Source organism: Bos indicus x Bos taurus, chromosome 28 (assembly GCF_003369695.1).
Source record: "Bos indicus x Bos taurus breed Angus x Brahman F1 hybrid chromosome 28, Bos_hybrid_MaternalHap_v2.0, whole genome shotgun sequence".
Lineage (NCBI taxonomy): Eukaryota > Metazoa > Chordata > Mammalia > Artiodactyla > Bovidae > Bos > Bos indicus x Bos taurus.
In genome coordinates, this window is record NC_040103.1 from 7,186,254 (window position 1) to 7,330,432 (window position 144,179).

The 144,179-nt window shown below is 41.7% G+C and overlaps 2 protein-coding genes, 1 long non-coding RNA gene and 1 other non-coding gene across 15 annotated transcripts; 1 reads left to right on the forward strand and 3 right to left on the reverse strand.

Moving 5' to 3' along the window:
- Nucleotides 1-28,654: 28,654 nt before the first annotated feature.
- On the reverse strand, nt 28,655-28,726 carry TRNAS-GGA. Its single transcript has one exon. It is a non-coding gene; the product is annotated as a tRNA-Ser (tRNA).
- Nucleotides 28,727-32,701: 3,975 nt separating this feature from the next.
- On the forward strand, nt 32,702-41,287 carry LOC113885455 (cytochrome c oxidase assembly factor 6 homolog). 5 transcript variants are annotated; one of them, XM_027530784.1, is made up of 3 exons: nt 32,702-32,807; nt 33,538-33,697; nt 40,937-41,287. In XM_027530784.1, exons 2-3 carry the CDS (start codon nt 33,554-33,556, stop codon nt 41,030-41,032), a joined length of 240 nt encoding a protein of 79 aa, XP_027386585.1. In that variant the 5' UTR covers nt 32,702-32,807; nt 33,538-33,553; the 3' UTR covers nt 41,033-41,287. The 5 variants fall into 5 exon arrangements, with proteins under 5 accessions (XP_027386585.1, XP_027386586.1, XP_027386583.1 ...); XM_027530785.1 differs by having other exon boundaries at nt 32,708-32,800; XM_027530782.1 differs by having other exon boundaries at nt 32,783-33,341.
- On the reverse strand, nt 36,049-36,350 carry LOC113885456. The gene is made up of 2 exons (XR_003509215.1): nt 36,310-36,350; nt 36,049-36,211 (listed from the first exon to the last, which is right to left on the reverse strand). It is a non-coding gene; the product is annotated as an uncharacterized LOC113885456 (long non-coding RNA).
- Nucleotides 41,288-44,844: 3,557 nt separating the features above from the next.
- TARBP1 (TAR (HIV-1) RNA binding protein 1) lies at nt 44,845-110,176 on the reverse strand. Of its 8 annotated transcripts, none has more exons than XM_027531132.1 (30): nt 109,131-110,173; nt 107,124-107,221; nt 104,669-104,738; nt 102,421-102,569; nt 101,320-101,372; nt 99,328-99,425; nt 96,246-96,381; nt 95,522-95,618; nt 92,855-92,944; nt 91,510-91,651; nt 85,406-85,505; nt 84,350-84,522; nt 74,290-74,387; nt 70,736-70,897; nt 66,329-66,513; nt 65,367-65,628; nt 65,072-65,260; nt 63,536-63,717; nt 62,999-63,070; nt 61,598-61,718; nt 60,751-60,861; nt 59,923-60,072; nt 58,034-58,120; nt 55,112-55,308; nt 53,504-53,585; nt 51,354-51,525; nt 46,465-46,656; nt 46,156-46,280; nt 45,602-45,738; nt 44,845-45,254 (listed from the first exon to the last, which is right to left on the reverse strand). In XM_027531132.1, exons 1-30 carry the CDS (start codon nt 110,131-110,133, stop codon nt 45,086-45,088), a joined length of 4,902 nt encoding a protein of 1,633 aa, XP_027386933.1. In that variant the 5' UTR covers nt 110,134-110,173; the 3' UTR covers nt 44,845-45,085. The 8 variants fall into 8 exon arrangements, 3 of the variants coding, with proteins under 3 accessions (XP_027386933.1, XP_027386934.1, XP_027386935.1); XM_027531133.1 differs by having other exon boundaries at nt 109,197-110,172; XR_003509256.1 differs by lacking the exon at nt 44,845-45,254 and adding an exon at nt 53,196-53,293 and having other exon boundaries at nt 45,706-45,738; nt 109,131-110,176.
- Nucleotides 110,177-144,179: the final 34,003 nt, after the last annotated feature.

The following is a 144,179-nucleotide window of genomic DNA, read 5'->3' on the forward strand; positions in this document are numbered from 1 at the left end:
AAGTGTCTCGAGGCAGAGTTTCCTCCTATCCTCCTCCCGGACCCGCCCCTCTCCAGGGGTGCCTGCCTCCCCCTCTCTGCATCTCTGGTATGGCTTCTGCCTCCCTGTCCTGTGCAACCCAGTCCCTCGGCTTCCTTGCACTTGCGCCCCAGAGTGGCAGCCTCAGTCCCTAAATTGACCTGGTCTTTTCAGCTTTGCTCCCACACCTGACTTCTGCCTGATTCTAGAAGGAATTTAATGTAACATGTGTATCACTGTTCCAGGCCGCTGCAGCCAGGGGCTCTGAGGTCTTGCATCTCTCATCCTCCGGCCACAGAAGGCCATGTTCTCTAGGGCATGTGAACCATGAGGCAGGCTTGGACTTGAGACCTTTTGCTGAAGTGCCTGCACCTGGACAAACCTCTCCTCCAGCAACAACAACCACAAAAAACCTGTATGGGACTAAAAATAACTGTGCACATGCACAGTTAGGGCAAATTATGACAGAGGATACACAATAAACCAAAAAATCCCAATTGCCATTTTTGAAGAGCCTGAAGCAAAAGTATCATGTCAGGAGGAAAAGCAGGGTACTGCACATGACCCCTCACACAGCACCTCCTAGTTCAATTCCATTCAGTCTCTCAGTCGTGTCTGTCTCTTTGTGACCCCGTGGACTGTAGCACACCAGGCCTCCCTGTCCATCACCAACTCCCGGAGCTTGCTCAGACTCATGTCCTTTTAGTCGGTGATGCCATCCAACTATCTCATCCTCTGTCGTCTCCTTCTCCTCCTGCCTTCAATCTTTCCCAGCATCAGGGTATTTTCCAAGGAGTCAGTTCTTTGCATCAGGTAGCCAAAGTATTTGAGTTTCAGCTTCAGCATCAGTCCTTCCAGTGAATATTCAGGACTGATTTCCTTTAGGATTGACTGGTTGCAGTCCAAGGTGCAGTTCAAGCTCTGCCTAGATCAGATCAGATCAGTCCTTCAGTCGTGTCCGACTCTTTGCGACCCCATGAATCGCAGCACGCCAGGCCGCCCTGTCCATCACCAACTCCCGGAATTCACTCAAACTCATGTCCATCGAGTCAGTGATGCCATCCAGCCATCTCATCCTCTGCCGTCCCCTTCTCCTCCTTCCCCCAATCCCTCCCAGCATCAGAGTCTTTTCCAATGAGTCAACTCTTCGCATGAGGTGGCCAAAGTACTGGAGTTGCAGCTTTAGCATCATTCCTTCCAAAGAAATCCCAGGGCTGATCTCCTTCAGAATGGACTGGTTGGATCTCCTTGCAGTCCAAGGGACTCTCGAGTCTTCTCCAACACCACAGTTTAAAAGCATCCATTCTTCGGCGCTCAGCCTTCTTCACAGTCCAACTCTCACATCCATACATGACCACAGGAAAAACCATAGCCTTTACTAGACGGACCTTTGTTGGCAAAGTAATGTCTCTGCTTTTGAATATGCTATCCAGGTTGGTCTAAGGGGGTGGGCAAACCATCGAAGCTACTCCTCTGGCCCAACCCCTGGACATACTCCTTCCTTCACCCTGTGTAAGGAACAAGCTTGCCCAACCTCAGGGAGCCAACAAGCAAGAGAACCTGTTGTTTGTCCCTGCTTCCCTCTGGCCTCTAGTCAATTTCTATTGATTAAGGAGGCCAAAAACTCTGGTTGGTATAAATGGAGAGGAGATGACAGCCTCTTTGGAATACCTTGTCCCGCCACCCACACATACAGCATCTACACCGGGGTCCCCGACCTCGAGATTCTAATGCCTGATGATCTGAAGTGGAGCTGATATAATAATAATTGAAATAAAGTGCACAATAAATGTAATGCTTGAATCATTCTGAAACCATCCTCCTTCCCCAGTCCATGGAAAAATTGTCTTCCAAGAAATCAGTCCCTGGTGCCAAAAAAGTTGGGGACCGCTGGTGAAAGGTTGTTGTTGAATCATGCGAAGACACCAGGATTCTTGGCCCCTGGAGGAGAAGAATTCAATCCGGGGCCAGAGACGAGGCTTGATCGCTCAGAGCTTTTGTGTAATTAAGTTTTATTAAAGTATAAAGGAGATAGAGAAAGCTTCTGACATAGGCATCAGAAGGGGGCAGAAAGAGTACCCGCTTGCTAATGTTAACAACGAAGTTATATAATCCAAAGAATGTCTGGAGGTTGTAAAGACCTCATCAGACCTACTCCCATAATTTACATTTTAAGATAACCCTGTCCTCAGGCAAGATACATCCTTGTAAAGACCAGGTCTACTCCCATAATTTACATTTTAAGATAACGGAAGGTTGAATCCAAAGACTGTCCTTAGGCAGGATACATTATTGTTATATAATCCTAAGGAATGTGGAAAAATAAAAAAAGTTTGTCCTTTCTTCCTCCTTGAGAATTCCAGACCCCTCTCTCCTTGGGGACCCCTAGACTCCCTATCAACCTGCCTAGGAAATGACTCTCTCACTGGTACATGGGGTCAGAACCTGGAGCGTGTCGCTGTCTAGGACAGGGCTGCCTGCCCATGTCTCCCTTGTGTGCTGTGAGCCCCTAGGAGTCACCTCCATGACTTCCTGGGCTCCCAACCCCTCCAGTTACACAGCCAAACATTTCCTGTGTAAGCCATAATGTGAAAACCTGGGAAACCATACACATGACAGATTTACCTTATTCTTCCATGGGCATAAAAGACTATGAAGACCCAAAAGATGTGAGAGTAGGGCCTGAAAGAGATATTTGTAAGCCTATCATCAGAGCTGCATTATTCACAGTCGCTAAGGGGTAGAAGCAGCCCAGGTGTGCATCAATGGATGAATGGCTACATATGGTAAATACATGTAGTGGAGTATTATTCAGCCTTCAAAAGGGAATGAAATTCTGATACAGGTTACAAGTTGGATGAACCTTGAAGACATTATACTAATGAAAAAAGCCAGTCACAGAGGACAAATATTAACTGATTTCACTAATATGAGGTAGCTAGCATAGTCAGACTCAGAGAGACAGAAAGGAGAGTGGTGGTTCTTAGGGACCAGGAATGAGGAGTCATTGTTCAATGGGTACAGAATTTCAGCTTTGTAACATTATTCAAAAGTTCTGGAGGTTGAAGGTGATAGATAATGGTCGTTCCACAATGTGAATGCACTTAATGCCACTGAACTTAGAAATGGTCCAAATGGTACATTTTATATTATGTATCATTGACTCCAGTAAAAAAAAGACTATGAAGATTAATATATGTGAAATTAAAAGGTTAAACCTTTCAGGAGAGGTTAATGTTTCTTCCAGAACATTATAAACATGAGTTGGGGTGGGGGTTGGAGGATTTGAGAGATTTTTTTTTTTCTAGAAAGAATACAAACTACAACTCGTTCCACCCTCTCCACCCCTACTACGCAGATTTCAAGAACTGGGATGAGCTGCGACAAACCAAGGAAGGATCCATGAACAGAAACTCTTGGGAAGGGGTTCTTCCTGATGGAACCGTGGGGTGGCTTTGGGAAACAGGCTCCATTTTTGCTCCCACTGGGGGGATTGTCTGCCCTCTGGAGGACGGTCTGGAAAGAACTAAGGAATTCTTCTACCTTTGCTCCTTGAAGGAATATAAAAGTAAAACGAAGATGGAAGGCACAAAGAGGATATGGGGGCTCCACCACTCCAGCCCTTCCCTCTCAGGATGTGGACATAGGAATCCAGCTGCAGTGCAGATCCGGAGCTTCTCCTTACCTGGGCTGTCACGGATAAAGAGAATGCAGAGATAGGAAGCTGTGGTTAGAGACCTACCTCCATAGAACAAGGGTGTTTCCAGACCTAGCCAATGATACATGGCATGGAGTTCTTTATCTTCAGTTTTGAATATAAATGATTTATTCTAAAACTAGAATGTGGTTGTAGTTGTACAGTCTTACAAATATGCCAACATTTCGTAAATTGTATACATCAAACAGGTAAATTTTATGATACATGAATTATATGTCAGTCGAGTGGTTTATGAAATGGTTGCCTCACAAAATGATTTAAAATGTCTTTGCCAAAATCTTACAAGTATAAAGGGCATTCGTGGGGTGGTTGGCTTGGCTTTGGCTGCCCAGCCTCTGGTCCTTGTTGGAAGCAGCCTTTTGCTATTGTTGCAGGAGCTGAAGGGAGCAGAGTCTCCATCTCAGATGCCAGCATCCAGTGGAGAGGGAGAGGGAGAGAACTGAACTTGGCCAGTGGGCTGCAGTCTCCCAGGGCTTGGCCAGACCCCGAGGAACAGCCCGAGAAAGGCTTGCTGACCGGTCAGTCCCCAGGTCTCTCCCATTCCTCCTTTTTCCAAACAGGTCCTTTGGATACATACAGTCCCAAAGAGCCTTCCAAAAAATCCTATTCTGTTTAAGACAGCAAGATGCAATTCTGTTGCTTGAGTTCAAGAACTCTGAATAATATGTGGGAGAAAAGTAGAATACTCAAAGAAAAATTGGACTTTTATTTGGGGGTTGTTTGTTTGTTTTGACTTTCTGGTACTCACATTTCTTGAATCTGGGCTCATTATGGCCAAGCAGGACTCCTTGATCAAACTGCTTTAAAGAATGGATGAGAATGATTCATAAGAAATACACCCACAATATATAAACAAAGAGGGTTTTAAAGTTTTTCACAGCGCTTAAAATACATTTAAAAAAATTTTTAAAGAATAGTATTTGTCTTACATATTTCTTATATATTTTAGCATCGTCAAAATCTTGAGAAAGTCATTTTCTCGAGTTAGAATGGTGCTAAACTTCAGCTAAGGTAAATCTCTAAATTATCAAAAAGTGTGTTACTAGAATCATAACAAATGAAATCTTACGAATGCTATGTATTATGATGGATTGTAAATTTTAACTCTCAACAACCAAAAAAAATGTGAAGTTTTTTCTCATAGGTTTTCTGTTAAAACTAGATTTTTTCTCATAGGTTTTCTGTAAAAAATGAGGAATACCCATGGAGCCACAAGCCAGCAAGAAGTGCATGCATACTCCGGCAGCAGTGGCAGTATAGTGGTGGCCTCTGACACATGACAGGGAGCCCAGAGGGAGCCACAGGCCCAGCAATCTCACTAAGAAGGGCTGGAGGGAGCCTCCAGGCACTTCCTCCCTGAGAGTGACAGGCACCCAGAAGAAGGGACTCTGAAATAAGAAAAAAATTAGAACTTAAAAAAAAAAATCTCCTGATGGAAATTTCAGGAGTTCCCGGTGTTTATACCCCATCTATTAATAGTAACTCCACAAGAGACCCGCTGGCCCCCTAATATTTTTTAGGAATCTACGCTATGCTAATGACGTGGGGAATCTCAGAGGCTAGGGACAGACAAGAGTCAAAGGCCATGCTTGTGTGCACATACAGCAGTGCCTATGAGGGGAAAATTTAGGTATAAATAAAGAAATGCTGTTGTTATATCACTGTGGTGGTCTTTTTCAACATACACATGATACGTTATCAGGGATTAGAGTTTGATGTTTTTTATGCCCCTGACCACCCTTTCGTGGTACCTTCATTTATGGGGACTGCAAACTCAGTTACACCAAGGAGATGTACTTGCATTCACTCCTCACTCCCTGTTAGCTGATTTCATCCCGTTAGTGAGAAAACTCCATGTATGATGTACCTGCCTTTGTAATCTGGAGTGTGCAGAGCGGGCAGCCTTGTGGGGATGCTGACAGCCTGGCACTTATCAAGGATTTTGCAAAATATCTATACCGTGTAGATAGCCCTGCTGAATGGTACTGCTTGAGATGTTGGATTGCCTCAAGAACCTCATGTGTGAGTGTGTGCGCAAGCATTTGCCACATTTACTGTGGGCTTTTGATGAGCACATCTTTCCAACCAATTAGGCTATTTCTATTTTTTTATTTTGTTTATGTAAAATATTCATGCAAACTAATCACTACATAATAATCACTAATGTTTAAAATGATACCGTTTAGATTAGACATGTACTTATTCACCTGGGCTTCCCTGATAGTACAGAGGTAAAGAACCTGCCTGCCAATGCAGGAGACACAAGAGATGTGGATTTGATCCCCAGGTTGGGAAGATTCCCTGGAGGAGGAAATGGCAACCCACTCCAGTATTCTTGCCTGGAAAATCCCATGAACAGAGGAGCCTGGTGGCTTACAGTCCATGGGATCACAAAGAGGCGGACGTGACTGAGCACATACTTGTCTACCTACAGCCTGATGACTTTCTTCAATCTTTTATTGCATGCAATCACCATTTAGGGTGGATCTGGCGTCTTTCTCTAAAGCTTAATTTTTTTAAATACAAACTTACCATTAGCACTGATTTAAAGTCCAGAGCACATTTGGACATTTAGCTGCCCCCAGACCTGGTATTATTGCATCAAAAGCATTAACACATTACTTTGGCCTGAATTTCTTATATTTTCTAACATTTAATTTCCTGTCTTTTTTTAGCAGAGTGAAAAATGCTAAGTTACTGTTCAGCAGTCTCAGCTACCTATTCTCTCAGATCCTTTATTGTCTCTTGCTAATGAGTATTGAGTGAAATGAAATTCTAGTGAATTCTAGGCTTTTTTCTGTTGTATTTTGCTTGGTGTTTCTATAAAACCTTAGAGAATAACCCACGGTCTGCCATCTTTTCCCATGCAGGACAAACGCTGCTAGGATTTCAGATGCCAAGAGGTCACTTACAGAAAATCTGACCGGGACTTCCAAGTAGGTGATGAGTGACAGCATTCTGAGGTCAGGGACAGTGAGCAGGCATCTGCTTCTTAAGTGCCAACTGTTAGAATCCATCATAATACATAGACTGCAGTGAAACCTGGTCCCCAGCGTCGTCAAGGATATGTTTGTGAAAGTGACTTACAACCTGCAGAATGTTCTATGGCTTTATTAAGTAATTATCAAGGGACTTTCACAAGACCATATGGCTGGGAGGGGCCAAGCAGATTGCCTTGTCCCCCAGGACTTGCCTGTGGGGAGACTGCTCAGAGAGAAAGGCTCTTAGGACAGACTTCTCTGCTGAGTGATTCTGTCTATGGCCCTTTTGGAAGAAAAGTCTCCTGAGACTTTCAAAGACTTCAATAAGCATGAAAGCCCTGTAGACTAAACATTTTCTACATAAGTTTCCTTCTGATATGGCTTTCTAATTAAAGTCAATGATAGGTTTTTTTTGTCTTGTCTCCAAATACAGTCACTCCACCTAGCAATAGTAGAATACACGTTCTTCCCCAATGCACATGGTCCATTGGACAGACCACATACTAGGCCACAAAAAAGTCTCCATAAATTTAAAAGATTGAAATCGTACAAACTATCCTTTCTGACCACAGTGGAATGAAACGAGAAATCAATAACAGAAAGAAACTTAAAAACTCACAAATTTGTGGGAATTAAACAGCACATGCCCAAGCAACCAATGCATGAAAAAAGAGATCACAAAGGAAATTAGCAAACACTTAGAAACAAATAAAAACAAAAAATACCATACCAGAACTTTTGGGATGCTGCAAAGGCAATGCTCAGAGGGAAATTTATAGCTGCACATGCATTCATTAAAAAAAGAAAAAGATCTTAAGTCAATAACCTCACTTTAGTCAGCAGGGAAAAATATAAAGAAGGGAAACTAAACCCAAAGCTAATGGAAGGAAGGAATAATAACTATTACAGTGAAAATAAGTAAAATTGTTATTTATTGTTTAGTCACTAAGTTGTATCTGACTCTCTTGCAAGCCCCTGAACTTCAGCCCACCAAGCTCCTCTATCCATGGAATTTCCCAGGCAAGAAGACTGGAATAGGTTGCCATTTCCTTCTCCAGGGGATATTCCTGACCCAGGGATCAACCTGCATCTCTTGCATTGGCAGGTGGATTCTTTACCACTGAGCCACCAGGGAAGCAATAAATAAAATAGAGAATATAAAAGCGATAGAATCAACAAAACTAAAAATTGGTGTTGTGTTTTTTAAGATCAATAGTGTTAACAGATCTTTAGCTAGACTGACAAAGACAAAAAAGAGAGAGGAAACTCAACTAAAATCAGAAATGACAGGGTGGAACATTACTAGTGAGCTTCAGTTCAGTTCAGTTCAGTCACTCAGTCATGTCCGACACTTTGCGACCCATGAATCGCAGCACGCCAGGCCTCCCTGTCCATCACCAACTCCCAGAGTTTACTCAAATTCATGTCCATCATGTCAGTGATGCCATCCAGCCATCTCATCCTCTGTCGTCCCCTTCTCCTCCTGCCCCCAATCCCTCCCAGCATCAGGGTCTTTTCAAATGAGTCAGCTCTTCGCATCAGGTGGCCAAAGTATTGGAGTTTCAGCTTCAGCATCAGTCCTTCCAATGAACACCCAGAACTGATCTCCTTTAGGATGGACTGGTTGGATCCCCTTGCAGTCCAAGGGACTCTCAAGAGTCTTCTCCAATACCACAGTTCAAAAGCATCAATTCTTCTGCACTCAGCTTTCTTTATAGTCCAACTCTCACATCCATACATGACCACTGGAAAAACCATAGCCTTGACTAGATGGACCTTTGCTGACAAAGTAATATCTCTGCTTTTTAATATGCTGTCTAGGTTGGTCATAACTCTCCTTCCAAGGAGTAATTGTCTTTTAATTTCATGTTTTATGGCTGCAATCACCATCTGCAGTGATTTTGGAGCCCCCAAAAATAAAGTCAGCCACTGTCTCCACTGTTTCCCCATCTATTTGCCATGAAGTGATGGGACCAGATGCCATGATCTTAGTTTTCTGAATGTTGAGCTTTAAACCAACTTTTTCACTCTCCTCTTTCACTTTCATCAAAAGGCTCTTTAGTTCTTCTTCACTTTCTGCCATAAGGATGGTGTCATCTGCGTATCTGAGGTTATTGATATTTCTCCTGGCAATCTTGATTCCAGCTTGTGGTTCATCCAGCCTAGCATTTCTCATGATGTATTCTGCATATAAGTTAAATAAGCAGGTTAGAAACCTAAATATAAGAGCAAAAACCTTAGAATGCTTAGGAGAAAAGACACATTCTTATAAACACACAATTACCTTCATCAACTCAAAAAGGAATAGAAAATCTCAACAGAGGTTGAATTAAGTAATAAAAAAAACCTCTCAGCAAAGAAAAGTCCAGGACAAGAATGGCTTCACAGCTGTAGTCTACCAAACATTTGACAAATACCAGTCTTTACCAAGCTCTTCCTATAAATAGACAAAATAAGAATACACCTTAACTTTTTCTATTAGGCCAGAATTATTCTGGTACCAAAGTCAGATAAAGATATCACAAGAATAGATCAATATCCCCTATGATATTCATTCAAAAATCCTCACAAAATACTAGTGAACCAAGTCCAACAATACATTAAAAGGATTATACACTATGAACAAGTGAAATTAACCTTTGGAATACAAGGATAATTCAACATAAGAGAAATAATCATTGTGATATATCACATTAATAGAACAAAGGAGAAAAATGCACGTGATCATCCCAATCGATGCAGAGAAAGAATTTCACAAAATCTAACATCCTTTCATGATTTAAAAAAAAAAAAAAAAAAACACTAAGAAAACTAGGGATAGAAAGAAACTTCCTCAATACAATGAATATTATTTATGAAAAACTCATGGCTAACATCATGCCTAATGGTGAAAGACTGAAAACTTTCTTCCTAAGATCAGGAATAAGACAAGGATCACTGGCTTTGCCACTGCTGTTCAACATTGTAATGGAATTTCAAGCCAAAGCAACTGGACAAGAAAAAAGAAAAGATGTCTAAATTGGAAAGGAAAAACTAAAACTATCTCTATTTTCAGATGACATGATCCTATATACAGAAAATTCTAAAGAATTCACAGAAAAGGTACTAGAGCTAACAAATGAATTCAACAAAGTTGCAGGGTACAAGATCAACACACAGAAATCAACTGTGTTCTGATTTCTGCAATAAAAAACCCATGAGAGAAATCTAGAAAGCAAGCCCATCTACCAATGGCACCAATAAATAATTAAAATACCTAGAAGTAAATTTAACCAAGGATGTGAAAGACTTGTACGTTTAAAACTATAAACATTGCCCAAAAAAGTTAGAGACCTAAGTAAATGGAGGAATATCATATGTTCATGGATTGCAAGATTTAACACTGTTTAAGATATCAGTACTATCCAAAGTGATATATGGATTCAAGCCACTTCCTATCAAAACTGCAATAGCCTTTATTTTTTTCAGATTTGAAAAAACTAATCTTCAAATTCTTATGGAATTTCAAAAGACCCAAATAGCCAAAACAATCTTGAAAAACAAAATCAGAAGACTCACACTTCCTGATTTTAAAACTTACTTCAAAGCTATAATTAAAACAGTGTGGTACTGGCATGAGGATTGACATATAGACCAATGGAATGGCAATGAGATCCAGAAATAAACCCAAATATTTATGATCAATTAATTTTTGACAAGAATGCCAAGCACATTCAATTGGCAAAGATCAGTCTCTTTATCAAATAGTCCTGGGACAACATGCAAAAAATGAAGTTCAAACCCTATCTTATGCCATACACAAAAATTAGCTCAGAATGGATCAGATGCCTCAATATATGAGCAAAAAAATCTTAAAAGTTTTAAAAGATGAGAGTAAATCTTCATGACTTGAATTTGACAATGACAGCAAAAGCATGAGACACAAAAGAAAATACAGTAAGTCGAACTTCTTCAAAATCAAAAATTTTGTGCACCAAAGTACACTATCAAGAAAGTAAAAACTACAACCTAGAGAATGGGAGAAAAACATATTTTTCTTGACCACACTGCACAACATGAGAGATCTAGTCCCCCAAGCAGGGTTCAAACCTGCACCCTTTGTGGTAGATGCACAGTCTTAACCACTGGACCACCAGGGAAGTCCCCAAAACGGGAGAAAATATTTAAGACTCACATTGCTGACAAGGATCTCATAATCAGAATACATAAAGAACTCCTAACACTCAATATTAAAAAGATAAAAATAACTAATTAAAAGAAGCAAAGGGGACTTGAACAAACATTTCTCCAATGAAGATATACAAACGGTCAGTAAGGACATGAGAAGATACTCAGCATTACTAAACATTAGGGAAAAGCAAGTCAAAAGCAAGGCACCACTTCATACCTACTAGGATGACTATAATAATTATACATATATATATATAAGTATACTGCTGCTAAGTCGCTTCAGTCGTGTCCGACTGTGTGACCCCATAGACGGCAGCCCACCAGGCTCTTCCATCCTTGGGATTCTCCAGGCAAGAACACTGGAGGGGGTTGCCATTTCCTTCTCCAATATATAAGTGTATATATGTATATATATGTGTGTGTGTGTATATATATATATTTCTTAAATACAAAACGGAGAAGGCAATGGCACCCAACTCCAGTACTCTTGCCTGGAAAATTCCATGGATGGAGGAGCCTGGTAGGCTGCAGTCCATGGGGTCGCTAAGAGCCGGGCACGACTGAGCGACTTCACTTTCACTTTTCACTTTCATGCATTGGAGAAGGAAAGGGCAACCCACTCCAGTGTTCTTGCCTGGAGAATTCCAGGGACAGAGGAGCCTAGTGGGCTGCCATCTATGGGGTAGCACAGAGTCAGACACGACTGATGCAACTTAGCAGCAGCAACAGCAGCAGCAAATACAAAACGAAGTGTTGATGAGTATGTGGGGAAACTGAAACTCTTATACACTGCTGGTAGAAAGATAAAATGGTACAACTGCTGTGGAAAAGTTTCCTAGTTTCCCAACAATCTAAACATAGTATTACCATGTGTGTGTATATATTAATTGCTCAGTCATGTCTGACTCTTTGTGATCACATGGACTGTAGCCTGCCAGGTTCTTCTGTCCATGGAATTCTCAGTCAAGAATACTGGAGTGGGTTGCCATTTCCTTCTCCAGAGGATCTTCCCAACCCAGGGACTGAACCTAGGTCTCCTGGATTGCAGGCAGATTCTTTATCATCTGAGCCACCAGGGAAGCCCAAGAATTACCAGATGACCCAGCAATTCCACTTCTAGGTATAGATTCAAAATAACTGAAAACAGGAATTTGAACAGATACTTGCATACCAATGTTCACTACAGCATTATTCACAATAGTCAAAAGGCAGAAGCAATCCAAGTGTTTATCAAAATATGAAAATGGATGAACAAAATAATATGCAGACATAAACTATGTTTTATGAAATATTATTCAGCCACTGAAAAGGTATGAAGTTCTGATGCATGCTACAAAATGAATAAATCTGGGAAATATTGTGCTAAGTGAAATAAGCTGGTCACAAAAGGACAATACTGTATTATTCCACTTTTATAAGGAAACTGGAATATTAGGTATCCCAAAGATTTGCTGTCATAAACTTAGAAGTAGACTGGCGATTATTAGGGCCAAAAGTAGGGACATTAGTCAGTTCTAGTCCCAAAAGTAGATTAGAGATTATTAGGGCCCAGGAGGGAGAGAAGGAAATTGAGGAGTTATTGCTTAATAGGTACAGAGTTTTTGTTTGGAGTGAAAAGTTTTAGAAATACTGGTGGTGATGGTTGCAGAAACACTGGTGGTGTTTCTGGTGGTGATGGTTACAGAACAACTCGAATGTAATTAATGACACTGATTTGCTTGGATAAAGTTGTAAATTTTGTTGTATTTATTTTACCACTTTAAAAAAAAACAAAACATTGAGCTATGGATGGAGACAGAATCTGGTAGGTAATATATAGGTCATATATCCAGGGAATAGATGGGGTGGGACTAAAACTGACTAATCGCCCAGAAAACAAAAAGCCCAGGGAGACTTCAGAGAGAAGATACCACTTAAGTGGGCATTTTCAAGGTAAATAAAGTGGGAGAAGACTACTAAAAGCAGAGGGAAGAGCAATATTTATGGTAGAAGATAATGTTAGAGAGGTAGGGCATAATCATGAGTATTAATCCACCTTTACCTGATGATACAGAAACTGGGACCAGAAGGAGCTTATGCAAAAAACACCAGTAGGGAGATGTGCCTTCTTCACCAAGCACCACGGTGGAACTCTAGGCAGGAGCAGACAGCAGACATCTGCTAAAAACTTACAAAGAGTGGAGCTGGGGGCCATCACAAGCTGTCAGAGCCGCAAAGGCAGACTGGTCCTAGAATCCCATCTGGGGCTGCTACATGGGCGCTGTGCTCATAAAAGTAGCTAATGGACTTGAGAGTGGCCGCTTTCAACACAGAAATGTGACTAGATCAATCGAGCAAGCAAAGAATCAATAAGGAAGGCAGCTCCCTGGCCAAAGTCTGGCAGAGAGAGTTCCGTGAGGACTTCTGATGGAAAGTCAACAAGCAGAAAATTCAACTAAAAATAGAAACTCTTTTAACTTTTATGGGAACTCGGAAGTGTATACTACACGGATGATTTTACTAACATTAGAATTAATTAATAATAGATGTTTGCAGGAAGCAGTACATATTTCCAAACAACTCAACCATAGGGAATCTTGAGACTCTTTTAGGCTTTTATCAAGTTATTTAATACTTCACTTTTGATGAAGAAATTGATTCTAAAAAATTCTGTGTATATGAAAGCTCACATTTACTCTTTGATCTGTACTCGTCTGTGACTCTCATGTATGAATCTGGAAACTGTTCTAAACATTTACTAATAAAACTGAAAACTAAAGTGATTCTTCATCATTTATGGTGTTTTGATGTAATGCATTACTTTTGATGCTGTGTGTTCACTCGCTTCTGTCGTGTCTGATTCTTATGACCCTATGGACTGTAGCCTGTCAGGGTCCTCTGTCCATGGGATTTTCCAGGCAAGAATATTAGACTGGATTGCCATTTCTTTCTCCAGGGCAGCTTCCTGACCCAGGGATTGAACCCAGGTCTCCTGAACTGCAGGCAGATTCTTTACCAACTTAGCCAAGGATTACTTTTGAGGGTCTATTAATTAAATTCAATATTTGATACAGTTCCAGCTTTACAGCAGCAACAAGAAATAGCAGCAATCACATTGTTTTACAGTTTCTGTCTGGTCTACACCAGGCATCTGAGCACCCCCTACAGTGAGAAAGCAGGAAAGATTATTCAGATCTGTTTTGGGAACATGTCTACAGGTATTACAATATGTCTCACTCACTACCTTGGTTACTGAAAAACTCTTCTGAGGCAAAGCACATCATCTCCAGAAAGGCCTTTTTGAAATTCAAAGTCAGAATCTGCAAAGAGTAATCCCCTGAGCTCATGAAATGAGAGTGAAAGTCACTCAGTCCTGTCTGACTCTTTGTGACCCCATGGGACTCTCCAGGCCAGAATTCTGGAGTAAGTAGGGCTTTCCCTTCTCCAGGGGATCTTCCCAACCCAGGGATCAAACCCAGGTCTCGCACATAGGAGGTGGTTTCTTTACCAGCTGAGCCACAAGGGAAGCCCAAGAATGCTGGAGTAGGTAGCCTATCCCTTCTCCATTGGATCTTCCAGACCCAGGAATCCAACTGGGGTCTCCTCCATTGCATGCGGATTACCAACTGAACTATCAGGAAAGCCAATTGTCAGTAGATTCTATATATTTGTTTTAATACTGAGTATTTTATATGATTCCACTTTCTCTTCTTTCCTAGTATATCAGTTATACTTATTTTTTTTTTAACTTTTGTTAGTGGTTGCCCTAGACTCTGTAATATACACTTAAAACTAACCCAACCACTTTCAGATAACACTGTACCATGTCACATGTAGTGTGAGTACATTATAATAAGATAATCCTAATTTTATTTATATATAAAATTATGCATAAACATGGGCTTCCCAGGTGGTGCAGTGGTAAAGAATCCACCTGCCAATGCAGAAGATGCAAGAGACGTGGGTTCCATCATTGGGTCAGGAAGATCCCCTAGAGTAGGAAATGGCAACCCACTCCAGTATTCTTGCCTGGAAAATTCCAGAGGAGCCTGGAGGGTTACAGTCCATGGGGTTGCAAAGAGTTGGACACAACTGAGCTACTGAGCACACACACACACACATACATAAACATATATAGATACATACACATAAAAAGATACATAAGCATACATAATCGCATGCCTTGTTATTATTTTAATAAATGTATCCATTAGATCAATTAGAAATAAAATAAAAGTTTTATTTTACTTTCCCTTATTCCTTTTCCAAAGCTCTTCCTTTCTTTATGTAGTCTAAGTCTCTGATCTATTTTCTTTTTCTTCTCTCTAAAGAATTTCTTTACTTACTGCTTGCAAGTCAGGTTCAACTGGCAACAAATTCCCTTCATTTTTGTCTCTTTATATCTCCATTTTTGAAGGATAATTTTGTGGGATACAACATTCTAGATTGGTGGGGGTTTTCTCTCAACACTTAAATGTTTCAGTCCTTCTATTGCCTGCATGGTTTCTGAACAAAACAGAAATGATTACAGAAACACAAACTGCCCAGACATAGACGCCTTTCCTTAGGGACCCATAGACCCTCTGAACCTTCTGGACTGCGGCACTCTGCAGGCTTCTGGTTCCCGCTCCTCTCCCTCCAGTGGTCACTTCGCTCATGGCTCTTGACTTGACCCACACATTTTCAGCTTAACATGTAGTGGTCATCCTTCTGCCCCCATCCTGATTCATGGTTCTCGGACTGTTCCTGAGAGCTGCCAACATTTTTACTTCCCACCATAAGATGAATCCATTCCTTTTTGGCCAGTGTGTTCCCCTTTGAATCATGGCCAGAGACACAGGATTCAAGCTCATTAGTCTCTGTAGGTCTGAGGATGTGGAGAAATCTAATCAGGTCCCAAACTGAGGGATATGCTGTTATTGGCAAGGTAAATGATAATTTACACCCTGCAGGTGAAGCCTTTCCCACTATAGTCACACTCTGTAGCAATTCTTTAAGCATTCAACAATCAGAGCTCATATAGAATGATCATTGTTTCACATCTGGTAACACAAAATTTGTTCTCTCATCTGGACAATGTAACCTATTTTACATTAGCTTTTAGTACTCACAGTATTTATTTTACTTATGGTCAAGTAGGTCCCTAAGATTTAATTAGACGTTCATTCCATCCTATTCTCCTGAAATCATTTTGTTTTGAACACAAATAGGATTTTGCATTTATCATTTATTTGTTCCACAAATACTTTAAAAATGTAATCTGCATAATTGAACCAGCTCTTATCTTTAAATTTTTTTTAAAAAATGTATTGTTTAGGCTGTGCCATGCAGCATGCAGGATCATGGTTCCCCCACCGGGGACCAAACCTGTGTCCCCTGCACTGGGAGCACAAAATCTTAACTACTGGATGTCCAGGGAAGTCCCTGAACCAGCTCCTATCTTTAAGAAACTTAGAAGTTAAAAAGAGGACTGACCAAGACCCCTAATATAAGGCAGCGTGAGACAGTTGACTCTCAGGCTGACTTCTTGCTGTTTAGATCTGGAGGGATTGGGAACTACTTCAATAAAGAAATATCTTTTTGAGTTGGGTTGGGTCTAACAGAATGAATAGGATTTTCAGAAAGAAGTGGATGACAAGGCACTTTGGATGAATGAAAAAGCAGGAAGAAAGGCAGAATGTCAAGGGCAAGATCTGAGCAAATAGCTCAGATAAAGAGAGGTAGGGGAGTAGTAGAAGATAAAGTCAGAAAACAAGCTGTCCTAATGTGAGGGTCTTCAGCACCATTCTGGGGTTTTAGGGCATTTGTTGGTCAGGAATAGGAAACCACTAGAACCGATTAAGCCGGGGAATAGTGTGATTCTGTCTTGTTTATTGCAGCCCATCATCCTAGCCTGTTGGTATCCTTGAGTCTTTCATTAAAACTATGACTAGTCCTCCATCCCCAGACCCCACATAGGTTTGACAAGCATCCTTGATTATGCTTCTTTAAATCAACTACAAAATACATAAAAGCCATAACCATAGTCATAACTCTAAAAGTAACCTCCCACCAGGTTGAGTACTCAGATTCTTTGGGCTAGGCTTATCCAACCATGTTAATACTCATGTATAATGGCATCCAATTCAGTTCTTGACAGTAATAGCAGATATTATTGATTGCTTATTTCAATACACATGATTTACCATTCACTAGCCCTCTAAGATTAAGCTATTGAAACTTACTGTGCATTCTTTTAAACTGCAGTCTTTCTTCCCCAGACACTTGAATCTCAACCTTGAACTGACTGTTCTTTAATCAATCTCTAAAGAAAATATGGATTTTGTCAAACAGATCCTTCATAAAACCTTTGGTTCACTGTACTCCTTTAATATCTGTCTAATATAAAGAGTTGTAGAATTCACAGGACCAATTAGAAACTTCATTGTTGTTTGTGTTTACTGAGGTTAACTGGAAAGTTTTAAGGCACAAAGGAATAATGAAATAGTTTTGACTTAGCCAAGAAGCATAATTTTTATCTAAGTAGGCCTGAATTTCCTGAAAATTTTAAAATAATCTAACAGTGCCAGTATGAACCCTTAGTTGCCTAGTAATAAAGCAGGTTTCCATGGAAACCCATTGGTCTGTATCAAAGAAACACTTTGAATTGTAATAGGATGAAAGAGCATCATCTAAGACTAAATAGTTATTCCTACCTGAACTGTTCTTGGTGGTGATGTTCTTTTATGTCCATGTTTGTTAATAGCAGCAGTTGTTTTTTCAGAAAAACAAGTTTTAGATATGCAAGTTATTGTAATAGCTAATACTGTTTCCTTTCCTCTAGACACTACAAGGGAGCTTTAATCCCCATATGTGTTTTGACATTTATTGTAGAAAAGAAAAGATTTATTTCCTAATTTTGTTATATGTTTGCCTCAAATGTGATGAGTGAAGGTACAAAACTCTTCTTCCCAGTGTCTTACCAATGAGGTTAGCAACTGGGCCACAGCCAGGCTGTTATCCTATGGTCTTTCTTTTAAGTACACGAGACTACGAGTATAATGAAGGACGGGTCAGTTTCAGAATACGCTTTCTGTCCTTACAGAAGAATCCTCAGAGTGCTCTGCTCCCTGTTCAGGGGATGTTAACTGAAAGCTTGTCTAACATGGTATTGATGACTATTCCTTAAAAGCTAACTGACAAGGGCATAGAGCATCAACTAAAGATTTCCTAGCTCCAATTCCCAGCAAACAGGCATAGAGAGGTGAGTGAATTGCCAAAAATTATGAAGCTAGTAAATGACAGATTCAGAGTTTGAACCTCTAAGCTCTATTACAAAAAATGGGGTAGGGCTTGTTTTGAGACTCTGGAGTAGGGCCATTTGACTTGGTAGGAGTATCAAGGAGTAACTGAAGAAAGTGGTATTATTTCCTTATTTTACAGATGAGGAAACTCAGAGACAAGAAATAGAATAATTTACCTAACATCACACAACCAGTAAGAAGTAAGCTGTGATTTGAAGTGAGGCCACTTGGCTACTTCATACTAAGCCTTCCTTCTATTAGTTCTCTATTTCCCCACCCCACTCCAGCTTGTATTCCCTTCATCCCCCAACTTAATTTTATTTTGTTTATTTGTTTGTTTATTTGATTATTAGTTAAATGAATAGTTGGTATTTACATTACCGTGGTTATACTAACCTTGTTCATTTGGCCTTCAGTTTGCTATCTAAACTCACTGGGCTTTAAGTGACAGGCTTTATAGTGAGCAAAGATGACTTGGCTTAAGGGGAGAGAAGTGAGCTGGAAAGTAGATTGAACGTCATTACCCGAGGATAGCAGGAATTGCTCAGTAAAGGCTCACTCAGCGACCTTCCAATAGGCAGAGTGCTTTGAGGACTAAGGGCACCTTGTTTGGAAATAAGTTTTACTTTTATCGTATTAGTCTGGGCATGAAGCTTTTTGTTAAATCAAAGAGATCTAAGAGTCTACCTTCTTTTGCTGCCCTGCCCCCACCCCCATGTCTCTTCTATTTTTATCTTCATATTTTAAGTAGCATGCATACACTGGCATATTGGAGAAGGAAATGACAACCCACTCCAATATTCCTGCCTGGGAAATCCCATGGACAGAGGAGCCTGGCGGGCTAGTCCATAGGGTCACGAGAGTTGTACACGACTTAGTGACTACACCACCACCACCACCACTGGCATTTTAAACTCTAAGTCAAGTTTAGAGAATATAGATTAGAGAGAGAGTATAGACTTAAGCTGGACACGGCTGAAGTGACTTAGCACTTCCCACCACATTAGTGTTACTACAATAACATAATAAACCCTCACTGAGTATTTACTTTGTGTAGAATATTTTTACCAGTACACTTTATATGCTTAAACTGTATATGGACGCACAAACACACACTCACTTTATCCTTACAATAAATAACTGAGGTCGAAGTACCTGGAAGTCCAGTGGTTGGGACTTTGCACTTTCATAGTTGAGGGCCTGAATTCAGTCTTTGGTTGGGGAACTAAGATCCTGCAAGTCAATAAGCATGGCCAGGAAACAAAACAAAAACCAGTAACTGAGGTAAGTGGTATTATTTCCTTATTTTACAGATGAGGAAACCCAGAGATAAGAAATAGAATAATTTACCTAACATCACACAACCAGTAAGAAGTAAGCTGTGGCCATAAAAAGGAACACATTTGAGTTAGTTCTGATGAGGTGGATGAAAACCTAGAACCTATTATACAGAATGAAGTGAGTCAGAAAGAGAAAGATAAATATTGTATTCTAATGCACATATACGGAATCTAGAAAAATCGTTCTGAAGAATTTATTTACAGGGCAGCAATGGAGAAACAGAGATAGAGAACAGACTTATGGACATGGGGAGAGGGTGAGATGTATGGAGAGAGTAACATGGAAACTTACATTACCATATGTTAAATAGAGAGCCAAGTGGAATTTGCTATATGACTCAGGAAACTCAAACAGGGGCTCTGTATCAACCTAGAGGAGTGGGATGGGGAGGGAGATGGGAGGGAGGTTCAAAAGGGAGGGGATATATGTATACCTATGGCTGATTCATGTTGAGGTTTGACAGAAAACAAGAAAATTCTGTAAAGGAATTATCCTTCAATAAAAAAAAAATTTAAAAAAAAGCAGCTGTGATTTGAAGTGAAGCCACTTGGCTACTTCACACTAAGGCTTTATTCTATTAGCTCTCTATTTCCTCTCCCCACCTTGCTTGTATTCCCCCCCATCCCCCTGACTTTATTTTGATTATTGGTTAAATTAATAGTTGGTATTTACATTTTCGTGGTTATACCAACCTTGTTCATTGCTCAACCATGTAATGTACTACTTACATATTTCTTTACTATTTTCTCCTCCCTTTTTACTCAGGCTTACTACTAGCCTTTTGGAGAGTCTGAATTTCAAACTATCTTTTTTTCTCAAATGTACTGATGTTTCTGCCATATGCATATTAACAGTTGTATTTATTTCCTGAAAATACCTGCCTTCTTTTGGTATGAACCCATTGGTTGCTCTGACTCTTGAGAAACCTATATGCAGGTCAGGAAGTAACAGTTAGAACTGGACATGGAACAACAGACTGGTTCCAAATAGGAAAAGGAATATGTCAAGGCTGTATATTGTCACCCTGCTTATTTGCTTATTTAACTTATATGCAGAGTACATCATGAGAAACGCTGGACTGGAAGAAGCACAGGCTGGAATCAAGATTCCCAGGAGAAATATCAATAACCTCAGATATGCAGATGACACCACCCTTATGGGCAGAAAGTGAAGAGGAACTAAAAAGCCTCTTGATGAAAGTGAAAGAGGAGAGTGAAAAAGTTGGCTTAAAGCTCAACATTCAGAAAACAAAGATCATGGCATCCGGTCCCATCACTTCATGGGAAATAGATGGGGAAACAGCAGAAACAGTGTCAGACTTTATTTTTGGGGGCTCCAAAACCACTGCAGATGGTGATTGCAGCCATGAAATTAAAAGACGCTTACTCCTTGGAAAGGGCTTCCCTGATGGCCCAGAGGTTAAAGCATCTGCCTGCAATACAGGAGACCTGGGTTCAATCCCTGGGTTGGGAAGATCCTCTGGAGAAGGAAATGGCAACCCATTCCAGTATTCTTGCCTGGAGAATCCCATGGATGGAGGAGCCTGGGGGGCTACAGTCCATGGGGTCGCAAAGAGTCAGACACAACTGAGTGACTTCACTTTCACTCCTTGGAAGGAAAGTTATGACCAACCTAGATAGCATATTCAAAAGCAGAGACATTACTTTGCCAACAAAGGTCCATCTAGTCAAGGCTATGGCTTTTCCAGTGGTCATGTATGGATGTGAGAGTTGGACTGTGAAGAAAGCTGAGCACCTAAGAATTGATGCTTTTGAACTGTGGTGTTGGAGAAGACTCTTGAGAGTCCCTTGGACTGCAAGGAAATCCAACCAGTCCATTCTAAAGGAGATCAGCCCTGGGTGTTCTTTGGAAGGAATGATGCTAAAGCTGAAACTCCAGTACTTTGGCCACCTCATGCGACGAGCCGACTCATTGGAAAAAGACTCTGATGCTGAGAGGGATTGGGGGCAGGAGGAGAAGGGGACGACAGAGGATGAAATGGCTGGATGGCATCACCAACTCGATGGACATGAGTTTGAGTGAACTCCGGGAGTTGGTGATGGACAGGGAGGCCTGGCGTCCTGCGATTCATGGGGTCACAGAGAGTTAGACACGACTGAGAGACTGAACTGAACTGATTTGATGCTCTCTGCAAAGATATCATTGTGAGATTTCTCTTTCTGCCAGAGATCCTCCTTCCTGGATGCTATGTCATGTCTTCCATTTAATTTCTTGTTCTGGGGAAAGGTGTTTTCCATAGCTTCTTTACAGAATATATAAGAGGTTTTTAAAAAAATCTAAAAATGTCTCTATCCTGCCTTCATATTTGATTGAAAGTTTTTTTTTAACTGGATCTCAAATTCTAAGCTGCAAATAATTTTCCCTCAGAACTGTGAGGACATTGGATTTGTTGCCATCTGGCTTCTGATGCCACTCTTGAGAAATACAAAGCTGTTCTGATTGCCAATAATTTGTAAATTGTCATTATTTTTCTAGAAGTTCCAGGGGCTTCTCTGGTGTTCTGAACTTTCCCAATAACATGCCTCAAATTTGAGTCTCTTCCACTCAACTTTTGCTGGGCACACAGTGAGCCATTTCAAGCTAGTTTTGTGTCCTTTGGTTCTGGGAAATTTCCTCCCCTCTTTTTTCTTTCTTTCTTAAACTTTTAGTATGATACTAGATTTAATGGACTGATCCACTAATTTTCTTCCTCTTATATTCCATCTTATTCTTGTTTGTCTTTCAGGAAGAGTCTATCAAATCCTTTTTATTTCTTCAGCTGCATGTAACAAAGACCTGAAGTCATACCTTCAACAAGACAAAAGTTGAAATATCTCTCTTATGCAAAAGTCCAGAGGTAGGCTGCCCAGTGTTGGCAGGGCACCTCTACTCTATGAAGGGGTCCTGGCAGGCTCCTTTTAGGCCCAAATTTGCGTTAAGGATCACACCAGTTATCTTTTTAGGAAAGTTTCCATAGATGCAAAAACATACTTTTACTAACATGTCAAGAGTTAGTCTCATAGCTATTTCTATATCTGAGTTGGAGTATCCACTCTGCCACATATTTAACGGGTTTCCCTGTTGGCTCAGATGGTAAAGAATCTGCCTAGGTTGCAGGGCACTTGGGTCCAGAAGATTCCCTGGAGAAGGGAATGGTTAACCATGCCAGAATTCTTGCCTGGAGAATTCCATAGACAGAGGAGCCTGCAGGCTATAGTCCACGGAATTGCAAAGAGTTTGACATGACTAAGGGACTAACATTTAATGTATGTCTTAAACAATTCAAACCATCTGTCATCCCTAACTATATTGTCTAATACAGTAGCTGCTATCTACACGTGGCCACTGAGCATTTGAAATGTGATTAGTCCAGATTAAGATGTGTTTTAAGTTAAAATACACAGTGGGGACTTCCCTGGTGGTCCGGTGATTAGGATTCCGAGCTTCCACTGCAGGGGGCACAAGTTCAATCCTTGGTTGGGGAACTAAGATCACATACGCTGCATGGTGAGACCAAAAAATAAAAAAATAATTTTTTAAATCTCCCCCCAAAATACACACTGGATTTAGAAGACTTAGTATGAAAAAGGAAAAGCAGAATATCTTATTCATATTTTAGGTTGATTACACGATGAAGTGACAATATTTTAAATATACTAAGTTAAAGGAACTGTATTATTATAATTAATTTCACCTGTTTCAAATTTACTTTTTTCTTATGGCTACTAAAAAGTTTTAAATTATATATTTGGCTTGCCTTACATTTCTATTGGATAATTTAGTTCTATAAAATGGGTGTAACAGAGGGCCGATTTCAGTGGATAAAAGGATTGAGATCATAAGTGTAAAATGTTTAGCCCAGTGCCTGAGTAGTTAGTAATGTAGTATTACACTGACTCCATTTTTGTTCCTGCATTTCCATACCTTGGACAATCAAATGCATCCTACAGATGCCAGACCCCAGTCATAACATTTGTCACTACCTGTGTGTGCATATACAGAAAAAGCATTCAGTTCAGTTCAGTTCAGTTCAGTTCAGTCGTGTCCCCATGAATCGCAGCACGCCAGGCCTCCCTGTCCATCATCAACTCCCAGAGTTCACTCAGACTCACGTCCATCATGTCAGTGATGACATCCAGCCATCTCATCCTCTGTTGTCCCCTTCTCCTCCTGCCCCCAATCCCTCCTAGCATCAGAGTCTTTTCCAATGAGTCAACTCTTCGCATGAGGTGGCCAAAGTACTGGAGTTTCAGCTTCAGCATCATTCCTTCCAAAGAAATCCCAGGGCTGATCTCCTTCAGAATGGACTGGTTGGATCTCCTTGCAGTCCAAGGGACTCTCAAGAGTCTTCTCCAACACCACAGTTCAAAACCATCAATTCTTTGGCACTCAGCTTTCTTCACAGTCCAATTCTCACATCTATACATGACCACTGGAAAAACCATGGCCTTGACTAGACGAACCTTTGTTGGCAAAGTAATGTCTCTGCTTTTTAATATGCTATCTAGGTTGGTCATAACTTTCCTTCTAAGGAGTAAGCGTCTTTTAATTTCATGGCTGCAATCACCATCTGCAGTGATTTTGGAGCCCCCAAAAATAAAGTCTGACACTGTTTCCACTGTTTCCCCATCTATTTGCCATGAAGTGATGGGACCGGATGCCATGATCTTCATTTTCTGAATGTTGAGCTTTAAGCCAACATTTCACTTTCACTTTCACTTTCATCAAGACGCTTTTTAGTTCCTCTTCACCCTCTGCCATAAGGGTGGTGTCATCTGCATATCTGAGGTTATTGATTTTTCTCCCGGCAATCTTGATTCCAGCTTGTGCTTCTTCCAGCCCAGCGTTTCTCATGATGTACTCTGCATATAAGTTAAATAAGCAGGGTGACAATATACAGCCTTGACATACTGCTTTCCCTATTTGGAACCAGTCTGCTGTTCCATGTCCAGTTCTAACTGTTGCTTCCTGACCTGCATATAGGTTTCTCAAGAGGCAGGTCAGGTGGTCTGGTATTCCCATCTCTTTCAGAATTTTCCAGTTTATTGTGATCCACACAGTCAAAGGCTTTGGCATAGTCAATAAAGCAGAAATAGATGTTTTTCTGGAACTCTCTTGCTTTTCGATGATCCAGCGGATGTTGGAAATATGATCTCTGATTCCTCTGCCTTTTCTAAAACCAACTTGCACATCAGGAAGTTCATGGTTCACATATTGCTGAAGCCTGGCTTGGAGAATTTTGAGCATTACTTTACTAGCATGTGAGATGAGTGCAATTGTGTGGTAGTTTGAGCATTTTTGGCATTGCCTTTCTTTGGGATTGGAATGAAAACTGATCTTTTCCAGTCCTGTGGCCACTGCTGAGTTTTCCAAATCTGCTGGCATATTGAGTGCAGCACTTTCACAGCATCATCTTTCAGGATTTGAAATAGCTCAACTGGAATTCCATCACCTCCACTAGCTTTGTTCGTAGTGATGCTTTGTAAGGCCCACTTGACTTCACATTCCAGGATGTCTGGCTCTAGGTCAGTGATCACACCATCGTGATTATCTGGGTTGTGAAGATCTTTTTGTACAGTTCTGTGTCTTCTTGCCACCTCTTCTTAATATCTTCTGCTTCTGTTAGGTCCATACCATCTCTGTCCTTTATCGAGCCCATCTTTACATGAAATATTCCCTTGGTATCTCTAATTTTCTTGAAGAGATCTCTAGTCTTTCCCATTCTGTTGTTTTCCTCTATTTCTTTGCATTGATCGCTGAAGAAGGCTTTCTTATCTCTTCTTGCTATTCTTTGGAACTCTGCATTCAGATGCTTATATCTTTCCTTTTCTCCTTTGCTTTTCGCTTCTCTTCTTTCCACAGCTATTTGTAAGGCCTCCCCAGACAGCCATTTTGCTTTTTTGCATTTCTTTTCCATGGGGATGGTCTTGATCCCTGTCTCCTGTACAATGTCACCAACCTCATTCCATAGTTCATCAGGCACTCTATCTATCAGATCTAGTCCCTTAAATCTATTTCTCACTTCCACTGTATAATCATAAGGGATTTGATTTAGGTCATACCTGAATGGTCTAGTGGTTTTCCCTACTTTCTTCGATTTAAGTCTGAATTTGGCAATAAGGAGTTCATGATCTAAGCCACAGTCAGCTCCTAGTCTTGTTTTTGTTGACTGTATAGAGCTTCTCCATCTTTGGCTGCAAAGAATATAATCAATCTGATTTCGGTGTTGACCATCTGGTGATGTCCATGTGTAGAGTCTTCTCTTGTATTGTTGGAAGAGAATGTTTGCTATGACCAGTGCATTTTCTTGGCAAAACTCTATTAGTCTTTGCCCTGCTTCATTCTGTATTCCAAGGCCAAATTTGCCTGTTACTCCAGGTGTTTCTTGACTTCCTACTCTTGCAGTCCAGTCCCCTATAATGAAATGACATCTTTTTTGGGTGTTAGTTCTAAAAGGTCTTGTAGGTCTTCATAGAACTGTTCAACTTCAGCTTCTTCAGTGTTACTGGTTCGGGCATAGACTTGGATTACTATGATATTGAATGGTTTGCCTTGGAAACAGAGATCATTCTGTCGTTTTTGAGATTGCATCCAAGTACTGCATTTCAGACTCTTTTGTTGACCATGATGGCTACTCCATTTCTCCTAAGGGATTTCTGCCCACAGTAGTAGATATAATGGTCATCTGAGTTAAATTCACCCATTCCAGTCCATTTGAGTTCAATGATTCCTAGAATGTTGACGTTCATTCTTGCCATCTCTTGTTTGACTACTTCCAATTTCCCTTGATTCATGAATCTGACACTCCAGGTTCCTATGCAATATTGTTCTTTACAGCATCAGACCTTGCTTCTATCACCAGTCACATGCACAACTGGGCATTGTTTTTGCTTTGGCTCCATCCCTTCATTCTTTCTGGAGTTATTTCTCCACTGATCTGCAGTAGCATATTGGGCACCTACTGACCTGAGGGGTTTCTCTTTCAGTATCCTCTCATTTTGCCTTTTCAAACTGTTCACGGGGTTCTCAAGTCAAGAATACTGAAGTGGTTTGCCATTGCCTTCTCTAGTGGACCACATCCTGTCAGCATTAGCAATAAAAAGCATTAGCATCCGTATTTGCAGAGTTGAGGGTCCGTGGCCTAGAAAATCTAGGAGGTCAGAAGGGGGCACTCTTGACCTCTAAGAATCAAAATGTTAAAAGCAGCCAGGTAGTGGAAGGTCACTGATGTATTTAAGCAACATCCCTAAAATAGGAGTGAAGAATAGGCTCCTTGTACCTAATTACAAAGTTGGCCGGATTGTTTTCAGCTCTTCAGTGGATCTGGAAAGACAGGAGGAGGGGAGGGGAGAAGATAAGGTAAGACGGTTTGCTTAAAGTGCCCAAACTGACTGAATCAGAAAGAGATTCTGAGGACTGGAAGTTAAAATGTAAAGAAGTTTCAGGAATACCTGCTTTTCCTTCTTCTGTATTGCTGTGATATGATTTTTTAAAAATTCATCCTTCTATGTTTTAATAGGTTTTAGGAAGTTTAAGATAAGAATCTTAGGTAATGAAAAAGCATTGTGCTATAGTTTAATTGACGGTGCTTTTTCGTTTCTTAAGTGGGCTCCCCTAATAGATGGGCTTTGCTGGTAGCTCAGCTGGTAAAGAATCTGCCTACAATGCAGGAGACCCCGTTTTGATTCCTGGGTTGGCAAGATACCCCAGAGAAGGGATAGGCTACCCACTTCAGTATTCTTCCTGGAAAATTCCACGGACAGAGAGGAGCCTGGCAGACTACAGTCCATGGGGTCGCAAAGAGTCAGACACTGAGCAACTTTCATTTTCTTTTCTTAGGGGTACATAAAACAATGGGGCAAATTATAATTAACGCATCTTAAATTTAATGGAACATAAGGTTTCTAAGTTCAAGATCAAGTGACCTCTAAAATACAGTAATACTAATAACTAATATTTCCTAGAGCACTTATCACACACTATATTCAGAATTTTATGTTTACTGCTTATTGTCTCTCTGTTAGATTTCACATTCCACATAACAGGAATTTTCATCTATATTGTTCTCTGATGTCTCCCAAGCCCCTAAAACAGTGCCCAGCACACAGTAAGTCCTCAGTCAACATTTGTTGAGTGAGTGAATGAATGAATGAAATCTTTGCATGTGCTATTCTAAGTGCTTTGTTTAGAACAGTCCATTTAACTTTCACAAGAAACCTAAGTAGATATTCTAATCATCCACATGTTCAGTTGAGGAAACCCATGTGTATATAAGTTCAGTAACCTGTCCAAGGTCCATAGCTTGACATTACTGGCAGGGGGAGTGGGTAGAACTCAAGCCTAGTCACACTCTTATCCACTGAACTTCTGACAATGCCTGTGTTTCCTTTCTTGATTTAATTCCTATTCCAGGCTCCCACTGTAGTTGGTGCATGCCTTTACCATAGCCCTTAATACTCTTTATTAGAGGGCAGTATGGGTTATGTCCTCCCCAAGAATGAGCTTCACAAGGGCCAAGATCTATCCTTATTTATCTTTCTATCCCCAAGGCCAATCACGGTGCCTGGCACTGTGCAGGTGCTTAAAACCTGTGAAGTAATCTGGCTATGTAAGTAGAGAACAAGGAGCGTGAAAGAAGAGTCAACAGTTTCCAACTAGAAGCCAAAGGACTTACAGAACTGATGAAAAGAACAGCTTATAAGCAGAAGCTGTTCTGGAGAAAGAATACTATGTGTTCCAATTTTAACCTTATTGGAGTGATGGAAGAACAAACAGATGGAGATGAACCTTAGAGACTTGGAAAGAGAGAACTGGCACAAAGGTTCTTTTAGGACTAAAACACAGACTTGCAAGTCTTTCTGGAAAAAAAAAAAAAAAAGCAAAGTAGAGCTATGATCAGCTCACCATGGAAAACAGAATGCAAAGAAAAGAAAAAGAAAAAAAAGGCAACATCTTGGAGCATCATCATGTCGCGAAGTTGCTCAGTCATGTCTGACCTTTTGTGACCCCATGGACTGTAGCCTACCAGGCTCCTCTCTCCGTGGGATTCTCCAGGCAAGAGTACTGGAGTGGGTTGCCATTTCCCAGGCAAGAGTACTGGAGTGGGTTGCCATTTCCCAGGCAAGAGTACTGGAGTGGGTTGCCATTTCCTTCTCCAGGGAATCTTCCCAACCCAGGGATTGAACCCGGGTCTCCTGCATTCCAGGCAGGTGCTTTAACCTCTGAGCCACCAGGGAAGCCCCTACCTACAGTTAAGCATACCTATAGTTCATAGGAGGAAGAAGACAAGGATTCAGCACAGAGATCTAAAAGAATTCCAAAGGATCTCTGCAGCAACACTGAAGTCAAAGAAATCTTTCTTGTTTGTGTCCCTGAGTAGGAGTCTGTGATGACTGCTTTGTAAAACAGTACAGATTATAAATAAAAGTCAGTGGGCAGCAACAGAAAAACAACACATACATTTTCAGTGCTACTGGATCTGTCTGGCCCTGCCCACCACTGGTTTGGGGAGCTACTTAGTTCAGACTGGAGAACGCCCACACGAAGCTTCTCTCGATGGTAATACAACATGCCTTCTACCTCTTCACCCTGACTTCTCTTCGCCTCCTCTCTTATCCAAACATAGGCGGGAGATTACACTTCCTTTGGGTCAAAACAGCACATCTGAAATCATTTTATGGCACCCTTATTCTTTTACTTGCCCACAGTCTTCAAGATTTTTTAAGTGAATCTGGCCTCTGCAATTCTTATCCTGCATTATTGTTTTTATTATTTACCATATCAACACCTCAAAATTTCTCTCTTCTAGTTGTTTTTGCTCTTGGCTAGACCACAGAGCTTCTTGAGAATAGCAGGGGTGGGGGAAAGGGCATTATTGCAATTCATTGAATCTCTTTGGTAATATTCTCCTTGTCTGTGCACCAGGCATGGACTTCCCAATGTGTTGCAACTGGTAAAGAATCTGCCTGCCCATGCAGGAGACACAGGAGACCCAACTTCAATCCCCAGGTTGGGAAGATCTGGAGGAGGAAATGGCAATCTACTCCAGTATTCTTGCCTGGAAGACTCCATGGACAGAGGAGCCTGGTGGGCTGCAGTCAATGGGGTTGCAAAGGGTCAGGCACGACTGAGCACATGCACAGGCACTGTGCCCCAGGCCTACCAGCAGGAATTGCTTGGCAGCCCAAGTGGCAGTTAGCACTAGAGACTATTGACTTTTGACCTAGAAGAGCACATAAGATGGTAAAGTCATTAAAAACTTAGTAATCACACTATAAATATTCTGAATTACCATTATTTTTACCTTTCTGTGACTCAAATGTACTAAAGATGACCTTTATCTGGCCAAATAACTACTCTACTTAAAAGTTATATATGACATATATTCATTCTTACTCACAGAAGAGTGTATAAGATATATTGTACAGTTCAAAGAATAAGTATAAAACAACATCCAGTTTTAGAAACAGAACATTGTCAGCGCCTCGGAAGCCCTCCTTGATCACATCCTGTATCTCTTAGCAGTTTTATTATTTAATGTATGTATCCTTAACAGTAGAGCTGAGTTTTGCATTTTTGAATCTGATGTAAGTGGAAACGTATTTAGTCTTTTTTTATATATTTTATTTTTTAACTTTACAATATTGTATTGGTTTTGCCATATTTGCCTCCTTTACTCAGCACTGAGATTCATCATGTTATTATAGATGGCTATAATGGTTGTCAATTTTCATTGGTGTATTATATTTCACTGTATGACCACATCACAATTTATCCATCCTATTATTGATATGTTTGGATTGTTTGTTGTTTTTAGCTATTATAAAGATGCACATATATGAGATTCTGAACAGAATTGCTGTCATAGTGAATGTGTATCTTCAACTTTACTAGATAAAGTCACAGTTTTCCAAAGTGATTGTATCAATTTACACTACCATTAATTAGTGTTCGAGGATTCTCTTTGCTTTATCCTGCTTGAAAGTTTATTACTGTCAGACTTAATTATTCTTTGGTCTGGTGGGTGCGTACTAATATGGCATTGTGATTTTCATGTTCATGTCTGTGGCTACTAATATGGATGTGCATATTTTCTACTGTCATTTATATTTCTTCATAGGTGCTGTGCCTACTTAAGCTGTTTGCCTATTTTTAGTATTAGGTCATCTGTTTCTTACTGATTCATAGGTGTCTATATATTTTGGGTACTAATTCCTCATTATATGCTTTGCAAACTTCTCCCATATTGTGGCTTTTCCACTCACTTTATGGTGGTATTTTGTAAACAAATGTCCTTAATTTTAATGTAGTTGAATGTATCGATCTTTTCCTTTATGGCTAAAAAAAGTTATTCTCAAACCTAAAGTCTTAAAATCATTCTCCCATATAGGTCCTAATTTACCTGAAATACTTGGAGTCAGATGTGTTCTGGAATACAGACTTTTCTGGATGTTGGAAAGGTACCACAGAACATGCAGTGTACACTATATGAGAAGAAATGGGACAGTACCTATGATCAAAAATACCAATATTTCCACAGCAAAACATATCATCAGCTAAGTGATATATAAGTGATTATCAGGTCACTAAGTCACATTTTTTTTTTTTTTCCACCAAATGAGTTCCAAAGAGTTGGGTTTTCAAAGTTTGGAGATTCTGTAATTAGTACAAAAGTTATGGTAGCCTTATATAATAAAAAATGGAATTTTTCAAAGTTTGGAGGAATTAACTGGTGGAAACATGAACCTGGAATTTGTGTGTGAGTTCTTTACTACTGATTCAAATTATATACTGGTTTGGGACTATTCATATTTTCTTCTCTTGAGTGAGCTAGTTGTTTTTCTTGAGATTTGCACAATCATCTAAATTATATTTGCATTAAGTTGTTTATAAGATGTTCTCTTTTGATTTCTAAAATACAGTTTCATTACTGGTATAATTTGTTAATATCTCTCCTTTTATTGCCCAATCCCATTAAATTTTTGTCAATGTTATTAGTCTTTTCCCCCCAAAAAAATCAACTTTGGATTTTAAAAATCTACTGTATGAAGTGATGTGCTAGTGCACTAAAACAAAACAAAACACTATTGAACAGAACAAAACACTATCTTGTTTGATTTCCACAGTGTGAAGATTCCCATCAGAGGCAATTTCAAGCTAGCAGTATGATACTATTGATCATGGAATTGGTAAGATTTCTGCTTTTAGCATTAAAAGATTTCTGCTTTTAGCATTATTTCCCTCCTACTTTCCTTAACTTTGCTCTCCTTTTTCTAACTTCTGGAAAGGGGATGTTTAGCTGAAGATCTTTCAGCCTCTTTTCTAGTATACTTACTTAAGATTGTAAATTTTCCTTAAGTACTTCATTAGCTTTATTCTACAGGTGTTCCTATTGTATTTTATTGTTTGGCTCAAAGTAATTTCTCATTATTAGCATTATGATTGGCTATGGGTTATATGGGCTTATTTTTATAATTCTTTATTGATTTCTAGCTTAACTAGAACATGTGCTTAAAAAAACACATGCCGATTGACCTTTAAAATTTGTTGCGAGTCACTTTACAGCTAGGTATGTGGTTGATGTTGGCAGTATGTTCGCTTTCCAAAAAACCTATGCTCTGACTTTGGTTGTTTTTCTGAGAGTATTCACTAGGTCAAATTCACACATCATTTTATTCAGATTTTCTATATCGTTTCTGATTTTCTTTTGCTTAATAGTCACTGGGGAAGGCTTGTTAAAAATCATCTATAGAAGAAATCCGCAAGAGTTCAAACAAGGAAAAGGTGATGGATGATGTTAAGAGATGTAACCGGATCAAACCTGAATCTGGAAACCGGGAGTTTGGTACCCTGGATTCTCAGCTTAGTCACTTATTTGCCATGTGTCCTGGGGCGTCACCGCCTCTTTCTGGGGGCCATTTCTTTTTTTCTTTTAATCTAAGAAGCGAGGAGTTAAGCCCTTACAGCTCTTTGAGGTTTCGTCTCTTTCTCGCCTCAGGTGCCAACTTCCACACAAAGTCGCCGTTTCCGGCAGGGCTTGCACATGAAATCTTCCGGCCGGCGCTTGGCGCAATGTGTATACAAATTTAGATTCACGAAAGGAGCACAGTTCGTTAAAATTACGAAAAACTGTAGGGTGACAGACACTGAGATATTAATAAAGCCAAAGCCACTCTGAGGAGTGACCAGATCCCACCCACTTTTCACCTCCACGACCGCTAGGACCCGGTGCCCTAGCTGGGGCAGGCACGGAAGTCACTCCGACACATAAGAGAAGGGAACCGGAAGTCCCGTCCTCCTGGAACAGAACGGTAACCTGTAAGGGTCATTCCAAGGCCAGCGAATTCGCTAAGTGAATTGTTTCCTTGAGGTGCTGGGGTCTACGTGACTTGCCCAAGCGGGCGAGGCGACAGTGCGGCGCCAACTCGGCCCCACGCCCTTCTTCCCGGGTTGTTGGGCCGCGTGATTCTTTCCTCCCGTCGGCGCCGAAGGGAACCTTGTTCTGGGCGGGCGGAGAGGTGGGCTTGCTGGCGGGGCCGGGTGGGGCGCGCCCGAGAGGCTATGGACCCGGGAGGTAGCTGACTCTCCGCGAGCCTCGGGCTTCTCTTCTGTCAGACGAAGTAGCTCTCCTTGGCCTGCCTGGTGATTTTGCCCTCCTGCATTTTTGTACAGCACTTTGGTTCGAACAGCAACCCTTTAAAATGGGTAGTGCTACCCTCGTTTTACCAATGGGGAAATAGTCTCGAGAGAATACACGCACTGGCTTAAGCGACAGACCATGTGGGAGCCAGGAATCTAACAGCGGCTTTCTGAGGCCAAGCTGCTACCTCAGCAGCGGAGCAATTACATGGAGTAAGAGATAAGCTTCCCCTGCGAGTGCTCTTATGATAACGTTCCTGTAGAACTGATTAGTTGTGGTCGCATCATTAAAATCCGGAGGCAAAGCTTTAAAAAGAGGGGGTCGGAGGGAACGACAGTATCTTTTTCTTTGGCTTGCCTTCTCTGGTATTATAAGTCCCTTGTTAATATCACATATTTTGGTTGACAGCTTGAGTCCGCTAGGAATGGCAGCCCCAACTATGAAAGAAAGGCAGGCTTGCTGGGGAGCCCGCGATGAGTACTGGAAGTGTTTAGATGAAAATACAGAGGATGCTTCTAAGTGCAAGAAGTTAAGAAGCTCATTTGAATCAAGTTGTCCCCAACAGTGGGTAAGTTACACTTGCACATGTTGCTGTTCACTGTCAAAATACATAGAGCTTATAGTGAGTGGTGAACTATGAAATGAAGGACCCTCTGAGGTGTATCAAGTCAACAGTTTCTGTGAGCAGCAGAGAAAACCTTGTCCGGTAATACAGGCTTGTTTTATGTACATATTGCGCAGACCTTTGGCAAATGTCACCAGACTCTTTAAAGTTCCTTGAAAAACAAACTGGGGTCTGGACTCAAGACTACTGTGATAAATAACCAAAAAATTCCAACCCCCTAAATTGGTAGATTTTTGCAGGATCTTCTTCTTTTTTTTTTTTTTTTTTAATATTTATTTGGCTGTCCTGGGTCTTAGTTGTGGCATGTGGGATCTTTATTTGTGGCATGTGGGATCTAGTTCCATGTTGTTGTTAGAAGGAAATGGCAGCCCACTCCAGTATTCTTGCCTGGAGAATCCCATGGACAGAGGAGCCTGGCAGGCTATAGTCCATGGGGTTGCAAAGAGTCCAACATAACTTCACTTTCACTTTCTTCTTTACAAGCCCACGGATTGTAGCCCTTCAGGCTCTTCTATCCATGGAATTTTCCTCCTCCAGGAGATCTTCCCCACTTAGGGATCAAACCTACATTTCTGCATGTCCTGCATTGCAGGAAGATTCTGTACCTCTGAGTCACAGGGAAGCCCTCTAGTTCCCTGACCAGGGATCAAACCCAGGTCCCCTGTGTTGGGAGCACAGAGTCTTAGTCACTGGATCACCAGGGAAATCCCTTTCCAGGATCTTCTGAAAGGATAGTATTTAATCTTGGGCAAGAGTTGGCAGGTTCATCTTCCTAGAGCTCCTGTCAGAAATAAAGCTTTCCCTGTTGGCTGCTCAAAATCATGTGATCATATACCTGAAACACAAAGGAGCTCAGGGAGTAGAAGAAACAAAATGATCGCATGGGGGATTCTGCCACCAGCCCCTCCAGACGCCTCGCTGACACATGCTCATGCTCTGTAGGGCCTGTCCTTCAAATGGGATGGGGTGGAAAAGGCACCTCCCATCACCAGGCTCAGTAAGTGCTTGATGCTCTTCACTAACACCCTTTGAGTTGCATGTTATTGCTGTCAGTTTCTGGATCAGACAGCAGAAGCCCAGAGCATTGCAATAACTTGCTTGCTCTGTATTGGTCAGTAAGTGGCAGAACCATAGTTCTAAGTCAGGTCCAGCTGGCTACTGTGAGGTTTGAACTTTGATTTGATTTCTTACCATCATGCTCCTCCAAACTTTACCAAGCAGTTTGAGAACAGATCATTTTAGAGATGAGGTGGATTTACGACCTTCACCTTTTCACACCTCAAATGTTTAGATGAAGAAGCTGAGGCTTGAAGACCACAAGAAGGCTGTGATGGAGGGTAGGGATGATGGCATTGAAGAGATAATTGCTTTAGATGAACTCTCTGTGTGTAAAAGCAGCACAGTGTAACCTGTCCCATGGGATTACTACGACAATCAGATGTCTAACTTGCCATATAAACTGAAAAGTGATAAATCAGGAGCTTGGTGGTTGGGTAGATAATGACTTAGGCAAATATTATACATCTCTGGTTTTCCCATTAGATAGATGCACAGAGACTTAACTCCTAGTTTACAAAGTAGGTGGAAAATGGGGGAGTTTGGGCCAACATCCAATTCCTTCAAGGCCTGGATACTGTTCCTGCCTATGCAACAGGCCCTTCTTCTCACTCTCTGCTCACTGGCTCTGTGGTCACTTAGAAACAGGGATGTAGGATGAGAGTGATGAAGCCATTTGAGTTGAGTGTTGGCAGGTTCCATGTCCACCCTTCCCTACCCGACATTTTCCCAGGAGAACCTCTTCACCCTGAGACATGTCTTTTGACAGCCTAGCCAGGATTTTCCACTCCAGGTTTACATGTCAGAATCATGTGGAAATATAAAAAAAAAGACAGCTATGTCTCAGACCTCATCTCAGATCTGCAAACTTCTGGAAGCTTCTTTTAAAAGGGCTCTGGCTCAACCGGTGATTCTGGTGGATAACCACAGCTGGAATCACTGTCTTAGCCCCTTTGAAAAGTTGCACTTCAGTCTTTTTTTTTTTTTTCCTCTTTCTCCCCACCAAAAGACACTGCTTTTTCTCCATCCTAATGGCTAATGGACCTTCCCATCTCCCTGATTTCAGGACAACTTCTGTTCTCAGCATCATAAAGGGTTTTTACCATCAGCCAGTGCTTCTTTATTGATGTCTCCTCCACTCATACATAGGCCGAGTGCCATGGCATGCAGGCCCACCCTCTGTCCAGGTTCCCGCATTCTAGTCACAGCTAACATTTATTAGTACAGGCTCTAGGCACTTCGGGTGCATCATCTATATAATTTATTCCTCACAGTAGCTCTGTTACCCCATTTTACTTCTGAGGGCCCAGGTCATGTGTAAGTGCAGAGCCTGCATTCAAGCTGAGTAGTCTTGAGTCCAGACCTCATGCTCTTCTCTGATCCACATCCTTCTTTTTGTCCCTGTCATGCAAGAAAAGAACCCGTGGATTAGACTGTGCAAATCTCATGTTCTGGAAACTTAGTCATAATGCAAGTTTATTTAAATACAAAAGCATTACCTTCTTGGTGGGCTTCCCTTGTGGCTCAGCTGGTAAAGAATCCACCTGCAATGCTGGAGACCTGGGTTCGATCCCTGGGTTGGGAAGATCCCCTGGAGAAGAGAAAGGTTACTCACTCCAGTATTCTGGTCTGAAGAATTCCATGGACTGTATAGTCCATGGGGTCGCAAAGAGTCGCAGACAACTAAGCGACTTTCACTTCACCTCCTTGGTGGCGTTCTTCCTTCATAATTCACTCCCCTAGTTTTCCTTGTCTCCAGCAGCCATAGCTTTTTGGCAGGCTTTCGTGTGTCTGTTAAATCATACCCTGTAGAGTTCCCTTCTATGCTGCTTAACTTTCCCAAGCCAGTCTTACCTGCAGCCATGGCTTGAAGTACCACTTAGGTGTTGAGGCCCAAATCTACATCCTCTCTAACTCCAGAGCTCTCTATTTGGATGTTCTCAAGGACCAACCTTGACCTCTGCATATACACGAATGAATTCTTCCTCATCTTGTATCCAACAGGCCCCTCCTCACCTGCTCCCCATCTCAGGCAAAGATACTAACATCAATACAGTCCCAGAAATGAGTGTCAGGCTCCACAGTGGGAATTGTTGAAGGACTGGTCTCAGGAGTGAAGCAGGGTAACACAACACCCCTGCAATAGGGTCGGATCCAGTGTGCTTAAGGAATAGCAAGGAGAGAATAGAAGTTAGGATATTCAGCACTGAGAAGCCGGGGACAGTGGCTTTTCCTCTGAGTGACAGGGGAAGCCACTGAGAAGCTTTGGGTTCAGGGTAAGGAGACAAGTGAGGGTATGAGGGGGATGATGGTCAATGAAAAGGTAGTGTGATCAATGGATTGTTGGCATCAGGGTCTTAGAAAGTGAAGAGTGGGCGTTCAGAGAACAGAAATGTTCAGAATTGGGGTTATGGCATGGCTATGTTTGTTGGTAAGGACGAGGGCTAGGCTTTGATCCTGGCAGTGAGGTAGGTTGGAGGAAAAGATCATTGAAGAAAGAGGTCAAGGAGCTGAGAGGCCAGGGTGTTGAAAGGATCAACCACATGGATACTGAAACCATCTGAGTTATGACATGAGTGTTGTTAGAGAAAATGACAACAACCTGAAAAGTTATAGATACCTCCAAGAAAAAAGGGGTGTGGGCAAAGTAGTCAAAGTAACTTCTGCTGCATTTGACAGGGACACACACCCCTGGAAAACCTTTGTCTTCTGCAGACTCAGTCCATAACTGAGCTGTTTTCTAGCCTGTGCCCTCAGGTTTTTGCTCCCTTTTCACCTTTTCTTTCTACTCAAGACTTGTTGAAGTCTTACCCAATTGCCATAGAATAAAAATGAAAGATATTTCCAGAGATGTGTATGAGAAGGTAGAGAGGGTGACAGGGAGGGAGGTGATGGGGTGTCCTCTGAGTGCATTTTATGCAAGATGTTGTGTTTGCATTTGCTTTAATTTTCATTCAGTCTTGTGAGGTGCCATTGTATCTCTTTTATATAATAGGAACTAAGGCTCAGAGAGGTGAAATAATTTGTTCAAGATCAGCTAACCAGTAAAGTGGTGGGGAGAGGATTAGAACAGAGGTCTCTCCAATTCCAGAATTTATATTCTTTCACTTAGCTGAAGTCACAGATGAATAGTAAAGATAAAAGTAGAACCAAATAGAGATTTACAGTGAATGCTTCTATCGTAAAACACTAAAAAAACAAATTTGTTACATAATATGTAGGCCATAAAACTAATATGTCATCACAAAACCAAATTACTTTTCCCTCCCTCCTTGCTTTGAGCTTCCCTGGTGGCTCAGTGGTAAAGAATTTGCCTGCCAAGCAGGAGACGTGGGTTCGATCCCTAGCCTGGGACAATCCCCTGGAGAAGGAAATGGCAAACCACTCCAGTATTCTTACCTGAGAAATCCCATGGACAGAGGAGTCTGGTGGGCTACAGTCCGTGGGGTTACAAAGAGTCAGACACAACTTAGCGACTGAGCAAGCATGCTCACCCCCTTGCTTAGCCCTTCCATCAGTTTGCCTTGTATTATGGTCCCACTTAAAGTCTCCTATTGGTTCTTTAACCGAGGAAGTAGCAGGGATCAGGTCTGTCATTCTAGCATCATCCAACGCAGGCTTCCATGAATAGAGCAACTGGACAGCGATATCTGTCAATTTGGATGGCATCACCAACTCAGTGCACATGAGTTTGAGCAAACTCCGGGAGATAGTGAAGGACAGGGAAACCTGGTGTGCTACAGTCCATGGGGTTGCAAAGAGTTGGACATGACCTAGTGACTGAACAACAACGTCAACTTTGGATATTATCTTTTCCCTGTCAAGCTTTGAAATGTCTCAGAAATGCCAGTATTTTGGCATTCATGCTACTATACTGCATCTCATTTAATGGCTTAGAGGACACTGGCATTGTATGTACAGTGCTTTTCAAGGAATGCCTGTTGATTTGTTAGCCTTTTTGGACATTAGCCTCGTAAATGTGCCTTCCACTGTTAACTGAATCAGGTGGTAAAGACTAGAGAGAAAAGATTTTCAAGCAGAGTATGACATATGAAAGGCATGGAAGCAAGATGCATGAGAATCAGCACACTGGGGAAATGGGGTAGCTCTGGGTGGCTAGCATTTCAGGGGTTGGTGGTACGCCCAGAGGATAGCCAGGTGGGCAGAGATTTAGTCTTGAATGACCTCGTTTGTCTTACAAACAAGGAGTTTGGATGTTGCCCTTGAAGGCAATGAGGATACCTTGAAAGATCTTTAAACAAGCAGTGACATGATCAAATTGAGATTTCCAAAAGATACTTGGCAGTGGCGTGACAGGTGGATTGAAGGTGGAGAAACCAGTTATAGAGCTGTTACAGCAATCCAAGTGAGAAATGATGCCGGCCTGTATTGTAGCGATCAAGACGGGGAAAGAGATCGGAGCATTTGGGTGGATAGTGATGCAGTCACTGAAATAGGGGACAGAGGAGGAAAAACATGTCTGTAGAGAAGTAAGTTCTGGACAAGTTGGGAGTGAAATCTAAGTAGGACCATTAAGTGGAATTATCCCTTAATTCCATTTGAAAATGTAACAGGAGAAATGCATAGATCTATTGATCTGCCACAGAAATGTTAAGGACATTGTCTACTTCTTCATCTGATATCCTTTACATATGACATCCGTCCCAGCTCAGTCAGCCTAAGGCCACCAGAGGTATGTAGTCTGACAGTGAGATTTATTAGCATGCTGTGACCAGGGAGCCCATGCATTGGAGTTGCTGTGGGCCACTCACCAAGTGGAAAGGAGTTATCAGAGGGCTTGGGGAAGGATAGGGTTTAGGTGAAATTGAAGTGAAGTGATGCTTTGATGGGCTCTGTGTATAAGCAGGCCATCAACTCTGGACTGAGAAGTGGACCCAGGGTCCTATTTCCTACAAAGATAAATGCTGAATGTCATATGCTCACAAGTCCCTTACTTGCAGTCCTGCACCTGAGCTGGCGATCAGGACTACTTCTTTGTGTCAAAGTGCCAGCCAGATCTCTCAGGTAAAAGTGGGGGTGTTTTATTTTTACCAAAGTAACTTCAAAGAACAAATTTCTGATAGTTTGATTTTGGAAAACAGTTTTTTGGTGAATAAGAAAGCAGGCGTCACTCAAAGGGGTTTCTTAGGACAGTCTTTGCCTGTAGTACATCCTCTGGAGGAATGTTAACATCTTTTATCCCAGCTCGAGACAGGGCAGGGCAGATTTTTACATTCTCAGTCTAAGCTCATTTTTACTTACTTGGGCTCCACTGAAATATTCAACAATTAAATCCTAAGAAAAGTTTTTCTATTCTGATAGTGAAAATGTGTGTCGTATCCTGCCTTTGCCTTGTCTGCAGAACAGCTCAGATAAAGACTATGAAGATTTTGTGTCTGGCCTTGGTTTTCTACTTCTTTGATTTTACTGTTTCAGGATATGGGGCTTTACGATACTCCAGACTACCTGTGGCAAGAGGAGGATGTAAACAGAAATAATAAAATGAAATCTTTAAGTTATTAAAGCTTTACCATCAGTTTCCTTATTCATAGTTCATACATATAATTTTTAATTATGTGTGTCTCCTTAAATGTATGTTTCTGGATAAGATAAACTTAATAAAAATATCATGACTGATTAGGTATTCCCTGGTGGGCCAGTGATTAAGACTTTGTGCTTCCACTGCAGGGGGTTTGAGTTCAATTCCTGGTTGGGGAACTAAGATCCCATATGCCATGTAGTGCGGCCAAAAATAAATAGAAATACCATGGCTGGTGAATTATAAAGCTTATTGAACTCATAGTTGATAGGAAAAACTTGTACAGTGCCTTAAATCATGAAGTCTTATGACCTGAGCGTTCTGTGCACCCTCGTGGCACATTTTACATGTCTAAGCACAGATACGCTTCTTGAGAAAGGTGCACAGCACACTCAAATTCTCAGCAGGGTTCATAACCCAAGAAGGGTTAGAATTCACTGGTCTACACTCCCTTTATAGAGACTCTAGAATATAAATTACTTAGGCTACTTACATAATTTATATTGAATAATTAATTACATTTAAGTCTGTTCCTTGTGTTTAATCTGTATAGCTTACCCTTATTTCAAACCCTTTTTTCTCAACAGATAAAATATTTTGATAAAAGAAGAGACTACTTAAAATTCAAAGAAAAATTTGAAGCAGGAGATTTCCAGCCTTCGAAAATGACTGCAAAGTCCTAGGCTGTTCTGAACACTTCAGAAAGGTTGAAATTACTTTTTCTGGACATTCAAAAATGCTTTGACTCTGGGACAATAGTAGTTTGAATGATGGCAGACACCAAAGCCTGTTTCATATATCTGGTTCTTAATTTAAATGATCAAGTAACAAGATTGCATTATTCAAAGTATGAAGAATTGAAGTAAAATGATATGAAATATGCTTAATTTAGTACATATATATTTTAAGAAAAAATTAAACATAATTATAAAAACGTGTGCCTTTGTGCTGTTGGAGGGTGGGGAGTAGCCAGATACCATTTGAGAGATATATACTGAAAAAAGGAGATAGATTTCCATTGTCCTGGGAGTTAGCATTTTAATACAGCCACCAAAAAATGAGGAATTGAAGGTTCAACTTCAGATATACAGGTAATATAATCAAGACCATCTACAAAAGAGCCTTACAGCTAATATAGTTAACGATAAGACAATGAATGGCTTCCCAGGTGACTCGGGGGTAAAGAATCCTGCTGCCAGTGCAGAGATGCGGATTTGATCCCTGAGTTGGGAAGATCCCCTGAGGGAAACGGCTACCCACTCCAGTATTGTTGCCTGGGAAATCTCATGGACAGAGGAGCCCGGTGGGCTGCAGTCCATGGGGTTGCAGAGTTAGACATGGCTTGGTTACTAAACAACAAGACAATGAATGCTTTTTCCCTAAAATCAGCAACAAGGTAAAAATGTCCCCACTTGTCCTATTCAACACTGTATTGGATTCCCAGCTACTTCAGTTAAGACAAAAAAAAGCATACAAATGGGAAAGAAAGAAGAAATAAAACTGGCTCTATTCATGGACAATATGATTATCTCTATAGAATATACCAAAGAACCTACAAAAAAAGCACCTAGAATTAGTGAGTGAATCTTAGAAAGGTGGCAGGAAACAAGGTCAATATACAAAAGAAAATCGTATTTGTGTATACCACCATGAAAAACTGGAATCTAAAACTTAAAATACACCATTTACAATAGCACTAAAAAAACAAAGGAATACTTAGATATAATCTAACAGTATGTGTAGGACCTACATCCTCAGAACTAAAAAACATTGAAATCAGAGAACAACTTAATTGGAGAGGTACTGTGTTCATGAATTAGAAGATTCAGTGTTGTTAAGGAACTGTTAAATTCTCCCCAGTTTATTCTATGGGTTCAAATTAACCCCAGTAAAAATCTCAGGATTTTTGGTATATACTGACAAGCTGATTCTAAAATTTGTATGGAAAGGCAAAATAATTCTGAAAAGAACAAAATTGGAAGGTTCATATTAAATGATTTTAATGCTGTAAAGCTCCAGTAATTAAGGACAATATGGTATTGGCAGGATAGACACATGGTTACAGAACAGAAGAGAGTCCAGAAGTACAGCCACACAGACGCAGTCAACGGAGCTTGGACAAGGGGGAAAGGGGGTGTCCACACACAGTAAAATGAACGCCGGAACAAACTGCACTTTGTTAAATAGATACAAAAAAACCTCAAAATAGAGCACAGACTTAAATGTCAAATATAAAACTAACAGAAGAAAGTATAGAGAAAGTCTACATGATTTTGGGTTTGGAAGTGAATTTTTAGATGATGACCTCAAAAGCACAATCCATAAGAGGAAATAAAGCTAAGTTGGACTTTATCAATATTAAAAATTTCTGCTCTGTGAAAGACACTATTAAGAGAATGAAAAGATAAATTACAAACTGGGAGAGAATATTTGCAAGTCATAAATATAGAGAATTTGTATCTAGAATATTGAACGCTTATTTTAAAAAATCACCCAAGTTTAAAAAATGGGCAAATTGTGTTTTCAGGAATCTATTCAGTGTTATAAATAATACTATGAAGACACTCCCTATTATTTGTAGAGTAATGCAAACTAAAGCCATAACAGTTTATCACTACATACCTATTAGAACGGCTTAAAAACATTGATGGTACCAAGTGCTGACGAAGACGCAGGGAAACAGAACTGGTATTCACGGCTGGTGGAGAAGGAGGCTGCCTCTGAAGGGGTCACAAAGGAAGTTTTAGGTGTGGAAGCTGCTTTGTATGGCATCGAGGTGTGCACTTGTCAGAACCCACAAGTTATATAAGAGTGACTTTGTGCACACTAAAATCCAATAGGACTTTGGGAGAATTCTAGTTTGGAATGAAGACTGATAAACCAGTCTAACTATTACAAATATATGACATAAACTCACTGAAAGGAATGGCTAAGAAAGGAACTGACCCACGTAACTTGGTCAGACATTGGAGGAGACTATGGCGTAGAACCAATACAGCATCCAGGGTGCCAAGGCCAGTGCTCCTGGGACAGAAAAAGGATCAGTGCGAAACGGGGAACCTGGACATGGATCAGAATTGTTTGCTTAGTGAACAGCACCATTATCAATGTTAACTTCTTAGTTTTGATGAATGTCTATGGTTATGTAAGATCCTATTAGAGGTATCTGGGTGAAGTGCATGTGTACTATCTTTGCAACTCTAATGCAAAACAAAAATTGTTTTAATAAAGCTGCAGAAGAAAAGCATATATACAGGTAACAGATTCTGAAATCTAAATATTATTTAAACCGACCCAGACAATGATTATGTTCACTGCTGGAAGGTGATAGTTACCATTAAATAATAAAGTAATCCTAATAACAAAACCCTCTGAAGAATAGAAACAGAAAATCAACACTTGAGGGTTCCAGTCTTACTTTTGGTAACAATGAGCAAAAGTCACCTCCTCTGGGTCCTTGTAGAAACACTGAGAATACAGACTACTATCTAGTCATTATTTGAACCCTGAGGTGACAGAGGAAAGGTGACAGAGGAAAATTCCCTAAAAACTTTATCTGAATGATTATGGCAAATAGATGGGGAAACAATGGAAACAGTGAGAGACTTTATTTTGGGGGGCTCCAAAATCACTGCAGATGGTGACTGCGGCCATGAAATTAAAAGATGCTTGCTCCTTGGAAGAAAAGTTATGACCAACCTTATTAAACCAAGCATATTAAAAAGCAGAGACATTACTTTCCAACAAAGGTCCTTCTAGTCAAAGCTATGGTTTTTCCAGTAGTCATGTATGGACGTGAGAATTGGACTATAAAGAAAGTTGAGTGCCGAAGAATTGATACTTTTGAACTGTGGTGCTGAAGACTCTTGAGGTCCCTTGGACTGCAAGGAGATCCAACCAGTCCATTCAAAGGAAATCAGTCCTGAATATTCATTGGAAGGACTGATGCTGAAACTGAAACTAATACTTTGGCCACCTGATGCGAAGAACTGATTCACAAGAAAAGACCCTGATGCTGGCAAAGACTGAAGGCGGGAGAAGGGAACAATAGAGGATGAGATGGTTGGATGGCATCACTGAGTCAATGGACATGAGTTTGAGTAAACTCCGGAGTTGGTGACAGACAGGGAGCCTGGCGTGCTGCAGTACATGGGGTCACCAAGAGTCGGACACGACTGAGCGGCTGAACTGAACTGATGGCCTATTTCATGGCTTTAAAAATAAATCACGAACTTTACAGGAACACTGGTTGACACCTTGCCAAGCACATTTCCTCCCTGAGAAATGGATACAAAGCAGCAGCAGGAGGCCAGTGACTTCCTCATGGGGAAAACTTTCTTCCCACCCCACAGCCCCAGCCCCTGTGCTTCCTCCTGGCAAGGAAACAGTATTCATAGATAACTGCAGCGGCCTTAATCCTGCCTTCTCCCACCATAATCCACATTTCTGACAGTACTAGTTTCTAGGAAAGAAAAGATCTTTCTAAAACTCATTGTTTTATTTCCACAATTAAAATATTTTATTAAAGAAGCAATACAACTTAGCTAAAAAGGTTTATTAAAGGGGACAACATATATAGTAATGTAGTTAAGGCACATGACAAAGTTTTGGCATTAAACTGTGAATAAAAAAGACAAACTATCCCAGTCGATTTCAGAATCTATCTCATGAGTCCGGGTAGTTTTAAAACATGTCAGCAGCACCGACAACAACCCGTCTCAGGTGAGGTGCGGGCGTCAGGCCGTGGAGACCCCCTGCTTCAGCAGCTGCTGCCTGGTGTACTCCCAGATCAGCAGCGCCCCACTCACATGGACGTTGAGGGAGCGGATGATGCCCTGCTGAGGAATCTCCACGCACACGTCCAGCTGCTGGATCAGATTCGCTGGAATCCCTTCACGTTCGTTGCTGATGAAGAGAAATGGAAGAGAAAGGTTAGTTTTCCTGTAAAAAACAATTTTTTTTCTTAGACATCCTGGATATTACTGGAAGAGACAGGTTAACAAAATGAAACAAAAATCTATGGTACCAGAAAAATAAGAGTGTAACAAGGTTTATGGGTTGATTCTGTGTTCACCGGACCATCCCCAACAGGTAAAGTAAAAGGAAAACCTGGGGAGTGGGGGTGGGGGGGGTGGCACTTTTCATAAACCTTGAAGTCAGAAGTCGGATGTGGGTGTAGGACCAGGAGCCCAGGTAAAATTGTAAATCTTATGAAACATTTTCAAGACAGAGACTCAAGACAAAGTTCTTACCCCAACAAGAGTAAAGACTTCTCAGGGAAGCAGTACCGGGTTAGGTCTAAACTTTTGGCAGTCTGTTCCACACCCACGATGGTGTAACCTTCTGCCTTTTTCTGTTGTAGATAATCGATCAGCTGAGGTGGTTTTACCTTAGTTTAAAAAGAGCAGAATATTAAATCGTTCATTTACAGCCCTGCTGGGAGTAAAAGCAGTAAAAAAAAAAAAAAAAAACTTCTGATGAAACTGAAATTTGTTAACAGGAAAAAGACAGAATTATACACTATAAAAAAGAATGCTCCCAACATCACATACATTTATAAAACCAGAGTGAGTTACAACAGGACACATTTTACTAAAAAGTCTACATTATTGATGATTTCTAAAAATATAATAGTGTGAGAGATAAAAAAAAGAATGGGAGAACAGAGTGGGCTATATTTTACTTTTTAGTATTATTTTTAAAATATGACAGGCTGGACTACTGCAAAAGGATGGACAGGTGAAGACAGAGTACTATAAAGAGTCTGGTGAATGAAAATTTTAATAATCATGCACTTTCCACCCACCTCCACTAAAGGAAGCCACTGTTCTGCTGAAACACTGAGGTGCTGAAACTGCTTGTCTCTGACACACTGAAGGCTGCCCATGACCAGCGCCGCGGCCCCGAACACCTCACAGGTCCGGCACAGCCCTGCACGGGACAAGCAGGGATGCTGCCGCCAGTCCAGGGCCAAGCCCACCAGGACCCGGGCATTCCTCTGAAGCTCCCGGAGAAGGTGGAATGTGGACAGGAGGCCCCAAATGGCACTGGGTTGAGTATAGATTTTCAGGATCAAAAGACCGTAAGCAAGCCCCCTGGAAAACTGCCATTTTACCTCCTAAATTGGTTGGCTTATCAATGAGTGAGGCCACTACAATCAGTCTGCTGATTGACTTTCCAAGTTTGGCAGCACGATCCTGAAATACCAGCTCCAGGTCAAAGTCTGGAACATGGTTCTTCCACGGGATAATCTTCTTCTGAACATCAGTCCACTCTGACTGGTTATCTGCTTCACCTGAGTTGGAACCTGGGAAGGAAAAAGAAAATATAAACCTCTGTTTATTTACATGCATATATATACGTGTGTGTGTATATAGAGATAAGATTTATTTTATTTGCTTTTGGCTGTGCTGGGTACTTTGGTTGCTACACACAGGCTTTCTCTGGTTGTGCTGAGCAGGGGCTACTTTCCGCTGCAGTGCACGGGCTCCAAACCGCACGGGCTTCAGTAACTGCGGCTCTCAGGCTCTAGAGCGCAGGCTCAGGAGCCGTGGTGCAGGCACCGGGGCTCTCGAGAGCTTCCTGGATCAGGGATCAAACCTGTGTCCCCTGCATTGGCAGGAGGATTCTTAACCACTAGACCTCCAGGAAAGTCTTATATATACTTTTTAAGAGCTTAAATGAACAGTTTAAAATGAGATTTCTAACTAAAGAACTTTAGCTGGATTCAGATACAATTGCCATTTTCAGTAATAGTTGCAAATATTCAAATTCAACTCTACTAAGCAAAATACAACAATTTGTGAAAATAAAAGATGCACCTTTTTTCCATGTTAGCATACCCAAAATTTGGAAGCATCTTAGAATCCATAAGGCTCACCTCATAGTTTGGTAGCATTTTTTCTTAGATATACAGAAAATAATGCTGTATTTTGCAAACAGTGTTATTAGATTAGAATTTTCTGTAGGAATACTGTATTCCAGAAAACAACATAAACAGCTTTTATCTTATTTTACAAGTACTTGGGGGCCCTTTTCTAAAATAAGGACTATTCTTTGAAACAATTATCTCTTCACCAACTCGCTGAGCACACAGAACACACTGACCTGTCTAACTGTGTGTTCAGGACTGAGATCCTCCTTCCAGGCTCTTCCTCAACCCTGTCCCACTCTGAACCTGACTGAGCAGACGGGGGCACTGAGGTTCCTGGGGACAGAAGAGACCTGAACAGGACGGTGATGCAGTCCTATACTGATGGCGTGCTCACATAGGGAGGCGTTACTAACGCTGGGGGAGGGCAAAGAGCCAGACCCAGGAGGGCTCAAGGGAGGGAGAGTTAGTCTGCGGAGCAGAGCATGGGAAGGGCAGTGCAGGCTGCGGACACGGAATGCGCACATGCAGGCTGCAGCAGGACAGGGCTCGGGCGGCGGCGGCGCTTTCAGTTTGACTGCGCTCTCACAGCAGTCAACTGATGGAGGCACGTGACTCACACCCGGTCCTAAGGACGTTGTGTATAATGATAAAGAATTTATCATATAGACAGGAGGCAGTACAGGGTTTTAAGAAGAGGTTAACAGTACTGGTTTTGTGTTTTAGAAAAATCCTCAAAAGTGATGTGGAGGAGGAGAAGCTGGGGATGGAAAACCATTGAGCGTCTTTTGCACTAGCCCAGCAAAGACAAAAAGTCTCAAATAAACAATGCGAGAGGGGCTGAAGAGGAAAGGCAGAGTTGCCAAGCTCTTATAACGGATAGACATGGCAAGGGACAACAGGAAAAGAATGACTTCTGTGAGAGCAAGCAACCCCACTGACAGAAAGGGAACACTGAGGAGGAGCCTCTGGGTGGAAAGCTAATGTGGGTTTGGATACTGAGTTTAAAGACCTTATAGAAGAGCTGGTGTAAGCATCCAGCAGGCTTAGGAAAGAGGCTGGGAGAGACAAAGATCTGAAAGGTGCAGTTACACAGGTGGTGGTTTCCAGCTGTAAAAAAAGTAAAAAATGTGCAAGGAGAGCAAACAGAATGGGAAGAAGAAATGAAGGCACCCAGGGGATCCTAGCATTTAAGTTTCAGCATAGAAAGAGAAGAGGAACTAAAAACCCTCTTGATGAAGGTGAAAGAGAGTGAAAAAGCTGGCTTAAAACTCAACATTCAAAAACTAAGAATATGGCATTTGGTCCCATCACTTCATAGCAAATAGATGGGGAAACAGTGGAAACAGTGTCAGACTTCATTTTTCTGGGCTCCAAAACCACTGCAGATGGTGACGGCAGCCATGAAATTAAAAGACGCTTGCTCCTTGGAAGAAAAGCTATGATAAACCTAGACAGCATATTAAAAAGCAGAGACATCACTTTGCCAACAGAGGTCCACACAGTCAAAGCTATGGTTTTTTTCCAGCAGTCATGTACGGATATGTGAGCTGGACCATAAAGAAGGTTGAGCGCTAAAGAACTGATGCTTTCGAATTGTGGTGCTGGAGAAGACTCCTGAGAGTCCCGTGGACTGCAAGGAGATCAAACCAGTCAGTCCTAAAGAAAATCAACTCTGAATATTCACTGAAAGGACTGATGCTGAAGCTCCAATACTTTGGCCACCTGATGTGACTCATTGGAAAAGACCCTGATGCTGGGAAAGATTGAAGGCAGAAGGGGACGACAGAGGATGAGATGGTTGGATGGCATCACCGACTAAATGGACATGAGTTTGAGCAAACTCCGGGAGACAGTGATGGACAGGGAAGCCTGGGGGTTGCCAAGAGTGGGATATGACTTACCAACTGAACAACAACATAGAAATCATGTTGCAATATCTCTCTTTACCCAAAACAAACAAACAGAAAGACCTCTGCAGGCTTTCCCCATTCAGTAACTCCTCATCCCTCTCCACAGTGGAACTCGAATCAGACGTCAGGAGGTGCTGTTGCTCCCTTCTCTCCTTCCCAGCAGGCTGTCCCTTCCACACAGAAATGGCTCTTGTCGCCAGTCTTTTGCCCACAGATCTTCACATGTGCTGATCTCTATTTTAGGGAAGCTCTTCCTCCAGGCTTTGCCTCAGTTGTTCCCACTTCCTGTCTGCCTCTGCTCAACTTCAGCTCCTTGGTGGTGGTTTAGTCACTAAGTTGTGTGGGACTCTTGCAACCCCATGGACTGTAGCCCCCCAGGCTCCCCTGTCTATGGGATTTTCCAGTCAAGAATGTTGGAGTGGATTGCCATTTCCTTCTCCAGGGGATCTTCCAGACCCAGGAATAGAACCCGGGTCTCCTGCCTTGCAGGTAGATTCTTTACTGACTGAGCTATGAGGGAAGCCTGAAAAAGGTCTTTTTAATCCTCTGTCACACCATTTCTTTACTCTGCTTTATTGTCTCCACAGTACTTTTTTGCTATGGCATCTTATCCATTTGTGTGCGATGGCACCCCACTCCAGTACTCTTGCCTGGAAAATCCCATGGATGGAGGAGCCCGGTAGGCTGAAGTCCATGGGGTCGCTCAGAGTCGGACAGGACTGAGCGACTTCACTTTCACTTTTCCCTTTCATGCATTGGAGAAGGAAATGGCAACCCACTCCAGTGTTCTTGCCTGGAGAATCCCAGGGACAGGGGAGCCTGGTGGGCTGTTGTCTATGGGGTTGCACAGAGTTGGACACGACTGAAGCGACTTAGCAGTAGCAGCAGTGCTCAAGCAGGAATTAGTGCCCTGAGGGCATGGCCTTTGTCTTAACTTTCAGCCTGTAGCAGGCAATCAGTAAATCTTTGTAGACTGAGTAAATAAATTTAAGGTGATAGTATTAAAATGCATTCATGAACATCCACAGTATTTGATTAAACAATGCACATTCCCAGAACTGTCCTCCAGAGTTAAAATCTAAGGGCAGGATTCAAGAATCTGCACTTTTAACATGTTATCCAAGAGATGCTTAAAAACACTCAAATTTCAGAGAAGTATAAATTTAAGGGACAAGTGGGAGAGCTCAAGGAGCGGAAGAAAAGTCAGACTGAGAAGGAAAATCAGGATAGCAGGAAACAAGCAAATAAATGCTACATAAAGTCAGGTATAGTACAGAAGTAGATGAAGACAATTTCTGCTTTTCTGAAAGAAGCTGCAGGGATGGTCCTGGGTTAGGGGAAGTGAAGAGGACAATGTGCGTGACAGAAATTCTGAGAACACAGATCATTACTACACATCTCTTAAGGTTCATTGTGGTTTTAAAAATGGGTGGAGGACTTGATCCTAGGTTTTGGAAGGGCAAGCCTGACTGAGGGGAAGAAGGAGCAGGAGGTGAACAGGGAAAGGCAGGTCCTAGAGAAAGCTGCAGAGAAGTGGGGCGTGGCTGAGGGCTGGAGCCTAGGCGAAGATGTAAGAGTAAGTGATGTCCAGTCAGAGAATGGGACGCAGAGCTCGGCTTCATTCCCAAAAGGGACGAGAAAAGAGACTGCTTAATTTGGCCCTTAAAAAAAAAAAAATCTCTTTTTTCAGAAATATATAGTAGAAGGCAAAGAAGAGAGAAGACTTTAGCTTTACATAGTAAAGCAGATAAGGCTCTCTTTGGCTTTGAAGAGCAAAACCAACTGACATTGGCTAGATTAAAGTACTAGTCAGGGGACTTCCCTGGGGGTCCAGCAGTTAAGAATCCACCCTCCAATGCAGAGGACATGGGTCTGATCCAAGGTTGGGGAACTAAGATACCACATGCCTCTGGACACCTAAGCTCCGTGAGTCACAACTAGAGAGAAAGCCTGAGTGCCGCAACGAAGACCCAGTGAAGCCAAAAATAATAATAATAAATAATTTTAAAAGCCTACTTCTAAAAAGTAAATGAATGAATAATACTGTACTTCTAAAACTAGAACAGAAGTACTAGTCAGAGTGACACCACACACTCTGTCTTTTCTCTCACAGGGGGAGATGAGGTCAGCACATCAATGAAAAAGTGACCAACTATCATTTCTGAGTAACACAAATCAGGCAATCAGGCAACAGGGGGAAAAGATAACAAAAATGCTTACCTGCGTCCTGCTGGGACCAGTCACCTGGCTTTAGTTCACACAGATGAGTTGTAGAAAGGTACCACTGAAACCCTGCACCTAGAGGAATGTCAGTGAACCTGGTAAATTTACCAATGGCAATCCATTCATCCTCAGTAAGGCCGGAGAGGCGTGGAAGGGTGTAAAATATCGTCTGAAAGGAGAATTGTAAACTCTAAAATTTTTGCCCCTTAAAAATAATAAAGAAATACATGATAAAATGTTTGAAGTACAACTTATTATTACTGATGTATCCTCCCAAACTATCATGTCTGGTCAGATTACATACTTTCATTTAAATCTTATAGCAATTGTCTTATCTAAATTTATTATCTTCTCTAAGAAACTAAGGGATTGATTTGGAAATCCTTGAGAGCAGGCAGATCTTCCGCTCCAGTATTTCTTACTGTATGCACTACACACCATGCCGTTAACACAAGAAGAAAGTGTGTGGGAACTAACCGGCATTAGTGTTGGAAGGTATTTGGATACATACTCTTTATCGACAAACAAATACCTCCACAAGCAAACCAATTCAAGGTCCTGTGATGCCAGATCTTTACCCTCACTGTCATTATACAGATTTGGACTCCGGATTTGCATCAGCTGTATCTTAGCTGTGTGATGTCAGATAGGCCATTAGCCTTTCTTAGCTTCAACTTCCTCATTGATAAAATGAGGGTAAAATCAGGTTAAAACAGCACATGGAAGTGATTTGTAAACAGCAGCTATTCATTCATTACATAACAATCCTCCTTCCCCTTTCTTACCTACCACAAGAAAAGTGAGATCCAGAAATCCTCAAAGGTGACAAGGCGCGTAAGAAGCAGAAGCACAACAGGCAATTTAAAAATGAAATAACAAACTTCTAACATTGTGCAAGTCTTCATAAAAGCTTTTAGAGTGAATACGGTTTCTTTGTTAACAATATTCATGCAAACTTTAACTGGCTTGGATGCAGCTAAGTGTTTATTAAGCAGCTACTAAGTATAGCTCCAAATGCATAAACAGACAAGAGTTCTCATGAGCCACTATTTTATTTACACGTACACGGTTATGATTCATATAATTAATGGACAATAAAATATATTAAATATATGAGGGTGAGGCAGTCAAAGTCAGGATGAAGGAAGAGGGGAAGCAAGGGACTTACTCCTGCTGGAGAAGTGAATAGAAAAGGCTGACTTAGCACTACAGAGTTATTAAGAGTCCTTCAGAAAGATGTCAAACAAAGCATTCTGGGTGCTAAAGGACATAGAACAGAGCATGTTAAAATATTTGAAAACTCCTAAATAATTTTTGCAATTAAGCAACAGAAACCACACAATAATGTTCTATGATGAATATCTCACAATAAACAAATCTCTATATTTCTTTTTTAAAAGGCCAGCTTATTAGTAATCCACACACAAAAATAACCCAACAGCAACAACAACTCTTATGCACAGTAGCTTAAGTTACTGATACTTCCAAGTTCCTTAGAGGAAAGGTCCCAGGTTGTGTGTGTGTGTGTGTGTGTGTATTTAAATTTAGGTCACACAGTTAAAAATCAAAGGCAAAACATGATAATTACAGTTGAAAAAGGAAGAAAGTAGTAATCATTTACATACATTTTAATAATCTCTATATTGTTAATTTCACATGCTAACTGTAATAAATAAGTTTATGGTTCTTAAAATTACGTAAGCACATTATCTATTATGATCAGTGAGGTGATAGATCATTTGCTATACAATTTCAATCATCCAGAACCTAAAATACGCACTTAAAAGAGTAGATCTTTTTGATCTTTCATAACAATGGGCTTCATACAACAAATCTCACCTGCACAAATGTTTTCACTCATTTCCTTTTAATGTCAGAACAGATTTCTGTTCAGAGTTAAATATTCCCCCTTCCAGTGTTTACAAGCCAGACACTGCCTGAGAAACAGAAAGTGAAAATGACTAGCCAATTTTCACTGCTCAAGAGCGGAGCGCGAGCAAGCCATCTGCACACGGTGACAAAGTACACTGAGAGCTTTACGACGTGAAGGCGGTGCTGCAGGGACGGTTATTATGTAAGGACGGCTGCAGGGACGGTTAACCTCATCATACAAGGGAGAAAATTCACACACGCTCTTCTCTGCTCACCTCCAGACAGTAATCCTTCAGCGGGTGGAATGCTGTGAAAAAGAAATGCTCCTGGATGCGTTGCCAGTTCTTCTTCGCGCTCCTAGGGGTTAAAAACACGTCTGAGGAACAGAACTAGTGAATCGCCTCCGGTAAGAGTGAAAACCAGTTAGGTCTTTTAAGCAGGCACTTCGGAATTTAGAATGTGTAGAAAATCTGTGAATTTCGCCCCAAGATTTGTACACCTCTATCTTCAAGACTGAAGTCTTTTAACAGCTGATCCTAAATGCGATATTTTGAAATAAAAACTGAAAAACAGACAAAGAAATTAAACACCTCTCTCCCAGTCCTACAACAACGATTCAACAAGAATGAAAACCAGGTCTCTGCTTCCTCAAAGAGATGGTGGTCAGTGGATTAGAAAATCGCATGATAGCTACCACAGGTACACCTCACATGCCGGGGGAAAAAGAATCCTTAAAGGGAACTGTGTAAGAAATCTAGGCTGGGAGTCTTACATCCCCCTCTGGCCATAGAGGCTTTTAAATTTTTGTTCCAGGAGAAAAAATCATTACATAGGTCACTTTTTCTACTCTGAAGATTCATGGCACACAGCCAAACAGTAGCAGTGTTAAGGCAAACAGAAGTAATACAAGGGTTTACTTTCTTAACTTTAACAAGCACACACACAATACAACAAACCAAAACTCTGACAAGGCTGAAAAGGCAAAAGAGGTAGGAAAAAAATGATAAAACATGGCCACCAGAAGGTTTTGGGTTAAATTCATGATCAACAAACCCCAAGCTAAAGCAGGAATTTCAAGACGCCTTCTCCGCTCCCACCAATGTGCCTTCTTCACCCCTGAGTTCCAGTCCCTCTTGTCACTGACGACCAGGCCTCAACACCAGTGGGGTAACAAACAGGAGATGTGAGATGGGAGATCAGCCCCCTCCTTACACAGCTGCTGGCTTTGCCCCTTGGCTTTCCAAAGCCTCTTCAAGGGACAACACCCCAGTACATGTCCAAGCTCCCATCCCCTGGGTTCTGCTCTGCGCTGTGCACCCCTCCCAACTCCATCCACCACAGCAGTGTTTTATCTCTTTGATATCAAGCATGTGAGTAGGATTTTGTTTGGGGCACCAAGGAGTTCTCTTAGAAAAGAAAAAGGACAAGCTCCCAGCTTTAGCGGGGACACTGGAGGGGTGACGAGCACATGGCTTTGAAGTCAGATCATGCTGCTTCTCAGTGGTTCTTTGATGGTAGAGGATGCTAACATTCAGCTGCACTGAAGAGAAACAGCTCAAGATAAAGACCAAGAGTTAAAAAGGCCAAAAAAAGTCAATGATGGAGCTGATGGCACTTAGAACTGTAATTAAACTGCACATCAAACAGTGAGCGGCTTAAATGCTCCCTGACCCGGGCTCTGCACACCTCAGCCAGTTATATGCTTAAGAGAAGCTGCTATGGCCGGGCACCCCGACACCTCTCCACACTCTCTGCTGGACCAGGCACCCCCGACTCCTTGGCTGGGCACCCCCGACGCCTCTCCCCATGCTCTGCTGGACCAGAGACCCCCGACACCTCTCCACATGGTCTGCTGGCCAGGGGAAAGGACAAGGCCTGCTTACCCTGCTCCGTGCATGTTTTCCACTTGACTCAGACTGGATTCAATAACAGAAGTTAAAGCTGCAAGTTCTTCAATGTGTAACCCCTTACACATGCTCCAGATTTTCTTAAGAGCGACTAACGCATATAGTCGAATGCTAAAATTGTGATTGAAGCACCACTGCAGCACGATAGTAAGGGCTTGCTTCAGAATTAGTTTCTGAAAAGAAAGAATCATTCTTCATGTATAAACCAGGACCATTTGACCCTCTACTGTAGGACCAAAAACAAGGTTACAGACGGTGAAAATGCTACACAGTAATTATCTTTCACTGGCTTTGCATTGTCATTCTCAGACAGGTTAGAGATACACTGGCCTGGCCCTTTCCTCAAGAAGGAAAGGATCCTCCCAGCTCCTCAGTTCTTATTTATGATGCTGCCACACATTTCCCCCACACTCCAGTACCAAGGTCAACCTGAACAAAGCACTTTCATGCTAACTGTAATATAACCCATATTTAAACAGTCTCCCTCACTTATTACCTCACCATGGGCTGAAAAAGTTAGACATATTCTTCAAGAGCTCTACTTCAGGTGAACCGGAAACTACTTCTAAGGCAAGCTATCCCATCAAAGTGCTGTTTCCCCTGGTCTTTGGTCTGAACCACCGTTTTCCCTAATGGTGACTTTGGACCCACATAACATTGATTGGTGGCAGGAAAATTAAGAAGTGGGGAGAAGAATAGTAAGATAACTTAAACTTTGCTATAGTCTTTTTTAGTGAATTCACAGATTTTTCCATCTTCACAGCCCAGAGATTTTACCCAATAATAGTCCCTAATCTGTAAAACCACACAGTTCAATAGATACTGAATAGCAAAGGAAGTGATGTGAAATAATGTGGAAGCCAGATGGAGTCAAACATCTGATAAAATATCAGGAGCTACCTTAATGTTCCTACTAAATGGCTCACCGGAAAACGCTCCTGGCTGCACCAGGCGAACAGCCCGGCAACAGTGCAGTTTTTTGTCTATCTTATTTCCCTCAACAGACTGTAAGCAAATCTCTTCCCTGCACATATTTAAAGCAGAAAGATAACACAGGACAGTATCTGATGCTAGCGTTCCTTACTCTTACCAGAAGGTGTTAGCATAAATTTTCACATGACTGCCATCTGGCTGCCAGACACTGTAACACACCATTGATTTTAAGATATTATGATGGTTTTTCAGGTTAAAATGTGTTGGGGAGACAGGTCTGGCTTAAGATTGATGAAAAAAGGTTAACCACAAATTTGACTGTGACTGTGTTAAAGACCAAGACTTTGAAAAAAGTCTAGGAAACGTATTCCCAGAATATTTTTACCTCACTTTCAAACCTACACAATATTTATTTCAGACAGCTGACTGTTGAACAACAGGGGTCTGAACTATGCAGGTCCACTTACACATGGATTTTTTCACTAAATGCTTACTACAGTGCTACCTGATCAGCAGTTGGTTGAATCTGCAGATACAGGTGAGTAACCCTGTATTATGGTGACTGTAAAGCTGTGTGCTGATCTGCCACTGGGCAGAGGGTCAGTGCCCCTAATTCCTGTGTAGACTGAGGGTCAACTGTATTTTCCCCCAGAGTTTACAACACTGCAGTGCATTCTCTGCAGATTCAATAATACAGAATCCTGCTCTAAATCTTAGTTAGTTAGTTCAGTTGCTCAGTCATGTCCGACTCTTTGGACCCCATGGACTGCAGCACGCCAGGCTTCCCTGTTCATCACCAACTCCTGGAGCTTACTTAAACTCATGTCCATTGAGTCAGTGATACCATCCAACCATCTCATCCTCTGTCATCCCCTTCTCCTCCCACCTTCAATCTTTCAAGCATCAGGGTGTTTTTCAATGAGTCAGTTCTTCGCATCAAGTGGCCAAAGTATTGCATTTTCAGCTTCAGCATCAGTCCTTCAGTGAATATTCAGGACTGATTTCCTTTAGGATGGACTGGTTGGATCTCCTTGCAGTCCAAGGGACTCTCAAGAGTCTTCTCCAACACACCACAGTTCAAAAGCATCAATTCTTTGGCACTCAGCTTTCTTTATAGTTCAACTGTCACATCCATACATGACCACTGGAAAAACCGTAACTTTCACTAGACAAACCTTTGTGGGCAAAGTAATGTCTCTGCTTTTTAACGTGCTGTCTAGGTTGGTCATAGCTTTTCTTCCAAGGAGCAAGAGTCTTTAATTTCATGGCGGCAGTCACCATCTACAGTGATTTTAGAGCCCAAACAATAAAGTCTCTCACTGTTTGCATTGTTTCCCCATCTATTTGCCATGAAGTGGTGGGACCAGATGTCATGATCTTAGTTTTCTGAATGTTGAGCTGTAAGCCAGCTTTCAATCTTCCTGGCAGGCTTCCCTGAATTTTTCACAGTTGCCACAGTCATGAGCCGGAATTAGCTGGGATTTCTACTTATCTAGGGAAGATGCTCTAAACCTGAGAAAGATGGAAGAGCTGGCCTTCACACTTTGAGTAATGACAGCATTTCATATAAACCTTCAAGAACACAATGGCTTGTAAATACTCTGACCATAAGTTTCTTTGTACAAGCATGTGTTAAGTAACTCCACTGGCTAAAGAACAGTTACATATAATGAGGGAAGTCTTATTTAAATAATTTTACACAAATGCTTATATAAAATTAAGAACCCTATCATTACAAGCTGCCCATTAACATGTGCTGAGGCAGACCTCAGTGTGTGTGTGTGCCTGTGGGCGACACCTTAGTATGCCTCTGTGTCAAAGCGCATCTGTCATTAGTGGGAGGGTGGAAGCAGAGAAGCTGCAAAACACACAAGGAATACGCCACATGCAAAAAGTTCATACAGATATATAAATTCTATTCTGATGGTCAAGCCTGAGCTCTTCTTATAGACAATCGATACTCACCTTTTCCAGGATGGTTTCAGTAATGACGTCCAAGTGTGACAAAACTGATAAAAATGTACAAATGCTTGTTTTAAGGTTTTCTTCACCCTGAAAATATATCAGATACACCAAACCGTCATTCACAGCTGCAGTGAACCCACGTCCCTCAAGGCACCAGGATGGATGCCATGGGGTTGGTGATGAGAGGCCAGCTCCTCTCTGATGCAGCCACAGCTTAGAGGGGAACAGACGAGCACAAGCAAATAAAGGACAGGAATGACCTAAAGCCAAATGCCCACAGCGCAACCCTCAGCAGACACAAGGGCACTAGACACTCCACCAAGGGTTAAGCAAGGGCGGAGGTGAGGGTGAGCTCTGCAGAGTCGGAAGGGTGGGGTGTGGCATGGGAAGCAGGAAGGAAAGGGAACAAGTGCAAATGAAGACGACAAACAAGGACACAGGCAAACGGGAGGCAAAGGTCCCCAAGCGGAGGGGGGGCAGCAAAGGTGAAACACGGGACTGTGCAGGCGCTTTAAAAAGTCACGAGGAAAAACTGCTTGTAAAAGTGTTAACCCGGAATTTGGAAACCTTCTCGGTACGTGATTTGGAATTACACATTATTTTTAAGAAAAACTGATGAACGCCAGGTAGACTGCAGACTATAGACACTACAGTTCAGAAACTGCTCCAAGAGGAACATTTGATGATTAATAATCCCTTTATGTAACAAGTAGTTACTGAATGTCTTCCATGGACCAGTAACTGTTGCAGAAAGAGGGGAAAAGGAAAATAGGTTAAGATTCTTGCCTTCATGGAGATTAGAGTCTTATGGGGAAGAAAGATAAAATCCAATCAAACAATAAATTAAAATTCCCATTATAACAAGAACTATTTCTGTGCTTCAAAAACCCACACTAAGGAGATCCAAAGTACTCAGGGAGATGGCTTCCTTTAAGAAAAGACACAAAGCACATGTGAACTTCAATCTGGAAAACTTTGCTATGCAGGCAGAGATGAAAAAGAAGACCATTTCAGGCTGCAGCATGGTAAAACAGCCTGGTGATGAGGAGGAAAGGTACTCAGGTGATGAGAGGGCTACTCAGTCTCCTAGGGGTCCCAAGTGAAACAAGCTTCCCCAACACTCATGCCCTAACCCAGACCCTCCCCAGGCTGGGGGCTTGGTCATGCATCTGCTCTGGGCTGATGAGCCATCAGAAAGCAGGATGTGATCAGAGGCCGGGGGAGCGTGAGAACACCGAGACGCATCCTCCAGAAATGCTCATTCTTGGAACCTTGTGCACCAGAGAGAGGTCTGGCCTCCCAGCCGGAGACATGCTGAGAGAGCGGTGCCTGGCACCTCGGCTGGCCCCACGACTGCGGCCGAAGTGAAAACACATGGGGGAAGAAGCCGTTTGCAGTCCCCAGCCCAACAGACACCACATGCAGAATCACCCAGCCTGGCATAACCAGGAAAAACAGTCGATAGGTGGTTACAGGAGAGGAATGAGCAGCTCAGCATCATTACCAACAGGGGATGAGAAATCATTTGGTTAAGGAGAGACTGTGTATAGAAGGCAGACTCATCGTTCTTATCTCTAAGATCAAACAAAGACACCGCTCGGTAAATAAAAATATAGAAGGCACCCATTTCCCACATGTTTTAATAACAGAAGCCTTTTCCATCTTTGTTTCATTGGAATAGAAAAACTCTCAAATAAAAATTATGCTCTACTCAAGATAAATGCCAGAGCTTTCTGTCTCCTAAATTAATTCAAATCCTGCGAACACAATTTAGGATGTCAGTATATTAGGGGCAGGGCAACGGAAAAAATCTATAAAGTGAAACAATCTCCCAACATAGGCCAAATCTTTTTTCATTTAAAAAACATGAAAACAATTCCTCTACTTACATAAGAAAAGCAGTTCCAGAACTTCGGAAGAAATTGAGGGAATTTATGAAGAATCAGTATAATAATCCATTCTATAAAATATTTTATGGATGCCTGATTATTGATGAAGCCAGCCTGGAAAATCTTGTCAATAATCTTATTCAAGAAATTCTGAGAAAAATAAAGTTGACAAATTAAACTGTTATCATTATTAATTTTAAAATTTGAGCTATAATTAACATATAACAAGGGGAAGGTTTACAGAATGTTGATGCAATGCATTTATTTACCACAGTATGACCATCTGCTAATGGTCATTAGCAGACCATTAGCTAATGCCTCTATCATGTCACATAATAATTTCTTTTTTTGTGATGGGAACAATTCAAATCTAGTGTCTTATCAACTTGGAAATGGCTATTAATATTTTTTTTGGCCATGCTGCGTGGGTTGTGGGATCTCAGTTTCCTGAACAGGGATTAAATCCAGGCCACAGTAGTGAAAATCTGAAGTCCTAACCATTGTGAATGGCTATTAATTTTAATTAAGAAACAGTCACTATTAAAAAAAAAAAACACAGCTTAAAGTTTTATTGTGGCATAAATATATGTTAAAATATTATAATAAAATACTAATGGAAGAATATATTAAGTGGGACCATTTAAATCAGTTTCCAATTTACTTCCATGACACCTAACTGTCTTAATATTCTATTTAAAAACTTCTGAATAACTTTAAGAACTGAAATACCTATTTTAAGCAGCTTACTTTCTCAGTTTTAAAGAAGCATATAACAGGTTCCATATGAAAACATTATGCTTAGAGGTACAAATATACTTAACGTTATACCTGATCAAATTTGGGGAAAAGTACAAGCAGAATCTGCCAAATTCGGTTTTTCACTCTGTGTTGTTGAGAGTTGACATAGTATCGAGTTCTTGATTTGGACACCAGTTCATCCTGGGAGGGAGGGAGGGAGGGAGGGATCAATGTTAAACTATCCACTGAATCTGTAATGAAAACAAAATCAATGACAACTTCAAGTTTAAAAGGTATAAACTGGGCACAGGAGCCTATTATTTGAAAGGTAGAAGGATAAAAAAGACACTTTCTTATGACACTTTTTATTTTTTCTTATGATATTTTTTAAAGTTTCCTTTCAAAACAATGTATTTACCCACTTTTGTTTTTTTTAAACTTCTTTTAAAATTAGAAAAGGAACCATACACCTGTGCTTAATCTGAAAAGTACTTGGAAATGTCCTTCTCTCTCCTCGTGCCCAGTTAGGGGAGGTCGGGGGTCACGTGGGCGAGAAGAGCCTGAGATGTTAGCCACACACTGAAAGCGAAAGTGTTAGTTGCTTAGTCGTGTCTGACTCTTTGCGACCCCGTGGACTGTAGCCCGCCAGGCTCTTCTGTCCGTGGGGTCCTCCAGGCCCTTTGACTACGTAAGTCTGGAAAAATGGGACCTGCACTGTGACGCAAACAGCACTAAGACAGGAGTAAATGAACAGGTGAGGGCAACACCGGACACGGGAGAAGCGCAGCAGCGAGCCCTTCTGCGCCATCAGAGCCCTCTCCTGCTTTAATGGTCCGTTTTGCCTAAACCCAGTCAAATGCTACATTTACTTTTGCTATGTCACTGCCAGTGCTTTAAGTAAGTTAAGATACTTAAAGGTAAAACAAAGCATATTTACTTTATCCAATAGCTTGATTGCAAGATCTTCCATAAACAACTTATGAGACATATTTGAGCCATCTAATAAACACAGGAATTTGACAGCACAAATTCTCACATAATGGTCTTCTCTTTTGGTACTAAAATATATAAAATGATAGATGATGTTAATACATCTTCAAAATTTAAAAAAAAAAACATGTAAGATGTTAGTTTTGAAATATCAAAACTTTAAGTAGCTTCATATTTAATGACAATTTAGGATAAACATTTAGGATAAATGTAAATTTAGGATAGACAGTGGAAGATAAACAAAATGCATTAACAGGAGTGCCTGTACAAAAAGTCTGAAAGAACCCAAATTTACCCAGACTTCTGGTAAAACAATGCACACACTGATACTGGGTCAATAATATCTTGTCTGTGGACAAAAGAGATCGCAGCTTATGACACGGCTCCTGGAAGACCACAGACACCTCCTGCCCAGAGGCCAGAATGCACATCAGCATCATGCTGTTCTCACTGTGTGCTGTGAATGCACGTCTCTAAGTGAACGGCAAACTCAGGAAGCACTGTGTGCTGAGCAGCCCAGCATTTTCAGTATCCAAATGTGGAAAGATAAACTCACTGAAATTCTTAGTGAGCATTTCCAAGTCCATTAAAACTGTTATAATGTGAACAAGTGTTATTTTAAATTAACTATGCCTGTCTAGTAGAAATCAAAATATTTTGGAACCATCAACTGAAAAATTTTACTTATTGTTATACTAAGGCAGCCAAGAAAACAAAAAATTAATTAAGACAATGAGCAATGACAAATGTATATATTTAATGAAGAGTGGCAGACGGTTTAAAACACAGGTATGACTCTCAGAATAATTAACACGTTTGGTAACTAGACACAATTATCATTTATTGTCCTAAACTCTAAACTCATGACAATACTATTTATAAACACCTACACACACACAGTTTTGAAAATTACATGAGAAAATAAAAACTTTTTAAAAACCTCAATGATTTCAGTGTTAGATCATTGGTTTATCCCAGACATCAAAAGTTTAGAGTCTATTTCAACTAGTTTTATTTTTGCGTGAGCATAGGGACTGTTAAATAGTGATTTTTAACCAAAAAAGAATAAACTTGTGCTCTGATGATCAATCTTCCACCCAGAGAAAGAAGGGAATAGGGATTGTATGCTTCCCATAGTTATTTTCTTATTTATGCTGGACTTCTGCACTAATTTTTAAGTTTATCAAATTTCAGTAAACAGTGACAGATCTGAAGAAAATATATTAGTAAGGGAATATAATTTCTAACAATTGTGAAGGCTCATGCAATATCTTACACAGAATATCTCTCATATGTTACATTTTGAATATTCCAATTATAGCAAGATGGGAAGACCCACCACACTTACTTTTCAATAACAACATTTGCTGCGCACTCATGTCCAAGATTTTCTATGAACGTCTGTACATCCTGAATAAGTCTTTCCATAAAAAACATGCAACAAAGAACAAGTTTTAGAGGAAAAAAATTAAAGTCCCAAATAAAAAGTTAAGTAATATTTTTCTAATTGAAAATCTTAATATAAAGGCACTGCTGCTGCTGCTAAGTCGCTTCAGTCGTGTCTGACTCTGTGCGACCCCATAGACGGCAGCCTGCCAGGCTCCCTCGTTCCTGGGATTCTCCAGGCAAGAACACTGGAGTGGGTTGCCATTTTCTTCTCCAATGCATGAAAGTGAAAAGTGAAAGTGAAGTCGCTCAGTCGTGTCCGACTCTTAGCGACCCCATGGACTGCAGCCCACCAGGCTTATCCATCCATGAGACTTTCCAGGCAAGGGTACTGGAGTGGGGTGCCACTGCCTTCTCCGCTAATATAAAGGCACAATTCTACCCAAATAGATACTTAATATAAAAAATTATGAGAGGCTGCAATAATGGCACCTTTTACCTTTGATCACGCCGAAACACGGTTCCAAATATACATGCCTCAAGGACAAGTTCACTGTAATTTTTAGCAATTGATAAAGACACATTTGAAGCAGAAACTACCCAAGATCTGCAGCAATAACTTATCAGTATATTGAAGACTCCAGTTTTTATAGCAGACATTTCAATTATCCTGTACATAACCTGGAATAAAATACAATAGTTACTTTATCATTTGATCAATCAAGTTTTTTTTTTTTAATCTGTGTTGCCAAAACTTGTTACTTGAATGGCTTCAAATGATAGTTTCAACATAATCATAAATAGTCTAAAAAATTAAAAACTTTATCGTTTGAAAGATGAAAACCAATCACAGAATTCTAATTTTTCATTTCTTAATACTAAAAGTAAGTGTTATTGATACTGATTTCACCCAGAACTTTCCCAGAGGAACAACTGTCCAAAGTAAATAGAATGAAAGGCAGAAGACACACCTCACCCTTGACATGTTCAGTTTTCTTTACACTTGCCAAGGCTTCCCTTTCCCCAAAGCAAAAGAAGCCACCATCTCTGAGTGTGCACTGTGTGGCAGGAAAGGACAGAGGCGGCACAGTGACGGCAGGGCAATATACAGACTTATTTCCCATCGGCCCCTCTGGATCGGGAGTGTATGTGCATCCCGGGCACGATGCAGTCCCATTGCCTCGTGTCCCCTCCTGTGCATCAGTGATTGTAAACACAGATGGCTCCAGAAACCAGAAAGACCTTTCAATAAGGTTATATTCAAAAAAATATTTCTTTGTGCGAGAAAAGCAAAGGCACAGATGCACTGACAAACGGCACCTGGATTTGCCCTCAGGGTCCAGAAGAAATCAAGCCGAGGTTGGGGTGAAGCAGCAGAAAGGGTGTGCCCACCTGGATGAGTCAAGTACTAGGCAACACCCAGCCGCTGCTCTCATGTAGAAATGACCAGGGCTGGCCAATCATGCAATTTTCCAAGAGAAGAAGAAATAGAGATTTTTGTGCAAATTTCCCAATTCTTAAAAGCTGCCAACTATTTAAAATTTTTTAACTTGATTAGATGAACCAAATTATTTGGAAGGCAGATATGGTGCACGGGCTACCATTTTGCACCTACTCCTTTACATCTAACAGATTTTCTTGTTCTTACGTATGACACTAAAAGAGATTCAAAATATTTACTGACTGAATGAAAAAATAACAACAAACTAATATGCAGTTACAAATATACCTCTCCTCTTCCTCATGTGCTACAGGCTACACAAATTAAAATGAAAACAAAAAGTTCCCTCTTTTCTCTAAAGTGATTAGATTCATGGAAACCAAAAGTAGAATGGTGGCTTGCCAGGGGCGTGTGGGGAGGGATGGAAGGGGGAGATGTTTAACGGGACAGAGTTTCAGTTCCACAAGATGAGAACATTCTCGGATCTGTCACAGCTATGCAAATAAAGTTAACACAACTGAAAAACAGTACACCTGAAAACGGTTAAGATGCTAAATCCTATGGGCGTTTTCATCTCAATTTTTAAAAAGTTACCTCTTTTATTTTGAAATATGCCTGGCCCTTGATTTTCGCAGCGATGGTAAGAACTTTGGGATCAAAAACAAACTGAACAAAAGCTTTAAAATTAGACCAGAATATCAGCTGAGTGTTGCTTAAAGAGGCTATGATTTTCCATGCCATGTCAAAAGATTCTATGCAGAGTGATTCAGAGGTGGTCAGAAGCTGGTAGGGGAAAATAAAAAGAAAGAAACACACGATTTATCACAATTTCAGAAACTGATGTCTGTTCCAATGGTTATTCTTCAATTTATGTCTCACTATATCTTACCTTGGGAACCAAAATTTTCATACAATGGAACACAGGTAAGACCTGCTCAGAAGGAAGAACTGTGAGGGCTTCCAGTGCAGACTGCAAAGTCCTTACTGCCATTGGAACAGCAGGTAGAGTGGGTTCCAGAATTTCACCCTCTGAGGCTGGTATAAGGGTGTGACATTTTCTCAACAAGAAAGAGAGGCAGACCCACTGATCATGAATATATTGTGCAGCTATTTTCCCCCATCCTTGGGAAGATGATGACTCTTCAAAAAAACTGAGACAAAAAAGTCAAGTCACAAACCCCATCCTTCCTTAGGTCTGTCTCAATTTCTTTTGCATGTAGTAGTACACTATCCTTACAAGCTGCTGCTACTGCTGCTGCTAAGTCGCTTCAGTCGTGTCCGACTCTATGCGACCCCATAGACGGCAGCCCACCAGGCTCCCCTGTCCCTGGGATTCTCCAGGCAAGAACACTGGAGTGGGGTGCCATTTCCTTCTCCAATGCATGAAAGTGAAAAGCGAAAGTGAAGTCGCTCAGTCGTGTCCAACTCTTAGTGACCCCATGGACTGCAGCCCTCCAGGCTCCTCTGTCCATGGGATTTTCCAGGCAAGAGTACTGGAGTGGGCAAGGGGAGAAATTAAACAGCCATTATTAAATTATTCTGTCTACCAAAGAACAAGGAAACCGCAGAAAACTCAATTTCCTAACTACTCTGAAAGCAGGTGTTTTCACTCACTTTAAATGATTCACTGAAAAGGAAATGCGTAAAAATTAATGGGTTTCCAGTAATAGAGATAAATAATGTGATAATATATTATCATCTGAATGAAGCCTGTTCTCAAAGCTTAAATAATTATTTAAGTAAGGGTGAGCGACCACTAATGACCTCAATGACCGAGACAAAAGTGGATTTTTAAACATTAGCAAAAAGAAGCCTTTAGTGTACATGCTGCTGTCCAAGTGGTGAACATACCTGCTCTCCTCCTCTGTGTGGGGCTTCTGCAGAGTTTGATTGAGCTGCAGTGATGAGATGAACGTTTCTGGGGGACCCACATCCAGAGAGTCCAGCTGTAGCTCTGGCTTCTGGCTGACCTCACACACCATGGCCAAGGCAGCCATGCTAACGGCTCTCTGAATCTGTCTACCCAGTGTGGGCTCCTGGGGAGGAAATGGGACAACCTTTTGTAACCAGTACGGACGTGAATTCCAGTCTGCTGGAATCTCATGCCCATCTTTTCTGCTTGGTGCCTGCTGCTGAATATCAGAGGAAAGCAAAGGAAATCCAACATACGTCACTTGGTTGTACCATTTCTGTACAAACTGGTGGTGAACAAACAAAGTGGGAATAAAAATTCAGCAGCGTGTGAACCGAGAACTTCCAGATATACAAGCTGGATTTAGAAAAGGCAGAGGAATCAAGAGATCAAATGACCAACATCTGCTGGATTACAGAAAAAACAAGGGAATTCCAGAAAAACATCTACTTCTGCTTCATTGACTATGCTAAAGCCTTTGACTGTGTGGATCACAACAAACTGTGGAAAATTCTTCAAGAGATGGGAATACCAGACCACCTTTCCTGTCCCCCAAAAAACCTGTATGCAGGACAAGAAGCAACAATTAGAACCAGACATGGAACAACAGACTGGGTCAAAATTGGAAAAGGAGTACCTCAAGGCTGTATATTGTCATTCTGTTTATTTAACTTATAATGCAGAGTACATCATTCAAAATGCCAGGCTGGATGATTCACAAGCTGGAATCAAGATTGCAGGGAGAAATATCAACAACCTCAGATATGCAGATGATATCACTTTAAAGACAGAAAGTGAAGAGGAACTAAAGAGCTTCTAGAAAAAGGTGAAAGAGGGTGAAAAAGTTGGCTTTAAAACCCAACTTTCAAAAAATGAAAATCATGACATCCAGTGACGTCACTTCATGGCAAATAGATGGGAAAAAAGTGGAAACAATGACAGATTTTATTTTCTTGGGCTCCAAAATCATTGCGGACAGTGACTGCGGCCACAAAATGAAGACGCTTGCTCTTTGGAAGGAAAGCTATTGACAAACCTAGACAGCATATTAAAAAGCAGAGACACCACTTTGCTGACAAAGGTCCACACAGTCAAAGCTATGAATTTTTCCAGTAGTCATGTACGGATGTGAGGGTTGGATCATAAAGAAGGTTGAGCGCCAAAGAACTGATGCTTTTGAACTGTAGTGCTGGAGAAGACTCTTGAGAGTCCCTTGGACAGCAAGATCAAACCAGTCTAAAGGAAATCAACCCTGAATATTCACTGAAAGGACCGAGGCTGACGCTCAAGCTCTAAACTTTAGCTCCCTGATGCGAAGAGCCAACTCACTGGAAAAGACCCTGATGCTGAGAAAGAATGAAGGCAAGAGGAGAAGGGGGAGACAGAGGATGAGATGGTTGGATGGCATCACTGACTCAATGGACATGAATTTGAGCAAAGTCAGGGAGATAGTGAAGGATAGCGAAGCCTGGTGTGCTGCAGTTCATGGCGTCACAAAGAGTCAGACACACCTTAGTGACTGAACAACAACAATGGCAATTCAGTAATTCACACTAAAAGACAATTCGGATACAACTTTCCTATGAGTGAGTCTTATTTCAACTGTTTGGCTGAACTAGAATTAAAAACAAAACGTGGGGGTACTTCCCTGGCTGTACAGCAGTTAAGATTCTGCACTCCCACTGTAGGGGGCACAGGTTTGATCCCTGGTCAGGGAACTAAGAACCCGCATGCCACATGGTGCCGCCAAAAAAAAGAGAGAGAGAGAGAGAGAGAGACATCCATTCATTTAAAAAGGAAAAAACCAGGCTCCTTGCACATACATACACAATTCCCTCAGTCAGCTGTATTCTGCTTTTGGCAAGGTGACGCAGCACAGCAGTTATTGACAAGAGCTGGATTCATGAACCGCACAACCTAGGTCTGAACCCTGACTGTGCACTTACCATCAGCTGACTGTGGACACACACCACACCTTGGTTGACTCTGCTGTACTGTGGCGACAGTAACAGAATCTAGTTCACAGAATTATTGTGAAAATTAAATAAACTGGTTATTTCACATAAAGCACTTGGAACTCTACATGTAGGAGCTCAAAGGAAGGAGACCAAGATAGCCTGGCTTTGTACGTACAGAGAGAAAATCAATCTCTAACTAGAAGTGCAGGCAAAAACCTGGACAGGTTCTTTGAGAGATCAAAGCTGTTCTCCCCAGTACTGTCCACCACTAACACCTCTACAGAAAGGAACCCTCTAGTACTTACTCCATCCCACACCTGCCCCTGCCACCCCCAAAGTAAACTGAGTATCTCTACAGATCAATTTTACTCAGCAACACCGCCAATACAGGAAATAAAATTCAGGGTTACTTTTGAGTTGCATAATATGGGCTCTATTAACCTTCATGTAATTCAGTGAATCACTAAAGAAAGCAAGCCAATCTTTAAAGATCACTGAGGTCTGGTTCACGGTTCTGGTCCACATTCAGAACTCACAATGTCCCTTCATTACACTAATATGCAGTAGATAGGATACTGAAGGATTAATCAGCCCTCCTTATAATTTTCTTCTAGGACACTTCTTGAAAACTACTTCAAAAATTAGATTATTAAAGGAATTAAGGAGCTATTTTAATTAGCAGCCCAGACTGGATTATGATTCAGCTCAACTTTAAAACACCCTTACCATGTGTTAATTGCCAAGAGCTAACATTTATCGATGACTTTCCACGTGCCAGGTACTGTTCTAAAGGTGTACCACCAATGAGCTAGCTTTAATGTTCACAGCAACCCTATAACCCTCATTTTGCAGGTGCAGTAAATGAAGCACAGAGAGGTTAAGTAAGTTCCCCAAGGTCACACAGCTGGTAAGGATAAAGCCAGGATTCATAACCAGGAAGTCTAATTCTAAAGCCTCTGCTCATAACCACTACATCTTATTATGTATCATGTTAAGAACTGCCTCTAGGTACTAAAATCTAATGGAGAAGACATATACACATAAATTATTCCAAAAACAAGTAAAATGGAAATAAGTACAAAAATGAAGGCATAAAAAGCAATAGATAAATGAAGGAAAGCATGAGACACCAATCCGAGGCCTTTAAGAGAAAGTGTAATTTGAGCTGGGACATTAAGGATGGACCAGCTACCGGCAAGTGTATGCTGAAGGGACGGCATTCTCAGCGGAAGGACCAACATGGGGAGGCCCAGATGAGGCAGGATGCGGCGCGTGCCTGTGGTCTGGGAGGCCCTGTGCTGGCCTAGCAGGAATGCAGCACAGGTGTCCTGTGGGAAGGAGGGGGAGAGGCTATGCACGACTAGGCTAGAAAATGAGGGAGAAGGCTAGGTATGGAGGCTCCGACACCACACTGCTGAATGTGGACACCTTAAAGTGTCCCTGACGGGTACCTGGGAAAAAGACCTAGTGAAAATCCACTCAAATGATTTTAAGACTGACTGAAGTCACTTCATGGCAAATAGATGGGGAAACAATGGAAACAGTGTCAGACTTTATTTTTCTGGGCTCCAAAATCACTGTAGATGGTGACTGCAGTCATGAAATTAAAAGATGCTTACTCCTTGGAAGGAAAGTTATGACCAACCTAGACAGCATATTAAAAAGCAGAGACATTACTTTGCCAACAAAGGTATGTCTAGTCAAGGCTATGGTTTTCCAGTAGTCAAGTATGGATGTGAGAGTTGGACTATAAAGAAAGCTGAGTGCAGAAGAATTGATGCTTTTGAACTGTGGTGTTGGAGAAGACTCTTGATTGTCCCTTGGACTGCGAGGAGATCCAACCAGCCCATCCTAAAGGAGATCAGTCCTGGGTGTTCATTGGAAGGACTGATGTTGAAGTTGAAACTCCAATAATACTTTGGCCACCTGATGCAAAGAGCTGACTCATTGGAAAAGACCCTGATGCTGGGAAAGATTGAGGGCAGGAGGAGAAGGGGACAACAGAGGATGAGATGGTTGGATGGCATCACCGACTCAATGGACATGGGTTTGGGTGGACTCGGAGTTGGTGATGGTCAGGGAGGCCTGGCGTGCTGAGGTTCATGGGGTTGCAAAGAGTCAGACACGACTGAGTGACTGAACTGAACTGAACACCATATCTTTGCTATATACCTATTATGACAGGAGTTGTTCTATTATTATAATATAATGTTATATATTATGATAGGAGTCTTAATCTTCATCAAATATTATGAACAAAGGGTATTATTTTCAAAATTAAATTTTGGCAGATGCTTTTTGTGTATCAAAATATTGTTAATAGTCAAGTATGTATTCCATGCATGCCTTATTCAACATAACTATAAGCCTTGAAGCAAAGAGGATTACCTGTCCACGGTCCATCTCCTGAAGATGCCGAATGGATGCATTTTTCAAAGGAGAAATAACTTTCCAAATAGGGTTGCCTCTTTTCCACCCAACATTCAAGTGGAGATTTATAAGCTCAGTTAACACCATCAGGTACAAATGGCAGCGATCCAGATCTGAAACCTAAGACACACAAAAAACACTTAACAAGCAGGGTCCACGATTTTCACAAAACCAGGAGAGTTCAGACAGGAAAGAAATTAAGTTTACCTAAAAGTACTGAAAGATGGCGCTGAAGAGGGGAGAAATCACCTCTTCCAAGAAGCCTTCCATCAACTCCCCAGGCAGAGCTGAGCACACCCTCCTCTGTGCTTAGACAGTGACTCTGTGTTCAGCACAGTTACAGCACACATCACGACTCACTCAGCATGCAGCTGGCTCCCCACCTTGATTATGAGCATCCTGGAAGGCATGCTGGCCACCCACTCCAGTACTCTTGTCTGGAGAATCCCATGGACAGAGGAGTCTGGCAGGCTACCGCCCGTACAGTCGCAGAGCTGGGCATGACTGAACAGACTTAGCATGGATGGCAGGAACTAAGCCTCCCAGGCTGTGTGTGTGCTAAGTTGCTCAGTCGTGTTTGACTTTTTTGTGACCCCATGGACTGTAGCCCACCAGGCTCCTTGGTCCACAGGATTCTCTAGGCAAGAATACTAGAGTGGGTTGCCATTTCCCATTCCAGGGGATCTTCCCAAACCAGGGATCAAAACCACATCTTTCAAGTCTCCTGCATTGGCAGGCAGGTTCTTTACCACTAGTGCCAGCTGGGAAGCCCAGCACACACACACAGCCTGGGATGCACAGCTCCGCCCTCCATGCTAACACAGCATAAATAATCACAACAACTATAGCAACCGCCATTTCCTTTGCTTTCGGCACTTGTAACACTCCATTCTTACGAGGAATGGTCACTGTCCCACTTGCCTAAGACGACGACTAAGTTCAGAGAGGTCAAACAACCTACCCAGCATCTCAGAGCTAGTAAGCAGGGCAACAGAATTAAATGCAGGTCTTCTAAACTCCTACACATAGGCAGACTGGTTTCAGTCTAGCTCTGTGACCTATGACAAGAGACCTAATCTCTTTGGGCCTCAGATTCCTTATTTGTAAACTGGGGAGGGTGTATCTCTCCATCACAAGGTTTTGGTTTGGAAGAATTAAGTGACAGAAAGCATGCTGAAGAGATGGGCCCTGAGTGGTGGCCTTGATCACTATTACGGTGCCAAGTACTCTACCCTCGGGCTCCCGTGGCACACAGGAAGCACAGGACTCCTTCAGTTTATCAGTGTTTACTGAGCAACCACTAGATGCCAGGCACTTTGCCAAGTGCCAGGATACAGTGCAGAGAGAAGTGACAACTCCAGGGCGTGGTGACAGACTGAACACAGCGGGGGAGAGTGATGGATAAAGGTACCAGGGAGGGTTCCCAAGTCTTAGGCTTAAAGAAGCCTGTTGGATCACACACATCCACTGAGAAGTGAACCTAGGGGCGTGGGGGAGGGTGGATAACCTCCTACAGGAATGATAAGAGGTTCCATTTCAAACACTGTATGTGTGAAAAGTCCAGCTCAAGGTATCAAACAGCAGTTGGCTGAACGGCATTCAGCCAGAAGGACAGGCAGAGGTGGACACGGGTGTGAGGTGCCTGGCACAACTGAACGTGGGGATGCAGATGAGGCCACCTAGACAGGAGGAAGTGAGCAAAGAAGGGGCCCAAACACGCCTGAAAAACGGACTTTTACGGCTACACATCAGAGAACGGACATTTGCGGGAGAGCCTGTTGTTAAATATTGACTATCACGCTGCTGAGGGGAAGGAAAGTGGGGAAGAGACTTTTATTAAACTATAATAAGTTATCAAACAAATGCACTTATTTGGGAATTCTAATTCCAAATGTATTACAGAGTGGATTTACATAATAATTTAAAGTTATTTTGGAAATGAGTTCACTTTCTAAAATCTGAAAGACAAAATCACATTAACTTTCCCCTTTTTAAAACTATTTTTAGCTTCAGACTCCAAACAAACAAAAATATTATTTCTGTCCCCCCTTGGGGACAAGGAGGTTCACTATACTTTTGTGTACGTCTGAAAACTTCTAATAATAAAATGGAAAAGTAATACTGATAACAATAAAGTGATAAGGGAACGAAATATGAAAAGTTACTTCTTTATTAAATGTCTTCTTGGAAATTTAGGTGTAGCAGAACTACTGTTAACAATGGTTGAATAAGAAAAATGCTAAAGATAAACACACTCCCCTCCAGAGGAGTTTGTTCCTTGCCTTATCAAAATATCTCAGGTGTTTTTGTATAAAACTTGCCTTTTTGTATTTTCACACTGCTTATCAGCTATCAAACAAATGTCCTTAATTGGATGTTCTAATAAAAGCTGTTAAAATAGGTATGCTTTCTCACTCTATTGACAATGTAATGATTGTAACTGTTTCAACATCTGCCCTGCTGCTGCTGCTAAGTCGCTTCAGTCGTGTCCGACTCTGCGCGACCCCATAGACGGCAGCCCACCAGGCTCCCCCGTCCCTGAGATTCTCCAGGCAAGAACACTGGAGTGGGTTGCTATTTCCTTCTCCAATGCATGAAAGTGAAAAGTGAAAGTGAAGTCGCTCAGTCGTGTCCGACTCTTAGCGACCCCATGGACTGGAGCCTACCAGGCTCCTCCATCCATGGGATTTTCCAGGCAAGAGAACTGGAGTGGGGTGCCATTGCCTTCTCCAACATCTGCCCTAGAGAATGTCAAACCCTCCCAAATTAAGAATTATAGCCATTTCTATAAAATTAATATTTTCAAAATATTCCCGAAGAAAAGGAGAAAACTTTATAATTTTTTTTTCAGATGTCCTAGAAAGAACAATTATGCAGTGAGCCACAGACAGAGAGGATACCTATCTTCATGGAGCATCCTCTTCACCTCAGGCTGCTGCTGCTGCTGCTGTTGCTAAGTCGCTTCAGTCATGTCCGACTCTGTGCGACCCCATAGACAGCAGCCCACCAGGCTTCCCCGTCCCTAGGATTCTCCAGGCAAGAACACTGGAGTGGGTTGCCATCCTCAGGCTAGTTGTTCCCAATTCTAACTTCATTTGAAGATCACATACAGACATAAAAATATATTATGTGTACTGACACCCAGTCCCATCCCAAACCTGCCAAGTCAGAATCTCTGGATCCTGGGGCCAAATACACATTGACTATGCTAAGTACTTCAAATATGTTATACCATTTGGTACTCTCTAAATTCTAGGAAGCAGATATCTTATCTCCACTTTGCAGATGAGGAAACTGAGGCTCAGAAAAGCTATATGATTTTCCTAGGATCAGTTACACTGATTGAACTGGAACTAGGAGACTCTAAAGCTTCAATTTTTTCTGCCACTCAAGGCCACTTTTCAAGAAAATATCACATTAATTTTTCCTTTCAACTTAATAACAGTGCCTGCCAGTCAGTAATCACTCAAAATACTGAAGAAAAGACTGAAGTTACTCAAGTAAATACTTACAGTACTTAGTTCATTCATAGTAAGTCGTCTGAGAATAAATTCAGAAATGCTCTCTGTAGTAGACATGATAAAGTTCTGAAGAAGAGTAAATACTTCATCTGTATGGAGGAAAAAAAGCATGCAATTAAAATTACAGAAATAAGTTATTTGATACAATGCATCTCATATATTCTAGCAAAAGTTCAACTCTGTTAGGTATATGTGTGACTCACTTACCAAAAATGAATTCTGATAACATAACAGTTGGGATATCTACAATTAATCTTAAAAACCATTGAAGAGCTTCAGTTCTGGATAAGATGCAGCAAAGGTACACTGCCCTCTCTCACTGAATTCAGCTACAAAGCCTGGACAGGATATCTAAAACAGTCACGTGAAGATTCTCAAAAGTCAAAAGCAGCAGATGGATTTAGCAAGTAATAACCCTGAACAGTGGTGAGTTTGCTTTGGTCCCGCTGTAGACTGGACCCTCTGATGGAGGAGCAGTCACGAAGGCGGGCAGCAGACTGAGCCCCCACTTTCTGGTCAGGAAATTAAAAAGGAGAAACTCAGAGAACTAGACAGTGAGTAGTTAGGGGATTCCAAAGACGGACGTGATCAGGAAAATAGCCCCAGCAAGTGGTATATGGAGGGTGGCTAGGCTCACCCCTGAACTGCTGGCCCTGGATATGATGCTACTCAGAAGGTCAACCACGTTCAGCACTGAACAGACAACCACACAGGTGCCAGCCTGGCCGCTGCATGCAGCACTCAGGGCACAGGTCAAGACAGCACTGCAAAAGGCTTGAAAGCAAAACTGACCGTGAATCAGCACCCACAGAAGCTGGAGCAACAGAAACTGAAGCCTGAACCAAGCCAGTCTGGCTGACTGCCACACAAACGTATCAACACTGTCCACAGAGCTAGACAAGATCCAGAGTCTCATAACACAATATTCAAAAGATCTAGAATACAATCCAAAATGACTGGGTGGATAAAGTATGAGGAAATTCCTAGCTCATATGGGAAAAGAATCTACAAACGACGACACCAAGATGACAGTCATGTTAGAATAATCTGACAAAGACTTTAGAGCAGCTATTAAAACATGCCTCAACACTCAATACTTATTCTTGAAATGAATGGAAAAACAGAAAGTCTCACCAAAGAAATAGAAGACTTATACACAAACCAAATAGAAATTTTACAATTCAAAGTACAATAACTGAAAATTTTAAAACTCACTGGATGGGATCAATAACAGAAAAGAAATGTAAGGGAAAATTAGCAGTGAACTTGAAAACAGATCAGTAAAATATGCAAATTGGGCGATGCCCTGGTGGTCCAGTGATTAGGACTCCACACTTCTGCTGCAGGGGACACAGGTTCAGTTCCTGGTCGGGGAACTAAAATCCTACACGGCATGTGCAGCATGGCCAGGTTTAAAAAAAAAAAAAAAAGGCAATCTGACATGGTACAGCCAAGTTCCCCAAAACTGAAAACAAAGACATAGTACTGAGTGCACAGAGAAACATCTTACTACCTGGGGAGAAAAGGGTGTGAATGATTACAGAGTTCTAATGAGAAACCGTGGAGGTCAGAAACAAAGGGAACGTTTTTAAATTGCTGAAGAAAAGACCTAGCAAACCAGAATTTCATATTCAGCAAAAATATTCTCCAGAAGGCAAAATAAAAACATTTTCAGATGGAGGGAAATTAAGAGAATTCATTGCCGACAAACTTGTTTCCAAAGAAATATTAAAAGACATTTTTTAAACAAAAGGTATACAGTGCCACAGGAAAACACGGAATGTCGAGGGTGAAACAGCAAAAACTGTAAATGGGTAAATACAAGAGACTCTTCCCTTGAGTCTTTAAAATGTGTTTGATGGTTAAGAGCAAAAAATACAACATTGTCTGGTACTGATTTTAACAAATGTAGGTGTAAGACAACTATAATAAATGAAGGAGAAGAGATTAAGGGACCTATAAAGTAGTAACATTTCTACATGAATTTCAAGTTGGTAAAATGTTAATTCTAAGCTGACTGTAAAAATGTATGCACATCATAATCCCCAAGGCAATCACACAAAAAACTTTGGACATTTAGGAAAAAACACAAAAGATAATGAAAATGGAAGACAAAACAATGTTCATACTCAAAAGAAGCCAGAAGAGGGAAGAAAGAAATGAAAAACAGGAAAATAAACAGAATACAAAAAATGACAGCTCTAAAACTAAATATGTAAATAATTACATTAAATGCAAATAGTTTCGGAGAAGGCACTGGCACCCCACTCCAATACTTTTGCCTGGAAAATCCCAAGGATGGAGGAGCCTGGAAGGCTGCAGTCCATGGGGTCGCTAAGAGTCAGACACGACCGAGGGACTTCACTTTCACTTTTCCCTTTCATGCATTGGAGAAGGAAATGGCAACCCACTCCAGTGTTCTTGCCTGGAGAATCCCAGGGACGGGGGAGCCTGGTGGGCTGTCGTCTATGGGGTCGCACAGAGTCGGACAGGACTGAATCGACTTAGCAGCAGCAGCAGCAAATAGTTTAGACCAAATAAAAGACACAGACTGTCAGAAGAGACAAAATATCAAGCTCCAACTATATGCTGTCCATAAGAAATTCACTTTAAATATAATGTTCATTAAATAGGCTAAAAGTACAAAGCCAGAAAAAAAAGTACTATGCAAATTCTAATTAAAAGAAAGTACAAGTGGTTATACTACTATCAAAGTAGGCTTCATAGTGAAGAAAACAATCAGGGATAAAAAGGGACATTACGTAATGATAAAAGAGTCAACTCCCAAGAAAAAGCACAACCTACCTAACAACAGACCTTCAAAATACATAAAGCAAAGCTGGCAGTAGTAAAAGGAGAAGGAGACAAATCCAAAATTATAGTTGGAGTTCAACACTCCTAAATTCCAAGAATATAAAACTGAAAAACAAGAAACTCCTGGATATAATTGACATCTACAGAACACCACATCCAATAATAGCGGAATACACATTCTTTCCAAGTGTGCATGGAACATAGTCCAAAATAAACCATACCCTAACAAAATAACAATTCTTAAAAGCTGAAATTGTACTAAGTGTGCTCTCTTGACTAGAACAGAATTAAAACAAAAAGCAATAACAGAAAGATAACAGGAAAATCTCCAAATACATTTCTAAACTCATGGGTAAAAGAGAAAGTCTTAAAAAAAAAAAATTCTGAACTAAAGATACAACATACCAAAATTTGTGGGATGCAGATAATACAAAACTGAAGAAAATCCATAGCATTTGATGTCATTTTAAAAAAGAAGATCTAAAATCATAATCTAAGCTTCTGCCTTAACTTCAGCAAAAGGCAAAATAAACCAAAAGCAGGCAGAAAGATGCAAACAACAGAAATCAATGAAATTGAAGAGAGAAAAATCAACAGAGAAAAATCAATGAAACCAAAAGCTGCTTCTCTGAAAAGGTCAATACTAGCCAGTCTTAAAAAGAGAGAGGGGATCACCACCACCAGTCAGGAGTTACAAATGAATCACTTCAGACCCCAGATTCTAAAGAAATTTAAAGGATAAACCATGAAAAACCCTACAAATGTAACTGTCCTCATTCACAAATGACATCACTGTCTACAAAAAAATCCCAAGGATCTTAAAAAAAAAAAAAAAAAACTTCAACTAATAAGTACACTTCAGCAAGGTTGCAGGATACAGGTCAACACACAAAAATTAATCACATTTCTGTATACTAGCAACTGCTGCTACTGCTAAGTCGCTTCAGTCGTGTCCGACTCTGTGCGACCCCATAGACGGCAGCCCACCAGGCTCCCCAGTCCCTGGGATTCTCCAGGCAAGAACACTGGAGTGGGCTGCCATTTCATTCTCCAATGCATGAAAACTTAAAGTGAAATTGCTCAGTCGTGTCCGACTCTTAGTGACCCCATGGACTGCAGCCTACCAGGGTCCTCCATCCGTGGGATTTTCCAGGCAAGAGTACTGGAGTGGGGTGCCAATGCCTTCTCCGTATACTAGCAAAGCCCAATTCAAAACCAAAAAATTAAAAAATATATCATTTACAATAATCTTTCCCCCAAAGATATGTTACATAAACCTAACAAAACCTGTACAGGATATAGATGCTGAAGACTTAAAAAAACACTCTGATGAAAGAAATAAAAGGCAGCCTAAATAAACTGGGAGATAAACCATATTCATGAATTATAAGCCTCAATAAAGAAAGCAATTCTCAAAAAAAAACTGATCTTTATATTCAATTCAGTTCCAATCAATTCCAGTAGGATTTTTTTTTTTTTTTTTTGTAAATACAGACAAGCTGATTACAAAGTTTATATTGAAAGGCAAAGGCACTAGAAGAGCTCAAAATACTTTTGACAAAAAAGAATAAATTTGAAAGAATCACACTACCTATTTAAAGACTTATTGTAAATCTACAGTAACCAAAATAGTACAGTATTGGTAAAGGGACAAAAATAAAGATCAATAAAACAAGCCAGAAATAGATCCACAGAAACATGGCCAATTGTTTTTAAACAATTTTATTGAGCTATAAATGGCATATTTTACAATTCACCCATTAAGAATGTGTACTTCAGTGGTGTTCAGTACAGTCAAGAGATATGTACAACCATCACCAGTTAATTTTAGAACATTTTCATCACCACAGACAGAAAAGCCCATCCCCTTGAGCCACCACCCCATAACCCTCCTCCTCTGCCTGCCCTAAGTCACTGATATACTGTCTGTCTCTCTAGATTTGCCTGTTCTGGATGCTTCATGTAAATGGAATCACATATTACATGGCATTTTGCAATTGGCTCCTTTCACTTATTATTTCCAAGATTCATCCATGTGTCAGTACTTCTGTGTTCCTTTTTACAGTCATATATCGCTTATCTATTCACGCATCCATCTATTTTGGGTTGTTTCCACCACAGCCAACTAATTTTTGACAATTCAACAAAAAAAGGGAAATCTCATCAACAAATGGTCTGGAGCAACTGGAAACTCATAGGCAAAAACCAAACCTCAACCTCACCTCCCACCTTAACAAATTACCTCTGCTTACATCCTAGATCTAAGAATTAAAAAACCATAAAGCAGAGGCTTCCCTGGTGGCTCAGTGGTAAAGAAGCTGCCTCCCGATGGAGGAGACAGGGACTGATCCCTGACCTGGAAAGATCCCACACGCTAAGCCTGTACCACGACTACTGAGCCTGTGCTCGAGAGCTTGTGCCCCACAGAAGTCCGGGCACTGCAACTGGAGAGCAGCCCCTACCTGCTGCAACTAGAGGAAAAGCTCATGCAGCAATGAAGACCGAGCACAGCCAAAAAGAAAGAAATAAAATTATGTAATAAATAAACTGCACTTCATCAAAAGAAAAACTTCTGTTCTACAAAAGATCCTGTTAAGAGAGTGAAAAACAGAAACTCCAGATTTGGGGAAAATATTTTTAAATCACATATTCAACAAAAGACTTGTATCTATTAATAGAATACATAACAAACTCTCCTTATTATATACAAGATTATGAAAACAACTCGATTTAAAACTAGGCAAAAGATTTAAATAGGTATTTAGCAAAATGTTGCCATCTATCACTCACAGATAAATTTTTAAAAAGATTACACACCGCATTAAAAATCACAGTATTAATTTTAAACATTCATGTTACCTATTATAAAGACAGCCCTATTATGGCTTCTGAAGTGTCTCATGGATGAGTCACTTGCCAGTTTAAGCAGCCACCAGCAAACAGTCCGGAATTAACGTTTTTTACGAACCCAGAAAATGACCAATGAATATAGTTAAGAATAGAAAACTCCTCTCCTCTATAATCTCTGCCTTTTATTTCTCAACTCATATCTCAAACTTATAGCATAAAAAAATATCTACTTTTCACAGACTCATTCAAACCCATTAGACTGAAAGAAAGTTAATTTGAGATTACAAGTGAAGGTTTAGGGCTTGAAAAAGAGAGAACAAAGTGACATGAAGAAGTTGGTGCTATTCATGTTTCCAGTGTTCGCATTGCTGTTACCATCGTGTTTCCTGTCAGTTACCACAGGACTCTAGAACCTCTCACTTAGACCCCCAGTCACTGCCACATCCTCAAATTTAACACTGCATCACAATATACAAACTGTGCAGAGGTTCAGAATGATGTTTAGGGTTTTGTTTCCTGTAACTGACAGTCACAACCTGAATCCCAAAAGCAGTACCTAAACTGATCAAAAAGCTAGCTCAGTCAAAATCATGATACTTCATACTCATGAGGACAGCCACTATCAAAAATAAGAAAAATAAAAGATAACAAGTGTTATCAAGAATGTGGAGGAATTAGAGCCTTGTGCACCACCAACTGGAATTCTAAATGGTACAGCCACTATGAAAAACATGTGGTTCCCCAAAAACTTAAACACAAAGGGAATTCCCTGGCTGTCCAGTGGTTAGGACTTGGCGCTTTCACTGCTGGGGCCCAGGTTCAATCCCTGGCCGGGGACTAAGATCCCACAGGCCTCACATCACAGTCAAAAAAAAAAATTAAACACAGAATTACCATGATTTTAGAGGAACTGAAGAGCCCCTTGTTGAAAGTGAAGAGTTAAGAGTGAAAAAGCTGGTTTAAAACTCAACATTCAAAAAACTAAGATCATGGCATCCGGTCCCATCACTTCACAGCAAATAGGTGGGAAACAACGGAAATAGTGAGAGACTTTATTTTCTCAGGCTCCAAAGTCACTACAGATGGTAACTGCTGCCATGAAATTAAAAGACGCTTGCTCCTTGGAAGAAAAGCTATGACAAACCTAGACAGCATATTAAAAAGCAGAGACATTACTTTGCCAACAAAGGTCCGTCTAGTCAAAGCTATGGTTTTTCCAGTGGTAATGTATGGATGTGAGAGTTGGACTGTGAAGAAGGCTGAGTGCCGAAGAATTGATGCTTTTGAACTGTGGTGTGGAGAAGACTCTTGAGAGTCCCTTGGACTGCAAGGAGATCCAACCAGTCCACTCTGAAGGAGACCAGCCCTGGGATTTCTTTGGAGGAAATGATGCTGAAGCTGAAAACTCCAGTACTTTGGCCACCTCATGCGAAGAGTTGACTCATTGGAAAAGACTCTGATGCTGGGAGGGATTGGAGGCAGGAGGAGAAGGGGACGACAGAGGATGAGATGGCTGGATGACATCACTGACTCGATGGACATGAGTCTGAGTGAACTCCGGGAGTTGGTGATGGACAGGGAGGCCTGGAGTGCTGCGATTCATGGGGTCGCAAAGAGTCGGACATGACTGAGTGACTGAACTGAATCCAATGTAACAAGGGGAGAGTTACAATCTGACTAATGGTATGTTTCCTCAAATATAAAAATAAACATTGTACAGTTACTGTGAATAAAAAAAAATAATCATTGGAACATCATTTATTTAGAGCTTTAAGCTGACAGACAGCAGAGACCATTTCACCAAGGTTATTAATTAGGTTTTAGTTTATTTTGAACATTTTAAGACATCTTTTGGGGGAGTTTTAAGTAAAATGGGTTTTCCCACATAAGCCGCTATGGCTCGTAAGTAGGTGAAAATGTGTCTGCATTTCCCAGGAGTGTGTTTTAACGTTACACATTTCACAGCAGATCCAGGCTTAGCCAAGGTCTGCTGCAGAATGTGCTGAAGCATGGGAAATTCAAGTTTTGCTTTTTGGAACTTTGTAGAATTTTTTGCCCTGAATATTTTCAGTCTATAGTTGGTTTAACCCATAAATATGGAGGGCTGACTTCACCTCGTTATTTCTGACTTCACCATTATGTGTTCATTTATCCTAGGACTTGCAGTTAGTTGCTAGATTATTTGCTAGATCTATTTTAATTAAATAGGTCTAAATGAGCAGATGTAGGATATTACACATAGGACAGATAAATAAGGTCCTACTGTATAGCACAAAGAACTACATTCAGTGAAAGTGAAGTTGCTCAGTCGTGTCTGACTCTGCAATCCCTTGGACTGTAGCCCACCAGGCTCCTCCGTCCATGGGATTCCCCAGGCAAGAATACTGGCCTGGGTAGCCATTTCCTTCTCCAGGGGATCTTCATGACCCAGGGACTGAACCCGGGTCTCCCGCATTGTAGGCAGACGCTTTACCGTCTGAGCCACCACCATAATGAAAAAGAGTATTTTAAAAAAGCAAGTGTGTGTGTGTGTGTGTGTATATAAACTGACTTTGCTGTACAGTAGAAATGAATACACATTGTAAATCAACTAGACTTCAATTACAAATAAAGTTAACTAAACTAACATGTTTTGCCAGTTATCTGGAAGTCAACTACTACCAAAACTAAATGTGGATTTCCTTGGCTCTTACTCACAGTATAATAAAAGAGATGCACGAGGAGCGATGGGAACTTATATTCTGCAAGGGAGAACACAAAATATGTACACAACTACTCGGAAAAACAATTTTGTACTATCTTAAAAGCTGAATACACACATACCCTAAGAACCACTCATTTTGGTCCTGGGGGTACATACACTAGAGAGACACACACAAGCTGTAAGAGACATGTAGACAAGTGTTCAAATCAGTATTGTACACAAAAGCAGTAAACTAAATGCAATCCAGCGTCCAGCAATAACAGAACACTTAACTGTGGTGTCATCACACAGCAGAAGGTAACACCACTGGGAAAATGAGGAAGTATTTATGTGAAAGGACATGGATTAATCTTAGAAGAGCACTAAGTGGAAAAAGTTACAGAAGACTTCTTACAGTAGAGTACCATTTCTATAAGGCTTAAAAGCAAGAAAATGAGATAATATACTGTGAGAAAACTGATTTATGTGGTAAAATCACTTTTTAAGTATATGGAAGTGACACAGATAAAAACCAAAACGAGGAGGGAAAAGGCAGAGACTGAGAAGTTATGGGCAAATTCGTTCTCAGCAACAGATGCAATGGTGGTGCATTCACAGATATATAATTATTTTGCATCATAATTTATATACAACTATCTCATATTCTTGCGTGTATCAAATATCCCAATAATTTTCCAAAAGGCACCCGTGACCCAGTCTTGGGCTTGAGGGTACTGAGTCAAGTGCTTTCAACAGTCGAGATGTGTCAAACGAACACAAGTTTATGCCCTAAAGGAGTAAGATCTTATAAAAAGTTACTGCTATGTGCACAGCATTTGGCTCTGCTATCATTATCACAAGTATCAGAACTCAGACACTAGCTTTTATAATATTTCACAAGTCTATATGAAAATCTAACCTTTCAATATTATCCTCCAGTTTAACCTGATACCAAAGCTTCTCTAGAGTATTCTTTCCCAAATGGAAAATTTCTAAAATTCCAAATGAAATTGATCAGAAATATTGGGAACCAAGGCTTACCCACTGATAATTCTAATATCTAATGTCCATGGGTTTTGAAATACTGTTTTACATAAATCTTAGTTTAAGGAAGGAAGGAAGTGCTCAGTGCTTCCATCTACCAACAATGTACTTCCTGGATGAAGTATTTTCTACACAGAGGTGCTTAAGGACACGTGTGTGCCTGCGTGCTCAGTCGCTCAGTCGTCTCTGACTCTCTGCGACCCCACGGGCTGTAGCCCTCCACGCTCCTCTGTGCACAAGTAATTATAAAATTATTGCTATTCTCACGCTTTAGTTTATTTTCTATAACCTGTTACACAGTGTCAATAAGAAACAGATCTAGGCTTAGAACATATATGAAATAGTGATCATTTTCAATAGTCTAGAAATCAATAAGAACCTATAGAAACAAACAAACAAAACAAGTAAAAGCAAATGAAATCATATTCCATCAATATGGAATCAACAGTGCACAATGAACGCAAATGCTAACATGTCAGCTCCGGACGGGCAGTCTGCTCCTTCGACGCTGCCTCCCCAGCATCACGCAGCAAATATTTGCTGAATGTATGAGGCTAAAGAAAAAGGTCAGGTATTTCTTCTCATTCTGAGTACCAACAATATACCCTGAGTACCAATGATATACGTGGCAAAACACCAACAGAAGCTATTGATCCTCACCATCTTGGGTACCGGAACCTTTCAACAAGCAAGTGTGCAGTAACTTCAACAGCAACTGCAGGCATCGGTCAGTTTTCAGCAAGGGCATGTAGGCATTTGTACCAAACTTCACAAGGGCATCCAGGAGAGGATCTAAGAATATCCTTAATACATTCTGTGTCCTCCGCTTTTCACTAGACATTAAAAGACATGCCCAAATCAAGCATTTCAAAAGCATGAAGAAACTGTCTTCCACCTACAGTTTGGTTAGCTAAAGATTCCACTGGACGGAATTACTCTTAAGGACGACCTGTTAGGACGGGGCTTTCCACTCATGCTTTCCCAGTGAGTGCAGCAATTCACGGGAGAAGAAAGCACAAGAACAATACATGTCCTTGGTTTTGGGCAGAAGTATGAACAAAATCCTAGATCCAACTTATCAGCAAATTAAAATGCTGAGACCTCGCTTCCATATTTCAGAAAAAAAACAAAACAAATATATACTAGTCAAGGAAATGAGACGTGTTAACAAAAAAATATAAAGAACTAAAGATTTGTGAAAATCTGTTATAACCAACTTTAGTACTGAAACTTGGTCTAGAAAAGAGATATATAGTATGTGCAAAGAGACTACCTAAGGAAGCTGCTTTTTGCAATAATTATAATCTGGTGACAATCTGCTCATATTTCTCAAAATATAAATGGGACTGTTATCATTATTATTTTATTTTTTTAATTTACATATTTTATAAAGGGGTAAAATCCAGTAACTGTCTTTACTTAATCTTACGCTAGGACCTTACAACCCATCCTTCTAATATTCTTATACAGAACCAGTGATTTGTGCATACACAGTTGTGTTTTTCACTTCTCAAGTTCAAAACTCTGGCACTATTCATTTATTGTTAATTTTAAACATTTCTTTAAGTATGATGCCATATTCTAATTTCCTCCTTTAATAAGCTGTGATCAATTCCATACCAATCACTGAAAAGTCTGAATATGGACTACAAACAGGATTAGCCTTTTTTTAAAAAAAAAAAAACAACCTTTTTTTTCAAGTTTAGAAACACTTACCTATATTGACTCTTCATTCTTTCTACATCTATGGCCAGCAACACCATCAGAGCAACAAGCTTGGCTTCAAACCAATCAGGCATACAGCTGTTTTCTCCTCCTTAAATAACAATAATTAAGGTTTGCAAAGCATTAACAAAATCCTTCAAAGATGATGTTTCAAAATAAAACAGTTAAATGAATATGTTTTATCAGTATTACACGAGAGAAATACAGCTGAGAAGAAATACAGTAGAACACCCCACAGCACGGTTCATTTTTATACACTTAAATGTGAACACAAAGACATCTCTGCATGCCGAGTGCATGCCATGCACTGGCCTCAGACCCAATGGCTCCTATACTCGTGGAATTCACAGTGCAGAAGAGAAGAGCATTCATCAAAGAATATACAGACAAATGTAGAATGACAGTAGCAGTAAGTGTTCTAAATCGTGCAACTAGAGAGTAAGACAGTCACCCTGAAGCAAGGACAACTGGGCTGGGTACAAAAGCTAGGAAAGAATGAGGTAGGGGAAGGGAGACACGACCCTTCTGGGCAGAAGGAAGAGCATGTCCAGGCTATGAAGCAGCAGAGAGCATGCCATATTCCAGGTAAAGGACTGGGGTATAAAGTGGGAGGGAGCACCAAGGATGACCTTACAGGAACAGGCAGGAGAGACCAGGGACTTTATAGGCTTGTAAGGGGTTTCTGTCTTCACCCCAAAAGCAAAAGGAAGCCACCAGAGGTCTAAGTGAATGGATACAAAGACAGGGAGGAGACTTCTGTAAGATCAAAGTTTCTATGTTAAACAGATTTTTCTAGGTATAATGTGGAAAAGAGATTGTAGAGGAAGCTAGATGCAGGGTAACCGGTTAAGAGGCAATTCTGGCATCTCGGATGAGAGGTGAGAGTTCCCTAAAATGGAACTGGAAAGGGGATGGGGTGGATACAGATACAAAGGCTTTGACATCTCAGACTCCTGTCTGAACCTCAGGTGCACTGCTTGTTAGCTATGGGAGCCTGGGACCGCCGACTGTCCTCTCAGAAAGCTCAGGTCATCGTCTACAGAATTAAACTAAATAAACCTGTGACTTTTCTTGGGTTTATTTTAAAAATTAAGTAATATATGCAAAGTTTCTAGAACAACTTTTGGAAGAACGTGGTTAAATGATAAACATCAGTATTTTCCTATTCCTGAAAGCCAGGTAAAGTAAAGTAAAACATAGCTAGAGCTCCTTTTCATTCTATCATAAGATGATACTCTTCGCCTCAACTTCCAAGAAAGATTTAGTTTATCTAGTTTTCCAGACCAGAGGTTCAAATACTTAAAACATATTTTCAAATATTCTAATACATATTGGGAGTAATTTATTTTGGTACAAATGTGTTAGACTAGTACAGAAGATAATACTAAAAACACACTTGCATGGAGGATAACTTAGTTTAAAAACATAACAAAAGAATAAACTTTATTGTCTATTATTCTTTAAAATGTAATAAATACCATTTAGTGGCCAAAGCCTTAGGCTGTGTGGATCACAATAAACTGCGGAAAATTCTGAAAGAGATGGGCATACCACACCACCTGACCTGCCTCTTGAGAAACCTGTATGCAGGTCAGGAAGCAACAGTTAGAACTGGGCATGGAACAACAGACTGCTTCCAAATAGGAAAAGGAGTACATCAAAGCTGTATATTGTCAGCCTGATTATTTTTTTAACTTATATGCAGAGTACATCATGAGAAATGCTGGGTTGGAAGAAGCACAAGCTGGAATCAAGATTGCCAGGAGAAATATCAATAACCTCAGATATGCAGATGAAACCACCCTTATGGCAGAAAGTGAAGAGGAACTAAAGAGCCTCTTGATGAAAGTGAAAGACGAGAGTAAAAAAGTTGGCTTAAAGTTCAACATTCAGAAAACGAAGATCATGGCATCTGGTCCCATCACTTCATGGCAAATAGATGGGGAAACAACAAAAACAGTGAGAGACTTTATTTTTCTGGGCTCCAAAATCACTGCAGATGGCGATTGCAGCCATGAAATTAAAAGACGCTTACTTCTTGGAAAGAGAGTTATGACCAACCTAGACAGCATATTAAAAAGCAGAGACATTACTTTGCCAACAAAGGTCCATCTAGTCAAGGCCATGGTTTTTCCAGTAGTCATGTATAGATGTGAATTGAGTTGGACTATAAAGAAAGCTGAGCACCTAAGAATTGACGCTTTTGAACTGTGGTGTTAGAGAAGACTCTTGAGAGTCCCTTGGACTGCGAGGAGATCCAACCAGTCCATCCTAAAGGAGATCAGTCCTGGGTGTTTATGGGAAGGACTGATGTTGAGGCTGAAACTCTAATACTTTGGCCGCCTGATGCAAAGAGCTGACTCATTTGTAAAGACCCTGATGCTGTGAAAGACTGAGGGCAGGAGAAGGGAACGACAGAGGATGAGATGGTTGGATGGCATCACTGACTCGATGGACATGGGTTTGGGTGGACTCCGGGAGTTGGCGGTGGACAGGGAGGCCTGGCGTGCTGCAGTTCATGGGGTCTCAAAGAGACGGACACAAATGAGCAACTGAACTGAACTGAAGAAATGTGTATTTTTAGATAATCTAAATGTTGGTGCTTTCCAAAATAATTTAGTAGGTTAAATTTATGTGCTTTTTATAAGAGTGAATTATTGAAACTTGCTCTCTATCATTCTATCATAAGAATGATAAACCCTTTTTACTCACATTAAGTGCTTTATATCCCACATTTACATATAAAAACTCATCGTTAACAAAGACTAAACTGAAATACCAATACGCTACTCAGTTCCTTACATTTTCTAGCAATCATATAATGAGATACCTTTTGAGGCCCTTCTAGGAGATGGGAGTGGGGCAGGGGTGCTATTTGAGAATGTTTCCAATCACAGTGGCACTTTTTGAAGTCCTAAACAACTTTTCACTTTGGGTAAGTGAAAGGGAAAGTTATAAATCAGAAGTTTAATGGATTTTTAAAGATTCCTGATTTTAAGGAGAGTCACAGGACTAGGTCAATAACAGAGTGCCTGACTACTCCAGTGGAGGACACTCTAGCAGAGATTTTTGCTGTAGGGCTGCTTCCTGCGTCCTCTACTGCCATACTAAGAGAAATCCAGGCTACAGAACAATGGGTGTCAAACCTCAGCACGTGGTTTAGAATTCCCCCTGAGGGCCTCTTAAAACACAGAGGGTAAACCCCACACCCAGAGTTGTTTCAGCAGGTGTGGGATAGTTTGAGAATTTGCAGTTCTAAACAGTTTCCAGGTGATGTTGATATTGCTGGTCTGGAAATCATGCTCTGAGAACCACTGGCAAAGAATTCTTTACACCTTCTCCCCCTTCTCTCACTGAGGCTGGAAAAGTATAGGCAAGAATGGTTTTAAAGAAACCAAAGGTCACTGGCTATCTTTAGTCATCTTAATGCCAAGTTAACCCTGAATTATCAGTCAAATTTTGCTACTACGAATTCTACAAACTGACTGTAATTCTAGAAAATGCAAACTAGTGTCAGAAAGCGTGTCCAGGTGTCTGCGGATGCAGAGGAACAGACAGGAGCGGGAGCCACAGGTGGCAAACAGGCACGAAGACACTGGGGAGTGACTGCCAGGTTCATTATCTTGCTATGCTAATGGTTCATACGCAATACACAGAGGTCAAACCCATCACACTGTATAAAGTTTAAATATGTGCAATTTAATGTATGTCAGTTATATGTCAATAAAGCTGTTTCTAAAATGGTTGTTCAGCTGTAGTATATACTACTTTGGGATTTTTCCTCAGGTATCTTGGTTACATTTTAAGTAGGCACCCTTTCTGATGAACTGTGTAAGTATAAATTTCTTCAATATATTTCACTCTTTGGTTAATTTCAACAATTCCAAGCTCTGACCCACTGTTACTGCTGTTTGCAAACTGTCTCACTTTCTCTGATTCAGAAACTCTGCTCTGAAAGTGCTCCCACATTTTTTGCTTGTTGATGATGCTGGTTTTGTGTGGTTTTGGTTGTTGCTGCATTTTTTGTACACATCATATATATGATGTGGTACATAGCTACCGAATATATATCCATCCTCTCTTAACCACCTCTTAACCATTCCAACCTGGGCTCCATACTACAGACAGACACTGGTGGAGGTCTATCTACTTTCAAGCTCCCTGGATGTAAGTGCATCCAAGCCTTGCAGGATACTCCTCCCTTTCCACCTTAATTTCTGTTCACCTCATCCAGCAACCTCTCCTGATCCCCCACAGGTCTACAAGTTCTGATCAGGAGCCCCGACCCTGGGGCCCCATCCTAGTGCTTATGGCTTTCAAGGCATCGTGTTAAGATTAGCTGTTTACTTATCAATTTCCTTGTTGGCCTATGTTCTCTGAGGGTAGAGGACATATCTTTTATCTCTGTAACTCCAGTGTCTGGCACTTCGAAAACACTTGACATACAGTTGCTGAATAATCAGTGTAAAATCTATCTGTACCGATCACATGAAACCCAAAGAAAAACACTACTTTAGGTGTAGAATTTGACTAAAAAATGTTTGAGCTGATGATTTTTTTTATAAAAACAAATCTGAGTGTTATATGTATTTTATGCTCAAAAATTCAAGCTAAATCATGTTTGCTTTGGAATTTATTGCCTTGTTCTGAAAACTGCCCAGTAATTGTCAATCAAACTAAAATTTTATAAAGGCACTTAGCCAAGGGCATTAAGAGTCAAACAAAATATTACACATACACACACACGCCTCCTTTGCACTTGAGATCAGTTTTTTAAAAACTTATATTAAACAGTTTAAGTCCCAGAAATGTTAAGGAAGAAACTCTAAAAATCTTATTTTATCCAATTTTGAATGATTTAATCAGACCTGATGCTGTTATAGACTGAGTTTTAAGACAAGTTATATAGATATTTCAGGGTGTTTAATCTATGCTCCCTCCAATAGGGACTAAAATTTATTTACTTTTATAGGCCTAACACGGAGAAGGCAATGGCACCCCACTCCAGTACTCTTGCCTGGAAAATCCCATGGACGGAGGAGCCTGGTAGGCTGCAGTCCATGGGGTCACTAAGAGTCGGACACGACTGAACAACTTCACTTTCACTTTTCACTTTCATGCATTGGAGAAGGAAATGGCAACCCACTCCAGTATCCTTGCCTGGAGAATCCCAGGGACTGGGGAGCCTGGTGGGCTGCCATCTGTGGGGTCGCACAGAGTCGGACAGACTGAAGCGACTTAGCAGCAGCATAGGCCTAACAACAGAACCTTCCAAGAAACTGTAAATTTACTAGACAAGAGAGACAATAAAACACAAAAGCAAAATGTTCCAAAAAGGACAAACAGATAAACTCATGTATTTTGGAAGGATAATTATCTGATCATTTAAGACCTATTCCATAATCAGATTAGAGAAGTCAGGAGATAAAAATGACTTGGTCTGAGACAAAGCCAGCAAATTGAAGACATGTTAAATTCAAAGACGCAATTTACCCAAATTATCACTAATGACTTTAATGATGAGGAAGCGTTAGAAATGTAGAAAGAATCCTAATTAATGAATCTACTCATAGTTCTTCCCTCACTCAGTGCATTTGATGTTCTCCTAAGTATCTGGTAAAAAAAGAAACTAACAAAACCATTCTTTCAAATACAATTTTTCTCTAAAACTACTTTTCATAATCAGCTGACACTAAATGTAACACTTGGAAAACAAACAAAAGATAAACAGATTTATCTACAAATATTTCCACTACAGAGGCTCCAAACACACATCTGCAAAATCTAGCTGACAAAGATTCAGTAACCGTAGAATAAATTAATAAATGTATTTGTGTTCAATTCCTTCTCAGACAACTTACTAGTTTCTCAAAACATTTAAGATGGTTTAAAATCTCAAGTTCTAGAACAGATAAAGTGCAAGTTAGGAAACAGTATTTTTACATAAAGTTTATTCACATTACTTGGCTGAAATACAAGTTTGACATCCATAAATCAGCATATATTTGGCATATATTTTCAATTTGAAAAACCAATAGAAAGTTCTTAGAAAATGTTTTGGTTACATCAGTCCATAAAAATGATCTCAGACTTACCTTCCCAGGCAGATGACCTAATATACTCTTGCACTAGGTTCCTGACATAAGCATTTAAAGAAGAAGTCTCGTGAAGTCCAGTGGAGCTACAACTTGAGGATTGCTTGAAATAGCTTTCGTTAATACGCAACCAATCACAAAGCTGAAAAAGAAAACAGTTATCACTTATTTTGAAAGTCTAACTGAACAAAGGGCTTCTAATTTCCCTAATTAATTTTCTTTCTTCCACAATAAACTGAATTTAGATAACTGAACACAACAAAGGAACAGAATGTTTATTGTCATGATTGAGCTTCACACACAGTTCATACAGAAAAAATGTTCGTATGTATGTATGTATGTGAGTATATTCACATACGTGTGTGACTGTTTTCTAAACTCCTCAAAGAACTTATAAACTTCATTAACAGGCAAGAATTTTTAAAGCATCTAATATAAAATGTACATTTTGATAAGGTGCTGTAAAGAACATCTCTATGAATAACAACACATTATGTAAAACAAATTACAACCTTAAAATGCACTTCGTCTTCATATACTAAAACAAGGATTTATTTTTGAGAGAATGTAGAATTTGAAATGTAAGTTATAAGGAAAGCTCCTACCCTCCTTGCAAGTTTATTTTCTATCATATGTGCATTTTAAAATATAGTTGACCCATGAACAACATGCGTTTACACTGCAGGTCCACTTACACATGGATTTTTTTCAATAGTAAATACTACGGCATTTCATGATCCATGGTTGTATGGGTCCTGACATGGAGGAATCATGGATATGGAAGGCAGTTTCTTAAAAAAACTAAACATATGCTTCTTACACAATCTAGAAACCGTGTTCCTTGAAACCAACGCAAATGAGTTAAGAAGTCACGGTCACACAAAAATCGGTATGCAAATGTTTATACCAACTTTACTCATAATCACCACGACTTTTCTCCATCCACTGCAACACACTTAGGGTTTCATGACGCACGAGATGCAAGAAGTCAGAAGAATTACAGATCACCGAAATGTCAGGGTCGGGAACCCGAGTAGATATTTGTGTCACTGTTCTCGAGTCTAACGTCATCAGTACTCCCATCAGGACTTTCAGTACTCGTATCTGGAATCGAGATCTGCCCAGTAACACTATCTTCTCTAGAATAGTTCCATCTCTATTTCACTTTCTGTCTCCCACTTCTCCACAGGAATTCTAACAACATTATTGGTTAGGTCCACTCAAAGCAAATAAACTTTTTTTAAAAACCTCTGTTGACAGATAACAAGAAAGGCCAGTAGTGAATTCAACCAGAAACCATTTTTCACAAAGTCTTCAAAGACCTTATCATTATTTTCAGTCTCACCTCCATCCACAGTGAAGTTCCTCGTCCTAATGACTCCTCTTGTCTCACTGACATGAGAAAAGTTGAGATGTCAGAGAGTGACACTTTCTCCTGCGGGAAGGGCAGTTTTAAAAAATTACTCACTGAAAAATGTTTAACTGAATGAACATCACTGTAAAACCAATCTAGCATATTATTTAAAGTAGAATACTATTAGTTAAATCAAGAGCTATATTTTTAAAAAGGAAATATTCAACTTTCAAAATGAAGAGTTTGATTATAAACAGCTAACCGTTATATAAAATGAAAGATTACTTTATAAATCTATTTTCCTTAAAATCGAGATTACTATCTCTGAGATAAAGTGGTATAATCTAAAAGCAAAAACCAGAAACATCCTATAAGAATTACTTATTATTTACATCAAAAGTGAATCTTTGTTTTTCAAACCCACAAAAACTACCCTCAGCCTTCAGAAAACCACCCAAATCTTTTTATTCCCTTAAGGTCACACATCTCCAATTAAGACACCCTGCTCTAAGTCTAGGAGAAGGCAATGGCACCCCACTCCAGTACTCTTGCCTGGAAAATCCCATGGATGGAGGAGCCTGGTAGGCTGCAGTCCATGGGGTCGCTAAGAGTCAGATACGACTGAGCGACTTCACTTTGACTTTTCACTTTTTTGCATTGGAGAAGGAAATGGCAACCCACTCCAGTATTCTTGCCTGGAGAATCCCAGGGATGGGGTAGTCTGGTGGGCTGCCGTCTATGGGGTTGCACAGAGTTGGACACGACTGAAGCAACTTAGCAGCAGCAGCAGCAGCTCTAAATCTGGGGTTGGCAAAGTCACTCACAGCCTGTTTTGTGAGTAAAGTTTTACTAGAACATAGCCATGCCCCCTTATTTGTAAATGGTCTATGGTTGCTTTGGAGTAGCTGTAATAGAGATCAAACTGCCAATATCTGCTGGATCATCAAAAATGCAAGACAGTTCCAGAAAAACATCTATTTCTGCTTTATTGACTACACCAAAGCCTTTGACTGTGTGGATCACAATAAACTGTGGAAAATTCTGAAAGAGATGGGAATACCAGACCACTTGACCTGCCTCTTGAGAAATCTGTATGCAGGTCAGGAAGCAACAGTTAGAAGTGGACATGGAACAACAGACTGCTTCCAAATAGGAAAAGGAGTACGTCAAACCTGTATATTGTCACCCTGCTTATTTAACTTATATGCAGAGTACATCATGAGAAGTGCTGGGCTGGAAGAAGCACAAGCTGGAATCAAGATTGTCCAGAGAAATATCAATAACCTCAGATATGCAGATGACACCACCCTTACGGCAGTAAGTGAAGAAGAACTAAAGAGCCTCTTGATGAAAGTGAAGGAGAAGAGTGAAAAAGTTGGCTTAAAGCTCAACATTCAGAAAACTAAGATCATGGCACCTGGCCTCATCACTTCATGGCAGATAGATGGGAAAACAGTGGAAACAGTGTCAGACTTTATTTTTCTGGGCTCCAAAATCACTGCAGATGGCGACTGCAGCCATGAAATTAAAAGACGCTTACTCCTTGGAAAGAGAGTTATGACCAACCTAGACAGCATATTCAAAAGCAGAGACATTACTTTGCCAACAAAGGTCCATCTAGTCAAGGCCATGGTTTTTCCAGTGGTCATGTATGGATGTGAGAGTTGGACTATAAAGAAAGCTGAGCACCTAAGAATTGACGCTTTTGAACTGTGGTGTTGGAGAAGACTCTTGAGAGTCCCTTGGATTGCGAGGAGATCCAACCAGTCCATCCTAAAGGAGATCAGTCCTGGGTGTTCATTGGAAGGACTGATGTTGAGGCTGAAATTCCAATACTTTGGCCACCTGATGTGAAAAGCTTACTCATTTGTAAAGACCCTGATGCTGTGAAAGATTGGGGGCAGGAGGAGAAGGGGACGACAGAGGATGAGATGGTTGGATGGCATCACTGACTCGATGGACATGGGTTTGGGTGGACTCCAGAAGTTGGTGATGGACTGGGAGGCCTGGCGTGCTGTGGTTCATGGGGTCGCAAAGAATCGGACACAACTGAGCGACTGAACTGAACTGAACTGAATAGAAATTGTATGACTCAAAAAACCTAAAATATATCAATCCAGCCCTTCACAAAAAAGTCTGCTGACCCCTGTTCTCAATAATAGTGTGTTACTGGAGCTCTGTGAAAAAAAGAATAAGGATGTTCTTTGAATGTCAAGTTCCTGGAAGATGTGCAGAAAAAATACAGAGGAAACCAGGTGAAAGATTCCAAGAATAGTCTCCCAGTATGGTCGCAAGCTTCCCTACCAACAGGTAAAATGCCTACCAGAAGGGCTCCTTAGAGAACCAGTGCCCAGCATTTTCACTGGGGCGCTGGTCACACAGACGCCCTGCGCACGGCACCTACAACTTCAGAGCCCCAGAAGGAAAGCAGTTTTCAGTGAAGATCACACTGTTTTCATGAGCCCTGCAGGCATGGTACCGGGATGGTGGGAGCCCTCCTGAAATCCAGGTTCCAGATGCCAGCCAAGGGCCAATCTTATGAACAGGGCTTTCTAATGACAGCATCACAGGCCTGCTGTGTAAACTCTTTAACGAACTCCCACTCACTGAGAAAGACTCTCAAACTGAAGTTAAGGTGAGTAAGAAAGATCAGCTTACCACGTCTACCAGATTCATGGCGGTCTGGAGGAGATAGCACTGCGCTGCCCCTCTCAGCAGGATCTGATGTGTGATCATGGTGCACTGCAGAACGTCCCTGATGGTGGAGAAAACACACGCACTCCCATGGGCTCAGAGAATACTGTGATCATCTGTAGCTACTGACAACTTGATTTATAATATCTACACTTTCTAACGCAGAAAGTCACTGTCAGGAGAGCTGCAAAGCTATTAAATAAGTAAGGCCTCTAGTAGAGTACAATTTTAATATGAAAAAGAATCTTTAAAAACTAACAAGACACTTTCAAAGCACATTTTGGAAATAATTGGTAATCAATACCGATATTTAATAAAAACACTGGCCTTATTTTTAAAGTGGTCAAAATCCAACAGTATATATTATGGCATTTATTAACATTTAAATTAGTAATTCATAAAACAAAGTTAAGTTCAACAGCATGTGGGATCTTAGTTCTCCACCTAGGGACTGAACCTGTGCCCCCTTGCAGTGTAAGTGTGGGGTCTTAACCACTGGACCATCAGGGAAATCCCCATGAATAGATTTTTTAATTTGCTTTTTGCTTCTATAAAATTAAGAGTGAAAATCAGGATGCCAATATTAACTAAAACCACTCACCATGGATTAAAGCAGCAGAGAACACTTAATTTACTAAGGAAAGTTATGACAAATAACCACATATGAAGATACACAAGAGAAAATTACCTGAGGGCAAGAAGTCCTTCCATACCCAAGGCTTTACATCTTGGGACATTTGCCAAAGCCTTGGATAGAAACAAAATGGGAACAGCACACCAATGTCTGCTCGTCATCTTCTGAATAAATTTTAACAGGAAACTACCTGAAAGAAAAAGTTTTAAGACATCATTGTTGCTAACAGGCACATGAGAAGATGCTCAAATCATCAGACACTACATAGGGAAATGCAAATAAAACCATAATGAGATACAACGTCACACCCATTAGGATGGCTCTAATCCAAAGGACAGGTGATAACAAGTGTTAACAGGATGTGGAGGCACTGAAGTCTCAGACATTCCTGGTGAGAATGTAATAGTAGCTCCTCTAAAAATTAAAAACAGAGTTACCATATTACCCAATAATTCCACCCCTAGGTATATAATTAAGAGAAGTGACAGATTATATTCGTATAAAAACTTGTATATGAATAGTCACAGGAGTAATTCATATTAGTAGTTAAAAGTAGAAACAATCCAAATATCTACTGATGAATGGATAAACAGAATGTGAAGTATCTATAATATTATCATTGTATTATTATTCAGCTACAAAAAGGAATGATACATGTTATAAGAGGTTAAAGCGTCTGCCTGGAATGCGAGAGAGCCAGGTTTGATCCCTGGGTTGGGAAGATCCCCTGGAGAAGGAAATGGCAACCCACTCCAGTACTGTTGCCTGGAGAATCTCATGGAGGGAGGAGCCTAGTAGGCTACAGTCCATGGGGTCCCAAAGAGTCGGACACGACTGAGCGACTTCACTTTCACTTTCAAGCAAAAAGAAACCAGACATAAAATAAAAGACCATATATTATATGATTCTTCTTATATGAAATGTTTAGAATAAGCAAATCTATAGAGACAGAAAATAAACTCGTGTCTGACAGAAGCTGGGGGAGACGGAAAATGAGATGATTACTTATGGGCATGGAGTTTCTTTGGGGGATAATGAAAATATTCTGAAATTAGTGGTGATGGTTGTACAAATTTGTGAATATACTAAAAACCACTGAACAATTTAAAAGGGTAAATTTTATGATGTGTGAATTATATCTCAATAAAGCTGATAAAAAAAAAATCAATGTTATTTCAAATTCATTCCCTTTTAGTAAGGTGAGTATTCTAGTATATTGTACATACTCTGATAACAAGCAGTTTTATATATATATATGTGTGTGCGTGTGTGTGTGTGTGTGTATATTTTAAGTTAAGGTAAAAGATAAATTTTTTACTGTTGGAAACCATTCTTTTGTTGGAGATGTTAAAGAAAAATACCATTGGTATCTGGCCTCTGGAATCTGCAAACAGTAATATTAGCTCTTTCTCACAGGTTATTTCTTATCTACACTACAATTACTCTATTTTGAGATACACAAGGATGGTGCTCTATCCCACTTTCTCTGCTAATATGTGATGTCTTAAGGGTCTTTAAGTCACATAGTCAATGAAAATGCCTGTTTCCTCAGATCATCATTGTAGAAATCTTTTAAGAAATCACTTTTAAGAAATCCTTGGACAATCCCAAAAGGATATGACATGTATTTTGTATTTCCCAAAATGCCTAGCCCAAAGCCAGGTATGCTTAATATATTCACTGGGAATCACTGACAGAAAAAAATTACAAAGTAAAACCTGTAAGTAGACAGTTTACTTGCCCTCATTCTTGCTGGACTATTTAAGTTCCCATCTTTTGCCTAACGCCTCTCTCACAACACAAGGAAGATGGCAACTGTCGAGCTTCTATTTCTCACTCACTCACCACATTAACAAGGGTCTGTCATGCATCTGGTACAACCACAAACACCAGGCTCTCAGACTCTGCGGGGTGCTGACCACCAACATCTCGTTCACACTGTGGTATACACACAGGACGTGCCCATGTGGTCAGAAAATTAATCCCCAGGCTATAAACTTCCAAATGCTAGCAAACTAAACAATGGTTCTGGCAGTTACCTTCTCCACTCTAATTTTTTTCAAAGTAACCAAAACAATCAAATTTCTATAAATCTAAGGTTGCGATATACAAACGCCCATCTTTTCCCTTTCTTTCCTGACTTTTGAATACATATTACTATTGGTCACTGTTCATCCTATATGCAGATTAAATACAAAAGGAAAATATATATATATATTTCATAACCAGGGTCACTTTCTACATCACAAAGCCTAGAATGAAGAAAAGGCTTAGTAGGGGAAATCTTGCTACTCAGCAAACAAAGCAACACGGGTTCCATGCTTTGCTTACCAACAGAGCTCATCAGAAAGAAACACACATCCTCAATCCGAAGAAGTGGGACACTTCTAAGATACAAGGTCTTATAAAAAGTTTTCTTCTTTTTTAATCTTTCTAAGTCAGTATGTATAAAGCAACAATTTTGACACAATGGATATTCTGTTTATAACTTTTTCCTAAGCCCAGGTTCCTTTTTTCTTTGACTTATTTTGCTAATTTTTTAAACTGAATAGAGATACTTAGAAAGAATGGCAAACTGCAGTATATATTCCATAATCGCTTCCATGCTACAGATCCCAATACTGGTACCGTGCTATATACAAAGGTGAAAGTGTGTACTCAATTTCAATGGACACTTGCATAATTCTGACAAAATTTGCATTATCCTGAAAAAAAGGAACTAGTTTGACAATACTGATTATAATAATCCTAGGACTCTCCTCAGAGAAGGCAATGGCACCCCACTCCAGTACTCTTGCCTGGAAAATCCCATGGATGGAGGAGCCTGGTGGGCTGCAGTCCATGAGTTCGCTAAGAGTCGGGCACAACTGAGCGACTTTACTTTCACTTTTCACTTTCATGCACTGCAGAAGGAAATGGCAACCCACTCCAGTGTTCTTGCCTGGAGAATCCCAGGGGCAGAGGAGCCTGGTGGGCTGCCGTCTGTGGGGTCGCACAGAGTCGGACACGACTGAAGCGACTTAACATCAGCCAACAGCAGGACTCTCCTAGAAGGATGGTGCTTATAATCAACATTCTAAAAAATTTTTTCAATTTAAGCTAATAAGTTAAAAAGAAATTCTTTACTGATACATACTCTTTATTTCTTCTGGAAGAAAAGAAATATAAGTGACTAAAAACTTCTGTAATTTCAGTCCCAATGGAGAAACACTTCCTATCAGCTGGCCTGGGGACCTATAGACAAAGGGGGTTAAAAAACAAATATATAAAATCTACTGACAGTTAAGCATACTGAAACTAAGTGCAATATGGCTCAAATGTCTTTCAACAATAAAACCATCTTCTTCTGAACCTGCATTTTATTTTTCAGTAAAATCTTAAGAATCCCTCCGATTACAAAAACATCAGGATATTACTGAAAAACTGATGTGAGTTAGTAATGGGTTATACTAAGCAGGCATAGATCTCCTTTTATGACACTTTATCTGACACATATGCATCAACCTTGCCAAACAGTATCATTTTAAGAAAAGTCTAGAAATGGTAATTTAAAATTATATTTTATTATTTCTAACACATACTCCAATGATTTAATACCTTTAAGTATTAAGTAAAAGACATATGTTAGTAATAAACCACTTCTGCAGAAGCATTTGATTGCTAACATCTACTAAAGACACTTTTATTTTTGTTTCTTTTGCTTCTGCCAGGAACATTATCTGTTAACTGAACACACTAGTGTGGGAGCAAACCGAAGGCATTTCATAATAAATGTGTTTGTCAACTCTCAGAAACCACCAAGTTGGTTTTACTGCTCTCCAGCTGTCTGCTTCAGAAAGCTATTCAGTAGTAATGAGTTATTTGAAAAATAAAAGTAATTGACAAATCAAGCATTGATATGCTTTTTTGATAGTAAATAGGACTGAATATTAATGTAACTTAGCACAGGTTGATTTAAAATCTTTAAAGAAGTTGACTGTCAGAGTACTTTCTATCAGAAGAGCAAAAGTGCAAGTGTTAGTTACTGAGTCGTGTCCAACTCTTTTGTGACCCCATGGACTGAAGCCCTCCAGGTGTCTCTGTCCATGGTTTTTCCCAGGCAAGAATACTGGAGTGGGTTGCCATTTCCTTCTCCAGGAGATCTTCCCGACCCAGGGATTGAACCTGGGTCTCCTGCACTGCAGGTGGATCCTTTACCACTGAGCCAGCCACCAGGGTGGCTTGCTCTATTAGAGATATATCAAACAAAAGACTAGCAAGTATAAACTTAGTTATCAGAATTAGAAATATTAATACAACATAATTTCAAAAGCAAGGGAAATTTCTGAAGATACAATTCAAGAGTACAGATAAAGCTCAAAAAATGAGGAAAGGCACAATGCTGACACTCTTCTCAGTATCAAGCTTGATGAAGCGTAAAGGTATTAAATGAGCAACATGTAGTAGAGAATGGCCTCCACCATCTGACACGGAAAGGAAAACGTTAGAACGAACCCCGTGGTAGTGGACTAGAAATGGGTATACTGGTGTGACGGATGGTTTTTAATATGGATGGAAGGACAGATGCTGAAATGTAGATGGGTGAGTCTGCTCAACAGACAGAGCTAAGAAACAGAGAAACGGAGATGCAAAGACACATATACATACATAAAGATGCCCATTAAACAAATGTGGTCAAACACTATCATTTAGGGAATGTGGATAAAAGGTAAGTCAGAATTCTCCGTATTATTCTCACAACTTTTCTATAAGTCAAAACTGAAAGTTAAAGGAAAAAAAAGTGTCGTGTTGGTTAGCCAAAGCCACCATAAATTCCAAGAGGGCAGAAGTCAGGAGTAAGGGAAAGAAAGTGCCTATGTGAGGTGTCCTTCCCCAAAACCCAAGAAAGGATGGGTTCAGAGTAGGAAAGAAAAGAAAAAGAGAAAACCCCAGATACAACTACTAGAAGGACAAGAAGAATCACAAACCCAGAAGGGACAACATGGTAAGAAAAAGCTGAATGTCTACGAGGCAACATATATTTATCCACCAAATGCATTTTTAACAATCTGGTCATATTTCATAATCAAGTTAAATTTATAATCAAATACATATGACTGCATTGCTGCTAAATAAAATGCATGTTTACCTGCTGTATAGAGAGCTCTCTGAAAGTGCATCCATTAATGGTCCAATGATAAACTAAAAAAAAAAAAAAGGAAAAAAAAATCTGACGTTACGCTGTAACTGTAATTTTGAAAAGTCAACTTGCCCTAACTGTACATCCTACGCAGGCCTACTGAAGAGCTGTTATAAGCAATCTCTTATGCTGCAGGCTGATTTATGATAGCCTTGGAGGATACCTTAATCCCAGGTATCAAACCAAACTTTCCAACCTGATAAAAATGTATGGAATACTAAGAGAGCACATGCTGTGCTGAGAAAGAAGAAAGGAATCCAAAGAAGGGACACATGGTAGAAAATAAAGGTAGTGACTAGTGAAAAACAGAAAGATACCCAAGAGAAAACTTAAGCCCCTGTACCTGGATGATAAATGGGGAAAACCATATCTTCGAAAACATTAGAAGACAAAAGCATGCTTTCAGGAAGCGCAAGAAGGCTAGGAGAATGTAGAAAAAGGATGCATACTAAAACACCGTACATGTACGTGGATAATTAGGGACATTTAGGTTACCTCTAAATGACAGGTAAATTACTATTCCTAAGTCTATGATCATCCAACTCATGTCATCATAACAGGACTTAAAATCACAGCTGTAATTCCCACAGGGTCATCACTCTGTGTGATTTCTGACAAGAGGAAAAGTACACATTCTAATAACATAGCTCAAACAGCAACCCCTGCTCAGTACAGCAGACAGTAATTCACTGACTCAGAACCGGAGGAGTAGCACCACTAGACAAAGAGCAATAATTCAGTGCTTCAGAACCATGGAGAGAGTATCACTACCATACTTCTAGTCCAGGGTTCACGCTGCTGACTTTTGTTCAGAATACAGATAACCAAGGACTACTTTTCATCACGGTAATGATGCAGCAGCCTGTCGACAAAGCCCAAGTATGAGAGCCTAGTTTAGAGATATAGGGTTTGTTTTCAGCAAATCTCTGAAGTGTTATTTGCGATTTTCAAGCCCCAGTATGTACTTTTGAAGATCACATAAGATACAACAAATGCCTTCTCCTCTTATCTTCTGACAGAGGGAACAAGGGAGGGAGAGGGTGCCATTACCTCAGAAATTTCTGGTGAAAATGGAAGAATCCTTGTTTCATACAGTTCCAAAAAATGGGTAACGCCTTCTTTAGTCAGGATTTTATTTTCACTTTCAAACATTCTTTTATAAATGCACAGATGCCAGGATGGGTGAAAGAGCCAGCATCCTGTGAAAATAAACACCCAAAGTTGACTTTGATTCTCACATTACATGGCTCCGCATAGACTATATATTCATAAATAAACACACACACAAATACATTAACTTCATTACCACAATCACGTTCAAAGGTGTTTAACTACTGAATAACCAAAATCACTTCAGTATTCGATTTTCCATTTTCAGTTTCATTTAGAAAGACTGCAAGCAAATGTCAGAGTGACTACAGTGTACAAAATTAAATATGATTCCACACACAGAGGTTGGAACTTTAGGTATGGGGTGATTTCAACCAATTCTCTCACCTTACTTTAATCCATTTTTCATCTGAAACTGTCCCTCCTCTGTTTAAAACCCTTAAGTGGCTTCTCAAAACTCAGAATAAAATCCAAACCAGGCATGAAACTGCCCCTGACAACTACTCCAGCCTCAGGCCACCCCTCCAGCACCACTAAGCTGTGCCTCACTAGTCGGGTGCTCTACCCGCTGGATCCACTCCCATCTCAGGGCTTCTGCACCCAGAGCTATCTGCTCCACTCTGAGTCAGTCCTAAGGCAGGCCTTGACTGGCTTGCCTCACCAAGGTATGGCCTTACTAGTATTTCATTGCTGTCATTTTTTTGTCGTCTCTCTAGAACTTTATAATCAAAACCATTTTTTCCTGGAAAACGGACCAAAAATAGCTCTTCTGTCTCACCACTTCACCCCAGTGCTCAGTACGTACTGGACACTAAGTATGCATCTATTAAGTAAATACATGAATGAGTGATAAACAAAAAATGAAATAAGTATGTACCTTAGAGATACTCTAACTCTTTTCAAATATCCTTAATATTTTTAGGAAAAAAATTCAGCATTTTAAACTCATGGCATTCTATAAATACATCAGTCCCTTTGTGTGTGTTATTTACATCAAGATGCTTGTTCAATTCTTTGGCAGTGGTAATTTTTCAAAATCTGTCACTGCTATTTGATTTGTTTTGCCGAGAGCTGTGGGCAAAATGTGGTAATAAGAGAATCATTTTAACAGTAAATGCATAAGTGAAGTCACAACAGGATTTAATTAAATTCTAGCCCCAGGTGGGACTATAGATTCTTATGGTCTGTGAAAAATTCTAGTGTATCAGAAAACAACCATAGCAATCAGCTGAATAAAGCTCAATTCCTAAGGGGTCACACTATTAAAGTTGTAATTATCTAAAGCAGGCACTGAAACCCATTTACCTAGGTTAACTCTCATGTGTAAACACGATAATGTAGCATTTCATCATTCATATGAATACAAAACAGTTAGCCTGCATTTAGCTGTCTCATTTATCTAAACTTAATTTTGTAAGATAATTTTAGGAAGCTCCATCTTCATTTTATTTCTCCTAAAAAGCCCTCATAATATAGTACTGATTAAGGACTTAAAAACTATATTTAAAATAGTATCTTAGAATTTTCCCTTCCCCAGAAGTCTAACCTACAGAACAATGGCTGAAATACTAAGAAAGCAACTTTAACAATGAAACAGATATATTAAGAGAACAAAGCTGGAAAGCAGTTAGAATATATAATACCAAACAACGCTTATTAAAAAATGAATAATACACCATACATAAAACATTACCAAAGAGTCCTTATCTTTTAAGGATATATACTGAGATAATTACAGATGAAATGATATGCTGTCTAGGAATATGCTTCAAAATCATTTGATGAAGAGTGAGCAAGTGAGGCCACATGCAATGTAAGACAGGAACTGATCACTGCAGAAGCTAGGTGATAGGGTTCATCACACAAACTCTTCTCCTTCTGCAAATGTTTGAAATTTTCCATAATCATAAGTTTATAAAATTACAATGCCTCTAAATTATAGAAAACTCTGCAGCCATTTAAAATTAAATTCTCAAAGACTATTTAAGGACATAGGTAAGTGCACTTGGATATACTGCTGAGTCAGAAAAAACATCCACAAGGTATGTATCTGGAATATTAGCAGCTGTCTCCCGGTAGCAGCGAATTTACATATTCATATAACATTCTCCACAAAGAACAATAATTAGTTATAAAATAAGGGGGTAAATGATGCATCATAAAAAATCAAAATAGAAGCAGCCATTACCATTTTCCTCTGACACTGCATATTCAAACAGACTGTTTAGCTTTGGTAAAACTGGCTTTATAACATGTATCTGAAAACAAAAGCAAAAAGCCATAGGAAATGAAAATTCACCTTTAAAAACCAAAGTATTATTATATATTTATGTAAGTCACTCATCTGTTCCTCCCCCCACAATCTCCACCCTCCCTGACCCCACCACACCCATGTAAAAAAATGTGCAGAAGGTGCCTGATTTTTCCAGTTTTTAAATCATACAAATTCAAGACTGAGTATGGCAAAGCTAATAAATATAACCTAGAACATAATTACAGTAACATTACATTTATAGAGTATCATAAATTATGTCATGTAATCCTTAACTGTCCTGGGAAGCAGGCAGGGCTGATAATACCAGTATTACAAAGATGAAAAAATACTGAAATGCTTTCTCTAGTCACTCAAGTTGTTCAAGGCCACACATTTAGACGTAGAGCCAGCTCAGCGTTCAATGCTCTTTTTTCTTAGACTCTTGCAGATACCAGCGTCTAATGTACATATCCTAGAAACTAAAGGCAACTAACTTAGAGTTTCTAAACAGTGAGGGTGTTATGGATGCACTGATTAAGGAAAATCATAGTTTATATAAATTTGGAAATGTTTTTCGTTTAGTCCGCATCCCCACACCTACATACATTTAGCACATGAGTACTTCTTTATTTTAGTCAACAGTCAGTGCATCTGGACTGACACCTTACAGTCACTCCATGATGGCTGGTCCCACAGCAATCTGCAGCTTACATACTGGGAACTCCTATAACAAAGAGGTCTCCAAGTGTGGTCCCTAGAACAGCAGCATATGTGTCTCCTGGGAATATGTAAACTATTTCAATTCTCAGGCCACACCACAGACCTAATGAATCAGAAACTCTGCAGACCAGATCCAGCAACTGATACTTTAATAAGGCACCAGATGATTCTAATGAATGTAAATCGAAATGTTAATCTCTAAAGAGAGTCCTCCTAACTTAAAAATTCCATGTTCCTACTAAGATTAATTCAAAGTCAACTGAAAATGATTTTTCAGGTTTCTATTCTCAGAACCAAAGAATGCAAAGATGTAAGAACTGAAAGGAAGAAAAGAAAGCAAGCCTACAAAATCAAATGGTCACTATTACTTAATAACAACTGACCTCAGACTTTAAGTAACATTTTCCTCACTGTGTATTTCTTTGGAGATTATTTATAACATAGAGAAACTAAAACCTAACAAACACTTTAGAAGTAAATGTCAAGGGAAGATCAAATAAGACCAAATCTTTTGGTTGATAAATTAAGTCAACCGAAGTATTCTTTAATTTCCTGAGTTTACATTGTGTTGTTGTTCAGTCCCTCAGTTGTGTCCACTTCTTTGCAACCCCATGGACTGCAGCACGCCAGGCCTCCCTGTCCCTCCCCATCTTTCCAAGTTGCCCAAGTTCATGTCCATTGCATCGGTGATGTCATCCAGCCATCTAATCCTCGACGCCTTTTTCTCCTGCCTTCAATCTTTCCAGGCATCAGGGACGTTACATGAGAGTCAGCTATTCACATCAGGTGAGCAAAAAGTTGGAGCTTCAGTTTCAGTGTCAGTCCTTTGAATGAGTATTCAGGGTTGATTTCCCTTTAGATTGAGTGGTTTGATCTCCTTGCTGTCCAAGGGACTCAGGAGTCTTCTCCAACACCACGGTTTGAAGGCATCAATTCTTTGACTCTCTGCCTTCTTTATGGTCCAGCTCTTACAACCGTACGTGACCACTGGGAAGACCATAGCCTTGCCGATAGAGACATTCATTGGCAGAGTGATCTCTCTGCCTTTCAACACACTGTCTAGGTTTGTCACAGCTTTCCCACCGAGAAGCAACTATCTTCTGATTTCATGGCTGCAGTCACCATCCGTAGTGATTTTAGAGCATTTAGAAGAGGAAATCTGTCACTGCTTCCACCTTTTCCCTTTCTATTTGCCATGAAGTAATGGGGCCAGATGCCATGATCTTAGTTTTTTCTTTTAAATATTTAGTTTTAACCCAGCTCTTTCACTCTCCTCCTTCCTGAGTTTACATTTAACCTTAATCTATGCTGGAAAAGAAAACAGGATTCCCTGGTAGCTCAGATGGTAAAGAGTCTGCCTGTAATATGGAAGATCTGAGTTCGACCCCTAGGTCTGGAAGATCCCCTGGAGAAGGAAATGGCAACGCACTCCAGTATTCTTGCCTAAAAAATCCCACGGACAGAGGAGCTTGGCAGGCTATAGCTCATAGGGTTGTAGAGAGTCAGACACAACTGAGCGACTTCACTCACTCATACTGGAAAACAAGGTACGCTTGCATTCCATTATGCTATATCCAAGCTGACCTTTCTGTATTGGTTCTACAGAATGTTTGGGGGAAAAAAAGAAACTGCACCTGTACATGATTTGATAAAATATGAAAACACTTACCTGATTTCCTTCAAGAGTTTCCATAATTAAAATATAGTTTTCCCAAAACTTTAGAAGCTCATCTTTTTTCTTCTCAGACCACCAAAACAGACTTGGGCCTGATATGGTTTAAAAAAGAAAATCAGTTTCTAGATTTAGTTCCTAAATAGAAAATTTTATGTTTCTAAACATAAGGAGACAACAATCCACCAACTACAGCAATAACAAAATCCAAAGCCAGCTCAGCCAGTGACTCAACCCCAACAATCTAACAGAGTACCTATCTCTAAGGCATAAATAATTCAGTTGCTACTGAAAAAAAGTAATCTCATTGCCAAGAGATAAAACAGAAAACAAAACCAGACTCAAAGATGGTCCAAAAATAGAACCTACATATACCTGTGATTAGTATGTTAAAGGATCTAATGGAAAAGGTGAACAGGCACAAACAGATGGGGATTTCCAGGAGACAGAAACTAAAAAAGTGTCAGGTGGAATTCACAGAAAAGACATAAAGGATCCTTTGATTAAATTATCAGATACTCAAGGTCTTGAAGGTAAGAACTCCAGGAAAAGAGCTTCAACACAGGAGCAGGTGAAGGGAGTCCCCCAGGTAAAAGTGAAGGCAGATCTAAGAATGTCAGTGGTGTTCACAAGGCTGAGCTTGTAATGGGACTTTTCTAAAGTCTCTTCTAGAGTCTCTTTTCTAAAAGTCTCTTCTAGAGACTTCTTCAGGAAAATTTATGACTGATGATCTCACTAGTACAGGAAAGATTTAAACGACTAAGAATCTGGGGCTGAATTAGTGGTTAAGTATGGAGGCAACCAAACATAAATGACAAATACAGGGAAAACTTGCAGGAAGGAAAAAATAAATCATAGATTACTACATAGATCACTGGTGAACAGTACTTGCATAGTCATAATTTTGTTGAACTCACATTTAATCAAAATTGCAAGTAAGATAATGGGTTTTATATTACTAGATTATGTCAAGATATAGGGATAGACACCAAAATAATCAGCTCAAAGAGGTAAAAGTGGCTGCTCTTTGAAATAAAGGAAATATAGATGGGAGGCAAACATAAGACTATTGCTTATCTTTAAAACTGCAGAATGATTGATGCTTTAAAATAAATAAATTTTAAAATAAAATAAAAATGTTTTCCAGCGACAGCTCTCACTGGATGATCATCAACTTGCGGGCTATTAAAATATCTACTATCTGATGTTTTAAACGTGTATAAAAATATAATCTACTCACATCTTCAGCGGAACAAAACTCTTTTACTAGTATAAATAAATAAGTAGGCAGCCACAGTTGAAAGGATAGAAATTTTCCATCCACTGAGGCAGTTTTGACTCAATCAATTCATTTTGGACTTCGATAGATCAAAATAAATTTAAATGACTTAGGTGTATTTTCACACATTTCAGTGAACAAACTGATCAATAGTAACAAACCAAACTAAAGGGAGGCCTTGCTATTTTGTCCACTTTTATCCTGTAAAAAAACTGGTAGGACGCACAGGCTCAAAATGTAAAATTAATTAATACCTCATTCTATTAAATCAACTGCAAAAATACCTTCCGCCAAAGGTCGACTTAAGGCCCATATACTTAACTAATATTAATAAATCCTCCTAAGAGAACTACCGAAGGATTGTGATGGGTTTCCCATGACAAAATTCTAATACTCAAGGCTCAATTCGAAGGTCAGTACATGCAAATACTTTTCCTTTCAATTTGATGGGTGCTATCCCTTCTTTTCTATTTGAACGAGCCCACGATATAGTGCAATTTTGGTCTGTTAATATCCTGCTGGACTAGTTCCTAAATTATTCCACGAATGCAGTATTCCACCCGCTCTGGGTCAGAGAATTTATCCTAAATGGGGACTCTTCTAACAGTGCTGCAGTGATTTGCTACAGTTCAGAGAACACCCTGGAGATGAGGTTCCCAAGGTTTTTCAGGTTCTATGGGGACCACGAGAATAACCAAATTCTGTACGAATCGCGGCGACAGCACCGGAAACAGAAAGGCCGGCCTCGCAGAAAGTCAAGTAGGGATGGGCCAGGGAGCAGAGGCAAGTACCGGTTCCTTCGCCGGGGGCGCACGCGCAGTCGGTCCCCAGTTCCGCCGACACCTCCACAGCCCGCTGCAGCAGGTAGCGCGCCCGCTTGCGCGTCAGGGCGTCCTCAGACCAGGCCAGCCCGGCCTGCACCGTGCTCCAGAAGCGCCAGCAGCGCCGGGCGTCCAGGCCCGCCTCGCGCGAGGCAGGCACGCTGTCTGCGCCGGGCTCTGGCAGTAGCTTCTCGGCGAGGGCGCTCAGAATCAGCAGCTGCGACCCGACGCGGCCCGGCCCCTCAGACACCCCGGGCGCAACCAGCCCGCCCCACACAGCCCGCAGCGCCGCCCCGCCGCACCGGCCCAGAGCCGGCAGCAGCCGCCCGGCAACCAGCGCCGCAGCGTCCGGGGACGGCCCCGCCTTGTCCCCACCCAGCGCCAGCGCGAGAGCGGCCCGCGCCACTCGCTCCAGCAGGGGCGCGTCCTCGCGAGGCCGCAGGCAGGACCCCACGGCCGCCAGCACCTCCACGGCCGCCTCGGCGGCCCCTTCGAGGCCGGGCGCGGGCCCCGCGTTGAGCAGGTCACATAGCGCCTCCTCGGCCAGCGCGGCCGCCAGCTGCGGGCCCCCGGCCAGGCGGGCGCACGAGCGCAGGGCAGCGCCTGCCGCCCTCAGGACGCGCCGGCGCTGGCGGGCCGCGGGACCGGGGTCATCCGCGCCGCCCGCTGGGCACCCGCGCAGGCCCCGCAGCAGCGGCACCAGATACCCGGCGGCGACCTCGCGCGCCGCCTCCGGGAGCGCGCCCGCGCCGCCGCCGCCGCGCGCTTCCTCATCCTCCAGTCGCTGCAGAAGAAAACACAGGGTCTCCACGCGCTCCGCAGATGCCTCCCCGCGGCACAGCGCCCCAAGCAGGACCCGGGGGTCCCGGCTCTGCGAGAGCAGCGCATCCGCCAGCACCCACTCCATTTGCCCCGCGCGCCGCCGCCCCCGGGCGCCCAAAGGAAGGCGCCGGCGTGCGCGAGTGCGTGCGCGTGCGCGGCTGTCCCGAGCACCCGCCCGCAGGTAGGAGGCTTGCAGCCTCGCCTTGGTCCAAGTCGCGGCGCTTTGGGCGGGTCCTACCAGAATGGCCTGGGTAACTTTTTAAGGAAAAGAGGCTCTCTCGTGAAACGTTAATGTAGTATCTACACCAACTCCATCGATTCTTAATTGGAGATTGGCCTGTCCGGGGGCTCTAAATCATTTTAGAGTGCCATGAGAATGGGCCAGAGGAACATTTGGAAGGTGCGCTCACCATCACCTAGATTGTTTTTAAAAAGGAGCAGCCTGGCACCACCCACAAAGACATTGATACAGTGGGTCTGCAGTGGGCTCCCGACAGCTGCATAAAAAAATAAATACTGAAAACAAGAATAATTCAGGAGCCGTGCAAAGTACTGTAGGAATGAGCTCGGGATAGAGCTGAAAACGAGATGCCCACACCAGTACTGGCAGTCAAATGCCCAAGCTGACTCTAGCATGCAGTTCTTCCCACACAATGCTTGTGCTTCCACATGCAGTCCCCAAATAGTTCTTTTGTCTGTATTTTCTGTATTTCTGACAGCGTCTACTGCTAAATACAGAAACAGAAAAACTTCACCTAAGCATGCACCATACTGGTTTGGTTTATGGCTCAATCCTAGGCAAACTGAATCAGTGAGGTGAGTTTTCTTTGCCTTCCAACCACACCACAAAGATCTCTCCCTTAGTCCATGGAGAAGTCACAGTTGCCCCTTTAAAGAGCTTTATGTGTAATGAACATAATGGATAAAGTGTAATTTAAAGTTACTTAAGTTTAAGTGTATTTTATGCAATTTAAAGTTATTTGATTTTTATATTTTATGTTTTATATAATTTAAATATATAGTTATCCAACATCATATATGCAAGATTTTTTTCCATGTTTCAGAGTCATTCGATTTTCCATTGACCGCATGCATAAAGGTTTTTATTGTAAGGCTTCCCTGGTGTCTCAGGGGTAAAGAAAATGCCTGCCAGTGCAGGAGACAAGTTCGGGAAGATCCCCTGGAGAAGAAAATGGCAACCCACTCCAGTATTCTTGCCTGGGAAATCCCAGGGAGAGAGGAGCCTGGCAGGCTGTAGTCCACCGAGTCGCAAAAGAGTCGGACATGACTAAACAACAATGACAACAATTTAGATTGTGTCAGCAAATATCAGTTGCCTTCAGCATTTAAAAAACATCAGTTTGGGGACTTCCCTGGTGGTCCAGTGGTTAAAATTCTGTGCTTCCACTGCAGGGGGCACATGAGTTCCATCCCTGGCTTGGCAACTAAGATCCTTCATGCCCTGCAGCAAGGCCGAATAAATAAACATCAGTTTCCTTCAACATATATTCTTTATATATCTATCAAAAATGGACAAAAGTCTTGAGCAGACTTTCAGCAAATAAAGATAGGCTAATGTAAGCATCTGGGAAGGTATGGAGAATCATTATTCCTCACAGACATGCAAATTCAAGCCTCAAAGAGATAGTACTTCACACCCATCTGAATGGCTAAAATTTTAAAGATTGAAACTGCCAAAGGACTCTTAAGGGTTTCCTCTTCTTGAAACCCTGTCTGTCTTCCTCTAGTTTTCACCATATACCTTTGTTCTGTTTTTTCTTTTTCTTATTTCCCCAGCTGTTTCTTCTCCATCCTTTTGGGAAGGACTCCTCTTTCTATTCCTAATCTGCTCATATGGATATTTCCAGACTTACATCTCTAGATTCCTGTTCTTCTCACTCTTTAAAATTTCCCTGAATAGCTTCATTAAAACTACAGATTCTACTACGATTTACATTGTTAATGATGAAAAAACTCTAGATGTCCAGCACCCAATCTCTCTCCCGAACTCCAAACCTATCTGCCTACTGCCTACGAAACTGAATGTCCCTCAAGACATCACTCTCAATCTCCACTTTTAAGAAGGTCACCTTATTATCTTAATTCTTTCATCCCTTCCCCCATTGTTACTATCCCCACCAATGTACTTCTTCCTGTACATTTCCTATTTAGGGGAGTGGCCATAACTCATTCAGTTGCCCAAGTCAAAAAACCTGGGAGCCAAAATGTTATCAAGCCAAATTTTGGTCCACTTGCCTGGATGTGCAGTTAAGCCAATCTACTGACACCAGGTGGCAGGGAAGTTTATTGCAGATGCCAAGCAAGGAGTCCAGGCAGCTAGTGCTCAAGAGGCCTGAACTCACTGAAGGCTTCCAGGAAAAGGTTTTTAAAGACATGTGTAACGATTTCTGCAGAGCACCTTCTGAGCGCTGACAGAAGAAGTTTTAGACTCCCCTCATTTCTTACTAAGATGACAACAATAACTTTCTGCCTGATTCACTCTCCACCCAAGGGCACATGCCACATTGCTACCAGGATGACCTTCCTAAAATTAAGCCACAGCTACCCATGACCCCCAGAATTATGGCTGAATTTCTTAGCATGTCATCCCAGATGCCTCTTGAGGTGGCCCTGCCTATTTCTCCAGCCTCCTGTCCTCATGCCCCACGTACACCTTGATTTTGAAGTCCCCAGAACATGCCATGTGCTCTCACTTTGTCTTTCAAAAGGCTTTCCCTCTTCTGGAAGACTCTTACTCCATTTGACTAAGACACAGTTCACACTGTCATTTCTCCAGAAAGTCATTTCTTTTTTTTCTTTTTTTTTTTTAATTTTGGGGGTGTGTGTCATGTGACATACAGGACCTTAGTTCCCTGACCAGGGATCGAACCTGTGCCCCATGCATTTGGAACATGGAATCCCAACCACTGGACTGCCAGGGAAATCCCAGAAAGTCATTCCTTAAACCTCATTCCCACTCCAAACACCCATTCCACCGAGGTGGTGTCCCCCTCTTCCAAACTCCCCAAACATCCTAGCATATCTCTTATGCAGCATTTGTCACACTGTTGTAACCACAGGTTTACTTCTCTGTCTCCTCCCCCCGTGAGCAATTTGAGGGCTTATCAGGGGCTATGGGTGGCTATGAGGGGCTATGGGCTTCTCTGCTAGCTGAGCAGTAAAGAATCTGCCTGCAGTGCAGGAGACACACAGGAGACTCAGGTTTGATCTCTGGGTGGGGAAGATCCCCTGGAGGAGGAAATGGCAACCCACTGTAGTATTCTTGCCTGGGAAATCCCTGGTGGGCTACAGTCCATGGGGTCTCAAAGAGTCAGACATAACTGAGCACTCATTCATATCATGTCATATCATATCATGGGCTATATCTTTTATCACACTAGTCCCAGCATCTGCACCTCTGGTTGTATCATGCTCAAGAAATGTTTATCCCCTACTCCTCAGGGAAGACCCAAACTATAGGGCATCTATAAGAAGCCCTTCACAATGCCTTAATGGTACTTCTATCTTCCCCAAGCTTTCAATTGTGGTAATAACAATAGCTAACAGTTACTTATCATACTTAAAAAGAATATATGGTAATATATTTACCTATAATACTGTATTGAATTCTCAAAACAACTCAGAAATGAAGTGCTATTATTTTTCTCATTTTACAGGTGAGGAAACAGAGCAGGGAAGAGAGTAAGTACCTTGACCCAGTGTCACACGATGAAAAAGCAGCAGAACTGACTCAAAGCTGTGCACTCTGCTACATTACCTCTAAAACACCAAGAATGCAAAATCCGCAGTTGCAATTAGATTCACTACCTACATAATCTGCACTCCCAAGGTCTAGGAATGTGGTAGGAATGAATGAATGAATTTGTGTGCTTCTGGCATAGCTCATGATCTCCTTTTCAAATGAGGATTTCAGTTTTAATTTATTGTGTAGCCTACACACCAAATGTAGTACCAGAAGCATGGTAGCCACTGAAAAAGCGTTTGGAACAGAGTGAATACAAATTCTGTATTTTACAGTGAGAGAGTTATAAATTGATCAGTTGGAAAATTTCCAGGGACACTAGTTTATAACTAGTTAGTTTCAGGTGTAGAGCATTTTGCCCTACCTCACTGTGAGATTGGCTTGCCTTTTTGGAAGTCTGAGGTCTTCTATCAGCGCTCAGAAGGTGCTCTGTAGAAACCGTTCCACATGCTGATGAACCTCTGATGTATTTGTTGCAGGGAGCGGTGGGGGAGGGAGTCTCCCCATCTTACTCCTCCACCATCTTGAAAGTCTTCTCTGGGACATAATGACTCAAACATGAGCATTTGAGAGCTGAAGTCCTTGTTGCCTTGTTCAACATGCAACAATATGCTGCTTTGATAGACAGAGGAGACCTGTGTGAGAAACAGCCAGTTACCCCTGTTCATTCCCATGAAGATGTGGGGTTGCACTGGAAGTTGTGGGTGAAAGGCGTTTAGAAGAGTTTGCTTCCCCAACTCCTTTCAAGTTTCCTGTTTTGTTCATAAGTGAATTAGGGTTTATGACTAGTTTTTTTTTAACTGAAGTATACTTGACTTACAATGGTATGTTAATTTCAGGTGTACAGCAAAGCGATTCAGTGATACGTACTTGTATGTGGTTTTTTTCTTTTCAGATTCTTTTACCTTTTAGGTTATTGTAAAGCATTGAGTAAAGTTCCCTGTGCTATACAGTAGGAAAGATGGCCGGTCAGCTGTGAGAGCCAGAGGTGGAGGATGGAGCACATCCCAGGAATTGGTCCTCAGAGACCACTGCCAGACACTCATGTCCACAAGGCAAAGCACAGGTGGAGTTTCTCCCTCAGAAGCACACACATGTATTGCCCAAGGAAACAGCATGGGGCAGGCTTGGGGTCCAAGGGTGCATGAATCCATGACTGTATGAGCAAGAGTAAAGCAGCTCAAGAGGAGGCAGGGTACTCTAACACGTGTCCACACTGGCACCACACTTTGATGTTGAAATAGCAATTAGTCTGGTAGAGCCACTACGGAGAACTGTATGGAGTTTCCTCAAAAACCTAAAAACAGAGTTGCCATATGATTCAGTGACCCCACTCCTGAGCATACATCCAGGAAAAAAACTATAAAAGATATACATACACCCTTATATTCATAGCAGCACTGTTTACAATAACCATGACATGGAAACAACCTAAATGTCCATCAACAGATGAATGAGTAAAGAAGATGTGGTGCATAAGTATAATGGAATACTTGCCATTTAGTCCCTAGGTTGTGTCCGACTCTTTGCAACCCCATGAACTGCAATACCCGAAGCTTCCTCTCCTTCAATCTCCTTGACTTTGCTCAAATTCATGTCCATTGAGTCAGTGATGCCATCCAACCATCTCATTCTCTGTCACCCCCGTCTCCTCTTGCCCTCAATCTTTCACAGACACTCATGTCCACAAGGCAAAGCACAGGTGGAGTTTCTCCCTCAGAAGCACACACATGTATTGCCCAAGGAAAGAGCATGGGGCAGGCTTGGGGTCCACGGGGTGCTGGAGAGAGTGGTGCATGAATCCATGACTATATGAGCGAGACCCAGCATCAGGGTCCTTTCCAGTGAGTCAGCTCTTTGCATCATGTGGCCAAAGTATTGGAGCTTCAGCTTCAGCATCAGTCCTTCCAATGAATATTCAGGGTTAGTTTCCTTTAGGATGGACTGGTTGGATCTCCTTGCAGTCTAAGGGATTCTCAAGAGCCTTCTCCAACACTGCAGTTCAAAAGCATCAGTTCTTCAGCACTCAGCTTTCTTTATAGTCCAGCTCTCACATCCATACATGACCACTGGAAAAACCACAGCTTTGACTAGATGGATCTTTTTCAGCAAAGTGATGTCTCTGCTTTTTAATACACCGTCTAGGTTTGTCATAGCTATTTTTCCAAGGAGCAAGCATCTTTTAATTTCAGGGCTGCAGTCACCACCTACATTGATTTTGGAGCCCAAGAAAATGAAATGTGACACTGTTTCCACATTTTCCCCATCTATTTGCCATGAAGTGATAGGACTGGATGCCATGATCTACCATGATTCCATGTATGCAATGGAATACCACTCAACTATAAAAAGAATGAAATAATGCCATTTACAGCAACATGGATGGGACCCAGAGATTATTATACTAAGTGATTCAGAAATAGAAAGCCAAATAGCATATGATACCACTTATATGCTGAATCTAAAATAGAACGCAAATGGATGCATCTGTGATAGAGAAACAGACTCACAGACATCGAGAACAGATGTGTGGTGGCCAAGGTTGGAGGGGTAGCGGAGGGATGGCTTGAGAGTTTGAAGTTAGCAGATGCGAACTGTTATTACAGACAGGATAAATGACAAGGTCCTACTGTATAGCACAGGGAGCTATATTCAATATTCTGTGATAAATTATAATGGAGAAGAATATGAAAAAGAATGTACATGTGTATAGCTGAGTCACTTTGCTGTCCAGCAGAAATCAGTACAACATTGTAAATGAACTATACTTCAATAAAATAAATACCTTTAAAAAGATTGGTGCACAGGGCTCAAGACCCCACTCAAAAGACTTCTTAAGTGCAGTGTCTTACATGCGTGTCTGCTCTGGAATGACGGGCACGACCCAAAACTCTGATCTGTCAAGAAGCTGACATTTCTCTGGACAGAAGATGGTGCTATTGTCAATGCAGTGTGCTTTTGCCATCTTTTCCATTTAGTGTCAGAGCTGCAAAGTGGAAGACGGCTACAGAAAGAAAGAAAATAGCAATCACAGAGCGAGATTTCAGCTGGCGTCTTCAGTGAACCTCTGAGGATCAAAGAATGGGAGCAAGCTGCTTGATAGAGTCCTGATTCTTGCTTTGTGATGTCTCCCATGAAAACCCTTCAGAGAATCTCCAAGGAGAAAATTGCCAACACAGTCTTGGTAATAGGTTTGTGTGAAGGGCAACATCTAGAAAACTCAAATTCCCCGTGGAGCTCAGTGTCAGACACCATCAGTTATTAACCCAATATTCATACTTTCTCCTCCCTTGCTCACAAAATTCCAGTTTCCTTTGAGATGACAATATGTTAACCCCTGGGGCAAGGTCTCATGCTCACAAGACCCAACCATCCTTACAGTTAGAGGCGAGGGCTGGCTCTGAGTCCCAGTCTTGGACAATGAGACTGAAGTGGAAGGTGGCTTGTGTAGTCTGGGAATGGTTTTTTTTTGTTTTTGTTTTTTAAGAGATGACACTTTTCTTCTTCTTTTTTTAATTTTTAAAAATATTTATTTGGCTATGCCAGGTCAGGTGGCGCTAGTGGTAAAGAGCCTACCTGCCAATGCAGGAGATGTAAGAGATGTGGGTTCAATCCCTGGATTGAGAAGATCCCCTGGAGGAGGGCATGGCAACCCACTCCGTGTTCTTGGCTGGAGAATCTCATGGACAGAGGAGCCTGGCGGGCTACATTCATGGGTTGCAAAGAGTCAGATACCACTGCAGTGACTTAGCATGCATGCTCTCCAGATTTTAGCTGTGACACTTGGGACCTTTAGTTTCTACATGTGAACTCTTAGTTGCGGCATGTGGGATCTAGGTCCCTAACCAGGGGTTGAACCCCAGGCTCCCTGCATTGGGAGAGCAGAGTCTTAGCCACTGGACCATCAGGAACATCCCCATCTGGGAAAGCTTTTGTTTTCTGATAAAAGAGACCATCGCTGCCTCATCCCTCCTCTACTCCTGTCTGCCTGAACGCAGTGTGTTCTCTGCATCTCCAGTTGTCATCTCCAAGCCACAAGAGAACAAGGAGCAAAGGGCAAACTCCGCATGAAAGGCGCAAGGAAGGAGACTGAGAAGGGGCCTGGGTTCCTCGGAGGTGCTCAGCCCGTGTCAGCAAGTATCCATTTCTGGACTTACTCTTCTAGGAGAAAAATCGGCCCCTATTTGCTTAAGCTTCTTTTGTTGGTTTTTCTGTTAAGTGCAGCCAAGCATTCCTCCCTGCTAAGAACTCCTACCCAGTTGTGTGTTATTTAGTAGTATAAGCTCAGTTGGTTTGAGCATCTTATTCTTTCCTCATAGACGAGCCTCTTTCTGACAAATAAGCACCAGCATTCCTGCCTTGAAACGCACACTGGCTGGACCAAGCCCTGCGGGTCCTTGTTGATCCAACAAAGAAGGAGGAGGCTACACGATTGGCTCTGGGCATCCGCTGGCCTTTTTCCTCTTCCTCAACTCATACTCAAGGGGCTGGTCAAGCTAAAGTTTGTAAGGACTGTCACTAGCATCTGTTGAATATGTACATGTTAGCTCTGCCTTTCTAGGAAAAAAAAAAAAAGGATTGTTACTTGTGTTGGCCTAACTCAGAGATTCTCATCTCAGGACCCAGTAGAATCATCGGGAATCTTTAATCCCTGGGAGCAGCGTGTTCACACAGAATGTCTGGGCCTCATCCCAGACCAGGGAAACCAGAAACTTCAAGTGCAAGGTGCAAACCTCCAAAAAAAGTTTTTTCTAACTGTGCCACGTGGCATGTGGAATCTTAGTTCCCAGACCAGGGCTTGAACCTGTGTCCTCTACAGTGGAAACGTAAAGTCTTAATCACTGGACCTCCAGGGAAGTCCCATATGAATTTTTTTAAAAAGCTCCACAAGAGGGTTGAGAAATGCTGGCCTTGCTCTAGCACCTAGTCACTCATTATAGATGTTCACAAGAATTACGGGAGAGAAAGGATAAAAACTTTCAGGACAAGCCATCCTTTCAACACTCAGAAAACCACCCTGCTATAGATAGATACTGTCTCATCTCCACTCGAGATGGCCTCACTCACTTGGAGATGCACAGAAGGAGAGGTAGGGGGTGCTGGGAAATTTACCAGCCTAACTATGAAAATGATGGGATATGACTGAGGTCCCCAGGAAGGACATGCCCATACTGGGCAAAATACATCTGTATCTCACCTGGGATCCCAAGGAAACTGCCTTGAAATCCATCAAACTTTCCACCAGCATACCTTTTAAAAACAATCTGAGAATCACCCTTCCTCCCATCCTTCCTTCCGTTTTTGATTTTTCTGCAAAGTGGTCCTGCGTGAGTGTGCTTCCCTGATGCAGTGATGGTAGAATTACCCAGGGGATGCTTCAGTCCACAGGCCTTGGGTATCACGGTTCCCATCAGATCCCCGAGTTTGGCAGGCAGGGAGTGCAGGACAAAGCCTGCTCATCCACTCTATTTGTGAGGCAGAATCAGAACTCCCAGGCTTTCTGTCACTGGCAGAATCTCACTGTGCTGTGTCTGACTTAGGGAGGCAGTGGCAATATATTCAGGCACACGAGGATTCCTGTTAAATGATGAATTATGATTCTGTATCGAGAAGCTCATCACTGCAGGAGAGGTTGAAGCCCAGGGAATTGTCGCCAGTGGAAGAGCCCTGGAGGGGCCTTGAACAGCTACATCTGCAATAAAGAAGGAGGTAAAATCCATTACTGGCTGTCTTTATTTTTCTAGCCCACTGATAAGCGATTGAACACTACAGAAAGCCCTTTACCTGCTTCTTTCAGCCAGACGTGGTCCTATTAGGGCAATCAAATTCTCACCAATAATAACAGTGACTCAAAGAGCTTTTCCTGGAATCCTGGGAATTTCCTTTCCCTGCTGGGTGAGTAGGAGACCTAACAGAGGCTTTGGCACATAGATTTAAATGTTTATCCTGGGTTTAGAGCCAGAAAACAGTAAGTAGATATTGCTGATTCCTCATCTGGGGCTGTGACAAGGCTCCAAAGGTGAGGTCTTGAGACAGTTTTCAAGGCTGCGTGCATTGGTATCGTATGGTTGTTGTTTTTCCTGCTTCATTAAGACAGGACTGGTTTATACGGCACAGAGCAGGTGCCATCAGTGCCCCTCACCTCTGCAACATGGTTTTCAGGCTTGGTTCTGGATCTCGGGCAGGGTGGCGCTACGCTTTTTTCCTCACTTAAGTGTGTTCTCTATTGGGTTCTCTTTCTTTGTGAATGTGTACGTATGAGGTGCGATGATTAACCTTATATGTCAAATTAGGTATCTATGGTTGAGACTAATCATTGGTATAAATTTGAGTGGGCTTCCCAGGTGGTGCTAGTTGTGAAGAACCCACCTGCTAATGAAGGAGACGGGGGTTTGATCCCTGAGTCAGGAAGATCCTCTAGAGGAGGGCATGGCACCCCACTCCAGTATTCATACCTGGAGAATCCCATGGACAGAGGCGCCTGGCAGGTTCCAGTCCATTGGGTTGCAAAGAGTCAGACATGACTGAAGCGACATAGCACACATGCACACATGCACACACGCATACTTTTGAGTAAAGCAGATGGCCTTCTCTAATGTGGGTGGGCCACACCCAATCAGGTTGAATAGACCAGCAACCACAAAACTTCAGACCCCTAAGTAAGAGGCAGCACTGCAAAAGGTAGCCTTCAGACTTCATCTGCAGCGTTGGCTCTCTTGGGTGTCCCACCACCAGCCCTCACGGCAGACTTGAACTTGTCAGACTCCATAATTGTGTGAGCCAGTGCCTTAAAATAAATCTCTTTCTCTCTATATTCTCATATCCTATGGGACTGTTTCTCTGGAGAATCATGACCAATACAAATTCCCAAACATGTAAGTATGTCTGAGAACATTGTTTACTAAATGCAATGCTTATAAATTAAGAAGAAAAAGGTGTATTTGCTGAGTGTTTCAAGTTCATCTTAAAAGATTGTTGTGATTTTAAGTTGATAATCTCATATCTTTCTAATGATGGGTACTTTTATTTAAGTTCAGTGTTTTCTCATTGGCTAATAAATATTTCAGTGTTTCTGAGTCTGTAGGAAATAGGTGCTCTTTATTTAATTCTTCACAATCAACTAATCAATCAATCAAGATGAATTTATTTAGTATTCATCCACTATATGCTCCCTAAACTGCATAGTTTACAAATATCAGCATAACAAGGCAGATTTATCTCACTGCCCAGGCTTCCCGAGTGGTGCAGTGGTAAAGAATCCACCTGCCAATGCAGGAAATGCAAGAGACATGGGTTTGATCCCTGCATTGGGAAGATCCCCTGGAGTAGGAAATGGCAACCCACTCCAGTATTCTTGCCTGGAAAATTCCATGGACAGAGAAGCCTGGCGGACTACAGTATGTGGGTCCACAAAGACCGAGTGACTGAACATGCACACACATCTTGCTCCCCAAGTTAAGATAAAAAAAGGGGGGTGGGAGGAGGCAGACAGCCACTCAACCTATGGACATATAGGAGATATGCTAGGAGGAGGCTGATCTTTTCAGGGTGTATTGTTCTTTAAGATCCTCTACCCAGAGAACAGATGAACAGACTTTGAAAAAGACCTTGCTTTCTCCTACACACACACACACACACACACACAGCATTCCACCCCATACCCAGCAGCAGATGGTGAGAGCAGAATCTGAATCTAACTTCAGGAGGTCAGATCCAAGAGGAAGACTTTGGTAGGCAGGTGGACAGGGGTTGGAGAGAGGAGAGTTATGAGTCAAAATGTTTAAAAGGACAAAGAAACAGTGGGAGGATGACAACTGTCAGGTTTTGCCAAATGTGCCCCCCACCTGCATGCATGCTAAGTCACTTCAGTCGTGTTAGACTGTTTGCGACCCCATGGACTGCAGTCCACCAGGCTCCTCTGTCCATGGGATTCTCCAGGCGTGAATACTGGAGTGGGTTGCCATGGCCTCCTCCAGGGGATCTTCCTGATCTTATGTCTCCTGCATTGGCAGGCATGTTCTTTACCACTAGAGCCACCTGGGAAGCCCTGATCCCATCCTGACCCACTCCCACCCAATTCCTTTTGCAACTGCAAAGGTTGCCTGCAGAGGAGATAAATAATCCTTGATCTTGTTTACATTCAATTTGAAAATCCAGGTATTGGTAAACTAGCATTAAATCTAGTACTTGAGCAACTTTGTAAATAATTAACAATTCAATAATTAATTGATCAGGCTCCGTGGGGTCTCAGTTACAGCACACGAGGTCTTCATTGTGTACGTGGGCTCTTTCATGGCTGATTCACAGACTTTCTAGCTGTGACACCTGGGTTTCAGTAGTTTCAATGTGTGGGCTTAGTTGGTCTGAGGTATGTGAGATTTTAGTTCCCCAACCAGGGATGAAACCCACGTCGTCTGCATTGCAAGGCAGATTCTTAACCTCTGGACCCCCAGGGAAGTCCCTGGGCAACTTCTTTTTCTATCTATAACTGATATGATGGATACTTAATGTCCCAATGAATGGGCAGGGCCATGATTTTAACACATGATCACAGTTCTCTGTGAATACAGGTTCCCATTGGTTAGGGACTATGGCAGAGCTTGGTGTTGCTTACATTAGTGAACCTTCAGTTCAGTTCAGTTCAGTCGCTCAGTCGTGTCCGACTCTGCGACCCCATGGACTGCAGCACGCCAGGCCTCCCTGTCCATCACCAACTCCTGGAGTTTACTCAAACTCATGTCCATTGAGTCAGTAATGTCATCCAGCCATCTCATCCTCTGTCATCCCCTTCTCCTCCCACCTTCAATCTTTCCCAGCATCAGGGTCTTTTCAAATGACTCAGTTCTTTGCATCAGGTGGCCAAAGTATTGGAGTTTCAGCTTCAGCTTCCAATGAATATTCAGGACTGATTTCCTTTAGGATGGACTGGATGGATCTCCTTGCTGTCCAAGGGACTCTCAAGTGTCTTCTCCAACAGCACAGTTCAAAAGCATCAATTCTTTGGTGCTCAACTTTCTTTATATCCAACTCTCACATCCATACATGACTACTGGAAAAACCATAGCTTTGACTAGATGGACCTTTGTTGGCAAAGTAATGTCTCTGCTTTTTAATAAGCTGTCTAGATTGGTCATAACTTTTCTTCATGGCTGCAGTCACCATCTGCAGTGATTTTGGAGCCCCCCAAAATAAAGTGGACCTTAGATGTATGCAAATATATTTACATTTTCTGGGGTCTTAGCACTTGTCACACCCCTGCAGATGGGACTGGCAGAAAGAGTCCACATTAATAAGGACAACTTGAAAACGGACTTGTTCACCCAGCAAATACTTGAGTACCCACACTATGTGGAGGTCAGTGAGTAGTCCTGTCCTCTGGGAGCTTACAATCTAAATTTTTTTTTTTAAATTAATAACTGTTATGACAAGCACTATGTACGAGAAGCAAGAGCGTGCTGAGAGCCTGCAACCAGAGGTCCCGGTCTGGTCTGGACTTCCTCATAACAGGTACGTCCGCTGATATCTAAAGAATAAGGGGAATTGACCAGTTCCCCTGGGGGAAACCCTGAGATGGGAGGGAGCAGACATAAGGCCTGTGAAAGACAAAAGAATGGCAGAATGTGGGGGAGAGACAAGGCTGGCCTGGTAGGCCAATAGACTAGATTAAGAGTTTCAGTCTTGATTTTTGATAGGAAATCACTGCAGGGCTTTTTGAGGGGAGAAGGGAATGTTGAAGGCTGTGATTTGCATGTTTTAAAAGTCTAGCCATTATGTTGAAAGAGCAGCACTACAAAAATACAGCTGAAATCATCCAAAAACTCCTTAACTCGGCGTTCCAGGCCTATTTCTTTCTCTTTTAAAATTGGGGTAAAATACACATGGGCTTCGCCAGTGGCACTAGTGGTAAAGAAAACCCGCCTGCCAACGCGGGAGACGGACTCGGGTTCAAACCCTGGGTTGGGAAGATCCCCTGGAGGAGGGCATGGTGACCCACTGTAGTGTCCTTGCCTGGAGAATCCCACGGGCAGAGGAGTCTGGTGAGCTGTGGTCCCAAAGGGTCACAAAGAGTCAGACACGACTGAAGCAACTTGGCATGCACGCACACAAAACATACATAACATAAAATGTGCCCTCTTCATCATTCTTAAGTGGACAGTGCAGTGGCATCAAGTACATTCACACTGCTGTGCAATCGTCTTGCAAAACTGAAACTCTGTGCCTGCTAAACAACTCCCCCTCTTTCCACCCCGCCCCGACCCAACCTACCCCAAGCCGGCACTGTGCGTCTGTGTCCATGACTGTGACTTTCCTAAGGATCCGGTATAAGTGGAATCACGCGGTGCTTGTTGTTTTCTGACTGGCTTATTTCACCGCACAGTGTCCTCCAACTGCATCCATACTGTAACGTGCGTCAGAATTCCCTCCCTCTTAAGGCTCAGTAATATTCCTTTGTATGGATTTAACACACTTTGTGTATCCATTCATCTATTGGCTCTTGTGAATAATGCCGCTGTGGACATGGATGTACAAATGTCTCTTTGAGTCTCCGTTTTCTTTTTTTTTAATTAATTTTTTATTGGGGTATAGTTGATCTACAGTGCTGTGTTAGTTTCAGGTGTACAGTAAAGTGATTCAGGTATGCCTATACATATATCTTCTCTTTTCAGATTCTATTGCCATATAGGTAGGTCGTTACAGAGTGTCAAGTAGAGTTTCCTTTGTTATACAGTCCATCTTTGTTGATTGTCTATTTCATATATAGCAGTGCGGATGTCAATCCCAATCTTCCAGTTTACCCCTTCCCCACTTCCCTTTCCCCTTTGGAAACCATAAGTTTATTTTCTACATTTGTGACTCTACTTCTGTTTTGTAAATAGGTTCATTTGTAGCATTTTTTGAATCCCTACTTTCAATTCTTTTGAGTATATACTGCAAAGGCTATTTCTTGAATACCTTTTACAGGAATGGCTCTACACTAAACACTATGGGGGCTTCAGTTCAGTTCAGTCACTCAGTCGTGTCCAACTCTTTGCAACCCCATGAATCGCAGCATGCCAGGCCTCCCTGTCCATCACCAACTCCCGGAGTTCACCCAGACTCACGTCCATTGAGTCGATGATGCCATCCAGCCATCTCATCCTCTGTCGTCCCCTTCTCCTCCTGCCCCCAATCCCTCCCAGCATCAGAGTCTTTTCCAATGAGTCAACTCTTCGCATGAGGTGGCCAAAGTACTGGAGTTTCAGCTTTAGCATCATTCCTTCCAAAGAAATCCCAGGGCTGATCTCCTTCAGAATGCACTGGTTGGATCTCCTTGCAGTCCAAGGGACTCTCAAGAGTCTTCTCCAATACCACAGTTCAAAATCATCAATTCTTTGGCGCTCAGCCTTCTTCACAGTCCAACTCTCACATCCATACATGACCACAGGAAAAACCATAGCCTTGACTAGACGAACTATGGGGGCTTAGAAAAATGAATATGACCCACACCGTTCTTGTCAGCCCAATGTAGACAGGAAAATGCCTCCTCTTTCTCTCTGCAGATTTTGGTGGAGAGAGGAGGCATTTGGTGAAGTAGATAAAGAAGAGGTGGCTGATGTAGTTAGAAAGACAGGGCCGGGTAAGGGTATTAGGTTAATTCAAGAAAAGGTAGTGATCATTGAAGAATTTGGGGTTTTTTGTTGTTGTTTGCTTGGCTTATTGGTTGTTTGATTTGTTTCAAGTTAAATTAAAAATAGAAAAATCTGAACTGATTTGGGGTACAGAAACATGGTTTTGGAGTTCATAAGTAGAATGAATTGGAGTGGCCTAAACTGGAGATAGAGTGCCCTGATCAGAGGATATGGCAGATGGCCCAGGTAAGAAAAAAAATCAGGGCTTTAACGAGAGTGATATCGGTGGGGATGGATAAAGACATTTTCCTTTAGAGTCTGTGTTAGTGTGTGCGTGCGTGCGTGTGTGTGTGTGTGAGTCGCTCAGTCGTGGCTAAGTCTTTGTGACCCCATGGACTGTAGTCCACCAGGCTCCTCTGTCCATGGATTTTTCTGGCAAGAATACTGGAGTGGGGTGCCATTTCTTCCTCTGGGGGATCTTCCTGACCCCAGGGATCAAACTTGGGTCCTCTGCATCGCAAGCATATTCTTTACCGTCTGAGCCAACGGGGAAGTTAGTCATGGCCAAAGCTCATGTGCTCCTGGTTGATTTCAGAATGGTCTGGTCTCCGCCCACATGGTGCTTCTCTCTCAGAACCATCAGCCTCTGTCAGAGGGAGAAAGTCTTGTTCCTTCCTTCAGTTAAGAAGCATCTCTGTCTACTCCAGCCCCTGCTTCCTTGTGGCCGGATGAAAGGCAGCCCTGGAGAGAGCCCCACACACGCAGCTATCGGGGCTATTTGGAGCAGCATCTTTGAAGGACAGATTCTCCAAGCAGGACCTCCCACTGGGCAACTCAAGAAGCCTCTGGGCAGCTCAGTCCCTTCAGCTATTTTTAGTGCGCCTTTTAGATTTAGAAACAGCAGCTTTCTGTAAAAACTCATTTTTTTCTGCTTCCTTCAGGCAGAAAATTTCAATCCCAAACCTTCACACTAAATGACACAGCGTTTGAGCATTCAGCTGGCTTTCTTCCTGCTTTGTTACCTTGCCATCATGCCTTGAAGGATGTTAAAAGCTCCAAATCTTACAGTCCCAACTCAAGCAGCAGACAATTGCAATTCATGGAGTCCTTAACCATATTACGACCATGATGGCAAGCTGAGGGGAGGGAGGGCAGTAATTGTACAGCAGTTGAGAGATATGAACCTCAATGCCCACCCACTCCCAGAAAGCTTGTACATGAACATGCTCTAAGTGGTCCTCAGATTCTGGGTTCATCCTAAAAGATTCATTTCCTTTAAAAATACTCTTGGGGAGTATGAGAAATCTAGTTTAAAAAATTCTACATTATCCTGCTCACATGGTGCCGTTAACTTTTGTTGTTTCAAATGGAGGACTTCCATGGTGATCCAGTGGTTAGTATTCTGCAATTCCACTGCAGGGACTGTGGGTTCGATCCATGGTTGGGGAATTAAGATCCCACATGCTCTGCAGCGTGTCAAAAAAAGTCTGAAAAAAATGGAGGCCTATGACAATAGAAACATCAATATTTCATTTACTTATTCTTATTTGTGGAACCCACTGCCAAGAGTCAGATGGCTAACAAGTGTCTGTAATTGGCTGCTCTCTGAAGTAAAGGACATCCATAAGTACAGGACACAGGCCAGCTACACACTTAGCTGGGAGCAGGACACAACTTTACTCTTCCAATTTTTTTTTTAATTTTTGAAAATTGTCAAATCTATGGAAAAGTTGACTGAGTAGTACACCACTCAAAGACATCATATGGCTTTCACTTGGATTCACTGGTTGTTTATATTTTACTATATATACTTTCTCTTTTTTTTCTTTTTCTATATATATATATAGTATGTGTGAGAATTCGTGCACACACACATGCCAAGCTGTGTAAAAGTAAGCATGAGTAAACTACAAGCATGACACTCCACCCTAAATGCTTCAGTGTGTATCTTTTAAGAACAAAAAAACATTGTCCTTTATAATCCCATTGTTATGAGCACACCCAAGAATAATGACATCAATACATTAAGGGAAAGTTTTCAAAGCAGGAAAATGATGCCTCTTATCCCAATATAGAATCAACATGTGTTAAAGATTTTATTGAAGTCATGATCAGTGAGGGAACTGTTAGGATGTCACAACGAGTTCAAAAGAGAATCTAAAGAGCAGGCACATTTGTGGCTGAGGAAGGTTGAAAGGAATGAGCAAGTGGAGGCAAAGCTGGCTTCCTTGTGTCTAATGTGTGTGCGTGCATGCTCAGCCACATCCGACTCTTTGCAACCCTATGGACTGTAGCCTGCCAGGCTCCTCTGTCCATAGGATTTTCCAGGCAACAATACCGGAGTGGGTTGCCATTTCCTCCTCCAGAGAATCTTCCCAACCCAGGGAAGAGATCGAACCGGCGTCTTTTACATCTACCCCCCATTGGCAGGCGTGTTCTTTACCACTAGCGTCACCTGGGAAGCCCCTCGTTGTGTCTAAGGGAAGGATTATTTTACATTGCTCTTCATTTTCTACAACCTAATAAGCTGTAAAATAGCTCAAAGGCAACGAAAGATGCAGAGTCCCTATAGAGTCAGAATTAGATGACCCTGAGGTATATACTCACCTGGGAAACTTGTTCTATAAAGGGTCAGGTAGTAAATATTTTCAGTTTTGCAAGCCATGTGGCCTTTGGTATAACTACTCAACTCTACTGTTAAACAAAAAGTAACCATAGATAATCCAGGAAGGAACGAGTATTGCTTTGTATCAATAAAACTTTATTTATAGACCCAGGTGGCAGGCTATATCTGGCCCACTGACTGTAGTTTGCCGACCCTGCTCTAAAGAATGCTGTTTTCCACTGACGCACAAGTTATCTCCAACAGATACAAAAATAAGATGGTCTTATCAGTTGAACTGTGTCCCCCTTAACATTCATACACTGAAATCCTAACCCCACCTCCACCCCTAGTCTCGCAGGATGGGACTGTATTTGGAGATAGAATCTTTAAAGAGGTAATTAAAACGAGGTCATTAGGGTGGGCCCTAGTCCAATATGGCTGGTATCCTTGTAAGAAAGGAGATTAGGACATAGACACATTCAGAGGGAAGACCACATGAAAATACAGGGAGAAGATGGCCGTCTACAAGTTAAGGAGAGAAGCTTCAAAAGAAATTTCAAGAAAATAAATTTCTGCAGTTTCAGCCACCCTGTTTGTGGTGCTTTGTTATATAGCCACAAGAGACTACCAGAAATGAATCACTTTTAAAATAAGGCTATCTAATCATGAGTCAAGGAATAGGCTAGACTAATTTCTTGCTAAATTTGCTTTATCAAATGGATTATTTTCAAGATACAGTTGAAGGTGGAGAGGGGGAAATTTTTGATGTCAAGTGTAGAAACTAAAAAAATCATAGTTCTTTCTTAAATACTCCCTACAATGTCAATATGTCAATGTTCTTCAGATGTCCTACAATAATTCTTATTTTAATTCCAGAGTTTCTCAAACTTGGAATGCCTTTTTTTTTTTTAAAGATACAGTTCTCTTGTTTTGTAAATAAGTTCATTTGTATTATTTTTTTTTAGGTTTCACATATAAGTGATACCATATGATATTTGTCTCTGACTGACTGACTTCACTTGGTAGGATAATCTCTAGGTTCACCCACATTGTTGCAAATGGTATTATTTCATTCTTGTTTAATGGGTGCATAGTATTCCATTGTATATATTAATATGTACCACATGTTTATCCATTCCTCCCTTGATGGACATTTACGTTGCTTCCATGTCTTGGCTATTGTAAATCGTGCTGCAATGAATATTGGGGTGCATGTATCTTTTCAAATTAGGGTTCTTTCCAGATATATGCCCAGGAGTGGGATTGCCAGATGTTTAGTTTTTTAATGATCTAAACAGACATTTCTCTAAAAAAGACATACAGATGGCTATAAAGCACATGAAAAGATGTTCAACACTGCTAATTATGCAAGGAGAGCCAACCGGTCCATTCTAAAGGAGATCAGCCCTGGGTGTTCTTTGGAAGGAATGATGCTAAAGCTGAAACTCCAGTACTTTGGCCACCTCATGCCAAGAGTTGACTCATTGGAAAAGACTCTGATGCTGGGAGGGATTGGGGGCAGGAGGAGAAGGGGACGACAGAGGATGAAATGGCTGGATAGCATCACTGACTTTATGGGCATGAGTCTGAGTGAACTCTGGGAGATGGTGATGGACAGGGAGGCCTGGCGTGCTGCGATTCATGGGGTCGCAGAGTCGGACACAACTGAGCGACTGAACTGAACTGATCTGAATTAATAGAGAAATACAAATCAAAATTACAAAGAGGTACCACCTCACACTCTTCAGAATGGCCGGCATCAAAAAGTCTACAAACAATAAATGCTGGAGAGGGTGTGGAGAAAAAGGAACCCTCCTACACTGGTTATGAGAAGATACAGTTCTGAATAATAAAACCAGTATTCTTGGAACAGGCTTTGCAAACACTAGTGTGCACAAAAAATGAAGCAGATATCCTGAGAATGTAGAGATGCTGTGAAGCAAGCCTTGGGAAATGTTGGATTCTGAAGGCTGGAGAAGAGAACCTAAGCATGCTCCAGGCAGTGGAAAGAAGGAGACTCTTGTGTCCAGGTCTGTGTGATCATGACAGAGACAGGAAGACCCGAGGACATGAGATGCTGGGTGGCCCAGAGCTGAGTGCTTCCCAGGGATCATTATTTCTGTTTCTAGGAGAATCTGAGACATCAAACATCCAGTTGTAGAAGAACAAACGGAATTTAGAACACCTGGCCCTTGGTGTCTTCCTTCAGGATCCCCTATGATCACTCCCAACAGAATTTAAAAGCCCACAATATACTCCTTTAATGGGAATACCAGACCACCTTACCTGCCTCCCGAGAAACCTGTATGCAGGTCAAGGAGCAACAGTTAGAACTGGACATGGAACAACAGACTGGTTCAAAATTGGGAAAGGAGTACATCAAGGCTGTATACTGTTGCCCTGCTTATTTAACTTCTATGCAGAGTACATCACGAGAAATGCTGGGCTGTAGGAAGCACAAGCTGGAATCAAGATCGCCGGGAGAAATAGCAATAACCTCAGATATGCAGATGACACCACCCTTATGGCAGAAAGTGAAGAAGAACTAAAGAGCCTCTTGATGAAAGTGAAAGAGGAGAGTGAAAAAGTTGGTTTAAAACTCAACATTCAGAAAACAAAGATCATGGCATCCAGTCCCATCACTTCATGGCAAGTAGATGGGGGAACAATGGAAACAATGAGAGACTTTATTTTCTTTGGCTCCAAAATCACTGCAGATGGTGACTGCAGCCATGAAATTAAAAGACGCTTGCTCCTTGGATGAAAAGCTCTGACCAACCTAGACAGCATATTAAAAAGCAGAGACATTACTTTGCCAACAAAGGCTCCGTTAGTCAAAGCTATGGTTTTTCCAGTAGTCAGGTATGGATGTGAGAGTTGGTCTATGAAGAAGGCTGAGTGTCAAAGAAATGTTGCTTTTTAATTGTGGTGCTAGGGAAGACGCTTGAGAATCCCTCGAACTACAAGGAGATCAAATCAGTCAATCCTAAAGGAAACCAACCCTGAGTATTCATTGGAAGAAATGATGCTGAAGCTGAAGCTCCAATACTTTGGCCACGTGATGCGAAGAGCCACCTCGTTAGAAAAGATCCTGATGGTGGAAAAGATCGAAGGCAGAAGGAGAAAGGGACAGCAGAGTACGAGATGGTTGGATGGTATCACCGACTCAATGGACATGAATTTGAGGAAGCTCTGGGAGATGGTGAAGGACAGGGAAGCCTGGCGTGCTGCAGTCCAAGGGGTCGCAAATAGTCGGACACGACTGAGCAACTGAACAACAAAAATGCTCCTTCCGTGAAATTACTGCAGATCAATGGTGTAAAAGCCCGGATGGTGCCCGCAATGTCAGCTCCTGGCCACCAGATGGCGCGCGGCATCCACAGTGCACTTGCGCGGCCTCTGCCTGCCCCAGCGCTGGCCCGGGGCCCAGAGGAAATGTGTTTGTGTGTCTCCTCTTACGGAGCGCCCTGCAACGTTTTTACACTTTAGAAAGCTCATCGGCAAAGGAGCATGTGAAACAGCACACGGCACAGCTGTGCTCTTCCTGTCCTGTCCCTCTCGGGGACACGTCAGCAGCATTTCCCCTTGTCTGTAGAATTTCAGAGCCTTCTTGCCCATTTGTTCTCAGAACTGGAGCTAGACGCAGGGAGGACTTTGCTTCCATTTTGAAACCCACAATCCTGCTGGAAAAGAAGTGGAAAAAAATATCCCAAGATTGTTTATGAGGGCAGGCACGTTGCTGGCGTGAAAACAAACTGCCAAAACTTCGTTACTCTGGTATTCTGTCAGCTAACACAGTGGGGTAGAAGATTTTGACGTCATCCCAGACCTCAGCCCCGAAGAATTAATGATGTTACTCACGCCACTGGGGCCGGGAAGAAAGACTCGCATTTTTGGGTGGTTACTGCTTGCCCAGAGCTGTGGAATGAGCTGTGAGGCTGAAGGCCAAGGGACCTGGGCCACCCATGCAGTGAAATAATCCCCTAGAAATGCGCTGCCTGGAGTGGAAATGAACAGTAATTCCAGGGCATTTACTAAATATTACGGACAGTCATTCAGGCTACAGTTGGTTGGACTCTCAACACTGCAAATCTCACATTTGGGATACATTACGCAGATACCAGGAAATAATCAAAATCAAACAATGGTCAAGTTCTGGGTCATAAGCAGTGAGGCCTCTTCTGATTTTCTGTTCCAATAGCAATGTATAATTAATAACCTAGTTTTTGACTGGAAGGGATATTTCAATACATGGGTGATGCTTTCAGAAGGGCCTCAGCGAGTCAGTGTTTATTTCCTTCTTTCTTTCTCTTTCTGAAGTAGGGCCCTGGAAGGGAAGACAAAGACAATATTCAAATATGACCTACATTTTTGACCCAATCAGAAATTTGTTTGAATCAAGACAAGCAAAACCTTGGCACCTACTCTTTGTCTGGCACCCTGTCCCATGTCTGAAAAGTACTTTATTATTTCATCTTCCTGACAACAACTTAGTATTTGGCATTGGCCCAGGTTTTCAGATGAGAAATCTAGGCTCAGAGAGGTTAAGTAGCTCTCCAGAAGTCACACAGCCTGCCAGAAGTCACACAGCCAGTAAATGTGAGAGCTAGAAAATAGACACAGGTAGTTTTGACTTGAAAGCCTGGGTTTGTTCTTCATTAAGGCATTTCATAGACTCACAGAACCTTTGAGTTGGGAGAGGTCTGGGAGGTCATTTAGATAAACCCTCTAAATCATTCAATAATCCCTTCCCCATCATTCTCCATAAGTTGTAAATACAAATGTGCCTGGAATCAGAATCTGAAGCTTGGAAAGAAATAAGAGCAAGACTTCGGAATGCAGACAGAGGGCCTAAATAAATGGAATAGATTTTGTTTCAATTTTATTTAAAATTTTTAAAAAATGGATATATACACACAAGTGGGATGGTCATAATATTCTCAAGTGCCTGTGTGCTAGAACTAAAAAGGATGCAGAGGAATGCTACTATCTCAAAACACCTTTCTGAACCAGAAAGATAACGCTCCGGTAAAGAGCTCCCCCTCTATACTGGAGACAGGTAACTGGTGGCGTGAGGGTAGGGAACTGGCCTCAGGCCACACAGCAAGTCGGTGGCTGAGCCAGAAATAGAACTGATGGCTGTGTGTCCTAGCTGTGCCCTGCCGCCTCACACTTAGTCCCTTGTCATGACCAGCCCTGTGTGAATTTGGTAAGGAAACCCAACACTGGGTTTCAGTTTTCATTACACACCGGAAACTTGGCCTGAGATCACTAAAAAGTTCACTGTGGTTTGTGAACCTTTCAAGCAGATGGAGCCAGGTTTCTGCCATGCGCCTGCCCCCGCCGATGCCAGGGGGGGATTTATGGGGCTGAGCGGGAACCAGGTACAATTCCATAGCCTCAGCAGTGCCATGTTCCAGGTACGGGCGGCCCGGGGTGACACTGCAGGCCAGGAGCCTCTGCAAATCACAGCTGCTACAGTTTCTCTCCACTCCAGCTGGGGAGAGAGAGAAAAGGAGGGAATGATTTAGGAGGTGTGCATATTCATTTGCAAACAAAGTTATGGAAGTTGCTAGTGAGATTTATATTGGTAATTAAGTGATAATGGCTGTGTAAAGCTGCTTGAGTTGGATTCCTGGAAAATACTGGAGGGACTGAGGCTCTTTTGAGAAATGTCTTATTGTTTAGCATTTTCAGAAACAATTTAGGTTTCTATAGTACTTAAAAAAAAATTATTGAACGTTGCTTTACAATGTTGTAGCTTCTGCTGTATAGCACAGAGAATTACCTACACATATGCATATATCCCCTCTCTTTTGGACTTCCTTCCCATTTAGGTCATCACAGAGCATTGAGTAGAGTTCCCTGTGCTATACCGTAGATGCTCATTAGTTATCTATTTTATGCATGCATGCTTAGTCCCTCAGTCGTGTTCAACTCTTTGAGACCGCATGGACTATATCCTGCCAGGCTCCTCTGTCCGTGGGATTCTCCAGGCAAGAATACTGGAAGGGGTAGCCATTCCCCTCTCTAGGGGATCTTCCTCACCCAGATATCAAACCCAGGTCTCCTGCATTACAGGTGGATTCTTTACCACTGAGCCACCAGGGAAGCCCATCCATCTTACACGTAGTGTCAACTGTGTATATATGTCAATCCCAATCTCCTAACTCATCCCACCCGACCTCTTGCCCCTTGGTGTCCATATGTTTGTTTTCTATGTCTGTGTCTCTATTTCTGCCTTGTAAATAAGATCATCTATACCATTTTTACAGAGTCCACATATATATATTAATATGCAGTATTTGTTTTTCTGACTTCTTCACTTTGTATGACAGTCTCTGTGTTGCTACAAATGACCCAATTTCATTCCTTTTTATGGCTGAATAATGTTTCATTATTTATTTGTACCATATCTTCTTCATCCCTTCCTCTGTTGATGGATATTTAGGATGTTTCCATGTCTTGGTTATTGTAAATAATTCTGCAGTGAACACTGGGGTGCAAGTATAATCTCACTACTTGGGGTACATTATACTCATATAGCATTTTACATCCACTAACTAGTAACTCCTCAAAACACCCTTGTGAGGCAGGCCACTGGGCCAGCCTATATTGGCATATCCCAGGGATGGGCTATCCGTACATGAGGGCTGCACCTGCTCCTGTCCCAGGCCAGGGAAGGAAGGTCAAGAAGATGTCCTTCAAGTGACGTGGCCAAGTAGGGAACGTCTTGTTTTGGTTTAAACTACAAAGACCCTCCATACAACCAACTTGAAATTATCCAGTTTAATTGAGGGAATTAGGAGAACTCTGAAGAAACCAGGTTCCAAGACCATCCAAAGACCTTGCAAGAATTCAAGTTCAAACGACTATGGAAGACAGAAATGGTTCTCTTCCCTTGCTGGCTGGAAATGGTGGCCTGAATATCCATGAGGCTGGGGAAGGGGAATAAAGGAAAGTATTCTCTAAATATTCTCCAAAAAATTAAATATATTATCAAATATATATAAACACATATGACATACACTTTTATATATTATAATTATGTTTTAATTGTATATTATGAGATATATGATATGTGTTATAAATTTGTGTATATAATTTATGTCAATATAAATTATATGTAGAGAGACGTTCGCTTGTGAGAACACATGTGTGCTCTGTAATGAGTTAGATCTCTTTCAGAAAACTGGACTGAGGTGTTCTTATTTTTCTCCTTTCCCTTAATGGTGGAAGTCTAAATAAATATTCAGTTCCAGGACTAAGAGTGGAAGAAACAGTCCCCTACTTATGCTGGTTTAACTTAGTGATTTTCCAACTTCGTGACAGTTCAAAAGCAACATGCAGGACTTCCTTGGCGGTCCAGTGGTTAAGACCCCACCGTTCTACTGCAGGGAGCACGGGTTCAATACGTGCTCGGGGAACTAAGATCCTGAAAGCTGAGCAGTGCAGAAAAAAAAACCAACAACAACAAACCAATAGGCATTCAGTAGAAAAAGAAGTTCAGATTTTGAATTGTGATCTCTCCCCAGGCTAGCGATTTGGGTCGAGACTCTCCATCCTTGCTGGTGATGCTGGGCAACGAGCAGCAGCTCCCGATCAGCCTCGTTGTCATGCGTGTTCACAGTTAATACATTTACAACCATCGAGTCCCCAGATAAGTATTTTGTTTTCCACTCTCAGTACAGTATTCAACCAATTGCATGAGCTATTCAACACTTTATCATGAAATAGGTTTCGTGTTAGATGATTTTGCTCAACTGCAGGCTCATGTAAGTCTTCTGAGCACCCTGGAGGTGGGCTGGGCTAAGATACGATGTTTGGCAGGTTAGGTGTGTAAATATAGTTTCTACTTAGAGCATTTTCAATTCCCGATGGGTTTAAAGGGGCGTGACCCCATCATGAGTCAAGGAGTACCTTTTGAATATTCAAGGTGAAGCTTGCTTATAGGAAATACTGAAAACCCCATCTTGTCACAGGTTTGTCCCCTTTCAGGGTTTTAAAATGCTCCTTCAATTCTTGCGGCCATACGAGCAGGCTTGCAGGTATATATGTTTGTAAGCTGAGGACAGGAACTTCCAAGGACTGGTTTTATTACAGTGCACCTTAATTAAGTGAAGGAGGGTCAGTGTGACTCTTCCCATCCCATCTTTGGGGTATGTATCTCTTGCTAGCATCTCTGAACAAACCCCATAGTGCAAGACTGGAGAGGGACTTCTTTTGGAGGCTGTGACAATTTGAGGAATGTTCAGTGGAAAGAGGAGGTGGTCTTGCTGGATCCTGAGGCAAACCTAGAACTAAGGTCATGGGAGAGAGGGAAAGGAGTCCAAGAATCAGAACTCAAATGAGCAGGCTGATGCCCTATAGATTTGCCCATTCAACACTTGGTAAATGCCAACATGCTCAACTGACTCAAGATGATACTCATTGTTCTCAAAATATGAAGTGAAAATTATCTAAACTAATAACTGTTTCATCACACGTCTGAAAGTGTGACATGCGAATGTCCCAACAGTGACTGCCCTCAGCTCTTATGTCGTCATCCGTCAGGGTGGAAGGTGGGAGCTTTGAACATGCTTTATTAAGCTGGGGAGGGGGTCTGGGGTCCATGAGGGCACCATACAGCCCTGGGCTGATAGAAAGGATGACTGAGAGGATAAAGGCATTTGTGTCAAGGTGTTAGGAAGGATGACTGAGGTGATGAGCTGTAAAGAGAGAGAAAATTGGGGAACTGGGAAGTTATTTTGTTTTAAACAACTACTTCCTGAAGATTCATGCTCTGTTCAGAATGTTACTGCAGTACACCTTCTATTTTCGGGGGCCCCTAGACTCTGTCCTCTACAAATATAGGTCTCCTACACCCAGATGATTTAGTCCATGTTCTCATGGACTTTACTCTGCCATTTCCTGGTTGTCCTATTGTTTTCTTGGGACTAAAGCCGGAGCCCCTGGTTCTATTCCTGAGTTGGAGAGATCCTCGGAGAAGAAATAGGCTAACCACTCTAGTATTCTTGGGCTTCTCTGGTGGCTCTGTAAAGAATCTATAAAGAATCCGCCTGCAATGTGGGAGACCTGGGTTTGATCCCTAGGTTGGGAAGATCCCCTGGAGGAGGGCATGGCAACGCACTCCAGTATTCTTGCCTGAAGAAGCCCCATGGACAGAGGAGCCTGGCAGGCTGCAGTCCGTAGGGTCGAAAAGAGTCGGACATGACCAAGAGACAGGACTGAGCAACTAAGCACAGACCAGCACAGCAAAGAGACGTTGGAAAGCTTGAGGGTGATGGAGATGTAACCAAGGCCCGTTGGTTAGAATGTGAAGCATAATTTGGACATGACTACTTCCTAGGAATTTCCAGAGGTGACCTGAATTATCATATTATGTTTAGTATAGTTACATTTTTCCTATACACTTTTCCTTCCCTTGATAACGTCCTGGTTCTTCCCAAAGGAGGTTAATCTGAAAAATCGATGACCAATGTTCCAAAAAAAACAGGTCAAATCTTGGTTTCTGAAAGACTGTACAGCAAAGTTATCTTTCAGGATTATCCAAAGACATATGACAGAAGACAGGAGACAAGGATGTCAACTGACCATATAAGCTCACACTGACAATGGCGGCCACTCGGTGGAAATTTACCAGGTGAGTGACCCTTCACTGTACTGACTGCACATGTGCCTGTGTTTAATAATGGAATAAATGAACAGTCACCCAGATGACTTGCAGTGATTTGATTGCTGGCTCCTTTTTTCTCCCTCACCCCTGGCCCCTACTGACTGCTTTATGCTCTATTTTAGCAAACATGTCAAAGAATCAATATCAGGTTTTTGCCAACCCCTCCCAAATTTCATTATTGTCTATATGATTTCTCCTGTGTCTACAGGGTAGGTTTACCCGATCCATTCATAATGTGAAAAAAGAAAGAGCCCTTTTCCTGCCAGAGGGCTTGGTAGCTTGGGTACATCGCTGCATCTCCTGCCCTCGGTTCCCGGATCAGTTAGATTTCATTCTCTGGGTTACATTGTGTCCCCCACCAAAAGATACAGTGCAGTGCTAACCCCCTGTGAATGTGAACTTCTTTGGAGATAGGGTCTGAGCAGATGTGGTCAAGGTAAGATGAGGTCATGAGGTGGTAGGTGTGCCCTTGATCCAGTGTGACTGGTGTCCTCGTAAGGGCAAAAGAAACAGCCACCAAGACAGACACAGTGACTGAAGGCCACGTGATGACAGAGAGCGGTGAAACGTTGCAGCTACAAGGTGAAGATTGCCCCACCAGAATCTAGACGAGGCAGGCAAGAGTTCTCCATAAGCCTTGCCTGATCTTGACCTCAGACTTTGAGTTTCTAGCTATTCCTGTCGTCTAAGCCCTCCAGGGTGGGGTACTTTATCAGGCCAACCCTTGCAGACTAATCTTGGTGAGAGTGCTATGGGAAAGCAGTTGAAGACACTGTAGTTTGAAATCAACTCTGAACTTGAGTCAAGGTTCAGTTACTTACTTACTAGTTGGTGGTTTGGGGCACATTTCTCATTAAGCCTAATCCTTTTCTGAGACCTAAGTGGACCAAGAAAGGGGAATAATAAGACTAATCTTGCAGGATTGCTGTGACAATTAAATGAGATACATATGTATGCCAGAAAAGTTGTTTTAAAATTTATTTTATTAAAATGTAGTTGAGTTGCAATGTTGTGCTAATTTCTGCTGTACAGCAAAGCGATTCAGTTTCAGTTCAGTTCAGTCGCTCAGTCATGTCCAACTCTTTGCGACCCCATGAACTGCAGCACACCAGGCATCCCTGTCCATCACCAATTCCCGGAGTTTACCCAAACTCATGAGTCGGTAATGCCATCCAACCATCTCATCCTCTGTCGTCCCCTTCTCCTCCTGCCTTCAATCTTTCCCAGCATCAGGGTCCTTTCCAATGAGTCAGCTCTTCGCATCAGGTGGTCAAAGTATTGGAGTTTCAGCTTCGACATCAGTCCTTCCAAAGAACACCCAGGACTGATCTCCTTTAGGATGGACTGGTTGGATGTCCTTGCAGTCCAAGGGACTCTCAAGAGTCTTCTCCAACACCACAGTTCAAAAGCATCAATTCTTCGGCGCTCAGCTTTTTTATAGTCCAACTCTCACATCTATACATGACTACTGAAAAAACCATAGCCTTGAGTAGATGGACCTTTGTTGACAAAGGAATGTCTCTGCTTTTTAACATGCTGCTCCTGCTCCTGCTGCTAAGTCGCTTCAGTTGTATCCGACTCTGCGCGACCCCATAGACGGCAGCCCACCAGGCTCCCCCATCCCTGGGATTCTCCAGGCAAGAACACTGGAGTGGGTTGCCATTTCCTTCTCCAATGCATGAAAGTGAAAAGTGAAAGTGAAGTCACTCAGTTGTGTCCAACTCTTTGTGACCCTATGGACTATGGCCTACCAGGCTCCTCCGTCCATGGGATTTTCCAGACAAGAGTACTGGAGTGGGTTGCCATTGCCTTCTCCATAATATGCTGTCTAGGTTGGTCATAACTTTCCTTCCAAGGAGTAAGTGTCTTTTAATTTCATGGCTGCAATCACCATCTGCAGTGAGTCAGTTTACTATATATATATTTATATATATACTTTTTCATATTATTTTCCATTATGGTTTATCACAGGGTATTGAATATAATCCCTGAGGTGGTGCCGGTGGTAAAGAACCTGAATGCCAATGTAGGAGACCTGAGACATGGGTTGGATTTTTGGGTTGGGAAGATCTCCCGGAGTAGGAAAAGGCAAACCATTCTGGTATTCTTGCCTAGAGAATCCCGTGGACAGAGGAGCCTGGTGGGCTTCAGTCCATGGGGTCACAAAGAGTTGGACATGACTGACGTGACTTTGCACACATGCACGCAACCTTACAGTTATTTTCACATACTTTAGCCCTAAACTCTTCTGATTGGACCCAAGTCTAGACACTAAGCAACCTGAGGGCAGGAGGCCAGCCTTATTGGTCTCTTAGATTCCCTCTGTTGTTTAGCATGCTTCCAAGTGTTAGGAACTGCTGGGCAGTGGCCCTGAACCTGTCCCATCCTTGTCAGCTCTTTGGGGGGGTAGCAGGGTGCTGTCTGCAGGCTGCCCCTCCCTCCATCCACCTGGAACTCCAGAGAGGCTCATGATGAATAGATCGGTATTTCTATATAGCAAACAATGAAAATTATTAGGGGAAAATGTGAATACACATAAAAACAGAGTAGTATAATGATTTTTTCCTTTTATTTTTTTTCTTTTATGGATCATGCTAACAGTTCTCCTAAATGTTTTATAGTTTTACACTTTAAACTTAAGTCCATCTGTTTTTGAGTTGGGTTTCCCAGGTGACTCAGTGGTCAAGAAACTGCCTGCCAAGCAGGAGACCAGGGTTTGATCCCTGAGTCTGACCCCTGGGTTGGAAAAATCCCCTGGAGAAGGAAGTGGCAACCCACTCCAGTATTCTTGCCTGGAGAATCCTAAAGACAGAGGAGCTTGTTGGGCTGTGGTCCATGGAGATGCAAGGAGTCAGATATGTCTTAGTGACCAAACAGCACAGGTACTTTTGAGTTAATTTTTTGTGTAAGATATAAAGTTTAGAGCAAGAGTATTTTTCTTTCTTTTTTGCCTATGGATAGTTGTTAGAAACCAGGATATTTAGACAGAGTTGTTACTCTTCTAGTTCTGAGAGTTGTCTCACCCCAAATAACCTCAGGAAGTAACCAAAGTCATGTATGTGTGCCCCGTTTCAACTCCAGTCTGTTGGAATTTCTGTCTTCCTGAGGTCTGGGAATCCATCAGCCCTTCCCTAAGCCAGTTGGGGGTGCCTGAAGCATGTTTTCTACCATCTCCCTAGTTTAGTCTTGCTCAGGAAGCCTGGGCAGGCCAAATGGATGCCTCACCCCTGGGCTGATACTGATATGGATGGTTCAAATGGGGCATGCGATGGAGAAGCTTCATTATGAGGACGGCAAATTAGGACCTTTAACAAGAGGAAAAATAGATGCTTTTGAGCTGTGGTGTCGGGGAAGACTCTTGAGAGCCCCTTGGACTTCACGGAGATCAAAGCAGTCAATCCTGAAGGAAATCAATCTTGAATATTCATTAGAAGGACTGGTGCTGAAGCTGAAGCTCCAATCCTTTGGCCACCTGATGTGAAGAGTCAACTCATTAGTAAAGACTCTGGTGCTGAGAAAGATTGAAGGCAGGAGGAGAAGGGGACGACAGATGGTTGGACGGCATCACCGACTCAATGGACATGAGTTTGAGCAAGCTCTGGGAGATGATGAAGGCCAGGAGAGCCTGGTGTGCTGCAGTCCATGGTATCATGAAGTGTCAGACACGACTGAGTGGCTGAACAACAAGAGGAAGCAAAATCTCGCCTGGGAAAGAAAGAGCACGTCTTTGAGGGCAGAGGCCAGGACACAGCCTGGCAGACCAGGCCTTTGGAGACCTTCAACTGGAGAAGGCAGGTGGGCCCATCTCCAAATGTAACTTCATATAAGACAACATTAGGGACTTCTCTGGTGGTCCAGTGGCTAAGGCTCTCGCTCCCAATGCAGGGGGCCTGGGGTTCGATTCCCGGTCAGTGAACTCGATCCCTCATGCTGCATCCCTGCATGCCATACCTAAGACCTGGAAGAAGAAGAACACTAAACCTAAAATACAAGGTGTTCAGGTATGCTGAAATTAAAGTAGCTTCTTGCTAGGTTTTCCTGTCAATTAAACGCTGAATACATTCATTGAAGTTAAACTTTTGTCTTCTCTCTGCCTCTTTTTCATTTATCCTTTCTTCCCTCCTTCCCATCTTCTTTCTTTTTGTCTATGTTTGTTATTTCCCTAAGTGAGAGCATGAGCAACTTATGGAGAATGTTAGAAAAGGATTTCTTGCATTTTTTTTCAGAGGGTTCTTCACCTTGACCTTTCAAAGCCCTCGCAACTGGGAGATTCTTAAGTCTGTGAAATGCCTTGGTGGGGAAAACAAATCCCGGCTTTGAAGCCAGATAGATCTGGGTTCATCTCCTAGCTCCCACCTGTGCTGGCTGTGTGACTTCAGGAAAGTGACTTAACCTCTCTGAGCCTCAGCTGCTCATCTGAAAACCTGGGCCAGTGTCAACCACCAAATCATGGCTTTAAGGATTAAATAAAAATTTGTTTATAAAACATACAGCAAGGATAGAAATGAAAGGATGAGTCAGAAACTGCTGGTGGCGACGCTGGGAAGCACCTACCTCAGGAGAGAAGCTGGGGGCGGCAGGGTGTGGCCCATATGTGGACAGAGAGGGAACAAGTTTCCTAGGCCGGTGCCCAGAGGGTTCAACACCACTGCTCAGAGGAGCTCCTCGGCTCCATTCATTTTCCAGGACCTGGCTGCATTTCTGTCTCCCTGTCCGTCTGTCCCCTAGAACCTAGGATAGGAGCCGAGATGACGACAGTAAGTCCCCTACATGTGAACCCGCTTGTTGTGAACTTTCAAAGATGTGAACATGTGCTCCCATGCCACCATCGGGCTCTCCCTTTGAGGCTCCACACCCTGGCATGTGGTCATTTCTCCTGGGCTTTGCCACCTCTGACTTGACTGGATTTATCTCTCCACTCCATTTGGACCTTCCTTCTTCTTTTTTTTTTTTATTCATTTATCCATCTATTCCATAAATATTTTGTGGCATCTACAGGGTGCCAGGCTCTGTGCCAGGGCTCTGAGAATCCCGAGCACTTGTATCATCTATCTGCCCCAGGGATCCTGCTGCTTTCTGTCAGCTTGGGAATAGCCCCCACCCTTGGAATTGCCCCTCGCTTTCCAGAGGCTGCCTGCTGCGCTGCAGGGGGCCGCCCCCCTGCCAGGAGCAAACACTGACATTCAGTTATTTGTTGATTAAATGAACATATAGACAAGAATTTTTTTTTTTAATTACCACCCCTTCCAGCTCCGCAGCCCCCTTCCCAACTGATGTCACCCAAATTGCTCTGCATCGTGATGAGTTAAATGCTGGCGGCTTGGGGATGGTGAAGAAGCTGGTTCCCCAGCTCTCAGGCAGCCATTACCAGCAGCTCTGAGAGGATCTGATTTTCAAGTGTCCCCAGGGCTTAAAAATGCTAATGCAGGCTCTTTCTCTATTACTATAATAATACTTAGCAGTCACGTCCTGCTACAGATAATCAGTTCAAGGGTGCCCACAGTCCCTGGAGAGGTGGGTGCCCTTTTAGCACCGTGTTGTAGATGGGGTGATAGGGTTTAGCTAAGGCACCTCGGCTCTTGTGTGAAATACATTAAATCCCTTACGTATGGACCGGTTCCATTCCAAGAGCTCATTCTGAAGTCCAGTTTGTTCGTAGTTAGCCTAGGTACCCAACTAACACAATCGACTATATAGTAGTGTACTGTAATAGAGTTATAATACTTTTCACACAAAATACATTAAGAAAAGCACAAAAAGTTAAGGAACGTTTTTCATCTTACAGTCCAGTACCTTGAAAAGCACAGTGGTATAGTACAATAGCTGGTGCTCCTTAGCACTACCGGCCATATCACCGCTGCTTTTAAGCCTGCATTCGGACACCCTGGGCTTGAAATAAGGATACTACCCTACTGTACTCTACGCAGTACTGTAAAGTACCCAAAAGCACAACCACTTATAGGCAATGCAAGTGCATGTACACCAGACATGTGAACTAACTTACGTGATTGGACGTGGAAACACACGTTCGCATCTTTGAAAGTTCACAAAGAGAAGGTTCACGTGTAGGGGACTTACTGTAGTCATCTTGGCTCCTGCCCCAGAGGTATGCCCGGTGGAGGTTTGTCCCCTCAGAAGAGCGAACATGAAGCATCTCCCCAGGGCCTTAGCCCACAGTGGTCTGGCAGGAGGTGACTTCCCAGAGGCAAAAAAAAAATCCTGACAGCGATGAGACAGAACAATCCACTGTACGTGAAATTAACCAGGTAAATGGTGAAATACTCTGTTACGGTTTTATGGACTCAAAATAGTAAAATTTTCAACCATGTTGAAAAAAGTTGATGAACATTGCAAGGTTGGGGGGCAGGTCTCAGATTAGGAGAAGCAATCTGCTCTAAGCAGGGATGTGTCTAAATCACCAAGAATGGTCCAGAGCACCTGAAAAGCTTTATCTCTCACCTGGTGGCCCCAGGGGGGA

What these genes read in the sequence shown, in the direction of transcription:
- LOC113885455 (XM_027530782.1), top strand. An exon ending in CAAGTTGTCCCCAACAGTGG is followed by an intron (nt 33,698 to 40,936) that starts GTAAGTTACACT and finishes TTTTCTCAACAG; the next exon opens with ATAAAATATTTTGATAAAAG.
- TARBP1 (XM_027531132.1), bottom strand. Translation starts at nt 110,133, where the DNA reads ATGGAGTGGGTGCTGGCGGATGCGCTGCTCTCGCAGAGCCGGGACCCC. An exon ending in TTTTCCCCAAATTTGATCAG is followed by an intron (nt 60,073 to 60,750) that starts GTATAACGTTAA and finishes TATTTTTCTCAG; the next exon opens with AATTTCTTGAATAAGATTAT. An exon ending in CTGGTCCCAGCAGGACGCAG is followed by an intron (nt 46,657 to 51,353) that starts GTAAGCATTTTT and finishes TTTCCTTCCCAG; the next exon opens with GTTCCAACTCAGGTGAAGCA.